General features: G+C 39.7%; 2 protein-coding genes across 4 annotated transcripts in view; both read left to right on the forward strand.

Moving 5' to 3' along the window:
• The first annotated feature begins 29,429 nt into the window (after positions 1-29,429).
• On the forward strand, positions 29,430-111,851 carry SAMSN1 (SAM domain, SH3 domain and nuclear localization signals 1). 3 transcript variants are annotated; one of them, XM_015640462.3, is made up of 16 exons: positions 29,430-29,513; positions 38,104-38,241; positions 44,402-44,442; positions 46,838-46,875; positions 48,434-48,520; positions 52,269-52,336; positions 55,889-55,957; positions 58,764-58,887; positions 60,089-60,465; positions 93,725-93,796; positions 94,387-94,542; positions 96,489-96,609; positions 97,981-98,132; positions 100,178-100,384; positions 101,871-102,021; positions 110,470-111,851. In XM_015640462.3, the coding sequence occupies exons 1-16, from the start codon at positions 29,490-29,492 to the stop codon at positions 110,673-110,675; spliced, it is 2,031 nt and encodes a 676-aa protein (XP_015495948.1). In that variant the 5' UTR covers positions 29,430-29,489; the 3' UTR covers positions 110,676-111,851. The 3 variants fall into 3 exon arrangements, with proteins under 3 accessions (XP_015495948.1, XP_015495958.1, XP_015495964.1); XM_015640472.2 differs by lacking the exons at positions 29,430-29,513; positions 38,104-38,241; positions 44,402-44,442; ... (4 more) ...; positions 58,764-58,887; positions 60,089-60,465 and adding an exon at positions 77,638-77,813; XM_015640478.2 differs by lacking the exons at positions 29,430-29,513; positions 38,104-38,241; positions 44,402-44,442; ... (4 more) ...; positions 58,764-58,887; positions 60,089-60,465 and adding an exon at positions 88,644-88,982.
• Positions 111,852-140,921: 29,070 nt separating this feature from the next.
• Positions 140,922-144,179, forward strand: part of HSPA13 (heat shock protein family A (Hsp70) member 13) — an 8,782-nt gene continuing 5,524 nt past the window's right edge. Inside the window, exons 1-2 of the mRNA XM_015644989.3 lie at positions 140,922-141,010; positions 142,485-142,825. Coding sequence (XP_015500475.1) covers positions 140,986-141,010; positions 142,485-142,825 — 366 coding nt within the window. The 5' untranslated portion in view covers positions 140,922-140,985. The remainder of the gene's footprint in view (positions 141,011-142,484; positions 142,826-144,179) is intronic.

Consider the following 144,179-nt stretch of genomic DNA (forward strand, 5'->3'; position numbering starts at 1 on the left):
ATGAATCTCTAGTCCCCTGCTATCTGTGGCTTCCTTGTTACTGCAGGTTCATAGGACAGTTTTCAGAGACTCCCAGAAGTGTATAATTCCCTCAAGTTAGATAAAAGACCTCCTTTTCACAGTGATGCTTATTAGGGGCTCTTACACACCTCAGTGAGGAGGAAGGGAACCAAAGGCTGCAGGTGAAGTATTTCTGGAGCTCAGCTGAATGAATCTGTCAGCATTGTACAGGTGTGAACCCAGGCTACTGCGTGCTTCTCTGTGGCCAGGTGGCAACCTGTGTTGTGTGCCTGAATGACACTTTGGAAGTGAAAAAAGTCTGTAATTAAAGTCATATCAAAAATCTGACTCAGACTAAACAGGTAACTTTTACTTACCCTGGTGAATAATTCAGGGGGGGTTGTGTAGGTGAGTCAATTAATGCTTTGTGCAAGTTGATGAATTAAAAAGACAGAGAAGTAGAGCTGGAGGTCCTTGCTGGTGTAAATCACATAGCTGAATTCAGTGAGATATACCTAGCTGCACTAGTTGCAAAACTGTCACTTCTGAAGAACACAAGAGATAAAAACATTAAACAAAAGAAAAAACCCATGGTTGTGGTTATGGCATGTCCTTCCCTGGCAGTGTATGGACAGAAAAGAGAACTGAAAAAGTAATTATTTATGAATTATGTAAATGGTGGATGTTTCTTTTTCTGTTAATGCCTTCATGAATTTTCTGTGGAAGAGGTCATGGTTTTCTCAACTCTCACATACTTTAAATTATTTGTCAGGTTCTTCCTGCAAATACTTTACATTTAAACTCATGTGCAAGGAGCATTGTGGAAGAATTCTGAGCAGATGTGTGAATTGTCTTCTTTTCTTCTCTCCCATAGATTTTACAGGGATTGGGTCACCAGCATGAATGATGGATGCACATCAAAAAAATTACGCTTTAATAGCCAAGAGCTACACTTGCTTTTTTGATTTGGTAGAAACAGATCCAGTTCCAGCTGGGAAATGTCAGGTTCTGAAAGGCAACATTTTTTCAGAGAAGTGGGCTCTGGAGGCTCTTGTCCCAGCTGAGTTCAGTGAAATGTTAATGAAGCAAGGAGGGACAGAGAATTATTCTTGTCTGTCTAAGAAAGTGTTTCTCCATAACCAGCTTTCAGTGCTGGATCCTCCTTCACTGCAGTCAGCGAGATCAATAGTCAGTTCAAAGGTGCAGAAAAAAAATGTGTCATTGCTAGTTTTCAATCTCACTTTAATATTTGAAACTGGGCCACTTCAGACAGTCTGGGGCTGATTTTCACCCACTGAAGTAACAGGTAAATCAAGCAGCTGACATGGATTTCATACATGCTCCCAAACTAAAAGCATCTTTAAAAACCTGTATGCAGCTTGTTTACAGCTCTCGTAGGAGGTCAGAGCCTGCCCTTTCAACAGAAACAGCTAAATCAAGAGGGTATAATAAAAGCACTGAAGGCTCCTTTAAGCCAAATGAGGATAGTTTAAAACCTATCAGCCTTTCTCCCACATGGAAATTGCTGTGTCTCACAATAACATTTACTGTTCCGTCTGTCTAGTTGTGTCAGCAGGGAAAACACCACTCGAGGAGGCACTGGAATGTGTTCTGATGTTGACCAGGAATAGAAACAGACACTGGTGCCTCTGGAAAGTGATGACCCACATATTTTTCCACTGTGAAATTATCAGTCAAACATATAAATGCAAGACTTGTAACACCTTGATATGAATTCTTACGGCATTTACTCTCCCAAGTTGGGGTGATGTCATGACACAAATGATGCATTTACCACACCAGACTTTAACAAGTTAAGATTAATGAACTGTTCCAAAACAGAACTTTTATATGTGCTGTTTATACACAAGGAGTATTAAAAAGAAAATGAAATGGGCTGCCAAAGCACCAATGACATGCAGAATATTGAAATAAATAGCTGATGATTCAAAAAGTGCTGAGAGAGGAGTTTACTCAAGCTCAGCAACATTGTGTGTTTGTATCATTTTTTGGGGCTGTGTCACACTGGTTACCACTGTTACAGTCCCAACTCCAGTGTATGTAGAACATCAAGGGCAATTGCTCTGCCATGGTGAGAGAAGATATTAATTGAAAACACCAAGTTGTGTATATTTAAGTGTGAAAAGAACAGCATGTTCACCCACCTGAGTGGTTGTTACTTTCTAAATGTCTGTCTTCAGCAGGCCTCATTCCCAAGGTGCCTGATACAACCTGGCACTTGGAAATATCTCTAAAATGAATATTAAGTAATTCATATAAGAAAAAAAGATCTCCATATCATAATAAATCATCAAAACTCCCATAATGCAAAACATGGAAATGTATATATAAAACATTTATAGAAAATCTTTCACCCAAAAGTCTCAAACTTGCTCAGTCTAAACATCCTTTGTTTGTACTTTAAGTTCTTATAAATACTAAAGAATTTTTTTTATGGATTGCATCAGATACTTAAAAATCACTGATTTTAACACATCCTCTGATGTGTATGTATTTTTATTCTCCTTCCAACACCAAAATTCCTGTACTTTGAAGGTTAATGGTTGCTGCTACTGAAAAATATTCAGCATGATCTCGGAACAGCTTGTCACAGGACGTGAGCTAGAAACCCCCAGTTGGTGAAACAGGGATATAGTTGGGTGATATAGAGTTACATAAGCAGGCATTCTCCAAGGACATTTTGATGAAGTCCTCTGTTGCTGTGAAAAGCTGCACAAGATTATTAATGATCACAAGTGGTCAGAATGTTTTGCATGGTCAGAAATGGGATAAAAATAACACACCATTTTTATTTTAACAGCATGCTAGTATGGAAACACACTTCATGTTATAGTCCCATCCTTGCTGTACTAGATCACAAATCTATTGATCTATTGATTCTTCTACAAGCAAGTGAAGTACAATGTCCAGGGAACTGTGCATCCATCACCTCTAAGCTTGAGACTCAGTCTATGGCACCCTTGAATACACCTAAAGGTAATAACAGGTTTTTGAGGGGAAGCAACTGCAGTTCTCTGTAGAGACTGAAGGGTGTGTGATAATCAGAATCCCCCCAGAACAATGAAGGAAATGAGAATGACATTCTTGTTGGTGTGGTATTTTCCTAATCTCATGCTTTTAATGAAAATTATGTGGCAGGGTCACTGAGAATCAGGTTAACCATATGGCAAGCACAGTGCTTGCTTCGTAATGCGTGGGTTTGCTGAGGATTAGAAATCTATTAGAGAGCAGATTTGGAATTCCATTGAAGAAAGTAATGAACTGCATTTTGGTGGAGAGAAAGTAATCTCAGATAAGCAGAGAGCAGTCAGTTTGACAGTGTGTTGAGGAGGTTCAAGAGGTGAAGTAAAAGTCACGCAAAACCACTGAGGAGATACACTGAGATGAAGTTCTTTTATTTATTTATTGTGCTGTAGGTTTCTTGAGGAGGAGTTCTGTAGATGAAGTGCATGCAAGAGCAGGTCTATTAAAAGCAGCTCTCAAAATACTGAACACATGGGGCTAAAGAAGCACTTAGCTAAGAAGCAGATAAAAAGTCTCAAAAATCATTCAAATAAAAAATTAGAATCTAGTGAATTATGTTGTCTCTAAATGTTCAGTGAGATATTGGTAGAACAAAATTATATGTGAAATGAGTCTACAAAATCTCTAAAATTATATGGAGAGATATTTTATATCTCAAATATCTGAAAGGAGGCCAAGAGGTTATCCCTAATCTTCATTTTGCAAATCATAATCCAAAGCCCAAAACCCTAGAAGGAATTTCTGTATGGTGATAGGATGAACCATAAACAAGCTAGTGATTTTAGTGGGATTTTCTCATTTCTTTGAATATGGTACCTCTGTTCCCAGTGAAACTCAATAAATAAGTTTTTTCAAAACAAAGAGTGGTACCACAGAAATCAGTATGCAAACAGTGTGTTGCTTCAATATCATTGCCAGGCTTCCTTGGATTCCTGACTTGACATGTCATAAGAATTTATATTCACTGCATAGCATGTATATTGGGCCTAAATTAACTGTCAGCACAGGTAGAAGCTTCAGGAGTAGTGAATTTTTACTTTTTATTTCTCTGTGCTATGGGAGAGCATTAAACTCTATGACGTGGTGGGATGCAGTTTGCTTTTCCCCTCTGCCCAACTGTTAGCAGATAAAAAGTGAGTCATTTCTGGGTGTGCCTTTGTTCCTACAATTTCAGAGTTCATACTTTTTACAGAACACTGAGAAGATATTAAGATATTTGGAGACATAATCTTCACCTCACAAGATGCTCTTCCCTTAGTACACCTATAAAGAGAGGCTCTGCAGAGAGCAGGGGGATATCAGACTTCAGCCTGCACCTCAGGGACAGTTCAGCTCACAAACAGTCTGACCTGGGGTCTTGGGGTCAGTGTTTAGATTTGATTTCTGTCACCTCACACAAATCATTTAATCATTGCACATGCCTGTTCTGCATTAATAGAATTCATCTGTAGTGTGGAATTTATCCACTCTGCAGGAGACATGGTAAGAAAGTATTTATTCTCAAGATACTGAGATCAGCCACCCACAGGCCTTTTTGCTTGATCTTTTCCCCCATCTTTTCATGCAGGCAATTGCAGACAATTTTTCATCCAGTCTCAGGCTTTGCTTCTGGTTTGAAATAGATTTTTTCCTTTTGGATGCTGTGTATGGATCTGGTTTTCTGCTTGTTTTTTTAACTTGTAAATTGATGCATTATTTTTATTTCACTCATTTTTGCCATTATTTCCTTCAATGTGTTTTCTAATTGCATGGTCTGCCCAACTAAGCTGCAGTTTAGAACCACTTTTGGTGCTCATCTTGAGGCACTTGTGTCTATACACTGCAGAGTTACAATGAATTCTGCTTCTCCATGCTTGTCTCCTCCTGCTGCAAAATACTTTCTCTCCTATTTCCATTCTGATGTCTTCCTGACCCAACAGTTTTCCTCTTCCATCTGAAATTCTATGCTTACAATCACAGTCACATTTTTCCCAGCTTGCATCCTGTTTCAGAATCCTCTACACCTTTATTCTCGATTTCTTTATACAAGTTTCAACAATTTATTCCAGTAAAAACTCTACACACCTTGCCCCCTGAAAAAAACATTTGAGTTTCCATCCTCTCCCAGATTGCTTTGCAGTCTTTGTAAAGATTCTATATTATCTTCTCCCCTGATTCAGGTGAAGTTCCTGAGTCATGCTCCTCTAATCATGTATGTCTGTGTCAGTGCCATCTGTTTTATCTTCAGTTTGTATCTATGTTTTCCCTCCTTTCCTTCCTCTCTCCTCTAATGCTCCAGCTTTTCCATTCACATACAGGCATGCTTCAGTCTTACCCAATGCAAACTTCATACCCACCTTTAGCTTCAATGTGCCTATGTGTTCTCCTTTGTCTTTCTCCTTTTCATTTATGTGTAAATGAAGGGGCAATTTAGGACTTTGAAGGTCTACTTTTCAGTTATATCCTTACTTTTCTCCCTCTTTTGCTTCATCAGATGAATCCCACTGAGATCACGAAAATCTTTTCTCTCAGAAATGTCCAGGACTGTTACTCAGGGCTTCTTTTTGACCCATCAATAACATTCATATCAACTATCAAACATATCAAACCTTTTTCCTGATGGCCCTCGTTCTTGTGCAATGGTCTCAATAAATACCTGCAAATTGTCATGTTTATTATCTTATCATAAGCTTCAAATCTTTAGAATTCTTGTCAATGAAGGCATCAGTTATCCAACTCCTGTCTGCCATTCTGACCAATGCTGTTTCAGTCTTCCACATGCAGATTCATGTTAACTCTTAATGTTACTCATACTGCTCTTGTGAGAGTACCTGTCTTTTACTCTGGATCTGTGCATCCTGTAGCTCAGTCAGGTCTTGCTCCATAATTGCTGCTCTAAGTTCTACAGCAATATTAATAATATTAATAGTAGACAGAATCCTATTGACATTCAGCACTGTAATCAGCACCTTCAAAAATGCTTATAAATAGTACAGAGAAATTATTGGCAGGAAGGTCAGATGTCTCCTAGGTTGCTTAAATAACAGAAAACAAAATTTAATTCCTCTTAATGAGCGTGGCTTGAGACTGATTTTCATGGATTAAAACGGATTAACCCACTAAACATAGCTTCAGATCTTGATTCAGATTTTTCTTTTCCCACAGCTAAAAGACATTTAATTTCTTCTTCTATTGATTTAATTTATTTATTTTTTTTTCATTTGGACAAAACAAACAAACAAACCCCAAGGCTTTAAGTGAAAAGTTTGGCAAAGAAAGGGTTATAGGACAGGTTGCAGCCACCTGTTCTGAGTGTTCACTGAGAAGGATAATCAGATGTGGTGAACTGACTAAAAGAGATGTGGGCTGAACTGTTAAAAAAGAAGTCTTTCAGAAGAGGATTCCCAAGAGACAAGGATGGAAATATGGTTTCCACTGGTGTGTGGCCAAAGATTTTAGTGTGAATATTGGATTATTACAAGCTGATTTTTATGTATGGCAAAGGGACAATCAAGACCTTCCTTACACTTACATTTTTCTGCTGTCCCATAAAGGCAATAGCATTTGTATATGTCTCAAAAGGTATTTAAGCCTTGCATGTATTTGCAGCATCCTCTCCTGCCTTTGCTTTGAAGTGCTTCACTCTTCAACTAGGTCATCATTACATCATTAAGAAAAAGGGCTCTTTCTGTCAGGCCCAGTAAAATCTTTACATAAACAGTGTTCTCTGACTGTATTTCACATTCAGCTTCTCATCTTAGCCTTGCTGTCTACAGATTGGCCTTGGATACTATTTCTTATGCAGCAATCTCCAGTTCTTTTTAGTGGTTGTCTTGTCAACAAAACCTCTTCATTTCCCAGCTCTCAACTGATTTGCACTTCTCAACTAGACAGTCTTACAGGCTATCTTAATATGAGTGTCAAACTTAAAATAATCATCTCTCTATTAAACTTCTAATTTGCAGAACCCTGATCCAGTATATGTGTTTGCAAAGACCTTTAAGATCATTGAGTCCATTGAGACAGTGTTAACACTGTCAAGTCCATCACTCAACTGTGTTCTTAAGTGTCACATCTGCATGTCTTCTAAAAGCTTCCAGTGTTGGTGATTCCCCCACTTCCCTGGGCAGTTTGTTCCAGGGCTTGGCAATGTTTCCATGAAGAAATTTTTTCTAATACTTGATCTAAATCCCCGCTAGAATAACTTGAGGCCATTTCCTCTTGTCCTGTCACTTGTTACCTGGGAGAAGAGCCTGACCCCAGCTGGCTGTCCGCTCCTTTCAGGCAGCTGTAGAGAGTGATAATGTCCCCCTTGACCCTCCTCTTCTCCAGATCAAACATTCCCCAGCTCCCTCAGCTGCTCCTCATCAGACTTGTGCTCCAGACCCTTTCCCAGCTCTGTTCCCTGCTCAGGACATGCTCCAGCCCCTCAATGTCCTTCTTGCAGTGAGAGGCCCAAAAGTGAGCGCAGGATTGAGGTGTGACCTCACCAGTGCCCAGCACAGGGGGACAGTCACTGTCCTGGTCCTGCTGCCACACCACTGCTGATACAGACCAGGTGCCATTGGCTTCTTGGCCACCTGGGCACAGCTGGGCACAGCTGGCTCATGTTCAGCTGTAACCAGCACCTCCTGGTCCTTTTTCATCAAGAATCTCTCCAGCCACACTGTCCCAAGCCTGTAGAATTGCCTGGGGTTGTTGTGACTCAAGTGCAAGACTTGGCCTTGTTGAACCTCAGACCACTGGCCTCAGCCCATGGATCCAGCCTGTCCTGGTACCTCTGTAGTGCCTTGCTGCCTTCCAGCTGATCAGCACTCCAGCCCAAATTTGTGTCAGCTGCAAAGAGACTGAGGGTGCACTTGATCCCACCATTCAGATCAGCAGTAAAGATATTAAATAGAATTGTCCCAAATACTGAGCAATGAGGAACACCTCTAGTAACTGGTCACCAGCAGATTAAACTCAACTCATTGCCAATCTATGGGCCCAGCCATCCAGCTATTTTTTTTTATTCAGGAATTCAATCTCCTGTGTCTCCCTTTTACCATCTATTTGTATTTTCAGTGTATATTTTTGCTTTCCAAGGTACAGTAGAAAACAATTTTTGGGATGACTGAAGTGTTTGCATGGTTATTTCCAGCTTTCTTCTTTATGACTATTACATTGTATTGATTAGCAGAATATAATGCTGGATGGAGTTTTGGGAAATTAAAAATTTCTTTGTAGTCTCTGATATCAGTGCAGCTGTAAGATTAGGGGGATATTGTCTGTGTAAGGGAAAACCAGAGAGAAATTCTACCATGAAAGATTTCCACTGTCCAATCTCCCAAGACTAGTTTTCCTTGTATTTTGCCAGTCAAGTAAACAAATTTTCCCTTCCCTTTTTATTTTTTTCTTTTTTTAAGTTTATGGGAGAATCAGGGGAAAATTCAAAGGACTAGAAGATAACCTCACCTAGGGGGCTGAAGTACCCTTCCTAACCTTTCACATCCATCTGGTTTTGCTTTTAGGAGGGGAAAAGGCAGAAGACATATTTTTTTGTAGGAAAGGACTGTCACATTTGAACCCTTCCAGGTGCATCTCTCTGGTGGCCTGCAGTTTGCACACACTTTTTGTTCCCTCAGTACAGGGAAGTTGTAGCTTTCAGGAGGCTTCACTGCCACTTTACTCTCTGGTAAAGACTTGGTTTTATCTATGCATCATTCAAAAATACAGGATTTGGGCTAAATGGCAAAAGGATAATCACAATCTCTAAGGTGTCACTAAAAGCCCCCTTGAATTTCTACAAAGACTTCTGCAGAGAAAAGTGTGACCCAGAGATTATAGAACTTCTTGGTGTGGAGTTTTTGAAATCTGTCATATAATCACAAGGTGGTGCAAATGTGGGGACTTGGCAGGAGGAAGGATGCCATTTCTATGCATAGCATCTCACCACTGAGAATGGTCTGTCTTGGAATTTTGCACTTCTTCATACACTGATAATGGACTTCAGTCCCTAATATCCATCGTTGGGTCTCCATCTCTAATGATCAGTTCCTTCGGGCAATATTTAATTGAGTAGTGCAGTAATTTTGTGATCAAGATATAAATTTATTAGACTGGATTGTGACTGACAAACTCATTTCACCTATGACCTAAACTGAACATGAACTCAACTCTTCTCAGGTAGGAAGCTGATGTATAAAATTGTTTTCAACTCATTGCCAGGGGATTTAGAGTGCACGTTTTTAGTGGTTTAATCTGGGATTTAAAAATGAAACCAGTTAGTAGAAGAGTTGGCCAAAACCAAGATAGAAAGATAAATAATTTTTTTTTTTTCCCAAAGTAGGATCACCTCACAGAATGTTAGTGTTACCAGAATAGTGCTTTCAGTGGGAAAGAAAATCCCTAATTTTTATTTTAGCTCTGAAATACACAGATGTAATATTTCTCAGAAATATGTCTAATATGTGATATTCTTGACTATATACTAAAAGTACAAAAGCTAAAATAAATATTTTAGTGCTCAAAACATGTGTGGTTTTGTATGTTTATTTTAGTGATGATAGATATAACAGAGTTTTAAGATACTTTCTGTAAAATGGAATGCAGACTACTCTAATGGCAGATGTTGGTCAATATATTTTTAAAAATAATTCCCTAACAATTTACCACAGCCAGAAGGAAAGGAAATGGCTTTCTCAGACATTGTAATATGCTGAAATTAAGCAAAGCAAAAATTACATTTATGCTGTACAGTTAATAACTTTTAATAATAATCATCAATATCCTCTTTCTTAACAGAAATCAAGGACTTTCTAGCTTTAAGGCTGGGTGAACAAAGACCTTTCAAGAACATTTTCCTGCTGTTCTGTAGGTTTATTGTCTTAATAGATATTCTCATTGATCACTGTTTGCTTTATATTTTTTCACTTCATATTTAAAATTGACATATATTTGAATACGTACTCCAATATGGTCATTGGAGCTATTAATTTAATAGGTCAAATGATCATTATATTTCACTAGGATGCTGGGGTTTAATTCATTTAACTATCTAATCTTTCATCAGTTTTTCCTTTAAGAGGATTTCAGTGCATATACAGGATTTGTATAAATCTGTGGAGTAAATTTATTCTTTTAACAGTTTTAGTTTTTCATCAGAAATTCATTTAAATGGATTCTACTATATATCACATTCACTGCCAGTGTGGCTTGAGGTCAGGTTGTAATTGATGCAAAAGCAATGAGGTATTAAAAGAGAGAGGAAACATCTGAAATTGGAAAGGATTCAAAAAGTGTGCCATTATAAGGCCATGGCATTCCTTGGATATGATGGGAAGGGGTATGAACCACTCATAAACCATTTTTGTCCAAAGCCTGGTATAGTTGCTCATTTCAGGTTCTGGTAAAATCAGAATGTGTGCTAAGAGGGCCAAGTTTGAAGGGGCACATCAACACAAGAATCCTATATCAGGGTATAAATATGGTCCCCTCTATTTGAGAGAAGTCTAGAAATATCAAACCAGAAAAATGTGGGGGAAATACTTCCCTCTTCTTCAGTTTGTTCATGCAAAGCATTTGGCATATTCATGATTTTGGGGTGTTTGCTTGTTTGGGGTGTTGCTTGTTTTGTTTGTTAATGCAGGCTGCTCTGTTGGTATGGGATGCACAGAGCAGTAACTGGAATATGCTCCTTTTCCCAAGTTCTGAGGTAGATTAGTAATAGCCAAGCTTAGAAAAGAAAGAAGGTGAAACTAGTGGGGTTTTCATGTCCACAGGCATGAACAGAGAGAAGAGGATTTATGGGTATAGAATGGTATAGAATGGTGTAGATGGTACAAATATGCTAAGATTTCCTACATATAGAAAAGAAGTAGCAAAAAAAATCAATTTCAAATTTCTACATGTCACCTACTACCATTTAATACATGCAGCATAATGACAGACTTTTAAAAATATTAATCAAAGTTAATTAATGACTGAGCTAAGTTGTTACAGGGTGTGGGTTTACCCCTGCCCAGATCCAGCCCCACAGCTGGCTGTTGGTGACGTTGCTGACAAAAGCTTCTTGGCTGTGTATGTGTGGAAGTCAAAGGCAGTCCAAAATGCACCTGACTGTATGATACCTTCACTGGTGTCAGCTGCAGGAACTGATGGAACTTCTCAAAATATATATGGGGTAGCCTGTGGACCTCTGATAGTGCTGCTGCACTCAGACAGCCAACTTGCATAACCTTGAAGTAAAGAGAAGAAAATAGTGGTTTAAAGCTGACAATAGACAGGGAAAAATTGCAAAATAGCTGTGGGAAATTCAGAAATTCTGATGAATGTTCTGGGGGGATAGAATCTGTAATATTTATGTGTGTGTAAGAAAGACTACATATCTTTATTCAATTAAATAATATCAGTAACATTAATGGAAAAAAAATTACCAAGAAAATAAATTTATGTTAGCATCACTTTTTTTAAAAGAAAAACATAAACCTGGATAATTTCTTTTAAGTGTATGACACATACAGTATATCTAAGTAGATTAATTTTTTTTTTTTTTTTGCTAGAATTGCTAATAGTTTGGAGGAAATTTGGAATATAGGTAGCATTTCAGCACTGGTGAGGGATGGTTGATTAGATCAATGAAGAAAGATATAATGAAGGGTCTGTTGAACGTGTACTGTACTTCTAATTTTAATTCAGCAAATAAGCTATAAAATCAATTATTTACGTGTAAAACTAAAATGGCATCTTGGAAACTACAATAGTTGCACATAATTTTCTTAGTTTTCACAGTGACCTTTTAGATGGTATCATGTAATTATTTCTTTTTCATCTCCAACATATACTGGGGACCCAGGCTATGGCTGAAAGCACAACTCATTTAGGCTTATGGTTAAAAGCACAGTAAAGATAAGTTTTAGTATTAGGAGAGGCACAATACCTAAATCTTTAGCAGTAGTGGGGCTGCAAAAGGATTGGCACAAGGAGCAATATCCTGCAGAACATTTTCTCTGCTGACAGTTTTTTCATCTGGGTGATGGCTTTTGAGTGTGGGCCAGGTCTCAGCCCATCCTGGTGGCTGGGGTTAAGGTTAGGAGAGAGACAGTTTGCACTTTCTTCACTCAACCTGATAATCGGTTTTTCATTTTCCTCTCTGTGAGAGCCCTGTATTTATAGGATATCCTTCCATCACACTTGAAGTTGCACCCTTAGAATGGTGTGATGGCTTTGTATGCTAGGGATCTGGTGCCTTCAGCTTGCTGCAGTCAATTTACTTTTGACAACCAAGAAATTTGATTTTTATAATGAGGCGTAAATCACAGGAAAGGGTTGTCTGTAATGGACTTAGCAGAGTTAGGAGCAAGAGTGCAGCAGTTCATATCAAGGGGATTTTAAAATAGCTGCACAGTAAAGGACATAATCTTCGTGGAGAAGGAGAATTTGAAGAAATTTGGGACAGCCAGGTAATAGTTACACAGCTTGGAGGTTCAGAAGCTGTTGTTGACTTGTTATGGTTGATTGTGGCTCTGGTGTGGTGCTTAGTTTGATATATAAGAATACCAGGAGCCAGGAGACTGGCTGCGAACTGAGAGATGGGGTGAAGTGCAGCTTGCCCCAAACAGCTGCAGTGTCTCACTGCTCAGGACACCGAGCTGCATGTTTGTTAAATTGAATTATACCTTTAAATTAATTCAATTGAGTGTGAGACGAATGAATTATAGATCATTCTCGGTGAGGCAGTAAATACGGTTTGATAGAACCCAGGACCACAAATAGGAAAAGCCTACAATAATGTATTTGCATGTTTACATATCACTCCCCTGTGGTGGATTAGCAAGCAGAAAGAAGTCTAAAACCACAGGGGGAAGGTTTAAATAGGATGATGCAGACATTAGTGAATGATTAACCATAATTTCACAAAGGTGGAGGGTAAGCTGTTCATTTTGCAGAATCTCACAAATGTGTTTTGAACGATTAACTAAATTTGCTTGGCAAAAGTTTAATTAAGACTGCCACTGATTAACAGCAATTATTTAACCCGGTGAATAGGCTGGCTACTCACACTGTGTGGAGAGCACAGCAGGAATGATAGGAAGGTGTTCAGGGGTTCTTGGGACTGTCTGTACTAGCTACTCCACTTCCAAGGAGCAGAGGGAATCAGACAACATTCCACAGCTCTCCTGAAAGGCCCCTGGCAGAGTCTCCCTGATGGAGTGCACAGACACAGCCAGCATCCATACACAGCCAGCTCTGTGGGCCAGTGCACCAGGGAATGGGGTCAGAGCCCTGTCCTCCCTGCTGAAATGATGGATTCTGCTCTCAGCACTCCTGACATTTCTACAAAGCAGCAAAACCAGGCTGGGCCTTGTGTCTGCAAGGAAACTCAAGGCAGGGAATGAATGGGGCCTCCTTGTGTTCTCCTTTCTCCTTCTTCCTCCAACAGCTCCACCCTCCCCTTCCTTCTTGTTACTCTTCTTCTTTGTGAGAATGAATATAATCCATCCCTGGCTGGTTACACCAATATTTTCAAATGCTGGTTACTATCTTTATGATTTTTTATGGGTAATACTATTACAGTTATGTGATATGATTTTTTATGGGTAATACTATTACACTCATGTGAACAAATGATCTTTATGTAATTTGTATATGACTATTATGTTTCACATAATTGTTTTTGTTTTGTTTTTTTTTTTCTTTTCAGGTGGGGAAAAGAAAAGACTAGTGCTTTTAATAATGACTTACAACTAAGCTGATTAGGAAATAAGTATTTCCTTCAAAGCATTTTGGGAGGAAGCACAAATATTCCTTTAAAAAGGCACAAATTCTCTTCACATGTTTACCACAATCTTCTTGTCTTTTTACTCAATTGTTAAATGTTATTTCAGCTTTTCATTACAGAGATCCTGATTTCACAGTGAGGTTCTGGCTGTCTGTATCTCAAGCCCCAGAGAAGAGGTATTGATTGTCAGATAATGGCAGACCAGGTGAATCTCTCTGATGGCTACTGGATACAGGTCTGCCTTCTAAACAGCTCCATGAATATTACTATAAAATTAGGAAATATGGTATACTTGGACGGTTGACATAGCAACATATAAGTAAAACACTGTTTTAAAGAACAGTGCTCTTTATAATTAAGAAGGCCTGTGCAATCTGGGCAGGATTTCAATGTATTCCCAAGACTTGACAAATATATATATATATCCTCCTGTAACTGAAATGACTGCTGCTTTTATGCCTAAATCATGCAGTTTACTAGTGTTCCAATCGTTTGCTCCACAATTTATGTGAATACTTCTTATTTTGGAGACACTGAGAATTTCATTTATATCTCTCCTATATTGTGGTGTTTGCAGTCACAATGTTATTCAAGCAGTAGCTTCACACGTTTCAGAACGTTCCAGCATTACTTCATTAGCAGTTTATATGGATGCTCAGTTCCAGAATATCTCAGTTACCTTGTTTACAAGGATTTTCAAGCTCACACACAAATTCACTAAAAGGCGAACTCATGTTACTGTTCCATTAAGAAAGCCATATGTCTTGCTCTATATTTGCACCTAAGACCTAAACTTAATGTCTACTATACCAAGTATGGTATTTCTATCTTTCTATTGGCAAACTATAAAAACTAGCTAAGTTTTAGCCTGCTTGCTCTCTGTTTGTATCTAAATCATTACTGCCTAGAGGAGTATAAACAACATATAGTCAAAATGTATCATAGCCACAAGAAGTTTAAAAAAACCCCAAACAATTGGAAGTCATTAATTATCTTTTGATCAGGTTATTAAGGGTGTTCCTATCAATCTAATTCTGTGCTTTGTTTGTCCTTTAAATAGTCATAAATAATTAGCTTATCTCCTTCTATCAGTGTCTAAAATAAAGGACTAATGATGTCAGGACAGCTTGCTTTGACATTTATGAAATATGCTATGATCTACCTGTAACTGATTGTATGGGTAGCTGGAAGAGCATATTTTTAGATTGCTTCATTTTCTGTTATCAGAAAATCTGTCAGCCTTAGCTGGAAGGCTTAAGCTGTTCCCCTACTTCAAGGAGGCCTCTATGTGTCATGCCCTTGGGAAGCATCTGTTGTTTAATTTTGTGAACTGATGTTCAGGTTAAACTGCAGAAGATTAGCCAGGTCCTCCTCCTCCTTTTTTTTTTGTTTCACCTGCTGTTCCTCAGAGTCCCCCTGGGCATGGAGGGGACTGAATTCTGTCCCTGGGGATCAGGACTGTGCTGGGGGCAGACCCTGGGGGCTGCTGTCAGGGTTCCCAAGGGAAGCCTAGGGAGCAAGGAGTGGAGAAAAGCAGGGGGAGGATGCTGCCAGTATGTCTCTCTATTCCTCAGCCTTCTCAGGCTCAAGGTAACCCACTCTCTTGCCTTTTGAGGCACCAGCTTTGAAGTGAGCTTTCCCTCCCTCACAGAGGCAGGGTATAGACCCTGTCCCTGCTTCTCCTACGTGATCCCTTGGATTACTGTCTCTATTGATAACATCACACCAGCTACCCAAAGGGGCAAAGACCACATGAATGCCTTATATTTAGGTATTATTATATTTTCAGGAGCTTTCTGAAACTTCCATTGTTACAGTAGCATAGCTGTGCCACTTCACTATTATTTCAACAATATGCAATTGCAATTTACCCACAATAGGTAGTTTTTTGTCATTACCAAGCTTCTTTCAACTCCATGAGTCACTTCTCCCACTGGTGAGCACAAAATCCAGGTTTGCCCACCGAGGTGCTCGTAGCTCACCACACTAGAGGAGCAGATGTGTGTGGGTCAGGTGATGGAGATGGGGCCCTGTTCCTTTGCAATCCCAGCAGCCAGCACTTGGCAAGGGCCTAAAGAAAGTAGAACAAATCGAGGAGTTTCTTCTGGGAATACGCAGGGGGAAGTGGCTCTGTTTCAATGTCATCAGGATGCTCTCTGCAGAGCTGGAATATCTGGCCCCACAGAAAAATCTATGGTCCCTTTTCTCCACCCAGAATTAGGAGATTAAACTCAGGTTTGACAACTTTTAGTTTTAGAAGCAATTGACAGGTTTTTAGAGAAAGTGCTGGATTGCCATAATCCGGTTGTAAGGTGACAGATGTTTGCTTAGCTGGGTTTAGGTCACCAGGTGGGATGGCCTCTATTCTTCAGGATAGTCCCAGGACATAGGATAGGTAGTAAAATGACGTTTTGAAATTCAAAGTAACAAAGGGTTACACAGGAACTCTTTCTCTGTCAGAGTGTTTAGATGATTTGTGGCTGGCTGCTTTAGATGCTGCACTGTGGCTGCAGAATCTTCAAAGTATATGCTGCTTCCTCTAAGTATAATCTCTATTTTGTAAAGGTTTAACATGAAACAGCTGTACTACAACCATATGGTGACCTGAGCAAGACACTGGACTGACTGGATTTTTTCAGTTTTACTGAATGTGGGGTTTTATGTGGATACAGAAAAATGCAAGATAGAGAAGTTTATAAAATATCTCTCACTGCATTCACTTCTACTCTTGGAGCAGCTGTTTATGCTCAGACTCTGAACTGAATCAGTCAATTTACTCCAATAGATACTAAATCAGTCCCTTTATCTTTAATGATTAGACAGCAGCAAAAGGCACATCTGATAAAACATGGAGAATTCCAACACGAAACTTAAGCTTTCCTCACAGACAAAGAAATGAGCCCTAACTGTGACTGAGGTTAATGGCAAAACTGTACCAATTAAAATCATTCTGCAAAATGAAAGCAGGATCAAAGATATTAGACACAGGCAACAGCATGTTTAGGGTACAGTAAAAAGTGCCTCAAGCCATATTTGTTAGCTACTATTCCTGTTAAATAATTAACAGCAGATTACAATTGAGTTAAACCTTAACACTTCACATTGCAGATTTTCTGCAAACAAAGTAATTTGTCCGGCTTAATTCTGTATTCCAAGTAACCTTTATAAAAGGTTTACTTCACTGAAAACCACCACCCATCTCTTAAATTCAACAGTTTTATCTGACCTGGCTTCCTTAAACATTTTACTTTTTTTTACAAAGATTAAAAAATACACTGTGGAGTAAAATTATCTCAGCTTTGAAAATATGAAATTGCATCTGAAGCAGTGCTTAAGTATGTAGTAATTTACTGTGTAGCTCTAAAGCACAGATGGGAGAGTATAGAAAGAGGATTAAGCTGCTTTCCATATCCTAAACTTTATCAGGGATAACAGAGAAAACTCTGTCATTCATTACTGCCTGGGGAGTTCTTAAGTGTTAACAATTTATCCAGCTGATACAGTAGAAAAGCTAGGAAGTATTTTTTTTTTTCATTAGCAATAACAGACTGCAACTAAAATGAAAGTCAAAGTTGCATTGCAAGAGTTTTGTTCACCTGCCAAGCAGAGGAAATTAATTGCTTCACTTTACATCTAAGCCAGAGTCTAAGTGCATGGACTCAAGAAAAGCATTGCTGAAAATTTTGTTATAAGGAGTCTTTATTTCTGAAAAGGCTATTTCTGCTACATTAAAAATAAATAATAATGAGACATTGGTTTTGATACTTAATGACATGCAAGGTTTATGTTCATACACTATGCTTCACATCACACAACAGAAATGGTTTAGTATTTAGTTCAGAACCTATTAAAATCAGAAACAATACCCTCATTAACATTTAGCAGCCTTTGGATCAGACCTACCCAAAGATTCAGCTGATAATACCAATACATGCAAGAGATTACAACCAAAGTCTTGTTATCCCTTGTAATTATATCTCCCTCATGTTTGTTTTCACTTGGATGCTTTGGCAGTTTTTCTAGACACTTCTGTTTAATCTGTGCACTTGGATTTAGCAGAGTTTTATGACTGCAGTAGTTTTTCAATGATTTTTAAGTTTCTACAAATCCAAAGTTGTAATAGCAACTCAAATAGCAAGTGTACTGTGGTTTTTCTGTAAAGATGACACTGCAGAGTAGTTCTTAATTTTGTAAATAGAAGTCCATTAATATAACATGTATTTTAATTTTTAAAAGAAATCTGTGTTTGTAGGTTTTCTAGATGTTGCCACAAACCAGTTTATGGAGCCCAGTGTGTGTATGTATGTATAAAAGCACAAAGATTTCTCTGCCACAAAACTATGCATTTAATCCTGAAAGTGTTAAATTGATTAAAAAAAATTCCATTACATCTTTCTGTCAGATTAAGTAGGGTTTCTACATGAAAACCTGGACGATTAGGACAGCTCTGATGTGCATTGAATGTTTTTACATGGTATTTTTGTCTCAGTTTCCACTGAAAACTCTTGCTACAGATCTATTTCCTTTCTCCTAGCTTTTGTTCTATTTCTAAAAGAAACTGCTCCCAGTTTCTTTTTGTAGGCTGGACTTTATTTTATCTTCTGCTACTACAAATTAGTACAAAATCTGTACAAAATCTACAGGTAACATGGAGATGTAGGATACCATTTGAAAATGGGAAAGCCTCTCTGGGGTGCTTAAGACCACACAAGCAGACACATCGTACTGAGGTGTTTGGTCAAGGGCAGATGAGTATCCCATCTCCAGCAGTGACTGAAATTTTTATTAGTCATATTCAGAAATGTAATTCCAGCCCTGACAGTGTGTTTTTTTCTTTTTGACTACCTAATCCCTTAATAATATATTATGCCTTTCTTGGTGTCTGTGAGATAAATAATACATTTTCTTTAAGGAAGTGTAAACTGACGCCCAGCAAAATTGTGGCTGTGGCTGGCACCACTTGCAGGAGCAATGAAAGTTTCCTGTTCCTGACTAGGATATGTGCACACAGATTTATCCCCTCCTATTCAGTTTTCCAATAGTGCCATCATTTTCTTTCAAATAAGATTCCCTGAATCCACTCAGTCCAACTGAGTTTTTCCACCAAGGCACTGGTTACAAAATGGATCAACTTCCTTGTGGTCCTACACACAGCAGCAAGCTACTAAAAATCAAATGATAAAAATGCATTTGGCTTTGCCACTGTCATTTTTAAATGGCTCCTTCCTCACCCTCACCATTTCTCTCCTGGAAATTCCCAGAGATTGAAGGGAAGAATGCAGTGGTGTGCAGAGGGAGATGACAGAGTAAGATGCATGCCAGCCTTTGCTCCTCAAGAAGTCACACAGAAATAATAAAGAAAATAAGATTGGCAATTTTGCACAGTTTACAAACTAACAGCAGAATTAGACTGTTTCCAGTTTCATTCTGAGGATGAAGAAGTATCTTTGCTGGATTCTCAGTACACAGATTTACAACTCTGGTTTGTGGTTCAAATTTTGGTTTTCTGCAGACTTCTTCCCTGAGCACACAAAGCCACTCCTCCAAAACACTCTATTTTACTCACTGCAACCATTTTCATTTCTACTGCAGTGAAATCAATATTTAATGTTTAGTGAAGCTCTGACTGGGGAATCCACTTGTATCCTCTGTTAAGTGACTGCTCTGGCAGCCAGGCCAAAGAGTCATGCACAAACACACATTTATACACACCTGTCCTTAGCTCCACTGGTGTCTAATTAATCTGCATAAAGCAGAACAGTTGATTCAAGGTTCTGGAGAAGGAGAAAGTCACCTGGTGTGGTGATATCACATGGAAGAGAACAGAAAACAAGAAGAAAATTTAAACCCTAAGGAGAAAGGATGCTGTGACTGGTGGGTGGCAGCAAGAAGGGCAAATCCTGTCCACTCTACCCTTATTCTCTACAAAGCTTCCTTGGGTAAGGTTGCTCTGAAGAAAGCAGTCAGATTAATTGCAGAGATCTCATAGGAACATGAATGCATAAATTATAGATCCTGATTTAGCTTAAATGTAGGGTAGCTGTCTAGCTGCTAAATATTGTCAAGAAGTCTAGTGTCTGAATTTTTGCACAGACAGACTTTACATTTCGAAGTATCTTTAAGCATCTTAAGAGTGAGGAAGCAACTGAAACCACAGATTTGAAAATCAGCATTTTGACTTCAGACCTCATCAGTGACTGCTAGGTGACATGTGTATGATTTTGGTTACAAGTGATACAGGCAATAAACTCAACCTCATGGCAACATTGGTGTGGTGCTACATTCCCTGCCACGGGGACACTGAAAGGATAACTGTGCTAAAGATTGTGAAGTTTTAGATCTGATACCACTGGTACCATGAGTGCTTGTGATGAAGGTGAGATGTCCAGCATCACCACCTCTGAAGTCCCACCTACCCACTATCCTGGGTAAAACTGCTTCTAGACATTTGTAGCACTAAACCAATATGTGTGTGATTCACTAAGCTATTGATGCATATTTGGAGTTTATTAATGAACAATTATTTTTGCATACAGCAGTGTTTTCCTTTTGATGTTATGAGGGTAACAGGGTTTTGAACTACATGTGGATTCAATAGTTAGAGTAAATCTTGGCTGTTATATGGTTATCCAGGATTAAAAAAAACATTCATCTATTCCACTGAATCCCACTTTGAAGAATTTGAGTGAAATAGGAGCAGGGAGAGTCACAGGGGATTGGGTCACTCTTTGATGTACAAGCCTTTGAACTGTAACTGTGCCTGTTGTCCATACCCTTTTTGCAGATTGCTGGATGCCAGTCTTCCTCAAGAACTGTCTTGATTGCTTCTTGCTCTCTAAATTAAAAAAAATTAGCTTATCCAGGTCAAAATTCCTATTCAAACACAGAAATACTGCCATGCATTTTCCCTTGTCTCCCCTCTCAATCTAATTAATTAGAATGATGTTAGTTGTCCTGCTGAAAGACTCTGTTCCATTTAAAGTGGAATAACACTGAAATTTCCTCAGCAACAGGTTTTTTGTTGTATTCTTTTGTGGCTTTTTTGTATAGTTTTTGGTGGGTTCTTTTTGTTTTGTTTTTTGTTTGTTTGTTTTTTTTAATGTATGTTCCAGTTTTCAAGTTGTCCCTCACAGGCTTTTTGTCAGTTGCCTGAGGTAATCATGTTCTGCTAAATCAGGGCATGGGGGCAAGAAAGGTTACCCTGCTCAACCTTTATAAACTTTCTGGAACTGCCAACTCCAAGCATCTTGTTTAACCAGGATGATTTAAATGAGTGATAATATCCAGTTACTAGCTCTGAGACAATTTGGCCATCTGAGGTACCATGAGGACTCAGCTACAGCAAGCAAGGCTGTTCTCCACAGAAATGAGAGTGCTGGTGTGCTGCCAAGATTATTCTAGGGCTGCAGATGGCATCTACTGTTCCCACTGTATAAGCCTGGTTTAATGTGACTGGTGCAGACAGTGTGTAGCCAATGCAATTTTTTACTGATGGGATGTGATAATCAAATTTAAATTTTGTTTTCCCTAAATATTTTAGAACACACCAGCCATGTGTTGTTCTCACAACATGTCCTGACAGTAGTGTATGAACTTCTTCCCCTTAACATTGGCTTCTTCTGCATACTTGATTACCTTAATAAAAGCCCATAATGGCTGGTACAGACGGGTCATATTTTGGAGGAACATAAAGTCATGAGTTGCCATCGGGCATGAGAACTGCCACTTTTTCAAAGAGGCCATAAAAGGCAAATACAGTTTGTCTCTCACATGGCATAGTATGTTTGTAGAAGTGATGGGAAGTGCTATAACACATGGAGAAGCAGTAAGACAGTGTAGCAGGGTCGTGGATAGTCAAAAACGAGGACACTCCAAGCTGGAGGCTCTGCAGTCACGTGCACAGGGATGTAAACAGCTCAAATTGCCACTGCATCAGTTGATGTCTCCTTGCCTCTGAAAAATAACACTGTCCTAAGGATCAGCTACCTGGGTGTGACTGCCTGGGGACACTGGATCAGCTGGCACAGCCCAGATGAGAAATACGAAGCTTTGCTAATATCCACCAGCTCAGGATCTATCCAGAGCAACTTCAAGGAATATAAATGTTCCATCCAAACAGTGTGGAGCTGTTAAGCTGTGTAAAACAGCAATGTGTAAAACAGCAAGGTGGGAAGAAGTGCTTTGTGGGCAGCATCTATTACTTGCTGAAGCATGAACTATTTTATGTGGTCTATTCCAGCTCATGACTATATTTGCAGCCCTTAAATATTTATGCCATTGTCTTTCATGAAAATTTTGTTGCACTTGGGTGCATTGGTACTCACACTTCAGAAATGGTCTAGAATCATATTGGATTTTTCAAAGTAGATGTTGAAACCCAAGTTGCAGAGTTTTAGAGAAGAGCTTTACTTGACACAACAGCAACTGTTGCACTGTTGTACTCCTGAAAGTATAACTGCTGTGGATTGCTGGTCTTCTCAGGCTGTATAAAATAATTGCTTTTTTTATCAGAAAAATGGTTTTATACAGCCCCTGAATCTAAGTTAGAATTAGTGCAAAATGTGTTAGTTGTCAGCAGAATTTGTTGAGAATGATATATAAAAGAACAGGCTGCAGGCAGCATGTGAGTATCTAAATCAGCTAAAAATCCATGGGTAAATGAAAACTAAGTGGGGAATTTCTGAGTTCCTAATTTTGATTTCCAAAATGGGGAGTCTCACACAAACCTGATAAGAAAATGAGAACACGAGCCAGGAGCCAGAAGTTCAGCAGGGTAATTGTTAAGCTTTACTATTTTTTATGCCAGATGCTGCTGCAGCCTCACTGTCTGCCATCCTCCTGATTTGATGAGAGTGTCAGAGTGTCGGGGAAGATTCCCGAGGACAGAAGAATATTTTTAATTTGGTGTTGCATCTACAAATTTAGGCAGATGTAAATCTGAACTGGCAGGCTAAGAGCCAGGTCCAGCCCTGAAAAGAGCAGAAAATATGGTAGTATGGACAAAATAGTACATTCTGCTGAGAGACTGCTCATGGAGGGGTGGGGATGGAGGGTGGGCCGTGAGAAGCAGCTGGCTCCTGTTTCACTCAGAGCCTGCTGCTGTCAGAAGCCATCTGTGGGTATGTCCTGAAGATAGGGCAGTGCTTGGGAGCAGGAGTAGGTGTCTATGGCCACAGGAACTGAGGGCAAGATAGGATAGACTGTCCTAGAATCATAGAATCACAGAGTGGTTTGGGCTGGAAGGGACCTTACAGATCATCTCATTCCAGCCCCACTGCCGCAGAGACAATTTCCCCTAGGTTGTTCAGAGCCCCATCCAACCTGGCCTTAAACACTTCCAGGGGTGGAGCAGCCACAGCTTCTCTCAGTGGATTTCTGAGTGCCAGGGCCTCAGCGCCCTCACAAGGAAGAATTTCACAACAAATAACAGCAAATCTAAACCTACTTTCTGTCAGTTTGAAGCTATTTCCCCTTTTCCTCTCACCACATGTTCTTGTAAACTCTCTGCCTGTCTTTTAGGCTGCCTTCAGGTACTGGAAGGTGCTCTGTGGTCTCCTCAGAACTTTTTTTTCTCTAGGCTGAACAATCCCAATTCTCTCAGCCATTCCTCACGGCAGAGCTGCTCCATCCCTCTGATCACCTTGGTGTCTCCTCTGGCCCGGCTCCAGCAGCTCCCTGTCCTTGCTGTGCTGGGAGCCCAGGGCTGGATGCAGCCCTGCAGGTGGGGTCTGAGCAGAGAGGGGCAGAGGGGCAGAATCCCCTCCCTGCCCTGCTGCCCACGGGGCTTTGGATGCAGCCCAGCACACGGGGGGTTTCTGGGCTCCCAGCGCACACGGCCGGGGCATGTCCAGCCTCTCATCACCAGCACCCCCAAGTCCTTCTCCCAGGACTGCTCTGGGTCCATTCTCCTACCAGCCTGTCCTTGTGCTTGGCATTACCTAGATCCAGGTGTAGGACCTTGCACTTGGCTTTGTTGAACTTCATGAGGTTCACACAGCCCCACCTCTCGAGCTTGTCAAGGCCCATCTGAATGGCATCCCTTCCCTCCAGCATGTGCCCAGCTCCACACAGCTTGGTGTTCTCAGCAAATCTGCTGAGGGTGAGCTCAGTCCCACTGTCCTGTCACCGACAAAGATGTGTCCTCGGGCTGTATCGTACTTAACAAATAAATTGGTAGAGGAACTCTGAATTAAATTGCCAAAAATGCTCAGATCAATAGATGGATTCTTTTTGGCTTCATTTAGCTTTGGATCATGCTCTCAAGGAAAAAAAATAGATGAGTACAGGCTTTAACCTGAATTCTCATAGGCAGGAGTGGAGAGGTAATCTTTCTTGCAGAGTGGATTGGAAAAACTCTGCTAGCCTTTCCAAATTCTAGTCTAGCTGCTCCCACAAGCCCTGGGTGGCTGCTAACTTAGAGGGCAACACTGATTTGAGCTCTTTCCAGCAGGGTGCTGTCATCTTGATACTAAAAAAGAGACCTCAAAGTAAAAGGGAGGTGGGGTGATGGAAAATGAAATGTTTGCAAAACAGGCTGGTTCTTTGAATTTCCCAATCCATTACATAACAAAAATGCATGAACTGTGTGATTAAGAATACTAACTAGTAAGTACAGAAATCAATTCTGTTTAGTGAGGATTCAAATCCCCTTGAGGATTTAAAATGTTTTTCAAAGTCTAAGGAGGTGTATGGGGGGGGTGACATCTTTTCTATAAATGCACAGAATTACTAAGCACAAGGGATTTATTTAACCAGGAAAGTTACATTACTGAGATTAGGCATCTCGTTTTCAAGGTGCTCTGGGAAGATAATGACTCCTGTACCCATAATTCACTGTAGACATCAGTTTTGTCTGATAATACATAAATTGACCTGATGATACAAGTTAGCAGTTTTCACTCTAAATTGCAGTATAGTGCTAGATAGCAATAAAGAATGTGTGGGCCTGATCACTGAGTTTCTGTAAATTACAGAGCAGAGGATTTGGCCCTCATGTTTAGGAAATACACATTTCCTCTCCAAAACAGAGATGAAGTTTTTCCTTTTGTTAAAATATAAATGCTCTGAAAAAAAAAATATAAATCTTCTGGAACAAGGGAAAGAACAATGTGGTTATTTATTCTAAAAAGAAGGTTAGCCTCAAGGAATGGCTGAATGTTACAATGAATCATATGGAAAACACCATGAGCTTTTATGATGCTGTGATTAAATGTGATCAGTTAGCAGAAGAAGGTGCATGAAATTCTGACTGTAAAGGATTTGATGGGAATTTTGCCAGTGACTTTAACAGGCACAGAGCTTCCCTTGGATCCTGGAAACTGTGAAAGCATTTTAACTTGCCTGTTTGATTTTGAGTTAGGGAACATTGACTCTTCTTGTCTTTATTTGCTTGCTTTTCTGGGCTGAAGTAAATGTTATAGCATTTTATGTTGAGTAAGCTTTAAATAATCTCTAACTGAGCTAAAGTCTGTTGGAAATCCTTTTTGTAAAGGTGTAAAAACTGCTGTGTTGAATTGATCCCTGCATCTCTAAGACTGTCTTTTCAGAGGAGGAACAGACTCTTGCAATTTGGCAGAGGTGAGGAGGATTGTGAAGCTTTTTCTTTACCAATTTTTAATTAGCTGCTGAATGTAAAAGGAGGAAATGAAGAAGCTTCCTCTAAATTGAAGGAGATTATAAAAGAAAAAAAAAATCAATACCGTTTAAGGAATCAGATTTTTAGTTGGTACTTCATGGGTCCTTTCCAAACTATTAAGTAGATGTAATTTAGAGCCACTGATTAGAACATCTGATTCAGGAATATCAAATGTTAGTAGCTCTGTCTTAGAGACACTATTGTGTCAGACCACAATTGTGTGGTCTGAAATGGAGCTTTCTACCATTAAAGGTGTCTTCAGGGGATGAAAATGTTAAACTTATAGTACAAGTCTCCCAGGTTCAAATAGGGGCTTCTCATCGAGCACTTGGCAGTGGCTTGTGGGTCACACAGTTCTGCACAGAGCTGCTTTGTCACCTGCCTGTTGGAAGTGAACAGGAGGACCTGAAGGGAGACAGGGATTTTATCTAGTGTGAACCTACAGGATTGCCTTCAAATGTCAGGGAATATGTGGGGCATGGAGTAGGCACTGGCTGAAAGAAAGTGCTGAAAGTTCTTCTTTCCGAAGAAAGGGACAGCAAGAGGAAGCCTCTGACTTAATTTCTAAATTTCCACTTTCCCCCAAGATAGTAGAAATGCCCAATGTTTACCTTGAACTGATGATGAAGTCATAATTCAGCCTTTTACGTGGAGTGAATAGAGAAATGTGACCACTCAGCCTATAAGTAGTTACATGTTTAACACTTAGACTATATCAGTAGCATTGCTGCTTTTACTTTCAGATGACAAATTAATGATGATCAGAAGTAGATGTGCATTTTAATTAAGGATTTATATGCTGTAAGAGGAAAATAAGGAGGAGGAAGTGAATAGGAGTAAATATTACTTCTAGATTTACTGAAATGTGTCCAAGTTCACAACTACTAATACATTATTTTCTCTTTGTCCATCACAGAAAGAAATCTGTGAACTACACAGTCTTGCTGGTGAGTTCTCCCAGTGGCAGATGCAGCTGCACCAATAGAGTGGCTGTCATTAGAAGAGCAGCCTGGAGCTAGGGCTCAATTGAGAGTACCTGCACCATGGCTCGACCTTTACTGCTTGTATGCCATGTTAGATTATGGATTGCCATTTACTGTGAATGCACAGCTAAAATCCAGTCTCCTGGAAAGGCCAAGGATGCCTCAAGATCTTAGCTATGAAGTCTATTCCTTGTGCAGGAACAGAAAACTCAGTACACAAAAGTCTCAATCTTAGCAACTTTTTTTTTCTTTTTTTTTTTTTTTTTGAGGATGTAGAACCCAAGCATGTAGAAATCATGCAGCAGTGAAGAAAGAGAATTAAATGCTAACAGTAATGTGAGAGTAAAGCTGGAAAGTGAAGGTTCAAGTATTTGATGAAAAACTTTTTCTTGTCCCCTTATTATAGTGTGATTTGCTGTTCTGATATGCTACTGCTGCAGCAAAGTGCTCTATTCATACCAGATAAAATATACATAGAGGTCACAACACTGATGTTGCCTTCAAATTTGATCTATTTAGTTACTGTTTTTTAATTATTTTCAAAGTTCAAACTCTTTCCACAGACAGCTGTGATATCAGATGGCATTATGAACTCTTGCTGAGTATTTTATTTATATTATTCATCCTGTTAATAAGCTGTTGATTCTTATTTTAATTATTCTAGTAGGTGTTTCCTTACAGTTTGTGATTTATCTAGTAGTCTAATGTCATCTCTAGTTTAGGCCTATCAACAAACTTGACCCTTACAGAAGGCTGTATCAGTGAATAATAAACATCTTCTAAAGTGTTACTTTTTCATAAGAAGAATTTTAACACTGACAGTACTCAAACCCATGTAATAACATGCATTTTTGCCTTCCTACACAGTTTCTTGCCATACATATATATATATCTGTATCTATATCTGTAACTGTAGGTACAGGCTGCTTTTTCTATTTTAATGTTTATACTTAAATTATTATCTTTTCTGCATATCTACAAATATTGGCAAAATGAAAACTTAACAGTTTAGTTTAATGTCTGCCCTTTAAGATCCTTCCCTTGAGGATCTGTGGTATAAAATTAAGAAACTTCCTCATAAAAGTTTAAGAGTAAATAGCCAAATCACCTCTAAAGCTACAACCCAAAATCAAGAAGTTAAATCAGTCTGAATGAAAGTGACATTTCCCTGAGTTACGTACTTTGATTTTACTAGCTCTTCAGGCTTTCTGGAGTTTTCCAGACAGCAATTACTGTAAATAGGCATTAAAAAAAAAAATAAATAAAAGAAATGAAAAGTAATTCTCTGTAGCTGGGAAGGTCTGCTTTTGGTCATTACTTTTGTAGTGCTCTGCACATAAGGTTTGTGATCTTATTTTAGTTTTTCCAGCTGGAGAACCTGAGGCTCAGGAAGGATGAGAACTTACTCCCTCACAAGAAAACTAGCAAGTGAGCCATAAAGCAAATGCAAGCCCATCTGTGGCAAGTTTTGTCTCTCAAATGCCTATTTTTGTGTCACTAGGTGGTAATTGACAAAATCTGTTAGTGTTCCTCAAGTTTATAGCAGGAATAAATGAGAAGTCTCCCATTAATTTGCTTCTAAATGGTAACATTTGTCATAAAGCTCTTCACAGCCAGCCCTGCTTTACTAATGTGTGAAACCTGAAATTAAACTGAAAAGAAGGCCTGGGAAAAGCCTTCAAAAATACTTCTACATACTTCACAGCAAATTAAAAGAGTGTAAGCTAAGGATTTTTCCTTTTAAAATCCTGAATGTTGTTTATGTAAGCCTTGTTTGGGTTTTGATCAGTGAAGAAACCAACTTATGTTAAAATGCATTTATCCTGCCAAGTTACAGACATTTTCAAATTTTCTGGGATCTAGATTCAGACTACAAAATTACTAGAATGAATTGAAACAGTCAGAAGTAGGAGTGATGAAAGTGATGCCTGTCCTTTACAAATATGAAACTGTGGGCCCAAAGAAAGGAAATCAAGATCATGGTCACAAAATGACATTGCCTGTCCATTTGTGGTGAATTTCAGCTTTTTTTTCACCAGTTGCTCATGGTATCAAATTTCATAGCAATCCCATAAAAGCTGTGGGAAATTAATTTATGGGGAATTAATTGTGGGTTGGTATGCAATACTATTCCAAACAGAGTCTAATTTCAGGTATTTCATAATCAGAAAAAATTTGGACTGACAGTACTTTCAGCATTGATTCTTTGTTAGACAGTTCTACTCCACTATAGGTGATGGAATCTTCCTGATTTATACCAGCTAGTGGCATAGACTACTGTTTTTCTCTACAATCACTTCTCCTTTGTTTGATTGTCTGTATACATTATAAAACCTATCACTATAACCCATGGATAAGCTTTGACCGCTCCAATTTTTTTTATTTTCCATATTTGCCAATCTTTCAAATGGCAAAATTGGTTTAATCCTAATCTTCATCATCAAGCAATCAACATGTTAGACAGCAGTTGGGTAACTATTCTTTAGAATACAGGTGTACAATTTGAGTTTTGCTTGGTTGTTGGTTGGTTGGTTGTAGATATTTTTAATAATTTGTTTGTGGCTCACAAGTTGTTTCCCTAAGTCTGTAAGTAAGAAACTTCCATTCAAACTGTAGTCAATAATAATCACTGATTTTTTGTGTATTAATTCATGAGCACAGAAACTAGAATTTCATGAGAATTTATGCCTTTTGATAATCTCAGTAAGCTGAGAAGATTTGCTTCTGAGTTAGGTATATATTCCTGTAGTCTCAGAAAGAGTTTTATTTCTCTTAGATGATAAATTTTAATGGAAACAGCAGCCTGCAAGAGAGCATTTTCTGAGTTCATGAAAATCATTCAGACCATGCTTCTGCTTTGCTAGTAAACATTGCTCTTTAATTCAGAAAACAGTTTGTGCTGGCCTGGGGAAGCCTGTCTCATTTGATAATGGGCTCTGAATCCAGTGGATTATTGCAGGGATTTTATCTTGCAGTAATCTCCAGGGAGAAATGTACAAACAGCTGGGAGAGCAAGAAGGAACTGCATTGTGTGACAGGAGTTTGTGGAGCAGAATTTTAGGGTGCTGGAGTGGATCTCAATACCAACATGAATCTTTTTTGTTTTTCTCTGGTAAGTGTGCACACATATGTTTTTTTTTAGTGGGTTACTGAGTTTATAAACTGAACTGGTGGGTGTGCTTTTATAGAAAAATAATGAAGGTTTTATATTACAAATGGTACAAGGGTTGTATAACAACAGGGAGTCTTTCTAGCCTAGACAAAAGAGTTTTTGTATAAGAAATTGTATGTAGCAAAATATGATTCAGTAAAAATATAAAGCAGATAAAGCATATTAGAAATATGTCATGCACTATCTGTGACTACTGCAAAACCATGCAGATTTATTCATGAAGCATTTTATCCAAATATAGTAAAACACCTCATAAATAAGATAAAATTGCTAAATACATGTATGTTATAAATTGTTTTGCACTAGGGTTTTTTTAGGGATTTTTAGATAATATTATCCATTTTCTTTCTTTGGCAGTTTGGGAAACTGCTAGAACTTTTCATGCAATAGTTTTCTACTACCTAAACATGAAAACAGTCATCAGGGATAATTTAGTCATGGCAATATTTGCAAACAGACAGAGGATTTGATTTAAGACTGTTTTTAGTTGGCGTTGCTGTTTTGCCCTTTCTCTTTCTCTTTCTCTTTCTCTTTCTGTTTGTTTTTTGTTTGTTTGTTTTGGTTGGTTGGTTAGTTTTCAGGGTTTTTTTCTTTTTTTTTCCCCCCTTCTCTTTCCTAGCCCCAAGGCAACTGCTCTGAACGAGCAGGTAAATCAGGATAGGAAATCCACAGAAACTCTTTCTGTTTTAAGAGCTTAACCATCTGCCAATACCAATGCCAAGTATTAGTAATGGTAATTAGCTGAGTATATTTGTTGTATTTACTCAGCACAGTAGATCTGTTTGCCCATTTTTCATCTTTTGTCCTGTTGTTTAGTAGTTTTCCCATACATTTAGAAAGAACAATTAAAATCAATATTCAAGCTGCACTAATAAAAACTCAAATAGGGAAACTGTTTTGTGTGAATCATTGCTCCTGATTGCTAATACTATCTTAGTGCAGAGTCCTGGTGTTTTCCAGATCATAAGGTTTAAAAGCTAGTTTGTACTTAAAGTAAAATCAGTGGTATTTCAGGATTCTGTGACAAGAGTCACTCAGAGAAGTAATTCCCTGGGAACAGTGACAATTTTGATCATAGTTTCCTGTGAATGCCGATGTATTTGTAAAAGTTAACAATGACTTTGTGGTACAATCTGTAACAGCTTGAAAATACTCATTTCAGAAGTTCTTTGGGAAAGAACTGTACTATCAGTATTTTACTGTTCCATTAGAGCAGCTTCTGGTTTTCTAAGTAGTTCACTTTTAAAAAAGGTGTTGAGCCTTGTATCGGTTGAGAAACCAAAATTTAGACAAAATGTCAGGTAGACTGTGTGGGCAAGGGAAGGTCAAGTTCCAGTTTCCCTGTTAAACTCGATATGCAGCACCCAGGGTTTCTGTGGGAGAGGCAATGACTGCTGTGATAATGGATGGTTCAGACAAGTGAAAGCTGGTGCCATGATAGTTTCTGTAATGAAATAATTAGTTCTGTTTAAAGATTGCTGCTAAGAAGATAACCTTCGTTCATTACAAGCTTTACACGGGAGCCATTCTGTCCGCTTTAGTAATCTTCTGCTCACCCAGCAAAACACAAGTTATCAACATCTAAAGGTAATTTATAGGTCAATAATGGGTTTCATAAAAGAGCCCTGTGCACCTCCCTGTACCTAGGAGAAGGTCCAATCAGATTGTTGAGCTTGGAAACGAGTTGGTGATCCACATATATGTCTTGGCCACTTTTACTCTGTCACCCGATGGCCATGGAGAGGCTGGCTACAAAGAAGTTGTAGCGTCAGTATAAGGGTATTTCCCTTCAAGAGAGTCGAGCAAGAAATAATGAACAGCAACAACATAATTAGTATTCAAAGGCAGCTTTTAAAGGTGCTAGGGGAGACAGTTCCTTAGTAGATGCAAATAGTCACCAAGGAATAGAAATCAACATAGATTTACATCGAGTGAATGTCTGGAGTAACTGCTAAACCTGAAACCACGGAAGAGAAATTCAGACTATTGAAAAATGGATTAAAAAGAGCTGTACAAAACAAATCATATTCTCATGGAAGTATTTCTCATGTAGACTGACTGATGAGATTTCAGACTGCAAAGAGTGTATGTGTGTGTTTATGTATGTGTGCATATGCATATACTGTTAAAATACACTGGTTTATAGCTCAGAAAATAGTTTTAACCCAATAGTGGAGTATAGTGGTTGAAGTAATCTACAGCCTGGGAGAATGACAATAATATTCTGTTTAACAAGACTTCTGGCTGATGCAAAGTGGTGGAAATTCGGGTAGTTAGAGGAACATCTGTTCACAGTGTTGAATTTTAATTTGGGTTTGCTTTCATACCTGCCCATAAAACTGAGACAGCTGTAGCATGAGACACAGTGTTATGGGCCAGTATAGAAAGTGGTGATGTGGAGGCTGGAGACACATAATAGTCACAAGATGGTTGTGATGGGGCTTTGGAGCCTGAATTGGATTCTCCCCTTCCCTGTGAGGCAAATGGGGATTACTCCAACCTGTCACCACCTGGGAGTCCTCTGATCTCCTAGCATGGATGCTCCAGCATGGGGTGTTTCCCCAGAAGTACTTTGTGTCCTGAGTTGACTTCAGAATGATTTGGTTTCTCAGCTGAGATTATTTTTCTCATCAGACTCATTGCCTTGTTCTCAAGAGATTTGCAGGAAAATTAGATTTGCCTTCAAAATCTTGTGTCCCTTTTTCATTTACAAAATGATCAACAGGAATGTCCCTTTTTTTTTTTTTTTGTAAATATATTATGTTAAAAGGTCAACCTTAGACCCTAAATTTTCAGTGTCTTTTCCATCTCATGGTGCTTAACATGTCAGGCAATTGAATCAGAACAATACTCTTTGTATTATGGACAATATACAGTCCCAAATCAAGCGCTGCTTTTGTATGAATTACAAGAAATTATGCTGCCAAATCACCTGTTTTGATACACTTCCTAATAAATGTCAGAATCCTACAGATAAAATGAAATATGAATGAAAACAAAATAAATTAAATTTGTTATTGAGCTGTGAAACCCTTTAGTTAAAGGAGAATATTTTTCCTGCATTATTTTCCTAAATTGGCTTTGAATATCAAGGATATATGCATTAGGGTTAACACCATTTCACCTGGAACAGTACCTGTTAAACCTATCCTGACTTATACTCACAACCCCTGCCCTTCAGGAAAGTTTTCATAAGAAAGCACAGCAGAAACACGTGTAAGAAGACCAGGAGAGAAAGGCTGTGACACTCCTAATCACAGTGTTGTTCAGATCAGTTATTCAAGTTGAGCACTGGTCTTAGGATTTAAGCCAAACAAGATCCCTTTCATTTGTCTATTTCTTTCCCGTATGGTGCTTTTCTAACCACCACTTCTGCTAGTAAAATGTGAAGTACTGAGTGAAAGTCTAATCCTCTTAGTGATTTTCAGTACCATTGGACTAGTTATGTTTTATTTTGATTGTTGGTTTAAAGATAATGCTGACAGCACAATGTAAAATGCATTACATCTAATGTTATAAACTGAAACAACCCTTGGCACTAAAAGCTAATGTTTCTATACTGCAAAATGCAGAGAGAATAAGTATTAACAAAAGTGATGTAGTGGATAAATTATGATTTAGCTGGAACCTCTATGTTAAAGAAACCATAGGGTAAATAGAAAGGTGCTAGTGCTGCTATGACTAGTGGGACATGGTGGTACTTAGAAATGGACTTAAAAATATGTTTTACCAAAGAAGGATTAGCTGAATGTGGAAAGACCCATCTCTAAAGTGGAGTGTGATTAGAAGAGATCTAATTGGTTGAACTTTGTCGTGCTTCCCATGTAATCATCTCTACATAGTCCTTGCTCCTTTTGGCTGGACTGCTGTCATCCCACCATACACAGGATTCCATCACTAAACCTAAGGTGGAAAATGACCTGACTGCATGACTAAATGCTCCTTCTCCACCTTATGATCAGCCTAGTCTCTACATGCTATGATGATAGTAATATCATGCAAAGGAAAGAGCTACAGACAATCATTCACTTCTAGATCTAAACTAGGATATTTTGTCCCATAAAATTCCTGAAGCAAAGAGCTTCAGAAATCATTCTTATTGCATGTAGGATAAAGAAAATGTGCTAACACTCCAGAATTAAGTTCATTTTTTATTTTTCTAGCTCTCAGTTTCCTCTATGATGTTTACTGCGCTCAGGATGACTAAAAGTATTAACATACGAAATGAAAAGACTTTACTGACTTAGCAGGTTTTGATATAAAAGTAGATCTAACTGTAAAATAAAATAGAATTAAATAAAATAGAAGGGAGAAAGAAAATTTCAATTTCAGTTAAATACTTTGAGTTGCCCTCAAAGAAAAGCAATTACTGCAAGGAAAATAAACTCTCATAAAGTATAAAGCCAGCAAGCAAAGAAAACTCTTTTGAAAACTGAAGATGTATTTTCTCTTTTTTGGGTGCTCTCCTTCTAACTCCTGTGCTTTTTTGTGTGAGTTTTCTTTCTTGAACTTGCTTTCCTGGTTGTCCTCTCTCACATCCTTTCCCTCACTGTCATCTGTTCTCACTCTTTCTTGTGTCTGCACTCACCTGAGCCCACAAAAGCCTCCCTTCCTCTCTTATCTCTTTTCGTCTTCTTTTGTGTCCCTTTCTTATCTTTGTATTCTCCCCCCACTCTCTCCTTTCACTTTTTCTTACTTTCTTTTTCCTCTCCCTTTTTATCTTTCTCATGCTTCTCTTCAACATGAGCTCTCTTGATGCTTCTCCCTTACTTCAACAATGTCATGTACTATTCCCTATTGAGGGAGACGTATATGGTTACATTTTACATTGCAGAATCCTGGAAATATGTAGCAAGGTTTTAAATTCACCCTCTTTGTCTAGAACATGTGATTCTGCTCTCTCACCCATTTTCTCTCTGTGTGACCTCACTCTTTTCTGCACCTTCATGTCCTTTCTCCCTTGCTTAGTACTTTGTGGCCACTAAATCTCATACTCTGGTGCTCACTTCCTTGCACCCTTTCTCCCTCTTTCCTGCGAGCTCTGTTTGTCACAAGGATTCCCTTGTCCATTATTTCTCACATATTCACTCCTTCTCACAAGTTTTCCTGCCCTTATCCCCTTCCTCACAGCCCATCTTTCTCATGGCCTTGCACTGTTTCCCCCTTCTCATGACCTCACTCCTCCCCTCACAACCTTATTCTCACTATCTCTCCTGCCTGCACACTCCTTGCACATGCCTTCTCTTTCTTGAACAATCTCTCTTTTGCACACCATCTCTTCCTCACTCTTCTACTCTGTGCTATTCACACTCCCTTTCTTCTCATGCCCCCACTCTTGATTCCTTGTGTTTGCTGGTTATTTTTTGCATGCCATATTTTCTCAGCACACTCTCTCACATTCTTTTTTCCTTTTTCTCACACTCTTGTCTTTCTCTCACATGAGCACTTTCTTGCAGCCCTGTTTGTGCTTCTTTGCACACTTCTCAAGAACTTGCTCTTTCTCATGATGGTGCTTTTCTTCCACCCTTGCTCTACCCTTTATGATTTCCTTCATGTGCTCTCCTGCTCTCTTGCCTTCAACCTTGCCCTTTCTTGCACCCACTCTTTCCTGTGCCCTCCTGCTTTCTCACAAGTGTTCTCTTTTATGTGAGCATACCCTCTGATGTTGGCTTGCTCTGTCTAACAGTCATATTTGCTTTCTTAATCTGTCTTGTGTACATTTCCTTTCTCACATCTCACTCTTTCTTGCATGCAGGGATATTTTCTCATGCCCTCTTCTTTTCTCACACCTTGATTTCCTTTACATTCCCTTTCTTTGCCCTCACACTTTCTCACAACCGTGTGTTTAACACTTTTCACACCTTGATGCTTGCTTTCTTACTCCATTTCTCTGTCCTTCTCCTAATGCTTTCTCCCTCTTTATTTCTTGTGCTTTCCCTTTCCCTTTCCGGAGTGGTTTCGTTTCTCTTGTGACCTCCCTTTTTCCAGCACCCTCCTTGCACATTGCTGGCAGCTTCTTCTGTGACCATGCTCCCACACACCCTTTTGCTTTCCTTTCTTTTGGCCACCCTTTCCCACACTTTTGCTTTCTTGCTTGCTTTCTTGTCCATGTCCTCTCTTTGGAACACCTTGCTCATTTCCCTGCACTTGATCTTTTTGCTGCCTTCCCTCTCTCATGTGCTCACTCTTTCTCATTCCCTGGCTCTTCACCTCTCCCATGTGCTTACTCTCCACACACTCCTGTGCTTCCTCCTGCACTCACAACCTTTCCGCTCTCTTATGTTCACTCTTTCTCAGAAAAACTTTACTTCTCATCCAATATCTCTGTCTCATGCTCTCTTTCTTGTTCCCTCCCACTCTCATTCACAGCTCATCTCGCTTTCATACATTCCTTCTCTCTCCCTTGCTTCCTCATCTCTTTCTTTCTCTTCTCCACCTGCTCCCTGGTTTGTGTACTGGCTCTTCCTTGAGCACTTGCATTTCTTGTGTTCTTTCTCACAGCAGTTGTGCTTTCCCATGTGCTCTGCTTGCATGCATCCTCTTCCTCATGCCCTTGTCATTCTTCATGCACATCCTACTCCTTGTGCCCTCACTCCTTCACATGGACCTGCTGGGTTTTTATGCACACTTGTTTTTTTCTTACGTGATCACCCTTTCTCACACCCTTGAGCTCCATCTTTCTCACACAAGATTTCTCTCTTTCTTGCTTGAGCTCTTTCTCACATTTTTCTTCTTTCAAGCACTAATTCTCACATGCTCCTCGTTATGATCTTCCTCCAGGTTTCACCTCTTCCATTTCCCCCTCTTCTTCCTCTCTTATCCTTGCTCTTTCCCCCACTTCTTCCCTCCTCTCTTTCTGTATTCTTTTGGTGTATTTTCTTACCCTTTTCCTCCCCCCACTACTGTCTCCTTTCACTGTTCCCTGTTCTATCTTTTCTCTCCCATTTTAGCTCTCTCATACTCACTCTTTCACATGAGTTATCTTTTATGCTTCCATCTCTTCATTACTCTCTTCATCAAAGTTGTGTTTTATTCCCTATTGAGGGAGAAGTATATGGTTGCATTTCACATTGGAGAACCCTGGAAGTGTGTAACAAGTTTTTAAACTCATCATTTTTGTCTAGAAGTGCTCCATCCACAACTTCAGAAGGGGAGGCTGAACCATCATTGCTAGATGGCAAAATACTTACAGTGATAAAAAATAAATGCAGTAATAAAAAAAAATGCAGTTGCTGTCAAAACTCAGGCTCAGCTGGATGTTCAGCACTTCTATGTGTTTCATAAACTAGGCACCAATTTCCCAAGAAGGATTAACTCATTAGCTCCTAGAATAGGCTCAAGTGTGTAAATTGAGTATTTTCAAGAAGTTCCCCATGAAATATTTCTCCCAAAATATTTATTTTGGTTTACCAAGAATCTATCAGACTGAGGCATATAAATATCCATTGATAAATATTGTGCTTGCAAAAAATTAGTCATGTCTTTGAACTGCTGCTCCACCAGTCAAAAATATTGCCTGTAAAGCTTTATATATTATTAATATAACTTCAAATATACATCTGTGTTTATCCTCTGTACTAAAGGAACAAATGCTTTTAAATAATATACTATGTTAATTTCAGTGGTGTTGCTCTGCTGTAAGTCACACTGCTATAAATTTGATTTATTCCTTAATTAATGCAGTTAAAATAAGTAATCAAAATTCATTGGGAAAATATTCAGTGCAGATCAAAATGGCAACATCTAAAATTTAGGATCATCAGTTAAGAGTGTCTTTAGTTTTGCCATCTGCTTTCACTTTACTCTTAAATTATGAAATGGCAGTGTGTATTTGTAATCCTATCCACAAATCCCTTGGAGTAGTGGAATAAATGTGAAAATCTTAGTTTCTATTAAAATGTTTATATTCTTGGAGGTTGGGTAAAAAGAATCTTACATGTGCATTAAAACACAGAGTTAAAAAAATTTGAATGCAAATGGATTCTTTAATTCTACCCATTATCATTATTTTGGGGGCCTAAACCATAATTGTCAAATTCTGGGAGCTGGCAGCATTGTTTCTCTCTAACTCTAAGTAATGGGGTTACCTTTCTACATCAAATTAACTTTTTTTTTTTTTTTTTTCTTGTATAAGAGTACTAACTATAAAACATTTCTATGGTTCATATAAAAGTTTTTATGGTATATGGTTTTCATAGTTTTCACAGGAATTTTCATGTAGTGTTCAGTTGGAGATATACACCTGGTTTTACTCCTGAGCAGATAATATTCATTTTTACTGTACCCTCAGCTTTAACATAGCAATCTGTGGTGTCTAAGTCATGATACTGTGAACTGCAGCATTTGGGTACTTATTAAAATCAACACCTATATGATTTTTTAGAGAAAACAAAAAACTAAGTAAAGGATTTCAAAAGACAGGGGTGGTAAAGCACATTCCATTATACAAATCACACAAACATCTTCCTTTTAAAATTACAGTTATTTTAATATTCTTGCAAGTGTTCATCTCTGTTTAAATGTATTTTAGGAGGGCTCAATGGACAGCTTGTATGAGCCTGTCCCAGAACATCAGGAAGCCAAGCATACAACTACTCCTGAAAGCCAGGCTGCCACTCCAGTGAGCACACATGTAAACTCTGGGCCACCTGACAGGTCTATGTCTTTGGTAAGTAACATTTAATTGCAAAGCATGCAATGCATTTTGCAAAAAATTACTGCTCTGTACATGGGCACGTGTGTGTTCTGCTGGTTTATCTGCCAGTTTGAACTATTTAGGCTCTTTAGAGGCACTGTTCAAATCTCATCTCTGTAGCCATTGACCTGATTTCTGGCCAGTCGTAACGAGCACATTTGAAAAGCAGGTCATGAGTTTCTCTACAGTGAGCAGCAAAGGGAGATTAGTGCAGCTGCACTGGACAAGGGAATTTCTCTTCGCAAGTAACAAAACTCTGGGTACAGATACTGGTATGGTTTGTCTCTAAAGAATATACTATCAGTAAATTTGGTTGTCCTTTATATAAATAAAAAAAATGCATTTCTAAAGCGTGAGTTGAATGAATTTTGTAACGGACAGCCTCTGGAATAAACTTGACATTTTACAAGACCTCATTAGGCAAACATATGAAGAAGGTTGTCTTCTGGGTTTTTTTTTCCTTCCTAAATGATGTTACCCTACTTAATCCTTTCTTATTTGCGTGTTATTGGTATAATAGATGATACTTTGACAAATACGTGAACATGGTATATTAAATTTCATAATCTTATTCATTTTGTAATCTCTGTTCTCTGCTTTGCAATGTGCCTTTGCTTATAATTACTGTTTCTATTTCAATGTATGATGCAGTCTGGTGATTGAATAAAGGGGAAAACAGGATGTTCATCATTCAGAGGATACTGTCCTCCCTTCAGATATTGTGCCAAGTTTTACCCACGTGCACTCTGGGTTAGGTACCATGTACCTACGAGACTGCTGGGCCTTTGGAGTTGTATTATCACACAGCAGGTTTGCACACAGGATATGCTTGGAGAAAGTGCTGGAGCTGGTGGGATGGGAGAATGGCTGGAGAATTGTGACAAGCACTTGTTAAATTGCTGAAGGACTGAAAACAACTTGTTCTCAGACCCATCTGCTGTAACAATCTCACTCTGCATGTCCCTCTCTCGCACATAATCACCTTGGGACTGTAAATAATGGTCTTGGTTTTGAGAGAGTAGCAGTGCAGACATCTCAAGATGATTCCTCATAGCATCAGCACAGACCTATGAGCCTGTGCTCTGAAATGTCCCTACATTATAACTTTCCTGCAGTAGGTGGGAGATGCTCTCCTGAGTGTGAGGGTTTTTCCCCATTACCAGGCTGTGGCCTTATCACTATAAGAATGAGCTACCTCTACAATGTTCTAGTTAAGAGTGTATAATTGTGGTTGTGAAATAGGGCTGTAAATTTGTCCTGTCTTGGCTGGAGCATGTTCATTGTGGGAAGCTCTAGTTATTTGTACTTATATACTGCATGCCATTGCACATGCCCAGAGATGAATATTACAGTACAGCTCCTACATCCATTTAGTCTCTCCCTTTGCTGTGACTCCAAACCAACTTAGTATTCAATGACTGCTACACTAATATTTCTTTGGCCAATAGATGTTCATCTGTTTGAAGCAGTATTTAGACAAAGTAAAATGAAAATGAAAAAGGCAGATTTGCTTTTAGGTTTGTGCCTAGAATAGGACATATGATATCTTAATGGATTTAGCAATAGAAAACTAATAGGAATTGTCCTTTATTTTCTCAAGGTATGGTATAGACACACCCATAACACTGTGTCCGCTATGCTTTTCACCATAAAGACTTAAAACTTTCACTAAGACTTAAAACTGCAGTGGTTGTTTTGTTTACATCAGCCTGTTTCTTGCTTTTTCTTGTTGTATTCTGCTTTTTATTTTTATATGCTTTTATTTGGCATCTTCATACTTTTCATTGTATTGCTTTAGATTTAGGCTTCATAAATTATTTGGCTAAAGAAAAATAGTCAAGCTATCCAGTAAAGAACTTCGTTTTCCTTGAGCCAGCCTGCAGAAGCAGATTTGCTACTAGTGTAGGATTAGAAAATCCTATTCATTATTCTGAACAAATTTTAGCAAAACATCTTTCACATTGCTCAGTGTTTTGTGGGATAGCACTGCACAGTCCATGAAGATACATGTATAACACTGAATAGAAGAACCCAGCACTTTGGTTTCTGCTGCCTCTTATCACAGATTTTTGTTTTCTTAAAAGAAATATGGTGATGGCACTTTTGTTCATCATTAAATATAAAGTTCATCCTCAATAAAACAACACTAAATGGGGTAGGCACACTTGGTTCGCTAGGTATTATCAAGAAGCTTCCCAAGGCTGCTCTGGGTTTCATTTTCTGGTTTAAGAGAAATAAAAGAATTAAGCTCAGCACTTAACTAAAAATAAGGGCTGGATGCTGTGTCACTGTGCTGGCTGTAGAATCCACACGATTATTTATAAAATACTTTCTAGAAATGGAAAACAAGATTAGTGGTGATGTGTCGGCAGTAAGACCTATGGAAAAATGTCGCTAAAGCCAGAGGCCCGTGTGTAATCTTATCTGCTATTTCTGGCCTGTGAGTTATTACAGCTACACCTTGGATGAAGCCGTTAAGCTTATTAACTGAGCCCATTTGTACTTCTCTCCCATTTTTAATTCCGTCGCTCGGTTCCAGGCTGCGGGGCAGCCCCCACGGCATGATAAATTCCGGACATTATTGGCTCCATTTATCCATCCATCACTATCCAGTAATGCACGTATATAAGTGCACTGCTAAGTAGGTATGGACTTGAGTGAATGTTTAAATGGTTGGCTGAAGCACAGCAGGTTCCACAGAGCTGTTAAATCTCCCAAGGGTGGAGCAGCCTCGAATGCCACATTTCCTCCTCAGGAGGCTTTGCCCTTCCTTTTTCCTATATAACTTCAAAATCAACAGGGCAGGTATCCAGCATCAGCTCCCCTCAAATTTAAAGAGGGTGACTAGGGTTAGAGAAAATTCTTCCCTTCAAAGCAATGAGGTAGTGATTTTCTTGCAGTGAACTCACCTGTTGTGATTTGTCCTAATCATAGCTGAGCCATTAAGTTCTTCTGGAGGTGTGGAAATACAGGGTAGTGTGGGCACTGATGCTATGCAGGACATCATTCACTGAACACAAGCTTTGGACATTCCTTTTTGAACCATGGCTCTTTTGCTCCTGGCCTAACATCTGCCCAAATGACACATCCTGTATGAAGAAAAATCTGTCCTTCATGTGCACTGTTCTTCTCTCTCACATAGCTCCAGAGACCTGTTTATTATCCAGAATTATTTGTCAGAGGTGTTTCCACTCTGGGTTCCAGTGGCACTATGCTGAGCTGTTTATGCACACTTGCCTTTTGATTTTAATCCTCTTGTAGTACTGGCCTGTTAGCTTTGTGGTTATTTTGCTTGTTGCTCAGCTTCAGTAATATTCTCAGAAAGAAAGAAAAAATAGATTTATGGAGCTGGTTTTGTACTTCATGCATAGCAAATCTGAATTGGACCTTCCTCAGAAAAAGCTGGTAGCCATGAGCACATAATGAATCACATGGGTACTCTTGGCCTGTAACTATGCTATTAACTGGGAAACTGAATTTCTACCTCTTGTCACCTGGTGTTACAGTCTTCTACCTCATGAGCTGTATCCAGCTTCTCAAAGAAAGAGTCTTCAGTATTAAAACCATTTCCATGTATATCCTGTCAGACTGCAATCACCAAATGTCATAAGATCCACATATTTTTGAACTGTTGACCATGATATGATTGACTACCCTGCATACCAGAAGAGTGCCAAAAAATTTATGAGTCGTTCTAAGCTGTTGCCAGGAATATCAAAAGCAGTTGTGATATCTGCCTTAATCTGCAGTGTTATAATTGGCCCTTAAGCCCAGTGAGGGCAAGAAAAGGGCTTGTTATCTGAAATGGTCATTTCCATGTTTGCAAGTTTTAACAGACACAGGAGCTCTAGCTTTTCTCAGCCAGCTTGGAAACACCAGAGGGTTTAATTCAATTCCTTAATTCAGAGTTATTTGATAAAATCAGGAAGAAAAGGACTTTATCAATAATTTCATCATGCAGGGTTTCCACATAAGCAGCTTTTTCCTAGGAAACAGATTGTTCACATTTGGGATAAAGAAGAAAAGAATTGTTCCCATAAACAAGATAATTATGCTCTTTAGAGAATGTGGAGAGTGGAGTCTAGGTGAACCTTTATTTACATTCTAAGATAGAATATGTTTTTAAAAACTAGCTTCATTTTAAAGTTACATATAATTTGAAATGTAGTCAATACTGAAAAGATACTTTGAAAAAACACAAACCAGAGTAATTTATTCTTGTGCCCAAATTTAGCCACCTGATTCAAAAATAGCAGGAAGAGTGTGTTGAATGAAAGGTGCCATTTTTAAATGGCCATTTAAGTCCACTTAAGTATTTCACTGCCTCCCATGATATCCTGTGAACTCACATCATTCATAACCTCAATATATGATGTACTGTCATCAATGCAACTTTGCTGGACTTTAGGAATTGGTTCCAAGCTGTGGAGCAAAAGATTAAACCCTCTTTCATGTTCTACACCAGCTGCTTGGTGTGTGAAGATGTGAATCAAATCTTTCTAGGTTTATTGCCACAATGGGACCTATCTCAAATTTTTCCCCTGGATCATATACAGATTTTAAATTACAATATCCTTTCGTCTCTGACCTCCATGCACAATACTTCCTTTAACAAACCTGTTTGAAATTAAATATTTGATATTTTTCAATAAAATTTTGGCACTACCCTTTTAAAAAAGCCTTAAAATAGCTTTTTAAACTATTTTTAACTTCTCTCTGTTTGTGCATTTCAGTTCATAATTTATTTTGAGTTATTGAAAATACTTGTCCAACACTAAAATGCTGACATTTTTTCAGCAAGAAATTGATCTTACACTGCTTACTTTATTTCAAAGTGAGTGATAAATTCTGTATAATCTTTTGATCTACACACAGCATCTGTGAACAAATCGACACAGGCAAAAAAAATTATGTGGAAACTGCATACAATTATTAACATTCACAAATATCTATGCTAAAAGTACCTCCTACTCAGCTAAAATAACTTAGCACAGGATAATGCACTGCTTGAAAAACCATAAAAACATCTATGATGAGTTTTACTGAGAAGAGGGGAGAAGTATAAAATGCTCAATTATGAATGTACATGCTTTTATGTAGTAGAGGTTTTGGTTTTTTATCATGCAATCTGGATGATGATTTTAAATTACTGTGGTTAGAGATGCAGATGTAGTTAGTGTTACAAGAAGGAAATAAACATAATATTATGAGAAATAGGTCCAGTTAGACTAAGTTTTCAGATTTATAAAATAATGAATGGTTATATTTTTTTTAATGCCTCTTGTTGCATAACAGATTAAAGTGGTATCATCATGGACATTTTTAACCCAGTTCATGCTTTTCAGGATGAAGGAAATAAGAAAGTGATACAGTGCTTTGATATCCTGTCTCAAGAGACTTCACAATAATATTGTGATATACAGATTCTTCTGTCCTAGCATGACATCCTTAGGTTTTCCTACAGTTGAAATTATCCTCAAGTCCATGGTTAACTGCACAGCAAACATGCATTGAGATGTTTTGGTATCATTTCCCAGCAAGGCACCTTTTTGTTCTTTCTTTCAACAGCTACATCACTTCTCCTCCTCCTCACACCTTGTAAGGGTACAAGTATTTATTGTCTGGGCCCTGGGGGCTTTGGGATCTTGCCTCCAGGCCAGTGTTTGATTCTGATTTGGTCTCCATGAGAACTTTCAATTTTATTTGCAGCTTCCTGCCCTCTTCCACATTTGGGTTTACAGGGTCTGTCGGGAAAACACATCCTGTGGCAATATGTGGGTATTTTAATCCTCATAAAGTTCCAAAGAGTCATATTATGGAAGAGATATGATATTCCTTCCTGGGTAGGAGCATGGTTCTCTGGTTTTTCAGGGGAATTATGGTTGTCAGCTTCCTGGGAGACATGGATAACTGAAGCCTTCTGAAATCAGGACACATAATTACACATATTCTCTGCTGCACTGTGTCCTCCACAGTTTCCACTGTTGAAAAAAGAAAGATTGAAAATTTTAGTGGATATTAAAAAACACACATCAAAAATATATAATTCATTGTCTTTTCAGTGACAAAAATAATATATTTGGATTAAACATTTTTGATTTTCATAGACCTTTTTTCTTTATCTTTTTAAAAGGAGTTTCCTGACTTTGAGAACACACTGACCAAAAAAAGAAAGTAAGTTGAGACCAGTTCAAGGTCTACACAGTGTCACTATATTTCTCTGTACCTTTCATCCTTGTTGTTTTATTAATGTTTGCCAATGTTGCTTTCATTCTTGTAGAGTACATGTATTAATGTTGCAGTTGGAGAGCACATAACAAGCTTGTAATGCATTACTAAGGCTCTTTTGCCATGACTTTTTTGTATCCACACAGCTTTCTTCCAAAATATCAGAACCAGGACAGCTAAAATCAAATGCAGTTAATCTGAGCTTGGTTTAATCATATGTCTGCTTTTCTGAGAGATTGAAGTGGTAACCTATTTTATAGTGTGTTTGCACCATTGACCTGATAATCTCCTGAAGAGGTTTTTTTCTGTTTGTGTTTTAATCCAAGTGAAAAATTCGTTTGCAAAATGATTCAGATAAAGAAGGTCAGATATAGTTTCATGAATAATTTTTGTGATAGCAGCATGTTTTGAGTCCATTCATGGACACACTGCTATGGTTTGGGCTAATGATCAATATTTATTAGCAGGCACCGGAATTTATTTTGAAAATTCTTTTTTTGCTTCATGCTGAAGGCTATTGCATTGCTGAAGTGAACCCCTTCAAATGAAATCTGAAACCCTGCCTAATGGAATGTTACAGACAGATCTTATCTGTCTGCTGTGACAGACATGAAAATTCCTGGAGTTTTTGTTTGTTTTTGTTAATTTTATTTATAGGTGGGGCCCCACTAAATTCAGAACATCAATGTTATCTGTGTCTGGTGCTAAAAAATCTCAAAATGGGTAAAGATTTCTAAGAAAATGAAGAGCTCTTTTGTCTTAAATAAGAGTTTTAATCTATTTCTTGTCATCTGATAAAAACACTAGTAACTTATCAGCTTCAAACACAGAGACGTGTGCACTCATCTGTGAGATCTTAACTATGTGTCACCAGCCAGGGCTCTGTGAAACTCCTCCCAAAATTTCATTAATTAAAATACAGACATAACTCTATTACTCATGGATTTCTCATCATTTACACTTTAAAGGAAGTCAAGCTACTGTGTAGGCCTTACCAAGCTCTACAGATATGAGGAAATCACCTGGATGCCTAAAAGTGTCCTGTTTAGATCAGAACTTGGCCTGCCTCAGGAAAAAAATACAGTTTATAGCTAAAATGTCAAATTTTACAATGCAAATAAAACCATCCTCTTTGAAAATAATCCTGTTCTAAAGAAATGTATCAGAATTTAGAAGCATTGTTGAGATTATTTGACTGATCAATTAAAAAAAAAAAAGAGTGAGTTGGAAGAAAACAGTTTGAATCAACATGAAAAGATTTTGTAATGAAAATTATTTCATCATGTCCAGCCATCACTATCCTGGCACAGCAGTCCCAGTGATAATGCAGAAATTTTCCCATTGACCTTTCATGTAGATATGGATGAAGTGAACAAGGAATTAATCATTCTCTGTTACATACAATGGGGCAAGAAGGAATCGCCAAATTAGATGGAGTTGCAGAAATAACATAAATATTCCTTGTTTAGACAATAAGAATTAAACTGTGGAATTCTGGAATCACAAAATTCAATCATTTTAAAAGGAGCTAAGTGGGCACAGACCAGTTCCTTGAAAGATCCACAGCAGTTCAGCTGCAACCTCTTGCTCAGGAAACTCTTCAGCCCCTACATGACTGAGGATGGGGAAGGATCCCAGATTTTGTGCTCCTTCCCTTCTGCTGATCCCTGTCACAGATTAAACAGTCCCTCCTCTCACCTACTATAACCAGTGCTCATAAACTACTCTCTGTTGGATTTTTAATGGATAAAGCGAAACAAATTAATCTTTATTCAAAGATTTATTTTTTTTTCCCTCTGTTAAATTCATCTATTCTTCAAGTTGTCCTCTATGAACTACTGACCACATATGGAAGCATGCATTAGGACTAATCCTTGATGTAAATGTGCAAAAAGCTCAAGGTTTACTGGGGCAGTAAAATGTCACTCAGGGTCCTGGGGATGGTGTGTTTATATGGATCTCTCTGGTTCAACCTGTCATGTCCCCAAACTTACAGCCATAATCCTAAAAGTTGTAGGACACTTCAGATCATGTCTGGAGGAAAGTATCTCTTCTTTGCTTCCTGATGTGTCCCCCAGACTCCAACATGAATTCTTTATTTCAGAAAGAAACTTGAGTCACATATTCCTGCAGAATGGAGCCTCGGATGCTTTGTGTGGCATTTGGGAATAGATGGTTGGGTGAATGAGCCAACTCTGACTAAAGCCAGTGGGAATAACACAGCTAAATCCCTGTGCCCTGCTTTGAAGAATTAGTTTGAAAATACCCATATTTGATTAAACAGGCTTTAATTTTTTCATTCTGCCTTTCAGCTAATGGTAAATTCTTTTAATTCTTTTAGATCCATCCAGAAGTCCATGTCTGAAAATGAAGCATTTGGTTAGTAGCTGCTTAAATCATTTACTGTTTACTTGCTAATCTCAGAGAGCCAACTTTAATTAAGGGTCTGATTTGTTTTACAGCTATTGGAGCAAATGCAAAGGAAAGGAAAAAATAGAATTACGCTTTCAATATATTCTCCCCTCTTCCTTGCTTTCCACACACACATTTGTAGGTAGATATTGAAAACAAACTAGTTAAATATAGAAACCACATTAGGATGAAGAACCTGTTATGGGACAGCATTAGAAATACTCAGCATGCCCAGTGTTTCCTTTAATCATTTCAATAAAACCCTAAAATGTCTCTGATCTAAGAAAATTCAGGTCCCTGCCCTTTCCCATTTTAAACTTCTTTGTGAGAATTTTCACAAACAAGATCACCAAGAAGGAAATTCAGGGGTTTTATTAAACCCATCCTGACACTCTGTATTGTTATCTACACTTGTGTTTCAATGTGTTTTATCCTGTAACTACTCTATAGGAAATAATCATCAGCTTCTTAAAAGTAAAATTTCCTGGATTTTTTTTTTTCTTGTTCAGTGAGAGCTTCCTGTTATCATGCTTTCATTTATTCTTTGGAGTTTTGGTTTAGTTGTTGTATCTAGTCCTTGCTGAGTATAAAGGGTATTGTGTGTGGCTGTGATGATGTGGCTTTGATTCACAATGTGTCTCAAATAGATGAAAGCTCCCCTGTGTTAAGGCTTCACTCTGCAGCTCCTCACTGGGAACACTTTCATGCAGGACAGTGTCATTTGGTCTACAGCAAACAGGCTGTAATGAATTCCCAGCACCTGACAGGATCTACAAGAGCTTTCACAATGAAAATTTTCTGAGAGAAACCCAGCATTAAATAAAACTCAACCAAACAAAACCAAGCAAACCCAGAAAGCACAAACCCAGAATAGTTATCTACATGTTGTGAAGCAAGAGCGCTCTGAAGTTCACTGAGGGAGCAGGAGAATGGCCATCTCCTTCCATCTCCATCCAGGCTGAGCCCATCACTGGACCCCCCTTGGAATCCAGGAGGGATGACTGTGGGCATCTTTGCTGTTATTCCTTGCAAACACTCTATTTGGGTAAAACTATAAGGAAAAAAAAAAAAAAGTTGGTAGACTTAAATAATAATAATAATAATAATAATAATAATAATAATAATAATAATAATAATAATAATAATGATTATATACCTGGAAGCAAAACAAAGGTACAGATGTTCTATGGGATCGTAGGTCTTAAATCCAGGGTTAAGATAACAGTCATTCTGATCATGTGTTAACAGTGTTAAATGAGGTGTTAGACCACAGAAGAAAATGATAAAACTTGAAGTCTGACCATAATAAATATTATCCATCCATCCATCCATCCATCCATCCATCCATCCATCCATCCAAATTCCTGTATTGCAAAATCATCAGTTCATTTCCATGTCTGAGCAGATGCTCCAGTTCTCTGCAAGCTTTTTCGATTTGCATTCTGATGCTATTTTTATAGAATTTCCTGTTATTTCACAGGTTTGCTATGAATTCAGGTGACTGCTCTCTGTGCTTTTACTTTAGACAGGAAAAATGTGAATGGCACACTTCGGCAGGGTTCCAAGAAGCCAGAGAACGATTCCTACATCAGAGGGCACTGCCAGCTTGAAGGTAATTGCTAAACATATTTCAGCTGATTTTGCATTTCCAACAAAGTATTTAAAAGGGCACCTAGGAAAATTTTTCATTTTTTACCAATAATCCAGCTAAATAATTTAATTAAATAATAAATAAAAAGGTTTTTTTGACGTTTATTTTGTCCTCACTGGGGATAAAAGTAGTTAAAACAAAGCTTATCTTAAAACTGGGAAGCTACAAACACACTCTATGACCAGTTCACTTTGGGCCAAAGCAGACTTTCCCTACAGTAAATTGCCACAGTTGTGTTGTATAGGGCTTGCCAGCTGTAGTAATCCATGATTCCTGGATATTTTACACAGCTCCAGATATCCAGCAGGGAAAGGGTGCAGGGTTTCTCAGAAGAAACTTTTTGTGACAGGTACAATAGAGAGTTGGCAAAATTTTAGATGCAAGTACTTTGTCTAATTCTCTTTCTAAACCTGTTCTGACTAACTATTAGAACAACCTACAACTAATGCATGGGAAGTTGCTAATGACACTGCTTAAAAGTGCACCAATATAAATTCATCAAAATAACATTCAGTATTAACAAGTGAGCAGTCACCTCACCTATTTAAACACAAACAGGAGTTTAAAAATCAAAATGCTTTGATATCTGCTTGATGTTGCTTCCAGGAGTGGCATTTATATTTGTACTTCTCAAATTTAAGGTAGATCTCTTACTGTTGCTTAATCAGACCAAACCAGACAAGGCTCAGCAAAAGCAGAAATCAAGATATGTGAGATTAAAGTGGAAGTATGTCTTGTTCTCAATTTAAACAAAAGAAGTGGGAATATCTCCTGCACAAATGGTCCAGAGATCGTCCACTGATAGGAGATTCCACTATTATCTGGGTATGTCAAAGAAAGCAAAGGACAGGGTGCCAACTTTCCTTCTGAATTTTGTTCAGTTCACCACTTGAAGTTAAACTCTTAAATGTTTGGAAATAGATCTGAACTTGCAGTACATATTGCATTTGCACATCTGTGGGCAAATTTGGTTTCTTGAACCAGAATCAGAAATAAAAGATGACAGGAAGATTTAGAGGAATTCTTGTACTGAACTAGTGAGGAGAAAAGGGACCTTCAGTAAGTGTCATTGGCTTGCAAGGAACAGGTTGTAATGATAGATGACAGAAATATTAGGCATTTCTCTCCTGACAAGTCTTACTTTCAACCAAAACCATTTTGGAATGATCCTTCCAATGATACTCCAGAGGTTGGTGGATTGGAAGTGGGGAGAGGCTGAATGAGAAAACAGAACTTTTTGACCTTCTTCCAAAGTCTTTTCTACTCCAGGCATTTTTTACCCTTTTAAATATCCAAGGCATGCAAAAGAAGCAGTGCACATTTTAAAAGCTGACAAGTGTTGTAATTGAAGGGCAGGGGCCCAGAGGGAACAGGAAGCAAAGCTGGCAGCTAAATAAAAATCTCCCCTTCCTCTACTGCAGTAAAATTATTTCAAGGGAAGTCCCCTTCACACAGTGGTGGAAACCTTTGCAAGGAGATTTACAGTGTATCACTATTGATCAAGATAATTCGTCACTATTGATCAAACTTTTCTCTCAGCAGAGATAATCCTTCAAGGTCTGCAAGTCTATTGCATAAAATGAATTTCTGTTGGATTATAAAAGCCATGTAAGGTGGTCACCATAGTTTTCTCTGCTTACTTCTGAGCTGTGTCCACAGACCTGTCTCAAATATCACTGAAATAATTGTAGAGACATCCACAGACACTGGTAGCCTTTGGATGTAGCCCTTGATGACACCACATGTATTATTCCATCTAAGCCCAAGTTTTCTGGGATGAAATCGCAGTGAACACATGTATGTCCCACAGACACAGCAGTGGAAACACCAGTCCTTGCTCACAAGGCCACACCCAAATCATCAGCACGAGATCTGCCAGCCTAAAACCATCACTGTTGAAAAGTTGACTGTGGAAGTCATAGTCCTTGGGCTTCCATGAAAGATTATGGAGACAAACAGCAAACAACTGACACCTCTCAGAGCCAGTGGATGTAATTCTCCACTGCTCCTAATTCGTTCCACAGGAGGGTGACTGGTACCTCTTGCCAGACTAGGAAGACAAGAACACTGCAGCTCCATTTGAACTTCATTTATATCTTTTGCATGTGTTGTTATTGTCGATGTTGTTGTTGTTTGTTTGTTTTTTTTTTACACAAATACCTTATTCCATAATTCAGTGGGCTGGAGAGCTGATCTAAGCAAGATGTAAGAGCACCATGGGTGCAGGTTTTTATGGCACCACTAAGTTTTGCTTTAATAACTTGCTGTTTTAATTTGGGTTTGGGCAATATTACGTCAATAGCAGTGTCAGTGTATATAGTCTTTCAGATTAAGGGCATTTTTCATTGCCTCACAATTGTTTGTGATTCAGCTACTCAATAATAATATTTTGGATTAGGCTGTAGGAGGACTTTGGGGCAAAGAGCTGAACACTGCAAGATTTAATTTCCCAAGTAAGCTCACAGAGTGCAGGGGTGTAGTGTACAGAGATGCCTGCAGGAGATGAAAACAAGTTATCCTGAGGACCAGAAAGAACCCAGTTGTGTGAATCTGGTGTTGCATGAGTGCTGCTTTTCATGAGTTATGGTGCTCCTGGAAGTCCAGCCAGCTATATAATGAAATAAACAACCAGGTTGTCAGACACCAGGCCCTCGGTGGCTTCTGGGAGATTTGTAAGTGCTTAAGACAAAATCTGGACCAGGATCCTATGTGCCTCTTTGAATATAAATTTTAATGATCACATTCAGACACTTCTTCTATGTGATAGCTAAAGAATTGAACTCACTTAGAATTATTCCTTGAATTACTCCTTCTTTTTCTGTTAGTTGTAAGGAGCACAATGCAATCAGTCTCGCCTGCCTATGGTTAGTTTTTGTGGAACTATATTTTAAGCAAGCTGTCCTTTTACAAACAGGAGAACTACTGATGCTGTAAGGTATTCCACAGAAGCAATAAAGATGCCAAATTAAGATTAATGATAAAAAAAAAAACCCAACACATTCCTGCTGTTTTGTAGTGACTTTAGAAAATGTGGTGTGATTAACAGATATTTTACTTCATTTTTTTTCTCCCTTTAAAATATCTGAGTGATCCTGATATCTGTTCTGAGGGAATCTGATCACTAGGGCTGTCCTACAGCTGTACAGTGCTTTGCCTTAAGATTGGGAGTAAAAGTGAATTTTTCAAAGTAAGCCTGCTTAAAATAGTTTTTAGACTTGTTTGACCTATTATTGCTCATTGTTGTAGTGAAGGTTAATACTCTTCCCATCCAAACATTCATTTATTTCAAGAGATGGGAGGACATTCATCATTTGAAAGTAATTTCTAATCTAATCTAAGATAAACAGATCTCAGTTGAAAAAAATATTTTTTGCCCTTCATTTTTTCATATGAATATTCTAGACTTTGCTGCTGTAAATTAGCAGGGCAAGAGGAAAGTCACAGTGGGGTTCTGGATTAGTAAACTGAGGACTGAGTACAGAAGAAGAAACAAGTATGAATGAGTTTTCTTTCTGTGAGTCAGTTTGCCAATTTTTTCTGCAGTCTCACTTCAAAGCAGTCTAAGATAAAATGGATGCTTAAATAAGATTAACTTCAGAGACTCAAAATGTCAGCTCAAAGCATTGAGTGCAATTCAAATGATATTCCTCATAAAAACAAAGCAGGACATTTTAAAGCATGTTTTCTCTTTTTTGGTCATAATTCACAGAAGATAATATTATTGCTGATGGAATACATTTGCTCCAAGGAAAGAAGATAGAAGAAACAACATGTCAGGTGAAACAACTACTCTTTATTATTCAGAATCTAAATTTTCATTCAAATAAAATTTAATTTCTTGTTTCTATTCAGAATTTGTATAGCCTAAACTTCATACTCAGTATGCTTCTGTATTTTAGCAGCTGATATTGAAAGAAGACTCTGGTGACTTCCAAAATTGTTCATGATTTTTCTGTTGCAGGCCATATGGATTTCATTGCCTAGAAAACATTTTCCTTCCCTGAGCAAATACATTTCTGCTAAATTGATGTGCTAGAACTGTGTCTGGCAAGTTCTGAACTAAGTGTTTACATCTGTCTTGCATGATCTGTATTGGCATATGTATCCTAATGCTTTCTGATATACCATATCTCTTCTTCCTAAATCTGTATTAGTCATCCCACTGGCACGAGGAATTAATGAATTCTGACCCCTGGGTTTGCATAATCATAGCAACAACATAAAAGTAGGTGACAGCCCATCAGCTGGTGAACAGTAGAGGTGAGGAGAAGGACTTGTAGCTTTGGAATTGGAATAACTGGTGTTTGGGTTTTATTTCACTTCCAGTCCAGTGTTTGCTCTCATAATGTTTTACTTGAGTTCTACCCGTAGCAAATTAGCTTAGCTCTGCTGATTTCACAGGACATAAAAGTTTACTCAGTTTGGGACTAAAAATGTGTAACACACCTGTATATATGTGTAACACACCTGTATATATGTGTGTGTTCTAAATGAGGAATTAATACAATAAAATTATTTAGAAGCTGAAAAATCTATTAAATTTTCCTTTGCGGAAAAGTTCTGAATTCAAGGTGAGCATTAAATTTTAGAAAAAGCTCTGATCTGAGCTTGCTCTGTTTTTTCTATACAATATCAGGAGTCCTTTTAGATGTTTAGGTTAAAACCAAGAAAAAAATGTACCACCCTCAAGGCATCTGAGATAAGACAGATGAAGACCCAATGTTTAGGCAGTGCTCAGCTCCAGTGTAGGTCAAAGTCAAGATCTGGGTTAAAAGAAAAGAGTCAAATGATCTGCATATCAGGGGACAGACAACTGTATGGGAAACTGATGCCTGGAAAGTCAGTGTGTCCCAGGTTTCTCCTGCTTTCCCTCAGGGTTTTATCTGTCCCTGCACTGTTCATTCCCATGATTATCTCCTCTCCCAGCTGACAAAAGAGTATCTGAGGAGGTAGGAAAGGAGAAAAGAACTCTTTTTCTTTTGCATCTCTCATTCTCTTTCTCTGAGTTCTTTCTCTCATTTTCTAAGTATTGTGAACAAAGATTGTTCTTTGATTTCCTACAATAGTTCTTCCCTTAGTGTGAGGGATCTGTGCTCTGCCCCTGTCCTGCCATGACAGTTTTTGGACTGGCTCCTGGTAAAGAGTCTGGAGGTCATTCCTCAGACATGACAGACTGTGGAGGGAAAAAGGGAATAAGACCTAAGTTTGCTTTAAGTATAAGTTCCCATAAATTCACTTAAAACCTTTCCCCATGAACCATTTGCCCCATTTTTGAAGCAAAATCATTTTTTTTGACTTCTCAAAGCATTTGAAAATGTTTTTTTCAGGTGCATGAATGATGAACTACAGGGACTTGAGTACCTCCAAACCTTGGTATCAGTTTAAGACCTATTGCACTTGCTTTTTAAACAATTAAGGTTTAATGGCATTATTTTAAATTTTAGTGATTGTTACCTCTTGTCTTCATTATCATCAAGGTAACATTGATATAATTCTCTTTTAAGCTTCCAAAATGGACTGGTTATATCTGTATACATCTATATCTGTATATCTTATATATATATATGTGTGTGTGTGTACATATTATATCTAATATTGCAAATGCAAGATTCATTTGCTGCACTACAATATGCACACAAACAAAGAAATGCTGAGAGAACAGCATTATGGAGGAAGATCTTTTCCTGCAAAATCAGCACAAATAAGTGTCCTTATGAAGTTCCTGTCTGCTGATGCACAGAGCATGGGGAGCACACAAGAGGAATTAGGAGTCTGCATGCAATTGCACAACTGCAGCCTCAGGATCACAAAGCTGTGTGGGATAGCTCACACAACTGAGATGTCCCAGAAAGTCCTGGGAATTACAGACCTCTACTCCCAAGAATGTGATGGAGCAATGGGCACAGATGAGATACAGGAAATTTCACATAAAATAAAGCAAGCACTCTTCTTGTATAGAAGGTGGTCAGACACTGATAAACCTTCCTAGCTAGGATATGAGAAGTTTGGAGATGTTCCTGTCAGGAGATAGACCTCTGCAACTTGATCTGGTGACCAGGTCTGAGCAGGGAGCTAAACTAGACAGTCCCCAGAAGTGCATTCCTACCTCAGCTGTGGGAGTCTGTCAGTGTCTGTGGGAGTCTGTGATTTTGTGAGCCATGGAAAAGACAAATTTACAGGCAGGAATAAATTGAACAGATGAACACCTTAGATATTTTTTCCCTACTGTTGAAGAAAAAAAAAAAAAAAAAAAAAAGAGAAAGCAAATAAGTTTCCCTGAGTGCTTCACAAAAGCTTTAATCCTTCTCCATTTCCTAAATTGACATTCATTCATTCCATTCATTCTGTAAGTGCTTGAAAATGGGGCTTGAAACAGAAGTACAGGTTGAGGGATATAACATGAGCACCACTGCAATAATTGTCTCTTACCATAAAAAGTGCCTTTACTTTCTGCATTTATTTTTCATACCTTTGTTCTTATTTACTCAAGTCTAGCAGGGCTCCCTTGATGGCTTGAAGCCTTTGTAACATATTGGGAAGGACATAAAATATCAAGTAACGCAGTCTTTGGGCTAATACATTTTCAAAAATGTTTCATGCCTCATTTCTCACGTAAATCCTTAGGTTGCATTCAGCCTTCAACATGCCATTCATATTCATGAAGGAAAAAGGCCAGTGTTCATCACTTTCCTGCTGAGCTGTAGGCACTGCCAGGCTTGCCCCCTAGGGACTGCAGCAGTGCCCCAAGGAAGGTGTATTCCCCTGGTGCTCCTCTCCTGAGGACACCCTGACCAACAAATGTCATGAGCAGATGATGAAAGTGTGAATAGTCTTATCTTAGTTCTGAGGATTGTCCCATTTTCTCCCCTTTGTTAATCCGGTTCAAACTCACACCCCTGCTGCTCAACATCCCAGGAAAAATGAACCAAGCAAGACTCATTTTAGAACTGCATCAGTGGTGTTCCTAAGGGGGTTCTGCTGAAGGAAGTCTTCTGTCTTTCCTGTTCATTGAGCAGGGAAAGCCATGATCTAGGATGAGATCTAAGGATCCCATACTATAATGCACAGCTCTGCCATGGTACCACTTTCACTGTGATGTCTACAAGATGTTACTGAGTCCCAGATAAGTGAGGAAATCAAGACAGCTCAATACCAAAATAATTTCAATGGGTGGCAGCTGGTATATGTCAGTCTTACTTTCATATCCACACAATACCAGGCTGAAAAGCTGCTGAGCTCTTATCTATATTTAATTACACAATGCTAATTCTGCTTATTCATCTTCTGTAAGTTGTATTTTTTTTTTATTCTACTTTTCTTACTATCTAGGTGATAAACTATGAGCAATGGATCCCACCACGAGTTCACAATCCAGGTGTGCCTGGCAACAGTGAAGTGGTGAGTAGCCATGAAAATTGTTTATTTTTTTTCACCAGCAGCTGAGAAGAACAGGCTCACAGGCTGGTTTTTCCTGTGCTGTATTTTTGGAGAATGATCCTTCTCCAAAAGCCTAAAGATCTTTATCCATATCCATGTTATTAATCATGATATCTCTCTGTCTTCTATAGAATACCTTATTATTGCCCTGCTATTAATCATTATATTTCTTTATCATTTATAGAATATTGTATTATTGCTGTGATTCCCAGGGCAGAATCTGCCTATTATCTCAGACTGCTTAGTCTGATTCTGCACTCATTTTAAACTAGTTGGAGTACCAGGCCAACATCATGGGGATATTTAAAGTCAGATGTATATGGGCAGAGCACGTGAGGGAAGTCCAGACAGTGCTTCTCTATGTGCTGACCATGGCTTTATCGACATTTTTTAACAGAAAATTTATCCAAATTTGATGCATTTTACAGAGCTCTTTAAAAAGAGCAAGAAGTTGTATATAATCACATACTATTTTAATATTAATTATGTGCAGCCATGTTATTACTGAAACTTTCCAAACATTTTTATGGTACCATAACAATTAGCACCGTGGACACAGTAAACACATAAATTTTTGTCTTCTCACTCTTACACTGTAGTCTGAATTTAAGTGCATTGGTAGTCATGATTAAATCATTGCACTTCCTTGGGAAAGGCAAAGCAGTTAAAGAAAAATCACAGAGATTAGACTGTGCCATGACTAAATTCTTTATGCTGAGAAGTGACATGCTGTGCAAGTAGTTTTATTGAAATTAATGCAGTTACACCCAGGAAAGAGAGTGCTCAACAGGACTGAGATTGCAGGAATCTGACCAGCAGTGTTTTACACTTAGCTTCCAAATTGCTGTATTTCTGTCACCAGGTTAATCCTCATAACATCTCACTGTGCAAAAATGTGTAAGGTATTTAAAATATCTTTGTATAAAGTGGAAACAGTTTATCAGACATAATTTAGTTCTTTCTCCTGTAATGCATTTTAGAAGTGCATTTTTAAAATGTATATTTTTTTGTGCTTAAGTATTCCTGCACGCTTCATACAAATTATTTGCAACTAAAGGGCAGCCTGTGATTTATTTTTTTACACAATTCATTTTGATTTGTGATGTGACATGATTTTTCACCACTAAAACCCATTAAGTAAGGAAATCAATAATATTCTTGGTTCTCATTCATGTGGGAATTATTTCCTTATAGATAGCTTTGCTCATAGATTGGGGCAAAGCACAGTTCACCTGATTGGTTTCTACATCAAATGTTTGGATAGGCAGATAAAATCCCATATTTGAATGCTTATGTAAGCCAAAATAAAATACTGTAAATTTAAAAGCTATCTCACCACTAGCTGATACTTCATGAGCTTTTTTTTCTCCATGAAAGAGAGTTACTACATTTATTATTTAAGCACTTATGACTTTTCCCTAACAATAGACTCCATGAAACGCATGCTTTTAAGGAAAAGAGGATTAGAGTTTGCCATTAATGAAATTATCTGAATAGATTATCTTCCATTTATCTTGATATTTCCAAGATGGAAATCCAAGATCATAAATCAAAGTCATCATGTTGCTTTTGTGTTGTTACTTATAAGCGGACAAATTATTATTGCTACAAGAGATCTAATATGAGAGCAATATTAGCATTTTAAACCACTGTGATTTATTTTGCAGACATCTCACAATGAGACTGAAAAATTGCACCTCAATTTCTCTCGTTACCTAAGACAAAAATGCATTTCTGCCATCTTGAATTTGTAAGAGGAAAGAAATCTAACATGCAGGTGAAGGACAGAAAAAGCACAGCAGAGCAGTTGGTGGTGATGAGCTGATGCCCACAGTGTGTCCAGGTCTTACCAATGCTCACATCCTCCCTGCTGGACTCCAACCAGTAGCTGGAGGCCATCAGCTGAACTTCTGGAAAGTGTCTTTTGTCTTAATTTCATCTGTAAGGAGTTCAGTTTATGGAACTTTGAGACTGAAGTGCAGCTTTCAGGGATAGCTGCGACATTCACTGCAAAACTGAGACACTAATGAAGCCCTGGCCTACAAGAGACACTGGAGACATTAAAAGGTGTCAACCCTCTGGCTTCCTGTTCTGTTCCCATGGAACAGATTCCAGTTTCCAGAACACTGCAGGTTTCATGAAATGTAGCATGCTGCTGAGAAGGAGGGATCTAAACCCAAGTGCTATGCACTGTGAACTTTTGCATTATTGTGATTAAAGAAGGAGTATTCCTAGGGTCCCATCCTTAAGGAAAGAAGTCAATATAGGCTCCATCAGCATTAGTGTGATTTATATCACCCATGAAGGTAGCCCTGAAAGGTGCATCTAGACACATAATAAATAGTAGTAGTAGTAGTAATAATAATAATAATAATAATTAACATAACAAAGAGTATTTTATCATAAAAGTGCCTGAAAGAATAAAGCAGTTTCAGATTTTTTTGGGGTGTGGGTATATGTTTATTTCACTAGGTCCTGCATGTATTCTGTAATGCTTAGGTATTCAAGAAAAAAAATATGTAAACAGCAATATAAACACTGGTCTAAGCTTGATGTTTCTTGTGAATTGCCTTTTCTCCTTTTTTAACCTATTAGTCCCAAGCAAGGAAAAGCTTAACTTTTAAAGCATTGTGTCAATGATCAGTTCTTTGAATCCAACACTTTGTCATTCTCAAGATAAACACCATGTTACCCTTAGTTTTTATTTTTAGGGTTTGAATTATTTTAGTGTCTTTCTTGTTTTGTTTTGTTTTTGTTTTTTTGGCAGAGTGCAGAACCAGACAACAAATCTGAGTCCAGGGGAACATTAAAAAGATTGCAGAAATTGGTCCGAACAAAGAAAGCAAGTACACAGAGCTTGGAAGACGTCAAGCACGTTCTGGTTCCCCTCAGTAAGTACAGCATCACATCAGCAGTCCTTCCAACATTTGGCAAATTGCACTGGATTGAACATAACTATAAACAATTCAGTCCTGGTCTGTCATTCACCACCCACGATTTTCAACCCCTGACTGAGATGTTACTGTGATACCACTGCAGCGCTCACTTCCTCATAGTGTGAAAACCTGTTTCCTGTCACACTAGCTGGAGTTTTGTAACAGTACATCTCACAAGTGGGGATTCTAGATAAATAGAATTGTATAACAGCAGGGCCTCTGTGCTGGGGACACTTTGGGTTTCCTAGTTTTGTATCACATTTCTGGTCAGAAAGGCAAAATTCACAACTAGGAAGATAATTTCCAGTGCTAATCCATGGGTCAGTAGCATCTGCAGGAAGGTCTGAGGTATGGTAAGGAAGTCAGTCTCTCATCATACCTGAGTGCCCAGGGCTGTAAGGAACAGGAATTCTGAACTGATTCTGGCCTCAGCTGATTTTCTGGAGTCTCCTATAGATCTCTGATCTGACTGTGCAGCAGCTTTTCCTCTGAACTTGTTTTGCCAATGTTATTTTAACAATGCATGCACTGGTTGTACAACACACTTGTTTATATGATTATTTAATAACCCAGTATTAGCAAAACAAGTTTAAACTATCCGTTGAACTACTGCTTTAGCCAATTCACTGCTTGGGCTGAAACATGTAAGGAAATAGGGATTTTAGCAACTACTTTGTAACTACAACATACATTAAAGGGGTGGGAGAGCAATAGTTCAGAAAACTTCCTGAACTATCTAAATTCATGCTCTCTGAAACTATCAGCAATATGACATTCAGTTAGCAAATTTTCATGGGCAGAACTAATAAAATTTTCCTCCTTTGAGGAAACAAGACAAATATACCAAATGGAGAATAAATCTCACTTTTGGCTCAGATGCCTGACCCAGTACAAAATCCTTTCCATCTCCCTAATTATCATAATTATTTGGTTTTGGGGGTGGGGGGGGTTGTTTTTGTTTTTTGTTTTGTTTTTTTTGTGTGTGTTTTTGTGAGTTTTTTTGTGGGAGTATTTTTGTTGTTAATTTTTTTTTTAAATTGAGTCCTTGGCTTTTTCATTGTATAGAGTGAAAGACAGCTATTAAATTTTAAAAAAAAATTGTGCTACATTCTCTATGAATTGCAACACCCTATAACAAGAATTTACATTTTTAAAGATACCTTAGAAGATGCTTATCTCTCTGAAGAGGATGAAGAAGCACTAACTTCTTGCATGAAGCTGACAAAACCTCACGAAAAGAAGTCCTGGAAAGATAATACAAGGAGAAAAGAAGAGACTGAGACCAGGATGGATTTTATTTCTGCGTCTCTGGGCCGCTCATACACTTCCAGACTTAATAACTTAGGAACTATTTCAATTCATTCTGAAACAGAATTTCACTTGTGGAGTGACTGGAAGCTGTTTCCTGACAACCAGCTCTGTCCTTGTGACTTTTTAATTTCAAAAATAGAAGAATGGGAAAACTGTACTTGCTCTTCTCATCAGCCACATCTTACATATTCCCTAACTGATATGGATCTACAGTACTCCTGGGTAAGTGGAAGTGGTTTCTTTTGTGCTGATATGCATAAAAATTGGAAACTTTTTGCTCTGATTCAGCATTAAAGACATGCTGTCGTCTTCCATGTGGTTATGAAATGCAATAAACCAAATTTAGATTTCAGGTAAATGGATGTGAATGCATTGCTCAGGCTAACACCAGGGGTTCGTATAGCCCTAGGTAGTTCATTTTTAACCATGCAGACATCAGCAGCTTAGAGTTGAAAGGCTCTAGGCTATTCTGTTTCTCATCAGCACACTCCTGGGTTTTTTTTTGGTTTTTCATCTGTACTATACTCATCCTTCTATGCTTAGAAAGCATTCTGGAAGTGTGGGCTAAGTCAGTAAGGGACAGTGAAGCAAATGGACTTGGAGCAGGCTTCTAGAGTCACTGCAATGCCAGTAAAAGACACTAGAGTCATTTAGGCAAATGTCAGAGGTTGCAGAGGTATCTGTCTTTTTGTCTTCTTGCTCAGCTTAGCTGGTAGAGCCTATTTTTGCAATTACCCTTGTAGTAGCAAGAAGATTCTAGGGACAGAAACAAAGAAGCAGAATTTAATCTTAGTCTGAAGTTATCTTCCTGGATAGATCTTTGGAGGAGGTTTTTGTATTTTAATTGCTGGCATTTTTAAAAGGGATATTCAAAACTAGAAGAACAAAACCAAGAGACACGCTTTTTGGTGAGGGATATAAAATACAGACACTGCAACAAGGGTTTTCTCCCTCTCCTCACTGGTCACAGCAGGTCTTCTGGAGCTCCACTTAGTGGTGAGCACATGGAGGGTGACTGGAAGAGTGAAATACATCAGGGAAGCAGTAAAAAATAGCCACTTTTCCCTTTATGCCTGTTCCCTCTACAGTGCTCCAGGGACAGAGCTGTCTCTCACTGTGAAATAAGGCCAGCTCCGAGGAAAGTGCACCTCAACCACAGGTTTTTGTTTTTTTTCTAAGCCAGCTGAGTGTTCAAATGCAGGTCTGAGCAATCACAGCCTTAGATCAGAGAGTGTCCTGCTGAGAACAGCATCATCTGTGACATGTGCCCATATAGCATTAGAAAGGTAATAGATGTGGGTCTATACAGCAGCCATATTTCTGAATTCATGGAGGAGGTAATTCAGCTTCCTTTCAATGACACAGTAGCTGACATACCAGGCAGGACCTGAAATGTGGGATTTATCTAGCTGTAGATTTTCCTGGGATTTGACATAGAAAACAGAATTTAAAACTTTGACTGATGGATAATTTGAAAAAGAAGGAAAGGAAGCTACCCCTAAAAATGCAGAGGGAGATGCAGCAATGAGACCCAGGATAGCCTCAGCCCTCCATAATCACAGGGAGAGCACCTGCAGAAAGACCTGTGGGACAAAGAGTTGGCAGAAATGGGCTGGGAGCCATGAACAGAGGCTGTGGTTTGTCAGGGGAGTCCCCCTGCATGCCAGGAAACAGGAGTCTCTGCAGAAAGTGAATTGTGTCAGGGATGCTGGGCTCCATCATATGCCTGGCTCCTTTATGCAAGCAGCTTTAGCATCCCAAGCGAAGGTTGATGTCCCCGGTAAAAACAGTAATAGAGGTGCCAGTCAGATTTATGAGAACATAAGTGTCAATTCAAATAATTTTATTTCATTTTGTCACAAACACACTGTTAGCATTCCCTACCCTGGTGAGATTTGTCCTACCCATGTTACTATTAAGTGCCAGCAAGAGGTTTAGTGCTTGTTTTTCTCGAATTGTTTATTTTGCCATCTGCCTTCCTGACGGGCTGTCTGACTTTAATGTATCTCTGAGGGCTTAGTGTCTTTAGATTTAGATTACAGCCAATGGCAAGACATTCTTTGCATCTGTATTCTATCAACTGGCTCAATTGAAGATTACAAAGGCTGAACTTTCAGTTTTGCTGTTTAAGGATCAAAAAGCGGACACTGGTGGCTTTGCTATGAGAGGATCAGACAGAGGGGGTGGTGCAGATGTTCTTTCTGATGTTGATTTATTAATGAAAGTAAAACCAATATATTCCATAGCACCACTCTTCCCTGTTATGTGAGAAAGAAGGTATGGTTTCATTTTCTTGACTTGGTAACTCCTCTGTTGTCTCTGCTGCGGAAAGTTGTGGAGGACATAGCTGGAGACTATCAAAATGCTTATTAGTATGTCCTGAGTTGAGACAACTTGTAGATGCAAAACAAAGATCCAAGACTGCTATTCCATCAGCAAACTGCTGCTTATCTGACTTGGGGGACAGACAAATATCTAGCTCAGACAAATATTATCCAGATGTATCTCAGCAATGCACACAAAGCTGATCAGGCCTGGCCTTTATTAAAGCTTGAATGGCAGATAGTAATTTAAGTAGTGCTCTCCTGTAATCACAAGGAAAGACATGGATCTCTCCATCACAGATTGCTGTTTAGAGAGACAAAATATGAGTAATCCTAATTCCCTTCCTCCAATTTCTTCCCCGACACCTTTCTTCCCTTGACTCCCTCTTCTTTTCTTCCACCTCAGCACTTTGCACAGCCTCCCTTGTGGTGCTTCATATTGCCAGTTTTTGTCACCTAAACCAGTAAAAGGGGTGACAGAAGTCATCTAGGCAAGGACAGACTCCAAAAACTATAGTAATCTTCAGCTCCAACAGGCTCCTCCAGCTACTCTTCCTTCAGCCTCCCCTAGTTAAGCCCTCAGTAACCACCTCCATTAACTGGACAGCCTCTGGCACAAGGATATTGCAGACCATTCACATTTCACCCATCCTGCCACAGTGCTACCATTAGACTCTTTGTGCAGAGAAAACTACAGGTATTTGTATATATATATTATATTTTATATATAAATACAAAAATATAAAATATATATTTTATCATTCATATTTTTAAAATATAATTAGTGGTTAGTCAAAATTTTGCTTAGGGCAACATAAAGCATTGCTTTTTTTTGGTGTGTCAAGCTTGCCATGTGAAATTATTGTTAGTAGTATTCTTCCCAGAGAGATGTAATTTATAAATAGCTCTTTCTTAGAAAGTGGAAGCATATATTTTAAAAAAATACAGAGTACTTGAAGGGGAAAAAAAAGAAAACTATTCTTGCATGACTGGATAAAGTAACTACTATGCTGCATATTTTTCTATTATCATGAAGTGTATTGGGGAGACCTGGGCTGATGTTTGTGATGTTATGAATCAGCTGAAAAGCAGGCAGGAGATGGAAGAAAAGATTGTCCAGACACCACTTTAACAACCACTTGACCCCAATGGAAAAGGTTATTGGGTTTTTATAATTCTTTTTATTCCTCAGGCTTAGCCCTACAGAAAACAGTTAAGCTGTCTGTCTCAGACTAGTTTTTTCTTTTTTGTGTGTGTGTGTTTACTAAAAGCTGCCCTTCTGTCATTGTATGCTAAAATACTCACTACCCTAACAAAGGATTATGCTTAGAAGTACCATGTCCATATGACTTTTATACAAACTCTTTCAGCCTTCTGTTGCTTTTTCTCAGTCTGTGATGTTGCATAAGGCTTTATAAGACTTTTTCAACCTCATAAGGCAGGAAAAATCTACAGTCAGAAGGCTGTAAACTACAGGAGCTTGCTAGGCTTGAATGGACCTGAAAAGCACAGTGAGGTCACAGCTGAGGTCCTCTTCACAAAAAGGTTTCCAGACTATCCTGGACAGTCTGAGACAAAGAGAAAAAAAGCAGATGAGTCCTTCTCTCCTCTCCCTCAATACTTTAACATGCTACATCACTGGCTGACCCATCCACTCTCCCAATATCTGTGAAATATGAAAGATGCCTTCGTAGAATCACACAGGCCTCCTTTACAGGAAAGGGAGAGGAGACAACATCCTCTGTTGGAGACAAATCAGCAGAGTTACTGGAAGTGGGCTTCTCATCTTCATACACCTTAGCATCAAGGTAAAGTTTTACAGAAAAAGGATTTAGTCACTGATACCCTAAGAATATTTATCTGGTGCAACCTGTGTTTGGCATTCAGTGAGAAGGAAATATGAGCAACATTTCCCAGGATTAAAAATTGGGATTTTGATGAGGAGAAAGAAAAAAACCTAAAGGAACTGCAGAGGAAGACATATTTTCTCTCCCATTTTCAGGTTAAAAGGAGATTAGAAAGCTTTGAAAGATCGGTTTCTATCTGGTATGAATGCGTTACATTGTGGTGGAATGAAAAATAAGTTTGTTCAACCTTACTGCAAAAAGACTTTATGCCAATTCCTGTGTTCATTCTCTCCAATTCCTCTCAGGAAAGTGTTATGGTTTAATCATGATTATGTTTGCCCTGCTGTTACTGGCCATGGTTTTCTGCCATTTCAGTGACCTCGTGACTTTTTCCTTTCTTCCTGGTCTGGCTTGCTTCCTGGTCAGACAAGCCATTTCTCAGCACCTCCCTTTGACCCCTAGGAGACATGGCTAGTTTGACACTCATTTTTTTTGTTGAAGAAACACTCTAATTGTCAACCCTGGTTTTGTACATTTCCTTGCTCTAACTTTTCCTGGCACATTGTACATAACAGGTTCTGATTGCCCCATGACAGCCTTTCTTCCTTGCTGGGCTTGCTCTTACCTTGCCCTCTGCACCTCCCCTGCTGTTCCTGATCATTTTGGTTCTCAAAAACATGCTGCATATTGCCTGGAGATTGATGCAGGGGTTGGGTATCTGTGATACCAATGACTGATCACTGCTCCCTGGACTAGTGGAGTGGGGAGGAAGGGTATGGACAACTGGTAATGAACAAACAGGGCAGAGTATTCTTCTCCAGCAAAATGTGCTCCAGCGCTGAAAGCTGTATTTGAACTGCCCAGAGAATTGCTGTGGGAAGACTTCTGCTCCATTTCAGCCAGCAGTTTCTGGTGCACACCAGAATGCTGTAGGCTTTAATGGACTTTCTGCCTGCTCAATTTTCTTAAACAATTTGACTGTTTTCTGCAGTTTTTCCTTTCTTCAGCTAATATCGTTCTGTTGAGAGACACCTGAACATGCCTTAGAAGAGCTTTCTCGATTGCGTTTTGAATCCTCATTTGACACAAATATAGCACTAAAAAGAAAGCCTGGAAATCCCCAAATTGCTTTTCTGAGACACCAATTTTCAACTGCTCTGGCCACTCCGGCTGCTTCACTGTCACTAATAAGTGATCCTTTTAAAAGCTCTGGCTCTTGTTCCTATTTCAGTGACAAGGTGGGAAGCCAGATCCTCACCAAGTATAAATCTATTTTCTGTGGGTGTTAGAGAGTCCTGCTCAGCCAAGCTGAGGCCCAATCTTTGCCCAGGGATGAGATAAAGGGCAGCTGAAAGGCAGTAAACAAAACCAATCAAGACCATGATATGCGTGTTCAGGTGACAAGCTGTGGCTAAGATGCAAAACCAGGATTTGTTTCCTCAGATATGAAACTGTCCCCAGCTGCTTCTCTTTCATCTTGTCATGTCTTCATTTACAGGGCCCTCAACTGTAAAATGTTTTGAGGTTTTTTTCTTTAGGGTTGAGATTAATGAGTGAGAGACGGTACTCTTATTTGAATTTAGAGATGTTTATTATTTCTTATCTATGTTACATTTTCACAGAGTGTATGTTCTTCAGCACACTAAGCTAACAAACTAAAAATGAAGCTTTACATCTCTCTCTACAAGGCTTTTTAAGTGTAAACTACCCAATTATAAAATGCTAACTAATTTATTTTTACTTCTAACTTAATAACCAAACATTTGTGTTCCACACTGTGGAGTTTTCTACTCAATCACACAATATTACCTAAACCTATGAAGAAGAAGGTGAAAAAGCAAGACAAGCTTACACTTTAAAACCTCTGTTTTGCTACATATATATTACTATATCTCAAAACCTTAAACTCTAAATTTTATACTATGTGTTAGAACACACTTTTATTTAAACTATACATTTACAATCTCAGTTCCTTAATTTTGGAAGCCTTTTCTATGGCCTTAGGTTAAATACAGTGTTCTCCTGTGGGTCAGTGCTTGTCAGCACAGAAAGCTTAAAATTCTCTGTGCCTAGGGTTCCAACACTCAACAGGTTTCCTGTTGCTTTTTATAACATTCTAGCTAATTTCAGTGGTTACCCTGCTCTTCCCATTGGTCCACCAGCTCAGCCCTTTTCCCTCTGTATTCTGCACCTCTCTTGCAAGGTAAAGAGACAGCTAGAAACACCCCCATGCTCCCCAGACTGCAGTCATGAGATATATGGGAACTGATAAAAGACAAAAAGGAACAGTGCTACAGAGGCACCCATTTTCCCCCCATTCAAACCCCATTCCAGAACCTTGTGAAAACTTATTTTGAATTTTAAGATTTGTGAGTGGCTAGTGGTTGAGATTTATGAAAATCTATTGTCGTAAAGTGCTGGTGACATTTGAATGGCTTTGTTTTTTTAAACTGATGAAAAGCTAAGAGCCAGAACTAAATTTTCAGTGTTTACTTTTCCTGGAAATACAGAGAAAGATACAGGCTCAGAGAAGAAAGACACAAATGCTAGTGAACTTAAGAACACTCATCTTCTTGGTGCTTCAGGGTCTGTAGAGTTTCACTTTTTCTACTGTTGCAGGCACCTTTATTCAAGAAACAGTTACAGCAACAAGTTGGTAAACATTATAGGGCTTGCTTCAGTTAAATACAAAAAATGAGAGAAAAATCAAGTGCAAGGTTTCTTCTCTCAAGCTTTGTGCTGGGAAGACAGGAAACTGGGAGGGTGTCCATCCTTTCTAAAGATGCACCACTGCACTGTGCTGATAGCAAATATCTGTCACTACCACTCCACTTCCTACAGTGACTTTTGCTATTTCTTACATAGTAACGTGAAAAGTTTGGTGTCCTCATCTGTGATGACTTTGACCATGCAGTCTTAAAAGAGGCTTTAAAAAATGTGAAAAATCTGATGCTGCTATTCTTCACTATGGTAACTCTTGTCCTATTTTTTATTTTTAATACCTGACTAGAATTTTCATGGCTATGTAGGGAATGATATCATATTTTCCATTAATCCTAGAGGCATGTACCTAACTCTACCAAAAAGCTTCTTAAACTTTTTCTGCCACAAACTTCTGGGCTGTTTTGTGAAGTTGAATTTCTAGTATTTGCTAGTATATATGAAGCAGAATGATAATGAAGTGAATTTATTTGCACTAAAAGATATTTTAGAATACCACAACATTTTTAATATTGTTACAGATAACTGCAGAAGAACACTGTAATTCAGCTCAGCAGATTTCATGGGTTTGCTTCTGACATAGCTGCTAGGTCCTGCACAGCTAGAGAGAGAAATGAAAGATTTTGGACTACTGTCATGAATGTAGTATGAAGGGCAGTATGATTGTTGAAATTGCAGGGAAAACTGTGCATTTCATAGGCTTATGTTTTGTGAATGCCATATGCATTCTCAATAGAAAAAGAAGAGTGCTAGCTGCTTCATGAAATGTGATTAAGAGTCAAAATATAATTAAGCTAAGTGAAGTTGTTGGTAGCAAACTGTCTGGTGAAAGGATGACTTCCTGTTAGCCTACTTTGGAATTGCTACAATGATGCACTTTTCCATTCTGAAGGACATATATTGCATTGCCTGTCTGCTGCTTTATTACTTACTCTGTGACAATATCATCCTTAGGTGGGTCTGCTGTCAGTCCAGTATAAAAGACATTCTTCTTATTGTCTTTTTATTTAAAAAAAAATAAATAAATAAATTAAGGCTATAACTTCTTCCCATAAGCCATAAAATCCAAAACAATCAAACAAACAAGAAAACAAAATAAAAAACCCCAGCCAATACAAAACAAAATGAAAATCCCACAATATTTTGCTTGATCAGTGGTCCTGCTGAATGAATCAGCTAATACAGGCTGTGTTTTCATGCTGTGTTGTGCTAATGCATTCACTCCTGGTACTTTCAGGAACATCCTGACCAATGAAACTATCAGGCAACTGTTAAAATTTTTTACAGTGCAATTCATCTCCTCACACAAAGTAATGCAGTTTTACTTCTGTGTAGATTCACTTTTGAAACCTAAATATTTTCTAGGTCTTGTGCTTGTTGAGTTGGTGGCAAGCTTCCCATTTGTAGCCAAAATGTTTAATCTTCACTGTGCTTGCAGTAGCTCAGTGCACTCTGTGTGTGCTCATCTTCATGCAGGAGAATAAGCAAGCTTAGCTTAAGATTTCCTCAGAATCCCTGATGAAACTATAATTAAAGTGCTACCCACGTGACTACCCACGTAGGTAAGGATTTTGAGGCTTTGGTAAGGAAGCCATGGCTGAAGATGACTCAAGGATCCTTACTGACCTTAAGTTACAAGAGCTAAGTGGTGGCTAGCAGTGCACACCACAATGCCTGACACTCCTTGTTTCTCCAGCTGATTCAAGTGGCTCTTCTTTTGGGGACATCAGTTTTCTGGAAGTCCTGGGATGGCTCAGAACCTGGTTATCTTTGCTTGCTTCTTTTGTGAGTGTAGATTAGGATTGTTATTCTCTTTGCTAAGTCACTTTTGTATACTTTAAAGTGTGCCCTAAAGCCTATTTGTGAAACAAGCCTTTCATAAATCAGAAGAAATTGGTTCTGTTTTCATCCCCTTCACACAGAAGTGAAGGAAAAGTCACATGGTATCTGTGCTTAGCAATGGCACAAATGGAAGAGTGAGGATTTTCAGTGCCAGAAAGGTACTAAGGTTTCCAGGGCTGCAGCATTATTATAATGAGTGTGTTTCAAAGCCCTTTAAAAGAAGCACTTCAGTTGTCACATTCTCCAAAAGCAGGGCACGTCTTGCATAATTCCAAACTTGTTTTCAGAAACTGAAAATTTAATGTGAAAACTGCGTGTTCATCCAACTTGGAAAAATTACTTGCGGGTGAAATGAACAAGCCTGAAAAATAAGACTGGAAATGCAACAATTAACACATAGTGAACACACCTGTAATTCTGCTATTTAAATACTTCCAGATATTTAGACAGGTCATTGGAAGACAAAGACCAGGGCTTTTCAGAAAAAAAATGGACAGTGATTTGTATCTGAGTATTTGCTTTTATTTTGAAAGGAATTCACCAATGGTAATGAAATTTCTGGACCGTTTTTCTGTAGACATTTAACTGATTGAAGAAGTTCACCTTCCCTAATACATAAGAGAAGCAAATTGGAAATTTGAACATAACATAATTCTTGCTGGAAGTGCTTACACTCCAATCCATTTGAAGAAATCTGGCTGAATAATTTTTGCAAAAGAACCAAATTAATTAGGTTAAATGACGTGAAACTTCTTGTTTGCTTCTACTTACAACTTATCTTTGATAGCATAGCACATGAAATGATGACAAACAGTGTGTGGGAAGTAGGAAAATCAAGAGTTCAGATAGTTTAAGATCATGAGACAGAAACTTTTACATATATCTTGAGGATTTCTATATTTAGTTCTAGATTGTGTAAGTGTTTTAATATCTTGATTTCCTTCTTCACATTTATGCTTCAACATAATTCCCCTAAAAATTATGGCAAGATACTATTCAGATTTTCCAGTTTGAAAGACATGAAATCAAACTCCCCAAACATTTCATACAGCTGTATTTGCTCAAATTATCTGCACATCTAACCACAGGGTCACATCTTGAGGATTCCATGCAGTCAGTGATCAATTGCAAAGTAAATGACTTTTAACACAATTTCTTAGTGATACCCTGAACTGGAATGACAAAATAAATCCTTACCCCAGTTCCTTATAGCAGCATAGCTTCTTTAAACCCATGAATCATGATCCAGAGATTAAGGACATAGATAATGCAGATTCAACTCCCTGCACTATTACAGACATCTTGTGTGAAATTAGACAAATCACTTGTCTGTCTCAGGCTTCATTTGCAAAATGGGGATAGTGTGTTCCTGTACACATCAGATGGTTGTTGCACGAGCAAGGATACACATTCCAACTTGTGCCCCAGAAGGGCAGCAGTTCAAACAGTTTATTTGCAGGCTCTGACACTGTCATTCAGATTCATAGTTTGCACTAAATTAGACAGACACTCAGTAGAGAAAATGTGGTAAATGTTAAAGTTGTCTTATTAAAACTGCACCATAAAACACGTAGGGGTGAGAATCAGGTATCACAGACAGCAATAATTCTGCCTTTCCTTGGCTTCAAAAGTTTGTTTTCTTCCTCTAATGAGTTTGGGCGTGTATGGTACATAAAGGTGCTGATTTTTTAGGGGTTCGGGTATTATTCTTTCCACCTCTAGTGGTGTTTGAACCCAAAGGGTCTTGTGAACTTTGCCCTCATAAACCAGAGGAGCATAATATTCTCTCCACCAGTTTGTACATATATTAAAAACCAAAAAGACTTGTAAACTAGGAGGCCTAAATCTGGCTTTCAGAGTTTGCTCCAGGAGTGAGCAGTTTGTTGTCTGTAGCTCAACAGAACTTTTAGCAGATCCTGGAGCTGTTTGCAGGAAAGGTTTTTTGCCTTTTCATCACCTTCTGCTTTCTGTGCAGCAGTAAGGCAAAGGAAACAGAAATCACACAAAATAATACCAATAATAGAAGAAAAAAGTATATATGAGAATAGATGGTAAAAAAAAGTTCCCTAGAGAAGAAGTATGCAAGGTGTGAGTCAAAAGCTCATACACTTCATGGGAAGTGAGAGGGGAAAGAGTTTGATATTAGAATGAAAAATGGTGAAGATTGGTGGAAAGAATATGGAAGAAAAGGGGGATGTTTGTGAAGAAGCAAAGCAAAGCATTACTCTCTCTATAAAAAGCACAGTTTTGGAGACAGTCTTCCATTTCCATTCCCTTGTCTCCCCAAAGACAAGTTACTGACACATAAGTAATTACCTTAAACATACTGAGTACTGTGAGTGTCCCTGTGAGTGCCTTTAGCCTACAGCCTGAGCTAAAGCATGTTATCTTAAACCCTTAATGAAATAAATTTATGTGACTGTGCTTCATTTCATCTTGTTGATGGGCTGAGAGCAAGTCCCCACCCTGTCAGTGAGGCTCAGCTGACCTGGGGCAGTTTAGTCAGTTGTGACCACTCAGCCACAGCCTGAAGCATCCCATGAAATTCTGAGTGAGGCAAGAGGGGCACTAGCCATGCACAGGGTGCAGCAATCACCTTGCCAGTCCTCAGTGCCAAAATCCAGCAGGAAAAGCATTTCCTCTTCCTTGTCAGGGAGCCCAGCCTGGCCATAGCTTGTCCACCCTCCACTCCTGCCCTGGAGCAAGCAGCTGATGGATCCAGGTAACAATTTACACCTGCCAGACAAGCACAGAACATGAACCAGGCCACCCTGCACTGAGGTTCAGACCTGGAAGTAAGAGAAAATCAGCCTCTTAAGTCTCATTCCCAGGGTGTGTGATTTGGTGGGTCTGCTGATTTTGGAGCTGTTTTGACTCACATCCTGACAGATTTTGAAGGTCTTGCCATTAATATTAGCACCTGAGTTAAGTTTTGTTACAGTAAGCCTATGGGTCTGGTACAGAGCTTGGGGAGGAAAGGAGGGAAGATTAAGGTTATGAATAACCACCTTTTCTCAATAATGAAGAAGGACTCTGTTTCTGCTGGCTATCAGTCAGGTATCACATAATTTAAATGGGTAGAAATAGATTTTTAAAACAAATTCCAAATAAATCCATCTTGTCCCTCTCTGTCACTTTCGAATTATGATTTTCACCCACTTTAAATCATGTTAAAGAAAAAAGGAGAACATTTTCCTCTAGAAACAGTATGAAATCCAAGCCTTTCAAGTGAATGAATGTGCAGTGTGCTGTTATTCCTTTTCCTGTTAGCCTTTGCACAGCAGTCCTAAGGCCATGATGGCACAGCAACATGACACTCTGACACCAGTGAAGAAATTCAGCAGGAGATGTTTACTGGGAAAAGATGGTTCAAACTGCAGAGTTTTCTGACAGCAGCCTGGCATTAAAGTTAATCAGAATTTACTTCTGCTGATCTTGATTCTAATCAGCGATAGGCTGGCAGACATCATGTACATACCTTGAAAAAAATCCCCTGCTGGACTGTCAGTGCTGCTGTGTTAAACTGGTCTTCTAAATACCAAATGGAGCATGTCATGTTTTGTGTATGAGATTAAAACAGAGAGCCTAAACTTATTTTTGTATCAGTTTCCTTTATTGAAAATCTCATATCTGAGCTTTTTAAATAGATGTACAAGATGACCGTCACTATTTATCTGTAAATGCATTTCTGTGAGTCTGAGCTTCAGCTGGATGACTACAAAACAAGTCATACAAACCTGCAAATTCCGTGGGATAAAATGTCCTTGTAGCTGATTAGTAATCGCAGTGTTCACTAATGGAATCCACTGAGATGTTCTAGGTATGAACACTGCAGTGTAGCCTTGATTTTAACATTCACTCTGAGAAACAGTGAGGCTGCTCCCCTGCACGTCTGAACTCCCAGCAGCAGCATCCTGCCAGTTGCTTTCTGTTGTTCATCACAGACTGTAAAGTGTACTCTGCTTTCAGAGTACAGGAGTCGCACAGGAAAACCACCAGTGACGCACATTTCTGCAGCAAATTATTACACAGATGCTGGATAAGGCTGTGGCTTCTGCTTTACAAGACAACAACCTTGCTGACTTTGAGTTTTCTCGACAGGAACACCAGGAAGACATAGACACAACTTTGGCTCTTACTCTTCAAGCTAATAAGAAAGGGATTTGTTCAACAGGTGAAAGCCAATCTCCTTGAGAATCCTTATGTCACAGCAATATAGATTTTTATTAGTGTTACTGCTAACCTGACATAGTGTAGGTGTGACTGATCTGTTCATCTACTGCTAATGCAAGAGAATGTGTTGGGATGAAAGCTGGAGATAAGTTCCTGGTACTTCAATTTCCCTTTAGGCCAGGTGGTGTTGGGACTATGCCAAGGACACAGTCTGAGGGCCTGGCAATGAGACACTTCTTCTTACTCATAGAGTATCAACCACTCTTTTGGACCAGACACCTCTTTGAACTCTGGTAGTGGTTTTCTATAGCCTGTCCCTGCTATAATTCTTCATCACTCCATTGACCTTAAAGGCAAAGGATTAGCATAAAAGAAGGAAGAATCACAGTAACATTTTTTCAGGAAGAGAAGGAAGCCCAATAGTCTGAGAGACCAAAATCATATTTCCTGGGACCTGGCATGATGAAAGTATTCCTGCTGCTCTGTACCCTGATGGTTGCTTAAATAAGCTTAGACTCCCACTCTTTGTGGTCTTGTGCCTTTTCATTTTACATATGTCATTAAAAATCCACCCAATGTAAATGATCTAGCAAAAATTAAGTTTTTGAAGCACAATTTAGGTGTTAATTATTCACTTTGCTGCATAGCCAAGGTTTCATAAGTATCATGCTTTGTATGGGATAGGAGTCTTCTTGATATAGGGTCAACACAGACACAAATCAATACTGTAAGATTAAAATATTCTTTAATCATGTGCTGTCTCTCTAAGACTGAGAGTCTGTAGCTTCTCCATTTTCTATTCCTGATGAGAAAACTACATGGGAGCCTATTCAATAGGAAATCACACACCTTGTTGCATGAAGTCCCTAAATATTTTGGACCAACTTTCAATACTAAATTCTGGATGAGGAGTTTTCAGAGAATGTGAGAGTATTAAAGATGGAACTTAAGGCATCCCAGTTGAAAATCACAGCCTTGATCTTTGGCATTAAAATTAAAGTGAGTGTGTTGTTAAATAGTTACAGCCCAGCCTTCAAACTCTGTCTTCTTTCATGGGTTGTTGTCAGGGTAGAGAGGGCTTGGCTTCACTTTTCCACACTTGCTCTTTTGAGTTTCTGAAGAGTCTTTGCTGTGGTAGCTTATGGAGAGAGCTCTGCTGAGGATTAGCAGTGACTGTAGCTGTGGCTGGCTCAAATCAAACCAGGAGAGGGAAGTATCTAGCTAAATTCTGGCCCATAATTAATACATTTGAGGAAATTGTGTTCTGCTCACGAACATTCTTTGAGGAAATAAAGATTAAATTTGTTGAGTAAATTATTCACTGCAAATTATTCACTCAGCCTCACTTGCTATTCTGAGATTTCTGCAATATCTAAGCGAGTTAGATAGCACAGGGAGACGCATGCCCATGAAATCACAGGCTGAGGGTATGATTCTTTTCTTGTTCAAAATATATCTTCTTTAACTAAAATGAACAGACCAAGACACTCTAGGCTTGTTTAGTATTAGGGAAAGCAGTGTAGAGCCCCAAGGTATCTTTGAGTCTCCAGTTAAGCTTGGACCAGTTTTGTCTGATGGACAATGAAAAACGAGTTGCTAATACAGAGAAAGCCTAATTTCATTTGCTTTTTGACAGGTGGCCAGTGTGCTAAACCCTTCAATCTGCTTCATGCCCTACTCTCTAGTTTTATCAGAATAATCAAGTATTGAAAGGATAAATTTACTCTTGCAGTTTAGTCTGGAAGTGATCTCTCCTCTCAGGGAAGGTAACTGGATGGAGCCCCTGAGGGAATATGATACCATGTGGGAGGGAGGCACATAAAGCACTTGAACATCCAGGACCATTCATCACAGTCCATTCATTAAAAGTGAGTAATGATAATAATAAGCTATAAGGGATGTTGCCTTTTATAAATATAATGACAGTGGGAATCATTCTCATGGGGTGATCTTAATCATTTTAAAGTGGATAGCTTTTTGCCCATAAGACTTTCCAGATAAAAGAGTGACGTTGCCTGGTTGTTTCAGGATAGAGGAGTCAGTCCAAGCCCCATAAAAATCACCTGAAAAACTTCTATTGATTTCACTGGGATTTGGATCAGATTCAAAGTCCAGCAAGGAAATGGAATAAGTTACATACAGTCATGTCCAACAGAAAACTACGTATAAGAATTTTTCTTTTAATTTTAAACGAGTACTCATTCCCTTATGAAAAATTAGTTTCAGATACAGAGGATATAAGCACCAATCTTATTATTAATTTTTAATTCAAAAGAGCTCCTTTTGAAACTTAATGGTTAACTAAATTAAATGAACTTAATCTTATATATGTTTGATTTTCTTCACTTTGTTACTTTGTGAAACTGGTGGGTCAACCTTCCAAGGGCAAGAACATAATCAGGTCAGCCTTCAAGCTGCTATAATTTTTCTGATATGTGGATGAGGAAAGGAAATAGATATGGGTGAGTACTATATCTCTTGAAATAGCCTCTTTCTTCCTGTTTAACAATAAATATTCTACAGAAAGGAAGCTCATATATTACTCTTCAGCTGAGTTCCCATTTTATTAATCATGAAGATTTTAACAGTGGCCTGAGACAGGAAATCACAGTCTAATGATCAGCCGAGTCTGATTTAATCCTCATGTTTGGATCAGATTAAAAAGAAAACCAATATACTGCAATGTAAATCTATGGTGATAATAATCAAGTTTAATTACTATTAAACATATATACAGCTTTTGTAACAACTTATGGCCCTACTGAATTACTAAGGCTGATTAAATATCCATGGTAAAACCTCCTTCAGCTTAGAAACTTAAACTGATGTTTTAGGTGTTGTTTTCAGGTGTAGGAAAAAAAATAAATCTGTGAGTTAACCATTATTATTAATTGATTAGTATTATTAATCTCAATTCTTAGGAACTCTGATGGATATGTTATTTTCAATAATAAAACCCTCACATTCAACTTTGGTTTAAATTAGTGGTTTGATTAAAATGTGAAGTGAAGCATCACAAGCTGAGGTTCAAAACATAGTCTACTGCAACCCTCTAACCTAGAGACTTTTGGGCTATATTTGACAGAATTCGGGTACCTTGACTGCAGTTCCTCCTTCCCTTCTTACCAACCCCCATCTTAGAAGGCCTGCAAAGGAAAAACCTCATAATTCTATTAGTGTGTAACAATTATTCCTTCATCAGTCAGTATCAGTCTCAGTCCATCCAGTTGCCTATCCATCAGAACCCAAAAAACTCCTCTTAAACATTTAAAGAGAAGTCCAAATAGAAAACCAAAATGGGAATTCATCTGATAAGCATGTCTTATCCTTCCTTGGAATATTCATATGGTAGAAGAGAAAGAAGAGTATTTTTAAAAAAGCTTTTATTTATGCCAAAATTATGAGTTAAGCCTGCTTAGAACACATTTCCTTGGAAAAAAAAATTTGTAAAAATTAACAACATGAAAAAAATTTTTAAAAAAAAAAAAAATTACCAAAGTTTTTTTTTGAAAGTTACTTCTGAGTCCTTTTCTTGCAATTTACTATTCCTTTTACTGTTGTAGTAATCTTAAATTAATATTTAATTGAAGCTTTGTGGGGAGCCTGAAAATTTTGGGTTTGAAACTGAGAATTTACCTCCATTGCACAGCAAAAAGCTGGGAATATTTAATAGTTTCAAGGTTTCTGGCCTATTAGTCACAACAAATAAGTTTTACTTAGGATGCTCAAGGCTTTTGTTTTTTTCTGTAAGATAATTTCAATCAAAATGAAGCAGGAATTTAAGCTATTTTAATAGCTCTGCTTTTGGGCTGGTTTTCAAGGGGATGTAGAGGACCTCTGCCATTTCCCTCAGCCTCTTTGTTTAAAGTCTTCTGTAAGACTTGCCTTTCCTCCCTGTGACTTTCAGCAAATCAAGGAAAACAGAGGACTGAAAAGCGAAGTTTCAGGGAGTCCCATTTCTGTGACAAATGGCAAAAAAGTTATTCCACCATGCAAGAGAAAAATATGGCTTTAGGTAATTCTCTTCTCTACCAAACAGCAACCTTTAATCTCATTGCTTTTATTGCATTGCTGGAGAGCTGAGAGGAATGGAGGAGTTTGGGGCCAGTTGCACCCACAGTGTAGCTCACATCAGAGATCAATATTATCTCTTAGTCCTCTGAATAGCAGCACACCTTCTTCACACACAGGTCCCAGCACAGGTGGAAATAAAGCTGCACTTAGTGATAAGGAAAAATTAAGAGATGAATAGAGAATGATTTCTTGAGGTTGTCCAAAATCTTACTGAGACCTGATGGCAGTGACACAGCAGCAGATAAGTTTTAAAGCATTTCTTACTTTGAACCCTGTCCTACATTTCAACTCATCTCCTTGGCACACCTCTGTGTTTCTTGTCCCCATCATTTCCTCCCCTCCTTCCTCACCCCCTCCCCAAAGGAAGAATTCACTTTACTCCCCCATGCAACAAGGCAGCCGTGTGAAGTCACATCCTGATAGAATAAGGAACTGCACAACCAATGTAGACGCTTGGAGTGCCCTCCCTTGCACTTAGTTTGGTTACAAATTCATAGCCCTTGCACATCCAGTGGAATAACGAGAGTTAAACATGCTGAAGAGAAAAACATCTAACGTGTCTGATAAGGAGAAAAGTCAAAAGCCAAAGGTAAGAATGTCTCATTTTTTGCCATCAATTAATACAAATAACAGGAATTCCTAACAATTTTTAATACGAGGGTTTCCTCTTAAATCCTAGCTTCAGGATTTTCTTATGTGCTTGCAAGTACCTCAGTGCTATAATCTCAGGAATCTGCATATACTCACTTTATAGTAGTGAAGACCCAATTCAAGGAATCATCATTGTGAAGCTATAGCTGTGCTAAAGAATTCTGGTGCTGGACTTTAACAGATGGGCACACAAATTCCCTTGCTCTGTTTCATTTATGATAAACCAATGATGTTCCAGAAGAGAGTGTGAGAATCAGTGAAGAATTAAAAATACTTTTATATTTGTTCCTTATTTTAATAAATTTGTTTTTGCATCACCAAACCACAGGAGAAGAGGGTACTTGGCAATCAGTGTTTGTCATCTTAATTTCTTTGTGAATCATTAAAAAATCAGCCTAAAAGAAATACTCTAAACAAATTGTCTATATGCTACACCGGACACTTTCTACAATCTGGAATTGTAAGAAAGGAGGTGAGACTTTTGCAACATGCATAAGGATCTGTCCAATGCTCAAAATTTATTTTCAGTCCCTGTACTGAGAGCAAAATGACCTCTGCTTGTTGTATTGTACAAGTATTTTCGAGTATTGTAAGGCTGTAGTGCAACAGCTACTGCTCAACCTGAGTACTTCAGTCTCCATTTCTGCCTCAGTTTATTGATGCTGAAAATTTAACAAAGAGATTAGAAAAACCTCTTAGTATTTCTTTGCTCTCAAAACTGCTGTCTCCCAATTTATAATTTATAATTTAAGGTTCACCTTCTCATTGTTTGGAAATAAACCTCCTTTAATGACTTCTGTCACTACATTACAGACATTACTGCAGACACCGTTTGAGCAAGGATCCCTTCTGGTTTTGCACAGCATTGCCTTTTGTGGATTGTGCTTGCAATTTTAGACTGTTACTCATTAACAGTTAAAATTAATATTTTTCCATGGATTTGAAGTGATTGTGATACCATTTCCCCCCACATTTTAATATTTTTTTATTGCACTGGTTGTTTAGGTATGCATCTTTTTTGCTCATTCATTATACTGTGTTTTAATGCCAGGGAAGAATTATAATTAATATCTAATTACATTATTGATTAAACAAGAAATGATCAGGAAAGACTTTGGGGATGGACTTCCGTGTGAATAAAATATTTTCAAAAACCAGTTTTGGCCACTCTCTTCTTCCAGAATAAGGTGTTCCTTAGCAATAGTCTGATTTTTATTTTTAAAGGCCCACTTTTGCACAGAACTATGTAAAGTTTCCATGAGGAGAACCTTTGCTTAGTGAGCTGCTCACAATTAGGACAAGGGAGCAGACAGCCCCACGTTGCATAGAATAGGAATCTTGGTTTGTTGTAGCACGTTTCGAAACTTGTCCCAGGGAAGCAACGTAAATACTCAAGTTGCTTAATGTTGAATTGGGTAAGATTGGACACAGGTCTTCTCTTCCTGGAGAAGTCACAGGATTTCACAAGTGACCTCTGTAGGTGACATCCTGGCTGGCCCTGCAGCATTTGGTACCTCCTCATGCTCACACAATACCATTGCCACCGGGCAGGTCTTGGGCTACCTCACCTTGCCTTCAGGCCACTTAGACATCCCAGTGTCTCCAACACACCCACACAGACCTGAGGGAGAGCCAAAAGGCCTGCTTTTCATTTTAAATGAAAATCAAGTTTGCAGCCTTAGACCCTCAAAGGGGGCACCAAAAAGATCTTTTTAGGTAATTGAATCTTAACCATGGAGACTATTTGTCTTTATCACAACTGTACAAATTTCTGTGCATTAATTAGAGTGTTTCACCAACATTTTTTTTTGTTAACCCTTTTGGTTTTATTACTTTCTAATATAAAAAACACTGGCATGAATTGCTGTGTTTTGATAAAGATGAATGAATATCACAGAAGGCTCGTGTTAAAGTCTTTCTCAAGGCAATTTGCTGTGGTGGTGGGCAGTTGAATGATCAGGGCAAGAGTAATACAGGTTCACTATATCACTGTTCACTACGTGCAGTGCATTTACCTTATTTATTATTGTGGTGCTTAAGTGACTTCTGCAGATGTGTTAGATGCTGCATAGACAAAAATCTATTTTAACACTCTCAGTGTACACTATGAAAAGTTGATCTATGCTGTGAAATAATAGTTTTGCAGGGTTTTTTTGTCATGCAGCAAGATTTCAGTAGTGCTGCAGCCATGCTAATAACTTCTTTGAATGTCTGGCAGCTTGCGTGTATTCATGGATATGCATATAACTACTGAATGCATTTATATAAATAAACATTCATTGTTAGGCAAAAAGACATCCAAACCATGTGCTATTCCAGAGAAAATGGAGAGAAATGAGAGAGAAATGCATTCAAAAGAGATACTGGAAGGATTCTGATCCTTTGCAAATGTTTCTCATTGTAGCTGCACATATGGGTGTACATTTATACCTTTTATAAAAGCTGAGGAAGCTGAATTATAAAGGAAAAGTCCTAAGGGTTAAAAATACCCCACTTAATGTTGGAGAAATTCAACCAATTGGATGGCTTAACTCTCTATTCCAAGCCTATCTAAGCAAATTTATCTGTCTATCCAGGACCTTAAATGACTTCCTACCACAGCAGAACCTGTGCATCTCCCATCCCTTCCTTTCAGGAGTCCTTGCCTGCCCTCCTCTCATTTCTGCCAGATGAGACACAGCTTGGTGTGCAAGGTGTAGCTGCTCAGAGCTGCAGAATTCTTTGTGGGCAGGTGAGGTCAGACAAAGTAGGTCTTGCACAAAGCCCTGAGGTCCATGGTCACACTGATGGCTGGAGTGGCTCACTGCAGGGACTACTCCTGCGTTCCTGGAGCTCTGCAGAGCAGGAAAGCAGGTGGGGAAAGGACGTGTGTCCTGGATGTGTTTCACCTATGGGTCTGTGCAGTCTGTCCCACCAGCCCTCAAAGAGCTGGGGAAGAGGAGAGCAGTTGACTTGGAGGTTGAAGGAAAGAGCCCTGAAATCACCTGGATGTCAGCCTCTTTGAGCCTCATGATGTTACAGCTGGCAGTGCATCTGGGGAGTGGAATAAAGCAGATTTAGAAAAAACACTCTAACAAATTATACAGGTTCTAGTCTTCTCTTTTATGCACCCTTCAGGCAGCACCTATACATAAAACCCCATTAAAGCACTTCACAGCTATTCTGCATTTCCCTTTGCACTGTTTTGCACGTTTGTCCAGGTGCAAATACCGTGTAAAACATCCCTGCATTGTCTTGCCCACTTGCCAGCACGTGTAATGTGCTGGGCAAACCTACTCCTTTCTCTCTCCCTCTTCTTCATTCCCCTGGACACAGCAAACTTGAGAATTGCCTGATGATTCTTGGCTTTGCTTCAACATGAAGCAAAGATGTCTTTGTGCCATTTTTTCTGGCTTGACTGAAGAAAGTCTTGTGTCATTATTCTACATGACAGTTGATCTATGTTTATGCTAAAGGTTTGAGATGTTTTTGTTTCCTTATTCTGCTTCCAAATGCACTTGGTGCTTTAAACTCAGCTTACTTCTGGTGTGTAAGACAATTCAGGGTCAATGCCTCTACATTTTGTTTAGGCAAAAAGATGTCCAAGCTTCTAATTAAATCAATATTTGCTTACTTAGGTGATAAACCACTATTTTTTCTCAGGGCTATGAGGAAAGAGTGATAAAATCCAATGGGAGGAAACATTTTAACATGCAAATTTATTGCCTAATACAATTTCATACCAGTAATTTTACTTTTTGTAAGCTTGAAACAAAACCCTGACATTGCAGAAATCAATGCACGCTTTTGCCATAGACTTGAGGCCAGAATTTCACCTTTTTATATATTCTTCACAGAAGACCTGATCCTGATTTTGGCTTAAATGAATAAATTAGCTGTGATCCCATTGATTTCAGTGGGATTATCTGAGTAAAGTTTATTGCTTGCCTAAGTGTTTGGAGCCTGTAATGCAGACAGGTGCTATAAGCAATTTTTTTGGTGCCGCATTTTTCTGACGGTGGCTCATGTCTCTCCAATGGGGAACACTTATTAAACAAAAGAAAAGAGAAAATAGGTACAGCAAACCTAAACACCAAAAATAATTTGAGACATAATTAGATCTTCTGTTGGACAAGATCTGCAGTCAAGAGATTGCTCAGAGTTAATGAATATTAACTAGGATTTATCCTTGAGTGGGGAAAGCTGAAGGTTTTAATTTTATTTCAAAGGTAAAGACTGGTAGAGTTATGAAGTTTTATATTCTTTTCTTTCCCCCTGAAATTTCAAGTGCATAATAAATGAGCCACTGCTAATGTCACAGATGCTAATTTTCACAACCATGACTGAAGTGATGTTCGTTTCCATTTGCATTTCATTCTAACAATGATGAGAGGTGATGAGTTGATGATAAGCTGTTTTCACCGTACTGCCCGCTGTGCAAATTTATGCTTATAGGCAAAGATGACACATAGTTCTGTCATTAAAGGGCTTTACTGCATTGCCTCTTGAAGAAAGACTGTTTGTCAAAATCCATTTGAACTCTGGTAAACAAGCAAGAAGAGATGACAACATCTGGGAAGTATTTTTAAGACCTCGGTTTATGGTGTAAATACCTGTGGGCCTTTAGTGGGGGGGTTCAGAGAAAGAAATAATGATACTTATAAAAATCATGTGTTTGTAGATGAGGAAAGGTGGGATTGCAGGTGACACTTCAGAAGGTGTTTTCTGTCTCCCCCAGGCTTCATAAAATACTGGAACAAGGTTAGAGTGAACCTTGGGTTGTGTGAGTGGGCGGTTCTACAATCACATTATTTCTCCTCTCACTTCTGCTATTTTTTCTTTATTTATATTATCAACATGCTTCTTGGTCATCAGCTAATTATTCTTTATTTTCAAGAGCAGCTTCAGTAAGTTGTGTCTTAACATATATGTTAATACATCTCTCCTAGAAAGCTATTGAAATTTGAGGAATTTTGTTTTCTCAGCTGGAAGCAAAGGTCCAGAGTGTTTTTGGTGAAAGAACAGTCATCTCTCACCTGGCCCTTGGCAGGAGGCTGATTAGGATGACCAGACTCCCCATTTTGATGCTCACACCACGACATAGCCTCATTGAGGATTATCACAACTCTTGGATAGCTTTTGTTACAAAGGAAAATTATATCTGTGGCCTGTTCCAGTACTGATGTATTTTGTGTGTTCCCTTGATTAAAGCATCTTTTACATTTTTGTCAACTTTGCACAACACTAATTTAATTTCTTGTTTTTTCCCTGTCTTGGTTTCCTTCACTAGCCAGGCTTAAGTCCTTAAGAGCAGAATATTTTAAAACAAATGAGAGCAGTCTTCTGAAGGGAATATTTACACATTAATATTCATTTTGCTTACAGTAACAAATCCAGGGTTTTGTTTGTTTTCCTAAGCAAGTAGGAGCATTTCAAGAAGTCTGCCTGAACCACCTTATCCAGGAATTTTTAGAAACCAGACTATCAGCTGCAGCATTTATAACTGTGCTCTCTGATAAATAACATAGCACAACTACCAAGGTGACATAAATCAGCATTGGTTGCCTCCTAATTCTTTAAGAGTTGTTTAAGAGCAGTTGACTTACTTACTGTGTTTCTAGGAAAACCAAAATACCCCAAAGTAAATTTTGGTCAGGATATCTGTCATTGCTGGGAAAAAAGCAGTAACAATGTATGGGCAGGACTGTCAGAGGATGTGGCCTACAGTTTCCTGTACTTCAATATTCGTCTAGTAATCTGTGTCACGGCATAAATTCAGACAAAAGCTGTTATAAAGCCATCACTGGGCAGCTGTATAAGCACTTTCTGTGTGGCTACAAACACTTCAGCCAGAAGAATCAACCCCTTGCTGTGTGGGCAGAACTTGCTGGGAAGTTCCCCATACCTGAGAAGGGGGAAAAAAGTCTTCTGTGTCTCTGTAATCACAATATCCCTCAAGCTTTCTCTTTTGAAAGGCTGCAACAAAGACAGCAGAGTTACCCCAGTTGTTCGAAGCAGTTGTTCTCTGTTCCACAAATTGGTGGTGTCAGTGGTTTTACTCAGCATTTGCTGCTTGGTGTCAGGCTACAGTTTATATATGCTCTGAATATTTAGCATATCATATATCCTTTAAACCATCCTAATAGAAAGCTTTGTTTCAAGAATCAGAGGTGTGTTGTATGTGTGCTGTTATTCCACAGGAAGATGAATGACTACTTATCTTTTTCCTAAGTGAAATCTCTTCTGTATTCATGCTTACTTTTAGCCTTGTAGCTTTTTTAAAAATTGTATTCTACTGACAGTGTACCCAAGAGAATATTCTTAGTATTTCTCTTCTTAAACTTGAGAGTGAAATTCCAGCCTGGGGAAAGGTTTGGAGACTTCTTCAGGGAAGCTGCCTCTTTGAGTATGCACAATGTATGCCTTTCTGCCACTTTTCCTCCCTGTACTCTCTTTGGTTTGTTCCATGGATACACAGAAATCCAGATAATGACTTCACCTCAACAGAGTCATCAGGCTGTTTAATTGCCAGTCATAACATCTGGCCCCTTTCTGGAAAGCTAAAGGTCAAGAGCAAAGGGTCTTCTATCTCATCACCCAGAAGCTGACAAGTTTTCTCTGGCAAGAAGCTCTAGTGACCTCCTGTTTTGCACCATTATGCCTTCTGGGTGGAGTTTTAGTCCTTTTCCTACCCTTCTATGTATCATCTTCACAAAAACAACCATGTAACCTAGCACTGCTGAACTTGATTTCCATGAGGTGCTGGGTGGTCATTTCCTTGAGAACTGTAAGAAGTGAGAATTCCTCTACTGGTCCAAGCTGACCTCATCAGAAGGTGTGTTAGATTTGCTGTTCTTCCAGGTATGTTGAGGGACAAGTACTTGAGTACTTGGCTTTAGTTTTTTCTGCAGTGTTCCTTGTGGCTTCTTCAGGAGAAGATAAACACTAGAAGAGTTCTGCTCAACCAGAAGACATGGCCTCTACCTTTGTGTTTGAGACAGAGATGGAGATGTGTCACTGACAGGCTGCAGCCATGAGATAAAGAAATCAGCTTCACTTAGTGACAGCAGGGCTGAAAGCAGATGTGTGACAAGGAGACAACAGAGGCCGAGAGAGCTGAACGAGCTCTCGTGGCTTCTCTGCCGCCTCCGCCTGCACAGAAGGGATGCTCGGCTCTACCGCTCCTCAACTGTCTCACTCACCACAGCTGTTCTGCTCTTGCACTTCTGTCTCTCTGCCTCCTTCTTTAAGAGCAGATGTAAGGTTCAAAAACCACTTCAAAGAGCTGGAAAGGGGACATGGTTCACTAATGGATCAGCAGCTCAGAACCTGTGGAAAGGATTCATGAAATGGTGGAGCAGGCATTCAGCTCTAGCACATGGCATGGCTGTTGGCTATTGGCATGTTTACATTATTTTCTTCCTGCCTCTGTAATGGAGTTTATATTTGCTTGACTAATATATCTTGGTAATTGCGGTAAAATCTTTGAAAAGGCCTTTTTGTTTGTGATTTTAGCCAGTATCTAAAGAAAGGGGAAGAGGCAACATCTGCATATCCCTTCGTGACAGCTTAAAACTGTGTAATTGGCACAGTTCCCTTTGCACTGATAGGGCTGATTTCGGTAGGATTTGGGGTATGTCCTTAAATCTGGGGTTCAAAGAACTCCTCAAAGCCCTCGCAGCTGCCACTGCCTCAGTAGCAGCACCTCACTGTGTCTCTCCACTACCTGTGGTTCTCGTGGAGGCTGGGGGAGAAGGGGAGGGGGGAACTGCTCAGTCTCACTTTTCTCATGTGTCAGAATGAAAACACACTTCAGGCACCTGGTACTCTTGTTTTTCATGAAATTAAGCTGTAGTTTTCCACTGGGCTGTGATCACAGCAACCCATGTCACAGAGAGAAACAAATGGAGAGAGGGCAATTGATGTGCCCTTACTGGTACCCTGATGAGCTGTTGATTGCATTAATTCCTTTTTTGGACTGGTCTGAGCAGAATCAGGATCATATCTTCAGATTCCTAGATTTTTATTTTTTTTTTCCCTAGGACTGCAATTATAGAGCTTACGCTAAAAAGCGAGCATGGAATTTAATACATTATAACTTGTGCACTAAGAAAGATTCTTGCACACTCCCAAATCATATGGAAACCTTGAGCTGGCAACCTTCTTTCAGCTTCCATACAAAACCAAAAGCTTGCTGAACTTAGGAGTTCAAAATTGCAAGGAGCACATTTAGGATTCCCAGGAATAAATTGTGCAAGCATGTCCAGATTTTGAAGCCTGAGAAGCTGCAGTGAAGTGTCACTTGTGCTTTCTTCAACTGGAAAATAAGGATAACTTTGGCCTGTGGATGACAAAAAGCCAGTGTTGGAACACAGCCATTTGACAAGGGAGGACACAAGAAAGAGAAAAAATGGTGACTCTAGTCTACATTTAAAAGGAGTCAAAAGTTAATCCACTCTAATGAGTGTAGTATTTTATTTATTTTTTGGTTTTTTTGCTTTGTTTTCCAATATAAAAATAATTTAAATAAATGGACATATAGATCTGATGAAGCACTCAAATTCACAGTGACTGATGATAGATACTGCACTGAATTTTGCTTCTCTACTGTAGTGGATCTCCATTAAGGCAATTTCAGCTAATCTCACTATGGATTCATTAATCAAGTGTAGTCAGGATGTCTGAAGGGAGATAATGAGGGGGAAAAATGGCCTATTGTTTGGATCTTATTCTTCAGCTAGTTATTTTGTTTATCATGTTCCATAATATTTGTACCCTGATAAATAAGTTCCAGTTGCAATTAGTTATCATAACAGATGACTAGGACATCTTTACTTACAAATTCAGAATCATTCCATAAATAGATCAATTAAATTTGTGTTCTTTTTAAATCACATGCCTATACAATATCAGTTAGCAGTGAAATGGAAACGAGTTGGACCTGTGCATTTTAGAGTTTCCTCTCTTTATCCAAAGATGCAAGCATCCATGGAGATAAAGTCCCTAATCCCACATCTGTTTCTCTAAGCATCCTGCAGTATCAGCAGTCCTTAGTGTCTTCCAAAATTTCTCCTCTAAAATGCCCAAGAAAAGATTTGTTCATTTTTTACTTACTTTTTACTCATTTAGGATTACATACTGTATATCTGCCCCACATAAAGCTGTCACTATATTGCTTTAAAAAAAAAAAAAAGGTTGAGGTTCTAAGAGCCCGGTGGGTTTGGAGACTGCTGAAGAAGGGAATGTTTATAAGCTCTGTGATATTAACTGCAGCACTCAACCTCAGGTGACATAAAGCATGCAAAAAAGAACTTTCTGTCAGTTTTATTATTTCTAAAAAGGTTCCCCTTGAAAGAGAAGAGTGACCTTGCTCTGCTGAGCTGACATATGCCACTGAATTAATGGCTAGGCTTTGCTGTAGGGAAGCTTGCAGAAACATTACAACTCCAATGGCTGAGTTTGCTGCGAACATTAATCAGGGGAACCAAGATGATGTATCAAACACTCATTTAAAAGTAATAAAAACTAACTCTCTCTTTTCCCCCCTCCACCAAGTTTCTTAGAATTAGCTTATTGTTGGTCATTACCTGTTGTCAAGGGTAAGACTGCAGTAGGGCAGTAAAACTCATGTAAGGGCTTTCTGAAGTTTGCTTACTCTTCAGAAAAAGAGCAAACAAGCTTTTGGGACGGTCAGACTTGACCTGACTTAGAGGTTATTTTTTTTAATCTTGTTTTTATCTGGAAGGTCCTTTGAAGGAATGCCTTCCAGAGAACAGCCACATTCCCACCTCCTCTGCCACAGCACGCTGGTTGCTCCACTTGTGGGTATGCTGGCCAGGCAAAGGGGTCTCTGTAAAACTGAACCTTTGGGGCTGGATTCCTCTCATCTCCTCTTTGGGCATATGTATTTTTGTCTTCACTTAAGCAAACATGCTTGTGAGTAATTTCTCTCACACAGGAAATCCAGCAAAACCCTGCAAGGTCAGGACCTAGATAACACACAGCATTATTAAAATCATGCTGTATAAGTAAGCAGGGAAAGGACTTTAATTGAAGCTGCTAGGTGATTTGGTTTTAAAATGTGAGAATTCATCTGTGAACTCAGTTGGTTTGAAGAGGAGGAAGTTTCAGGAGAGGAAAGATGTTGGTATTTAAGGGATTAAAGATCAAAGCCTGCAATGCTTACATAGTGTTTAACCAGCCTTTACTCAGGCAGAGCTCCCCTCTGCTGCAGGGATGGTTTTGTGGAGAGTGGATTTCAAGGCTCATCCCTCAGTGTTTCTGCCCATGTGTAAATGAAGGGTAAAAAAAGGATAGCAGGAAGGTGGAAGTGCACATCACGCCAAATCTTTAAATGTCATTTTCAAAGCTCCTCTGAGTTTGTCACACATCCTTAACCTTCTTTTAAAGTCATTTTCTTTTCATGGTTTTGTGTGCCACTGAAAGTCACTTTTAATTAAATGTCATATAAATAATAAAGTCTTAATTACATAATTATAGCAAATACCTCTGTGCACACTCCCAGAATTGGACAGACTGCCAGAAGAGCACTTGGAATGACTTTTCTCACTGGGAAGTGAGAGTAATCTGTAGCAGCTGGGCAGGAATGATGGTGCTCAAAATTCAGAGTCCACGTGCATTTAAAGAAAGTGCAGTCAGATCCCTTCCCCCCCCAACATTTTGCAATTCTCACTTGCACAAGACTTTCCGAGTGTTAAGACTGGCGTTTCCTAAATTGCTTCCTTATTTAGTCCCTGACAAAGTTGTTTAATCAACACAGCACATTTTTTGCCAGACTAAGCTGCCTCTTTGCTCAGATGTCCTACATGGCTGTCCCTTCCAGAGGAAGACTTACAGACCTTGCAAACAATCCCACCCTGGTTTAACTTCAGGAACAGCAGCTCTGCCCTTGCTCTCAGCTGCCCCAGACTGTCCAGGGCAAGGTGTCCCTGGGAGGCACTGGAGACTGGGCTTCCAGTGGTGACTCTGACTGGGATATTGGGAACTACCTGCCTCGTGTCAGCAGGGATGCAGGCTTGAGAGGCTGGTACCAGTTAGAGGCACTGATAAAACAGCTGCTCGGTGTTTACTTTGGAGAGTGCAGTTTGTTCACCTGGAGGCGTGTTAGGTATGATTACCTCAATTTCTTAATTCAGCTTTGCTTTTCCAGTCCTTTTCCACTGTTAAAATTAGGGTCTTTGGTCTGAGGCTTCATGGTGGCAGTTCTGTTCAAAGTCCACTTTGCTCCCCTCTCTCCCCCACCTCCATGCAGCTACTGAGCACCAGGCCATGATAACAACCAGCCTTTTATAGAGTCATTTTTAAGCCAGTTAAAAATGCCATTTCAGTAGATTGCTCTATTTGAGTTAGCAGGAACAAGCTGTATCTTTTTTATTGCTTTTGACTGGTGAAGTGCAAGGTTTAGGCCATGTTTCATGTGGGCTATAAAGTTATATTAATGTGTTGGTTAGTGGTCAGAAGTTCTGTATGTGTAACTAATGTGTAAATAGGGAAAAATTCCCAGTGGTAGAGAGGTCATGGTGTTTTCTCTTTTGTTGTTGCTTAATCTCTTATGCAAATTCTCATTCTTTATACAAAAGTGACTTTTTTTTGGTGGTGTTTAGTTTGTGGGGTTTTGTTCCACAGAACATCCAAAAAGTTATAAATTGCTATCTTACCATCTGGGAAAGTATGAGACAATTCTTTTGATTATCTATGCAAGAAGATAAGCTAGCAGAGTAGAAATATTCATCCCTACTTGGTAACTTTTATTCTCAGAGTGGTCTCCTCCTTCTGAAGGGACTAGAACCATCAGAGAATAGAACAAATGAATCAAATCCTGATCTCCACTTATCTCCATCAATCAGAGCAGCAAGAACAGGCTGTTCTCTTGAGGGCTGCTGTGTCTGCTTTCAAAAAAGAGGGAAGAAGACAAGTGTCTGTGGCAGGCAAGGAAATTGAGCAACATGCTGAGCTCCCTTTTTATCACTTCTAGTGTCCACATTTGCCCCTATACAGCTTACATGGTTTGGGTAGTCTAAGGATGAATGGAAACTAAAAATTAAAATGCATGGAGTAATTTGAAGAGATTTACTTGTGTGAGAGGGTCAGAACAAAGCCATTGACACGAGGGACTTAAAAGATATTTGGAATAGGACTTGAAGCAAAATATAATGGGCCAGAATTTCTGACAGCAGGCAACCAGATTGCTGAGCAGTGTGAATTGTCCGAAGAAAAATATGGGATAAATATCTCTCATAATGATTATTTATCAGGATAACTGCAGTCAGTTTGGGCTCAAAGGTTGTTTTTAGACACAGGGAAGCTCTGACTAGTTTGTCACAGACAAGAACTTCTCCTATGATATGCCCTACAAGGGAAGGATGTTTTAAAACAGAAAGAGATGGATTGCAGAACTTGTTGTTGTCTTACTATTTGCATACCATACCATATTATTTTCTAGGAAAAATGATAGGCTATTTACAGACAAACCAGACAATCAACTGCAGACTGTCCAAACTAAAATAAACAACAATTACATAGCACTTATGCCTTTAAAAGTATTATTTAAAGTTCCTGGATTTCAGGGAATAAATGATATAGGAGAAGATGGAAGAAGGTTTTCAAATACTTAAAAGTATCTTTGATGTTTTCTATTATGTTAGTTTGGAATACTGAATGTGAAGAGATGAAATTTAATGTGTTGATTTATAGAAATTATTTGATCAGTACTTGTGTGGGAAAACACTGTTGTTTCTCCCTCTGCCCATGCCTCCATTAGATTTTAGTGAGCAAATTTGTATTTGCTTAACATATCCCTGGGTAGCTCTTGCATGAATTGAGCCAGAAAAACCACTTAACTTTATAGGATGCTGAATCCTGGTATCAGAAGTCAATAGCTTATTTTCTCTTAGTAGCTTTGCATTTACTTTAAAAGCTTCCCTTCACCTGGAAATAAGGCCTGTCCATATCTTCACAAAGTAGGTGTTCCCTGACACTAATGCAGTGACTGACACTACTGAAAGTAATAGTCCCATTCCCTTTGCAGCCAGGAGCTCCTAAATCTGCTTTTCATTATCAGTATAATGGGGTTGGATACATTTTTAAAAGGTGGTGCCTATTGATTACTTAATGGAAAAAGTTAGTATAGAGAAGTGCTGAAGCAGCCCTATTCACTGCTCTCCAGTGCAGCAAGACCATTATCTAGAACAGTGGAAATCATCCTGTAACCCTTATTAATATTTAATGAGGATGAAGCAACATTGAAGTACACTACCAAATCGCCCAAGGCTCCTGCACATGCTGAATATAAGGTTGTTTGGAGGGTCAAAAAAGAATAACTGATTTCCCTGTGCTCAAGCTGTTTATAGGTAAGACCAACACTAAACAATGTTTTCCCTCTTGTTCCTTTTAAACTATTTCCAGCACATCTGCACTTTAATATACACTTATTCCTACTAGACATATTGAAGTGTTGGAATGCAACAGAAAGGTCAGTGTATGTTTAGAGATTGCTGAGACAATTTTATACTTTCCCTTCCCGGAATTGCTGTGAATCCCAGGCTCCCTTCTCCCTCCCTCTCTGTGCTGCAGGGCACATTTGGCTGGGTTGACAAGCTAGTGAAAGGTGTTAATCCTGTCTAATAGAACCATAATCCTCTGGGCTGTGTTTTTATATCATACTGTTGAGCTAACCCCTTGTCACAGGATGTTCTTCATCTACTTCATAGCAAAGCTCTTCATGAGAATTTTAGATAAAATTAAATGTACAATTCAAATTGTCATTTTCAAGTTCACAATGTAAAAACAAACAAATAAACCACAATCTTTAGACAACAGAGATTTTACAATCAATTAAGAGGAGCTGTATGATTTTTGTCTTTTTTTTTTTTTTTTCCTCAGTGAATAGTAAATGTCATTATAGTTGTCCAAAAATATTCACAAACATGGGTCAGTTTCTTCAAATAACCTTTGGCTGGAAATATTTTCCAGTTTAGATGTGCCCAGAAAGATAGGGGGGGGAAAAAAGAGGGTGTTATTATTCTTTTAAGCTACACTGCTTAGAATATGGACCCAAAATATGGGTAGACTTTTCTGTTCCATCTGAATCTGCTCAGGCTCCCACCGCTATGTCCACATTCATTTTTTGAGGGAGATGGCAGAACTGGTTAATGAATAAGATTGGGAAAGCAGGGAAATGCATCAAGGAGGGATTTCTCCTTAACTTCTCTGGAAGCAGGTCCATGCCAGCATCAAGTATGTCTGAAAGGCAGGCAAAGCTCCCAAACCAGTCCTTTGCTCCTCCACTTGTGTTGCCCAAAGGAGATTCTACCTCTGTTGCTTCTGAGGCTGCCTCGTGACAATTCTTGTCTGCTGGAGAAGATTGGAACTCTGTAATAGGAAAGTTGGGAGCTCACAAGCCTTTTGAGGCTTGTGAAGTTCCTGGATTGACAGCAGAAGCAGGGAGCTGGAGATGCCAGGTGAAGAGTGCACAGTGGGTGCTTTAGAAACCTGGGGGAGATGAAAATATGACTCATGTGGCTGGGGGTGGGGGAAGAAAGCAATGGAACAAGGAACTAGTTTGGCTGAAATCACATGGGCAAGGCAAAAGGATGAATAAGTACAGGAAAAGCTGTAACCCAGATACCCTGAAATCAATTATTAAATCAGACAGAATGTATTTATTTTGTGATTTGCTATTTTAGTTCAGTGTTTTTTTATCTCCAGAGGGGATTTTGAATACTTGAAAATAGTCTGAGATTATATTGCCTCATATATAATAGTGAACCCTCCTCAAGAACTCTCATAATTCATTAAAAACTTTCATTTAGTATGGAAGAAGGAAATACTCAAAAAACCCCAATTCATTCTAGATTTATCTGTGAGTATTGGTGAAGACATAAAAACAAGCTCTTAAAGACGTTGTAGAGTGGATAGATGTCCAAATTCTTGTTTCTAGGTCCACATTTAAAGGGACTCCTGACTTGTCATTAATGCCAGTTTTATGCATTTTGCCAACGTGGGTAGTGCAGTGTCAGGCAGCTCTGCCTGGGCATGTCTGACAGGTATTTCTGCAGGACCCCACTCTTCAAAATCTGCTCTGCCACTTCCCACCTTTCCATGTCATTTATCCACATGCAGAAAGAGTAAAGACTAGAAGGAAGTCAGGGCAATCCATTCACTGTCTCTTAATGCACAGCTCAGGTAATGCAGCTTTGTTAAGCCAAATGAAGCTGTGGCATGGCAGAAAATTGTACCCACTTATGTTTAAAAAAACAGAATTTTTAATTTGGAAGAAAAGCATAAGGCTTATCTGATGATTCTGTGACTCCCTCATGTGTGCATTTTGGACAAGATATATTCATAATCCTCAGCAGTCCTTGCTCATTCCTGATGGGAAAGAACCTTAAATTGTCTCCCCAGCTGCAAAAATGCATTGTATAAATTGCCACAATTTACACCACCAAAACCAAACCTATTACTAGTATCATATTTATGAAAACACCTTTTTTTACTTTGAAACTCATAAACAAGTCTTTTTTACCAGCAAATAATGCATGGTTATTTACATACATAAGTAATGTGAAACAGATGTAGAAGAACTCATAATCATATCCATTACCTAATTAGTATTTGACGCAGTATTGTTTCTCTTCCTTATTTTTCTACTTCTGCCTCTACAGTCACAATTTTTTTCCCCTACAGTCACCTCGTATTTTGTTTCTAGCTGGATGTAGCAGTTCATGGTCCACTGATATGGGAGGGATTTTTAACACCAACAGGTGGCTTGACAGTTTTATTTAAGTCTTTGTAACAGAACAAAGCAAAACAACACCAGTGAGTCAAGGTTTGTCTTCTCTTCTTTTACAGCGCACAAGCAGCTTTGGAAGCTTTGATCGTTTCAGGCATCACTCAATATCAAAGGCAGATGATTCAGCTGAGGTCTGTAGAACACAAACCTTAAATTTCTGCAGTTCTTTTTCCCATGACAGTTATGCAAAACCATTGGGAAGCCATGGTGTAAATTTTACAGTGGTGAGAACTTTGCTTGAATACCTGCATCAGTCTGAGTGATTGAGGCCTTGACAAAACAAACAAGAGAATCACACCTAAACTTTGGCACTTTGATGTGAAAATAGAAACAATAAAAAAAAAATAAATTAAAAATTAAAAAGTGCACTTCACATTGATGAATGTCCAAAGTAACCAGCACTGTACAAGTAATTCACAGATGTCTCACTTTAGTTTTCAAGACCTCTGCAAAAATTCCCTCAATTCTGATTGATATTAGGGTCAATAAATAATGGGAAATAACATTACTTACCATAAAATATATTTTCTTTCTGTCATTCATGCATAGAGTATTGTGCTGCAAACCTGTTTAGGTACACAGTTTCCAAGGAAAATGGCTATGACTGAACTTTGTCATGCTAACTCTGTTAGTGTCCTAAATATTTCCTGGTAATTCCTGATTCAGTATACTGCATTTATTTTCGTGGTGAGTAATTGCTTACTTTTTGATTTCAAAACAGACATCTGAGCTGGAGACTATAAGTGACATTGGGGAAGCAATGCAAATCAAAGCAGCAAACAATGGAGGAAGTCTGAGTAAGAAGATGAGAGCCATTTCACTTACCATGAAGAAAAAGATGGGTAAAAAATACATCAAGGCACTGTCTGAGGAGATGGTAAATACAGCCTAAGAGCCTTGTGTTTGTTGGAAATACATTTGAAGTAAAAATATTATGTGCATTTTTTTCTGTTCATGATTCAACTGTCCTCAGTTGTGACAAATCATAAAACCAGGATAACAACACATACTGAATTAAGCCAGCTTTTGGTATGTACCTGTTCTTTCATGTCCATTTTAGTGTACACACAAATCACATAGTAAGGGCCCAGGAGAGTCATAAGAGTTTCACATCATTTAATTTTGCTTTTTCATCAAGGAACATTTGTATGAGCATGTGTGTATGAGCACAAGAAAACCTCCTCATGTGGACACAGGGGAGTATTGGCTGCACCCCATCATCAGTCTGATGCTCAGTTTGTACAAAAAGCCTCATTAGAAGAATTCATCTCACAATACAATAATTATTTCTGAAGCCCATTTTGTAAAGGTCAGCCAGCATCCTAGAGAATTCCAAGTCATATGCCTTATCTCCTTCTACCTTATCTAATCTTAGTGAAACTATCTTTATTAAACATAAAAAACATATCCTGCACATACTGAAAATCCTGTTTTCTCAGTACTTTGTACAGCAGGTTCCAAAATTTCAAAACATAAAGAAAAAAACTTGTCGCACTTAACAATCCTAAAAAAACCTAGCTCTAGCTAGATCCTATCTAGCATCCTATCTCACATGTCAAATGAGGAACCTCACAAATAGAAAATAATTTTCACAGGATAGCCTTGAATAGTTTTTGGAGGACTAAGACAAAGGTCTGTATTTCATTAGTTTTCTTTTTTATTTTTTTTTTTAAATGCAATCCATGATCTTTGTATTATATTTTTATATTTCCTTTCTGCACATTTAAAGCAGCAACTTCCATGACAGAAATTCAATGGATTATCTGGCTGAACACACATGTAGCATGATCTTCATTCCTGCAGGAGATGATGACAATCAATATCAACCTCCTGATTAATCTGTTATTCTGCTGGCTGGTGTAACAAGCACTGTTGTTGTTAAAAACCAGTGTAGTTCTTCATTTCAGTGTCTGATATGTATCTATATGGGTCTCTACTTCACACTTGCACTGTCACCTTTGCTTCATCATCTTACTGGTGAATAACTAATTTTTTTCCAAATACAATGTGCTGAAAGAAGTTTCAGTTGCATCAGGATATCATATGCAGTGGCAACATGATGAATTCTGCTGAAAAATCTCTTGCTTTGAAAGATCATCCCTATTTCATGTATCTGTTACATCCTCTCTAACTTAACTGTGACTGCAATATGGATCTTACTGTTTTGAGCAGGCTGGGATTCCTGAGGTGTGATTTATTGGTATAAACTCAAGGGGCCAATTTCATGCACCATTAGACTTTGTGAGAGAAACATGTACCTTTTAATTCTGAAATGCACTGGATTTTGAGGACAGGGTGAACGTTGGGCAGTGTGGTGAGCACGGTGCTAGAACACACCAGTGCCCTACATGTGTGCAAGCTGTCCCCAGCCTGCCACCAAGTAACCACCATCTTCAGAAGCTCAGTGCAAAGCACAGCTGTGTCAGCCAGCTCTTCACCACCTGCTTTCAGAACTGAGCTTTGTATTGCCCTCTCTGAGACAAGCAGACAAAATCTTATCAGGCTGCCTACAAATTTCCCATTACAAGCTTTCAGCTCTGCCATGGTATATTGCAGTCTTCCTATCTTAGCTATTTGAGCAGGGATGGGATGAAGTGAGTGGGACAGAAACAAGACAGGGAATTTCTCCAGGATCATAAAATACTAGGGGTGATGGTTGGGCATGGTTAGTACCAGGCAAAGTTCTAAAATGCTTACTCTCACAAAAGAGTTCTTAATAAACTGCAATGATGAGCTAATCTCCAATGATGCTTTAAAACAGACAAAAAAATATTTCTCCAAAATACATTTCTTGGGAGTTAACATTTGATTTTTGTGTTAAAGAATGAAGAGGGGAAAGATGACAGTGATCCTGGTGGTGGAACACACACTGAGAAGGCCTCCCTAAAAACCAGTGACTCTTTGGAAAGTCTTTATAGTTTGAACAGTGGCCAGAGCTCATCAAGTAAGTACAAGACACCTATACTTCTTGTTCACTGGATCAATATAGTTATTGCTTATGTCTGTGGAATCAGAGCTGGTGATCAAAAATGTGATGGTAGAGAGCTCTTCATTCTGGCAGACAAAAGTGTAATTTGGTTAAATGGGTAGCAGCTGGGGTAGGTAAACATCTATCCAGAAATAAGTTGAGTGTTTTTAAGAGTGGAAATGCTAACTGAAGAAAAAGAGACATGAATTATAGGGCATATTGCTGGTATATATATACCATAAATTTTTGTGGGGTTATCACTGCCATGATGCTGGGTTTGCAATCACTGGGTGAAGCCACACAAGCATCCTCTCCTGGCATACTGGCTGTGAGCTCATCCTTTGCCCTGGAGATGAGGCAGACAAAATCTCTCTGAGATGTGTGGGGTGTGGGTCTGGCCTGGCAGCTTTGGGACATGATGCAGAGACACAGCCCACCTGAAAACCCTCCCCACCAGGGTAGTCTCAGTTGGAGGGCAGAGGATGCCTGATGAGAAATGTGCCTCCACCTCTCTCTGAGTTGCTCTGCTGTGGATATTTGCTGGGTGCAGGCCACCGCTATCCCTGGTGACACTGCTGTGCCACCCTGCAGCCACCGCCCGAGCCCTGAGTGCAGACTGGAGCTGCAGTCCAGACCATTTGCACTTAGAGTTAATCTGGCCCTGAGATGGAACTGTGCACTTAAGCAATCACCTCGAACAAAACCCTTTTTATGATCATTTTCTGTGATGTGATTTGTGAAAATCGTATATGGGAGTTTACTTCCAACACACCGCTGCTCTTATCTAAAAACATATTTGGATGGGATACTGCAGAGCTTGCTCAAATTTGCTTGAATTACTCTGCTATTTTATTGCTCAGCTTGGATAAAATGACAGGCAGAAATGTTGATAAGATTAAAATTTCCCTCTGCAATGCAGGTTCCTTTGATGTTTCAGCTAGCTCTGGAATGAAATAAAATAACTTCTACAGTACTTGTTTTCATTTCTCTGAATAAACAGGAGAAGTTCAGCAGAATTAATTCCCTAAATTGCACTTTTAGGGTACATTTTATTAATCTGCAGAGGTAATATTTCAAAAAGTCTGTAAATAAAATGTGTAGTCTATTAGTATCATCACCAGAAAAAGATTACTTTAGGGAAGATATTAATGAAAGATCTCCTACCCATTTTCTTCTGTCTCTTACAGCATGATTTTCATTGAATGTAGTTATCCTGGAACTTGTCAAACCCACACAGAATACCCTCTGTCTGTGTTTCTGTGGTTTGGAACTCTTTCCTTGGGGCTGCTTGCAGAGTTGCATGTCTGGGCATTGGTGCAGGGGTGTCTCAAGCTGTCTCTCTCCCAGGTGGGGTGACCAGCTGCTCCGATGGCACGAGCAACAGGGACAGCCTGCGCTTTGACGACGAGGTGCCGTACAACGGGCCCTTCTGCGGCCGAGCCAAAGTCCACACCGACTTCACACCGAGTCCCTATGACACTGACTCGCTGAAAATCAAGGTAAGAACCACCAGGATTCCTCCTTTCCCACTAACAATGCCTGGGGGAACAATTTTTAGGTGTAAATAATACATTTAATAATTAATTTGTAACTGCTTAAGCATGTGGAAATCTCTAAAAGCAAGGCTGATCTGGTTTTGCAATGCTTCTGTAAGGGCTCAGTTCAGACAAGGCTGCAAAACCAAGCACTGCTAAAGGCTTTTTAAGGCACAGATTCCAGGTAAGAACCTCACAATGGTATCTCCCCACATACCCCAGCTTTCCTCAGAGTAAAATACATGCTGCTTACCACATACATGGTCTGGAGTAAGAAAGAGTAAAGTCTCATGGGATATGAAGTTGTCTTCCAAGCTTTCCTAGTCACAGCTGGGATATATCCAGAGCTCAGTGGCACCCATTGTCTTTAATAAAAACAGTTTTCCTTTCCATTAAACATTTCTTTAAGCCAAAGTTTGAACTGTGAATGTTCTTCAGCCCAGAGATGGCAAGGGGTATCTGGGATGTGTGAGTGAGGAAGAAGAGCAACAAAGGGGGGCCCAGTTGAACGTTACAAAAAAACCCCAGCCCTTCAGATTCTTTTCTTCTTTACAGCTTCTTCTTTTTGCCAAATCCTGTATCTCACACAGAATCCCTCTCCTCCTCTCCTCCTCTCTACATGACAACTGTTGCTCTGCTGGTACTTGTATTCTTCAGCACTTGCCCTCCACTTCCACCCACATCTAGCTCATTTCTTTTAATACAGTTCAACAGTTTAAACTATTTAACTGATCATGAAATGGCAAATATCTGCTGTCTCACATAGGTTTCTTTTTTAATCACTAGGGTGTTTAGGGTGTTGTATTTTGGAATTATACACTAATACTTAGGGTTGAAATCCTAATTATTTATCACACAAAATTTCAGTATCTTGAATCTGAATTTAAAGTGCATCTGCAGCTTGGCTTGGAGCCACTTCATCCACATCTGAAGTTCCTGAGCTTGCATGAGTTTGTAGAATAACATGTGCTTATTATGTGACCTTTAAATAAATGTTTGTTTAGTTTCCATTTCAAATGTGCTCACAGCTCTGAGCCCCATGTTCTACATAAAGCAGGTCACCAGCAGGTCACCAGCTCACAGTCAATTTTGTACTTGGGTTTGTACCAAAACAAGGGTGACCACTTGACTCCCTATTCCTTGACCAGACCAGAAAAGATGTAAGTCTTGGAACTGTGGACACATCTTAACAAACAGTTTGATTTTTAACTTTGTAACAGAATCCCAAATGAAGTTGGCATTCGTTGGATAACTCATCAAAGGCTTTCAACATTTTTCTGTGATAGGTGCCAAGAAGATAGGGCTCATTTTTGAGGTCCTTGGGAGTAAGTTGTGTAGGGTGCATGACTTTGTGAGAGCCTTTTTACTGTTGGGATTACTCAGAACGATCGTTTTCCTGAGCTGAGACCTTGGTTACCACAGTGTGGCTGTGAAAACCTTTACCAAAAAGCCCTCTTGAAATAGCTGTGTTGTCACCCTTTTAAGCACTCATGTTTGATGAGTTAAATGTTCTTTATTATCTTTGAGAAATGTAGCTAGTATTTTTTTTACTGTAAAATAGGTAGGAGTCCACCTTTCACATAGATCAGCTATCTGGTTTTGAAGACACTTGAGAGGTTAGATAATAAGATTATTCTGTAAATGCTATGGCACATATTTTGAAAATAACCTTACAGTAATCCCTTGCTTTTTGCCAAAACTGTGCCCACTGCCCATGACTAAAGTTAATTGCTGATGCAACCCTATCCCTTTTCAGGGACCAAGTGGAGCACAAAAATAGTGAGAGGGGCTGCTTATGCTCACCTCTCCTTCACAAAGGTTTGGAGATAAGGACTAGCTCCACTTTCTGTAATTGTTTTCCTGGGATTTTATAAAAGCAAAGGCACTAAATCTAGGCAATTAAAAAAAGTTACTTTGCACTGACTAGAGCTGTTTTTTGTCTATAGAGGAAAAGCTACATATAACAAACCAGAGGTGTAAGCAGTGGTGTGCTTTTTTTGTTGTTCTAGAAAGGAGACATCATCGATATCATCTGCAAAACTCCCATGGGCATATGGACAGGCATGCTGAACAACAAAGTAGGAAATTTCAAGTTCATTTACGTGGATATTATCTTGGAAGAAGAAGCTGCACCCAGAAAGATAAACCCACACAGAGGAAAGAAAAGGACCAAGCCTAAAACATTGCAAGAGCTCCTGGAATGTGTCCACCTGCAGGTCAGCCAAGGCATTTCCCATCTCTGTTTGAAGTGTTCCCTTTCTGTGCACTTGGGTTTGAATGTCATTTACAGGCAGGAGGAGAAAGGCAGGTTTCAGCAGTTTTGATGTCAGCAAAGCAAAGCAAAGCAACCTCGTGTCTTTCATCTATGAAAGATGCCAAGATGATTTTTTGCCTTTTCTTTTATATGCATTTTATATAACTTCTATGTATCCTCAGTACTCTTGGCATGCATACTGTAACTCCTTAAGTCTGATAACTTAGCTTAGTATTCTGTCAGGCCAGGAGACCAAACATCCTAAAGGCCTCGTAATAGGAGGCTGGAAAGCTCTGTCTTGGGAAAACAAGATTCTCTCTCCAGAACATATCCTGTGAACTGGAGATTTGGACCATCCAGGGGGAAATCCCATGGATGGGGGAGTATCACACCATTCATCCAGGCCTCCCATTGGGGTATCCTTGTCACATATGCTAATTTATAAGGTCTATAAATTACATAGGCAATCTATCGTGTGTGCATTGCGGTGCATTCCACCTTGGCAAAGTGAGGCACCAATAAGGATCCTTATTAAAATACTGAGGTTAAAAAACCCTAATCCCTTAACCATATCTGGCCCTCAATTTTTAAAACCAGGAAAGGCATCATGAGTGGTTTATAGAACTGCATTTTACCTCATCTTGTGGCTGGGCTAGGAGACTCCAGTCAGAGAGGGACACTGGAGACTTGTCAGGTCAGCCTGACTGCAGTTGTGTGCCTAAGTATAGCAGATGTGTGGCTGTGGACATCTCAGAGACAGGGCTGCAGTCTGACTCCAGTGCCAAAACTGAGAATTTCTGTTTCCAATTTCTTGTAATCTTTAGGGAGCAATAGTGTTTTTGCACTATGCTCATGTTGCGCCTCTCCCCCTCTCTGCAACCCTAGATCTTGACTGAGTGTCAAAGTGTAATGAGGTCATGATTTACAAGTAACATTTTTAATAAGGGTAATTGCTTTGCTGCTGATGCAAACACTCCTTTCCCTGGAGCATGCACAGAGTTTTGTACTGAGATGACACACAGCTCAAGGGGGACCTTGTGTGACACAGCAGGGACGAGGGCACCCTCTGCTTCTCCCCTTATCGAGGGTTTCTCCTGTGAAAAGGCAGAGCACTCCTTTCCCCAGAGCCCTCCTGGGCTCAGCCTGGGAGACACTCATGGAGTGACCCACAACAGTCCAGACACTCAGCAGGTTAAATAAAGCTCTGCCCTGGTCCTGTTAGCTGCTGACTGTGCTGTGGAGCTCAGGCACAGGTGCTGGCGTGGCCAGGAGGATTCCCAGGCATCTCTGCCTCTGTTCCCTCTTGCTTTCCACCTCTGACAAAGGTCAGGCAACTGGACTGGAGAATGGAGCTCATTTCATCTTGGCCAAAAAGTGAGATAGTACCTATTCCTCTACTAAACACAGAGCTGGTTTCCATGAGAGAATTTGCTTGTTCCCTTTCATAGGAATATGCCTCAACCCTCCTGCTGAATGGCTATGAAACTCTAGAGGACTTAAAGGATCTACAGGAAAGCCACCTTATTGAACTTAATATTTCAAACCCAGAAGACAGGGCAAGATTGTTAGCAGCAATTGAAAATCTCCAGGACTATGACAGTAAGTGTTTAAGATTTGTTAAGAATATATGCACTAGTATCTTAAGCAAAAGAGAGCTTAGTTCAAACTGCTCCAGTAAAGAATTTTCTTTAATTTTTTGAACAACATTCTGCAGGTAATTACAAACTTTTTCTTCCCTTGCTTCATCACACTTAAGTCCTTATCCAAATTAGCTTCTTTTGTAGGAAAGCATTTTAAAAATATATATATATACACTAATAGCTGGTTTGCATTCTTCTCTCAAAATTAATCTAACTTGTGCTTCTGGTGAGCTCCCAACATTTGAACCTATGGGATATGTATATGCACATGTATTGATCACCATTTTGTTTTCTTCACTTGTTCCTTTCATGGGGAGTAGAAAAGCTAGGATCCAGAACAGGAAAAAACTTTTCTCATGGTATTTCCAGTCTGACTTTGAATTGTATATAATTTATGTCAATTTTGCAGAAACTACAGCCAAACATCTACTTAATTGGACATGAAAACAGGAGGTGTTTTCTTCTTCTTTAATATTTGTGCATACTCCCCCTGTGCTGAGCAGTCATGTCATCAAATGTGCACTTCCAACTGAGAAGCATAGGAAAGAGAGAGAAGGATAAACAATGTCTTCCTGGGATAGTTTAATATCAATTTTTGTCAGCATCCACTTATTATCTCCTCAGTATATAGGCAGCTTTCCTTTTTTTTTTTTTTTGCTGAATGTTTGGGCTTTTTTTGGAACCCTATTTGTACATTCAGTTGTTCTTATTTAGCTTCCAGAGAAAGGCTCTTGCAAACATATTAGAGTGGCATTAGAAAGGTTTTCTTTGCCCTCCAGGTTTAGAAGTTCTTTCTGGTCTATAGCTCTGTGAGATGACAGGTTTGAAAAGAACTCTTGAAGGGCTGTCTATGTAGAAGCAATGATTGAGAGAGTAAATCCAGAAAAAAAAAGGGTTACATTTTGCAGTTTTATCACAGGGATCTGCCAGAAAGTCACCTGAAAATGTATGTACTGAGTATAGTGTGTTTTTTTGGGAACCAGCCTTGCTACACTTTCTGCACTTTTTATTGTGAATGTTTTTCCATATTTAACACCAGAAAAATAGTAAAGAAAAATGTTAGATTGTAATTTTCAGTTCTGCATCAGTGTGAAAGCCAAACTGAAACATAATGGTTTGTAACAGACCACACGAGTGCCAAACTACTCCGTAGTGGTGAGAGTGTGGTTTGCTATTTGTATTTGCTGGGTAACAAAAAAGCAGAGCAAGCAGCTTTTGATACTGGTGTCTTAACACTTAATGATCTACATGCACCTGTGCAAGAACCAAGCTTGGCAAGGTCCTTACATGTTCCATATACTGAAAATGAATATATTCACCTTTTTTATCCAAATTGAGTTCTTTCTACATTGGCAGCATAGTGTTAAGTCACTTTTCCAGGTGAAACAGTATCCCTGATGTTATCTGCATGGTAGTCTACAAATTCTTGTAACAGCTCTGGGAATAAAAACATTAAATCTTATAAAGTGGTCCATCTTTCAGAATCAGGGGCGACACTGTAGTCTTATTTCAAGAGACTAAAAGAATATTTGTTTCACGTGCACTTAAGACAGGTGTAGCAAATCTTTCCAGTATTCAAATGCAATCAAATAATTTTCCCAGAATTTATGAATGCTCACAGGGACCAAAACCAAAACATCTTTTTGTGTCATGCCAGCTAAAAGCATTCATTTAAGTGTAGTTAACTTCTGTAAGGCTTGTGTGTATTTTAAGGTAAGCCATGAGTAAATATTGTCCTAGTTTGATTCTTGAAGCTTTGCCTGGTTGCAAAGGGATCAGAGCATTTGTCATGTGACTGGTGGGAACAGAACTGAACAACCTGTTCCAGAAAGGAGGATACTAAAGACCAAAATGGATAGAAGCTATCTGTTAAGTTGTTATAACAAAAGACAGGGCGTCAAGATGATCTTGGGGATAAGCTCCACATGAGTCTGACATTGTACAAATCATTTGACCTCTTTGTCCTTCTGTCAATCAGATTAGAAAATTGGGTTGAAAGAGCTGGGTGCTACTGAGAAAGTGAATTCTGCATCTGGACTGAACTTTCCTGGGTCAATATATTTTTTTTCCTAAATGGGCATGGCTCAGTCCAGCATAAATGATTTTTTAATTAAAATTGATTTTGTGCATTGCTTAGAAGTGAACTGCATAATTACCCACAGCTACAATGTAACCTGTTTACTGGCCAAGAGAATTCTAGATAGAATTTCAGCACTTTCCAGGTAAAAAGTTCACTTTTTAAAAGTAAGCTTTATTAAAAAATAAGCTAAGGCCATAGACTGTATTTACTGTTCTAGGGCCATCTTTCTCAGGGAGCTTGGAAGAATTCCATGTCTCTGCATTCCATTCATGCTTCCATGAAGAACGTGTTTGATTAATGGATGGGGAGTCAGGTGTGGCCCAGAGTTGAAATACAAGGGTTTCTGAGTTTTGGTGACACTGCTATTACTCAGACAGCCAAGTGTGCTGGAAGCTAGACTCATTTTACTAGATCCTCCTATAAATGCAGTAAAACAACATTTCATATTTCTTTAATGTGAAATCTGATCTTGTGAGATGTCCAGAGGTTTTTACAAGGCTTTTAATTTCTTTGTCATTCCTTGGCTTTTTCTTGACTTTTATTGTATGTTATACTAAGTAATATCTTCATGACACATACTTGTGCTGTATAATTCATTTTGCAGAATAAACATTTATTGAGTTTTCTAACCAAAGGACCTGCAGCAGGAGTTTCCACATTATATGCTACTTAAATCCATGCAAAACATAGGATTTTTGGCAGTGATTTCTTTAATCTTACATTTGATTTAGACCTGAATGAACTTGAAAAAATAAATTTTACCCATCTTATACCATGAATTTAAAAGTGTAAGTTTTATTTAGCAAATGCTACCACAGAGAGTTTTTAAAACATATTTTTCTTTCTATTACTGTACTATCTTCTTTCTCCCTTTTCTTGGGAGTCCAGGCCCAAACTCATCATCTTCAAGTACTTCACGTAGCAAGGCTATCCTGAAACTGAAAGGATTTGTAAGCTCCTCATGACCTTCTCCCCCTCCTCAGACATCATTTTATATTTTCTATAAGTTGGTCAGACCTATATATTTGGGGCAAAAGTCTTGGTTTCCATGAATTCATGGCTGTGAGGAAAAAAAAAAGAAAAATAGGTTTTTCATAAAGTATTTCTTAATAGCTTTTCATTCTTCTCCCAGATGGCTTCTAGACAGGAGATGGATGTCTGTGCTTTTGTAGGATGCTATTTTTAAAGTGAAGCAGTTGCTGGATGGTTAATGAATAAAGTAATAAAAGAAGTTGAGAACTTCTTCTCTTGACCACTTCCCAGGACACATATTTTTGTGTGTGCAAGATAGGCTTGATTCTCTTCTCTCATAGATGATTTAAATCAAGAGGTTCATCCCTGAAATCCACTGGGTTACACTAGTGCAAAGCTATTCTGAGCTAAAGGCAAAATAGACTTCATTGGATATATGCATGCAGTTAATTTTATGGAAAAATCCCAAAAGGTGAATGTGTGCAATTTGGGGGATAATATTTTACACTTATCTCCCCAAATCAATTTCCTTAGCTTACTTTTCATATTTAAGTGCAGATCATAATTTAAATTCCACCATTAATACCAAATAATGTTTATTCTTTATTTATTATTGGACAGCAAGGTAGGGGATAGATAAAGATAAGACTTTCAGTTCTCAGATACATTCCTTATGTGAGAACCAGGCATCAAGAATTCCATTTTACACTGGGCAGTCCCTTTCAATACATGGCATCACACAGTATCTTGTCAGTCAAACAGTGCTCAAAGACAATCTCCCCTTCTGTATTGTGGTACAACTCATTGGCCTGAACATAATATTGCCACATTTCCCAAGGAAGCTCGTCCTTGCATGTGCATTAGTATTTTTCACCTTTCTTTTTTTAGGTACATCTGTTTGCTTGCAGATTTTAGATTAAAAAAGAAGCTTCTCATTCCTGTTTTCACCCCAAGAAGTTCTCACATCTGTTCAGTAACCTTTCCCTCCAACAAAAGCTATGCCACTGATTTCAGTGAATGCTGTATTTTAAGTTCCATATCTGTAAACATCCACAAAATATTTAGTCATTTGAATACCCAAAGTGTTGCACAAACCAGTTCATGTTCTCTGCATCCTTTCCAAGAATTGCTGCCTTTTACATCTCCAAGATGATCCTTTGAGACTGATGCTTTGTGAGTTCTCATTTCATTTTCACACTTAGATGGTCTAACTGGTACAGGTGATACGTGGCCTGTGTACATTCAAAGGAGGTCAGGATTCATTCTCAGAAACTCCCTTTGTTCAGTGGGGTCCAGTGTCAGGGCAAGGAGCAATGGCCACAAACTAAAACACAAGAAGTTTCATCTCAGCATGAAGAACTTCTTTACACTAAGGGAGGCAGAGCACTGGAACAGCTGCTCCCTTTCCAGAGACATTCCAAACCCACCTGGTGACATTCCTGTGTCACCTGCTGCAGGGGTTGGACCAGATGATCTCCAGAGTGCCAAGTGCCCTGTGATTCTGTCATTATGAATCTTTAGTTACTGAAAGGTGCTGCTCAGTACAGCACCACAGCACGTCCCAGGAGAGCAGGTGAGTGACTCAGCCCAAAGCACGGTACCCCTAGCCCAGTTCTCCTGGAGAAAACTCACAAAGGCAAACTCTCAGAGGGCACACTCATGAAGTTTGGTTTGCTCTTGAATGACCTTCTTTTTGTCCAAGACAAAATGCAAGCTTCCTGCCACTCATCTGGTTTACAGGAGTCAGAGTGACCTCTGTGCATTCTTGAGTTGAATTCCCTTAAACCCAAGATTAAAGTGCTTCCCTAATCGGGACTTTAACCTCATTAGAAAGGGGAAAAGTGCTGGTGAAGGAAAAAAGAAATCTATCCTTGCATGTGTCGTGCAGATCTAAGTCATTGAATAACAAAACCTCATTTTAAAGGTCTAAATAGTGAGGAAGATAAGGGATGCATCACACATCTCTTACCAAGGCTAAAGGCCTCAGATTTTTTTCAGAAGTCTGAATATAATCCTACTGTCTAAAGGAGTACTGGAATATATGTGTCAAAATGATGCATATCTTGGGCTCTTCTGGCCATATCATAGACAACAGTGACTGAGAGCCATTTATCTTATGTGAAACTGCTTTACTGTAGAAAAATGATAGGACTTCCATTTGTTGATAAGATAGTTATTTCTGATGATTCTGCAACATCTAAAGGCAGTTTAATTTTATCAATTCCTGTTTTCTGTGCAGTGTGGCTTTCTTCTGATGTCCAAAAGATTAAGGCAGCAAACCTACCTTTCCTAATGTAGAACTTGAGCATGTACATGTTAGAAAAAGGACTTGAGTAAAAAGGAATATAAGAGCCAAAAGTGTAAAAAGAATAAAAAGAAAAAGAGCAAAAGTTGCTTTGTTCTTCTCATGAAGCAACTTCTAAAATTGCATGCTATGTATTTTTATGATACTCAGCATCCTGTTCAAGTGGTTTAGTAGTTACTGCAGAATATTTAAAACTGATTTAAAGAGAAAAAAAAGGCACCAAAGTTTGCTTTCAGTCTTTTCTACATAAAAATGGAGGTGGAGGGGTGTTCTTCCAACTTTTTCTAATTAGAATGAACAAAAAAAAAAAGTAACATTTTTATTGTCTCAAACACCTGAATATTTTCAGTTTTCAGTTCTTCATGTAAGAAAATTCAACTAGATTTACAGGAAATTTACATATATCTTCTAAACAGAAAATTCTCATTTTCCTAATTGACCTAAATTCAGATTTAAAAAAAAAAAACAAAAAAAAACAAAAAAAAAACCCCAACAAAACAAACAAAAAATCTCAGTTCCAGGCTTGTCTGTGCATTTTTCCCTGAAACACACTAGAGAGACATTGATTTAAGAAAAAAATAAATTAGGATCTGTTGTTCACATAGGAACTGCTCGGATTACCTAGACAAGCAGTTCCAAGGCACTAATACAGTGACTGAGACCACATTTTCCTTTTAATCCAATGGTTACTGGGTCTTCTTTCCATTGTAAAACAAACAAAGTGGATGGAAGCTCCTCTCTGACCTTGAAAATGTAAACAGGATTAACACTTTTTAGGTCAGTGCTTGCCAGGGCAGCAGATGATGCTGGAGAGCAGATGAAAGGGCAGCAAGCAGCATTAGGCAGCCAAGGGGATTAGGAGGGAGGCAGCAGGGCAGGAGGGCTCTGAGTGCTGCACTTGGTTCCCTTTGCCTGGTGGGAGGGTGCTGCAAGGAGCTGAAGATGCTCAGGACTGCTGGGGCATCGCTGTCGTTTGTGCTGAACTCCTTCTGTCGCTGCCAACAGCAGCAGGAGTGCCTTCACCAGTGTGATGCCTTTGTGATTCCTTCCTGACTTCAGCCAGAAATCAATTGGGCCCTACCTGATCAAATATTTTCCCTGCAAAGAGAGAGATAACATTTGACATGACAAACTGTGTTCTGTAAAGTGAGAAGGAGATCAAACAGTTACAGATATCAATTAAATCTGCTTCGACGTGTACTCTTTCATGCAAGTGCAATTAACCATTAATTTATTTGGGAACAAGGTGGAACTTTTATTCCTTGGAAAATATTTAAAGTAATTTTTTTTTGTTATTACTGTTCTAAATACATATGGTTATGCCTATACTCTCAGACTTCATTGAAAAGATAACTGAGTCTGTATTCTTTAAAAAATCAACTTAGTTTTTCAATTTATTAGGCAATTGGAAGCTAGAAGATGTTAAGCAGATTCCATCAGGCCAAACAAATCTACAGGACTTCCATCAATTCCTCAAAATGTTTCTCAGTAGCTCAAAATGCTTTGTGAAATAAGCTCATTGAAATCTCACACAATAAAAAAGTTCTCCAAAGAAACTCTCCCGCTGTTCCATTTCACTCTAAAAGAGTGAAAAAAATCAGTCTTTCATTTCTAATTTATTTTGTGTTATTCAATACAAGATAGGAAAAAAATCAAATTTAAAGTCTTTCCCATTTTACCAAACGTTATAATTTCCAACAATTGAAATAAAAGTCAGTATGGGTGTTCTTTGGGGAAATTTTAAAATTCAAGGAACTAAAATAGATTTAGATTTTGACACAGCATTTAATCCTTCATATCTTTGAACTTCCATTCTGCCTGAACTTGAATTCAGACAGTTTAAATATGACTAAAGATCCAGAACTGACTGTTTAACCAAGGAGTAACAAATCAAGTGGCAGAAGGGAACTTTCTTTGCAAAAGCAAAAAGGTACTGAAGGGCTAAAAGTCTGGAGCAAAACCATCTGTTTCCTCTGAGTTGTGTTCCCTACACTTTGTTCAGAAAGGCAGATACAGTTTGATGTAAATCTACAGCTACAGGAGGTTGATAACAGCACAAGGAAAAGAAATAAGAAATGGAAAGATTTATATTTTATAGCTTATTTTGTTCAGAAATTTACTGTGAGTAAACATGTGCTTCACAACCAGAGAACAGGGAGAGGAAATTTTAAACCAGTACATATAAAGCCATTATATTCATGCATGTCCTCTCTTGTTGAGCTTCTCTTGAGAGATCTGTTGATACTGCCACTGATTTCCAGATTTTTGAATTTGAGCAGATTAGTCATACAGCAGCTTAAACAGGGGAAAATTATTTGCAAGATAATTTGCGTCTACTTAGTTTTGGAACAGTGTACAAAAACCATGCCGCAGAAATCAAGCATCTCAGCTTCCTCTGAGGTTTCTGTGTTTTGGAAAATAACCTTCTGGATATCAAGCTAAGCTTAGGAAGTTTCCATCAGCCACCCACTCCTGCAGAAAAGCTCGGGGCTTTAGAAAAGCTGGTTACCACGTCTTTGTAGAAGGCCAGCGCATTCTGTGTCCCTGCAGAGAGCACATCAGGTGCTGGGGGTTGCACTCAGGAGACAGTGTGTGTTAGACAGTGCAGTGTGTTAGAAAACAAGTGCATTTTTTATGTTAGTTATGAAATAACTGTGGTTAATTCAGTATCTTGCTCTGGGATACGTGAGCAGGGGAAGGGGAAAGGTTCCATCCCTGCTGTGGCCTCGGTGACCACACACTGTGCACAGCCTGAAGGACATCAGTGTAAAGCATCAGGCCAAAGCCTCCAGCATTCATCTCTGAGAAACATCCAGAAGGAAAAAGACCAACCTCAATGTCAACTCAGATGTTGTTACACTCGTGTAATCATACTTTTAATTCTCTGATGCTGAGGGTTCTGTTTCTGATGGACAAAACATATTGATGTAGTCATGTGTAGATTACCAGCTCTGTTTCCAAAGTTCTTCAAGATCAGCCATGCTGACATCTCAGCTCTTTCCCAAGGTACTTGCATTGATATTTTTTTCTTTATTTTTGTTTCTTTCTAGTTGAAGAACAGCAGAAATGTGAGGGTGATCAGGAGACTCAGAACTTAAGCCTTCACCAGAGTTTTGACAAATCACAGTTAAATGACTGTCCAAGAGATTCTGGCTGTTACATCTCATCAGAAAATTCAGATAATGGTAAAGAAGAAGCAGACCCAGAAGCCCTGTGTGACATGGTGCAGTCAATAACAATCAGTGAGTCAAACTGATTCAGTCCTGCTGCTTTTCTGCAGGTTTTCAGAAAAGACAATCACATTTGTCAGTATGATGGCACGGAAGCAGAACAAAATATTCTCAACACTGAAAATCTACTTTTTTTCTGATTCATGATGCTCTAAACTGTTCCATATGTGGACACTTGATAGCTAAATGTTAGTTGATAATAAGAATTTCTCGTGTTTTTCTTTTCAATAAATCCACAGGTATTTCCCTGAAAAAGTTTATACTAAAGTATTTATAAATATTTGTACAGTGAATGCATTTTCTATAACAGTAGAGAATTGGTTTTGGTAGTGGTTCATAATCTGGAGATGTTCATTTCTGGAACTGTCCAAAATGTAAATATTGTACATATTTATTTTAAAAACGTATGGATTAATCACACTGTCTATTTTCAGCTGTGTTTTGCTGATTTGTGTACAGAATGTATTTTCATTGATATATCATCGTAATAAAAAGTTGGGTATAGTCAAACCCTACTTTGAAAAGCACCAAGCCAATTCTCACTAATATTAAAGTTGTTTCTCACCACTTTTCTCCAAGATGAGCTCTAAAGGAGACTATCATTTCCTGTACTTTTTCCTGCAGGCATAAAAGAACTGTAGGGTAAATGTGAATTCAGCTCTCTGTGGCCCTTATCTTGTGGAAGAACAGAGCCATCTGAATGGCTTATGCAGTGGCAATTTTTTATGGTTCTTTTCACACATGTTCTCATTTGTCCCAAGCATTATACAGAGAATTCAAACTTGGAAAAAAAAAAATAAATCAGGATCTGTGCTATGTTTTTATGATAACGTTTTGTGAAGATGTGGCCATTTGTATGTGGTGTGAAGTTTATTAATAGAGTATTTGTTTGTATACAGAACTCAGGAGCTAACATGGGTATTGTACATGACTGTCTTTCATATGAGATTTTATTGTCTTTTCCCAGTATATTTCACACTGGAATACACATTTTAACTGCCTGTCTTCTTTTAGAGTTCTTCCTTCAATAATAAACAGAATCATGTGTTTAAGCCCTTTAAAAATACTTGATTTTTAATGTGGTTATTACATTTCAAAGACTGCTCTCTTCTAAGACTAACACAGCAAACAATAATTCCACTGAGCATTTTTAGCATGCATAAGAATCTGTGTATCAAATAAACAGAGAGACTTTTTGCTCAGTCATTAGTCAAAGCATTTTCATAATTTGAGGCATTTTGCATTTATGTTAAAAAGTTTCCACATATTGCTAACAACTTGAAAGAAAATCACCTTCAGAAGAGATGAAACACAAAAAGTTCCACCCCAAAAAGGAGTATTTCTGAAGAAGCCATAAACAAATGGAAAGGTTTTCTCCCTTTCTTTTACTTTTCCCCACTGTGTTTTCTGTACTTTCATGACTTCTAGAAAGACCAAGGCTGTCAGGCTCCTAATACACAAATATGCTTTGAAGGCTGTAGTATAAAAATTGTATATTTTGAAAATTGCATCAACAAGATTTCAAAGATTTGGAGTAAATAGACTCTGTTTAGAAAAAAAATACACCAGAAAGGGAGCTACTATGATTTGTTTCTGGTTTTAACTTTTCATAACAACAACTAATGTCAGCATTTAGCAGCAATGACTCCATACTGCCAGGTGTGGTGGGGATGCAGAACCCTTGGTGGGATGAAGGATGTGAGAGCTTGTATCAAGCAGCTGTATTTGTTTCTTGATGCTTTTCCAGCCAGTGGTGTATCATGACATGCAGTACTGCCATCACTTAATATGACTTAACTTCTGAAATAATGGGTTTGAATTGGCTTCTATCATCTCCTCAGGTTAGAAAAGGACTAAATTCAGCTTAAATTCCTCTCAGAGGGGCTTATCTTCTGGCTTTTGTGGCAGAGGCACTTAGTCTTCAGGTTCTGAGGACATCTGCAAAATTGCTGAACCTGTGAAAGTATGTTGAGGTGAGCTTAAATGTGATTGTGACTGTCAAGAAGCAGCTGAGTTAGCTGGGTCAAGGACTAACCACCACAGAGACCAGAGCTGTGCCCTGATATAAATACTCGGAGAAATGTTAATTTACACAGGTTTGCAAATGAAAATAGGCCTCCCTAGCCAGTGGCAGTGAGATAGGCAAAGCTTTCAACAGAACAAAACACCCAAGAGCTGCTATATTTTATAGGAATTAAACTCTGCCTATTGGGCTGATGGCAAGGGGATACAGGTGTAAGGTTAAGTAGTTGGGAACAAACAAAGGGCATGAGCTGTAACCACTCTGATGTCTAATCAGTAAGGCTTCGTCCAAAGGGCTTCTTATTTAGAAAAATATACCAACTGAAAGCTTGTTTGACACTTTTATAGCTTCCTGTGATGGCAGAGCAGATTAGATCTCAAACTGAGACGCTTCCGCTCCCTCACACCATTCTGAGAAAAAGAATGAGGAAATTCTGGGCCACAAAGGAAAAAAAAAAGTGTTTCCTGGCAGACCCAACTTGCTTTCCTCTCTTGGTGGTCTCATTAATTACACTGATCATGGATTAAACTGTCTGGAATAGCAGAAGCATTTCTCCAATTGGTTTAAGTGCTGGGTAATCTGAACAAAAGGTTGTTTTTGGAACTCTTGGAAAAAGTCTGGTGGAGATCTGACTTTCAAGTAATCCCTAAAATGTCCCTGAGATAGGGAAGAGAAGAAAGCAGTAGAGGTTTTGTTCCTCTCTTTCACTTGCTCAAGAGTGTCATGTCCCTTTTCATTTTTATTAACCTTCCTCTACATTTAAGGAGGACTAAAACATTTACAATTTATTTGGAGCCTGTTCCCTGCAGTTACAAAGAGATGCAAAACCAGTCAGTAACAGCAGAGGCAAAGCTAACCAGGGCAGCCCTTCTAGCCTTTAGGCAGTGGGGATTTCCTGGCTGCACAGGGCTGTGGTGCAGGTGCAGCAGACTCCCCCAGGGCTGACCACTGACACCTCTGCTCTGCTGCTGCCCACAGCAGAGAGCCACAACTCACACAGACTTTGGTGACCCCCACAAAAATTCAGGTGGTGGCAGGCCTCCTCCTTCCCAAAGGAAAACCATCTCTGGTCAATGTTAGCAGTGTTTAATAGTGTTTAATGCTCCATGCTCAGCAGCATGTGACTGCCATCCACGGCTGGCATGGCATTAAAGGAGGGCTGCTCTACCATCAAAGAGAGGAGCTGAGTGCCAGGGCACAGCCCTATGATCCATATGGAGCAGCCTGCAGATCCCAGGAGGCAGCATCCTGCTCTCCAGAATGTGAAACAAAACTTCTAAAAGTCAGAGTACATGAATGCAGCAGGGTAGTGGCTACCAGCAAGGAGGGGTTTGCTTTCATTTTGCTGAGGTGCCCATGAGCACAGGAAGCACAAAAATATGGGCAGTTCTGTGGAAACTCCGGAGAAGATTCATCTCTGAGGGACTCAACCAACTACAGGCTGCCAGCTGGACTTCACAGCACTCACAAGATCCTGACCCAGCCAATTTTCCACCCACCTTACCACTCAGTTTTCCATCCCAAACCTCACCAGTTCTACCCCTGAGTGTCTGGTCTGTGATGTGCAGGAGCCCACAGCTCATCAGCTGTGATATAAAGGGCGCCTTTATACTGCAGCACGTCCTCCCACGCAGTGGCAATTGAAATAATTTCTGGCATTGTCACGGAGCTGCATCACACCGGTAGACCCATTTGTAAAGAAGGCTGGTGCACAGATAACAAAGCAATATTGAAAGAATAAATGGGTTCTGTGAAACAGACAGGCCAGTTTGTAGATGTCACAGTGTTCACAGGATGAGGACAACCTGCCCCTTGCTTGGAAATCAGCTTTTCCATCAAGTCAAGGCCAGTACAGTTCTTTCAGCCCACGCAAACACACACAGATCTCTGGTCAATAGGTAAGGGAAGATGTGCCACAGACCAATCCAGCACCTTGAGTCACATTGGCAGCTTGGTGTCTGTCCTACGACAGCTTTGATGGCAGTCGTGCAACTGAGTCACAGTGTCACAGATCTCTGAGCCTTTTGTCATGTCAGAGAGAAGCAGTCTCAACATGTCTATCAAAGCATGGCAAGAGCTCTGCCTTTTTCACAGCTCAAAGATGAGGTTCTGAGCTGTGTTAGCTTCTGAATAGATTATTTGCATCATGCTCTGTCTGCTGGCTGCATATGTTGTAGTACTGCCTTGTGCAATGGCACTCTCTGTGTGGGTCCAGGAACAGGTGACATAGGATGGTACAAGGATATCCCTTTGGTTTATGGGTTCCTGCATGAGTTGTTCATTTGTGTCTCTGATCCTTGGTTCCTGGTAGGCAATGAGCAGCTTTTTGCCTACAGCTGAGGAGAACGTGGAAGAGGCTTTGATGTGGCTGTATGGAGTATTCAATTTGTATCATCTGATGAACCCACCAGCCTGCAGCTCCTCATCTGCCTGTGATTTCTTGGGGATTGGCCAGAGGACTGACACAGGCAGGAATCCTTGCTGAAGGTTTACAGCCCTTAAACTGAACCCAGTTTTGGGGTTCCCAGCACAGAATGGACCTGTTGGAGCCAGGCCAGAGGAGGACAGCAAGATGACCAGAGGGATGGAGCAGCTCTGCTATGAGGAAAGGCTGAGAGAATTTTCAGCCTGGAGAAGAGAAGGTTTCAGGGTAACCTAATTGTGTCATTTCAGTACCTGAAGGGAGCACACAGGAAAGGTGGAGAGGGACTGTTTACAAGGGCTTGGAGAGACAGGACAAGGGGGAATGGCTTCAAATTGACAGAAAGAAATTTTAGATAAGAAAGAAATTTTAGATAAGAGATTAGGAAAAATTTTTTGTGGTAAGGGTGGTGAGGCACTGGAACAGGTTGCTCAGAGAAGTTGAGGATGCCCCATCCCTGGAAGTGTTTAAAGCCAGGTTGGATGGAGCTCTGAGCAGCCTGGTCCTCTCTGACAGGTGTGCCTGTCCATAGTAGGGGGCTGGAAAAGATGATCTGTAAGGTTCCTTTCAACCCAAAGCATTCTATGGTTCTATAATTCTACAATTAACTGATCCTAGAGGAAGGGCTGGTCTGTTCACTGCAAAACCAATAAAAGTGGTTTCAAACCTTCTATTTTCTCCTGGCTAGGAAAGGCTAACAAATGCCACTACAGACACATGGGCAAAAGGGTCTGGAGAACAGCAGTGAATTCAGGGAGACACAGCTGTTGAATCTAGAGTTGCATCACGTGTGCATAAACAGCAATTATTGCAATGAACATGAATTATGTATTCAGCGAAATACATATTCTCTAGAAGGAGGACACAGGTGGGAGGCAGTCCAGGATAGGCTTGCAGGGTCTGAGAGGGTCATTTTATTTTTTGTGGCTAGGCTCTGCTAGGCATGAGAACTGTCTGCTGACAGCAAGAGAACAGAAAATCTGCCTGTGCCAAGAAGTCATACACAAATGAGGGACAAGAGGGCTGGAGGGCAAGTGGTGTCCCTTAACAGTTCACATACCTTGGCTGTTTAATTTAAGCCTGGTCAGTGTCCCACAAAGTGCATGTTTCTTGGGAAGAGCACACATAGAGCACTCAGCTTCTAAGGCCCTTTCCCCATGCCAATCCAGAATATTTCTCTGGAGGACCTCTCATGCTGTGTGCCATACACAGGTTTTAGGGTGGAACATCAAAGGTGTAGCCTTGCTGTACAAGTCAGCATTAGGACATGGAGACAGGTAAGGGCTGTGCAGGGCCATCAGGTCATTTTGATAGACTGGGGCCAAGCTGGTTGACTTGCTTTGACTACCAGTCATGTCCATATGGCTGAGGGAGGGAGGGCAAGGGAGGGCATGGGAGGACTCCAACCTGAATCAGTCCCAAGCCTCAGCTTTCCTGCAGAAGGAACCAAACTGTGAATTGTAGCTACCCTGAATACAAACAAACATGAAAGTGTTGAGGGTTGCTCAGTGACTTGGGGTGGAGTTTGCATGCAATGTATACTCTGCTACCAGGACAGACAGCCTGTGCTGCTTCTATTCTCATTTTCTGAAGCACCTCATCCAGACACTTCTGAGCAGCTTTGCTCTGATGCCCAGTACCCAGTGCAGGTTTCAGACTGCTCCTGCAGCTGGTTAGCTCAGCCAGAGCTGAAAATCAGGCCCCAGCATTTTGCCACTTTTCTTTGAAAAGAAACAAGATCTTTATGCTTGTGATGCACATTATATCACAAATCTCTCTGATATGTTCACCATCATATTTGAGAGCAGTCCCTTACTGCCTATCAAAAAAAAAAAATCCTCCGGGGAAGTCACTTCTCAAAATACTGTTGGCAATAACCTTAGACTTTAGAGAGTGCAAATGTAAAAGAAGTGGAAATAGAAAGCCATTCATGTGAGGAAAAAACACATTAGAGAAAAATGAATACAGCAAACCTGAGGAACTTGCACTCTTTGAAAGAAATCTCCCTGTATATTATTACCTAACGACTTTGCCTCTTAAGTTTGCTCTCATCTCCAACATAAGGGGTCAATGACTATCATTATTTACATGGGCATATTAAAATAAAATGTAACTTACTCAAGAACAGTTATTTCTCTTTAAATGTCTCTTTGGTAAAAATATACAGCAAATACTTCCCTATTGATGTTTTGAGCTACATGGCTATTTAAAGAGAGTGCTGAAGTGTCAGAAGGAGCTAAAAGATCATAACAGCTAACTCATAGCTGTGCACCACTCAATTGTATATACATATGTACATGCCTGCAGGACATCTACCTGTCTTAGTTATGCTTTATTTTTCAGACAAAATGTAATATCAGTCTTTTCTGATTTAACTTGGTTAAGAAAAAACATGCTTTGTGACCTAGAAAAGGCTTTGGAGGGGCTGCTTTTTCATTTTGCTTGCAGAGTGGAGGGAAAGCCATCAGCAGTGGAAGAGGCTGTGTGACCAGTGATTTTGTCAGCTACAGTTTCATTTCATTAGAGAAAAAAAGTGGGAAAATTGACTAGTTTGGACTGAATTTATAGATATATTTAACACTTAGTTAAGATATGAGAAACTTTGTATGTTGTGAGAAGCATGAAGAGTGCAGCTAAATGGGTCAGCCCTACAGCTGTTCAGTGAGGTCTGTGAGCAGAAAATGATGGCTGAGTGTCCAGCAGAACAGGAGCTGTGCATGAGCATATGCAGAGTAGTCACCTGTAAATCTTGCATAAATTCAGTCTCTCCAACACTGTAATTTTGTTGTTTCCTCTGGCAAAAGACCTAAGTCTTGCCCAACTGGCAGAAAAATTAGGCATTATTTGACAAAAATAAACAAATTTGTATGAGACATGATCCAACAATATCCTAGATATTATTATTATCCTAGATAAGAGGTTTAGGTACATACTGTACAGTACTTCATAGTTTCAAAATTGAATTCAGGGGATCATTTAATTAAAACCTATTCAGCTGAAAATCCTATTTATCTGAAACAATGTTTGTCCTATCTATAATATCAACAAACTATTCACATGAGCAACTAGCAATAAACAACAGAAAGATGCACAATGAATGTCAATTAACACAATTTGCTATCAAATAAACTTGCAGTTTATGTATACAGCTTTAGCACTGTCCTGTGTATCCATTATAAAGGTCAATTAACCTCAATTGCAGCTAGTCAGCTTGTTCTAAAACAAAATCAACATAAGATGCCTTTCTTTTTTTTTTTTTTTTTTTAAATCAGCATCTCAGCAATTCGGTTGCCTGGCACTGAAGAACTTCTAAATTGCTAAAAGTCTTTGCTGAAAGTTTTATGTTAGCAAATGTCAAAAAAAAAAAAAAAAAAAAAAAAAGAAAGAAAAGAAAGAGAAAGAGAGAGGGTGGGATTGGCTGAAATTGTCAAGGTATCAGTGTGGCTGCATAATGCTTTTAAAAATATTCATTATTCAGCACATAATCATGGATTCGGAACAACAAAGAGCTTTGGTATGTGTGTGCCTCAAAGGATGAAAATCTTCCTAAGTAAAGCTTTCCATGCATACACTAATCCAAGACTACACTAACAAATCTCTTGAAATGGAAATCCTTGCTGAAAATGGCCTGTGTGCTTTAAACACTATCAAAAAGGCTTTTTCCCTCCCCCCTCCCCTCTGCCTGCAGAATGTCAGCATTTATGGTAAAAGTCAATCAGGTGCTCACTTGTTCTGCTTAATCAGGAAGAAGTGATGCCACGTGAGCACTGGGAGCTCTCATCTGGAATTGCACAAGCATCACTAACTCAAAGGGCCATCAATGTTGTAGGAAGAAAAGGCAAGTGGCTAGAAGTGACATATTGGTCTGTGAGAGAGGCATTAAATATTTGACATCACACTTGAAAATACAGGTGAATCCCTGGACTTAAAGAAATGTTGGTTTTCTCAAAGTTAATAATTATACTGATAATTAAAAAAAAAAAAAAAAAAAGGAAACAAACCCAAAAAAACAACACACACAAAAATAAACCCCCAAACCAAAACCCAAAAACCTGATATGGATTATTGATCACTTTCCAGGACATTCTCCAGTGTTCCAGCCACCAGCCATTGAGTTAGGCTTCTATCCAACCTGTCAGTGTTTGAGAGGCTGCTTAACTCAATTTTTAAAAAATAATGGGCAAGGTGGTGGCTGACATGATGAATCACAATTCTGGTCCTGCCAGATGCTTCTAGTCTTTTTAAAGTTGATGATAGTTACAAAATGACTACAGTGGTGTCTTCTCTCTTTAGAAGGAGATCATAGGAGGCTGTACAAAGACCTAAGGCAAAAAAAGATTGCTTTCTCGGCGTGTACAAACACACCTTCCTTCTCAGAAGGTTAACAGGGGCTCTCTGCTTTCTGTGTCCTTTATGAACTTTGCCTTTGCTGTAGGCAGACAGTGTTCAGTGCTACAGAGCAATTTTTCCAGTGCTGCTGCTACTGAGGCTCACAGAATATAAAAAAAAAACCCAAAAACCCAACAAACAAAAACCAGAACTTTAGAACATAATTATAACAGACATAAACCTGTGGGAAAAGGCTTTGTTTTCTGGGTAAAAATCACCTGTGTCCCTAAGGCCTATGAAATACTTGCCTACAATTGTAGTCTGAAAACCACAGTCTCTTCACTGCATTAGAGTATCCTGACTCACTGCTTCATTCTACATCAGTGCTTAATTCTTCCTAGAGGTAATTTTTACTTACCACTTCATTGCTACAGCAAACATCAAACTGCATTACACAGTTTAACTCATCAGGATTGCAGCAGTAAAAAGAACAACTGGCATTCATAAAAAAGTAAGAGTCACTTCCCTGGTTGATGGGTGTGTGCTTTCAAATCTCAGCTACAAACATGAACACAGTTCATGACTATAGAAGCAGCAAGTTCCTTTTGCATTTGCTAAAAGAAGCCCTCCTAAAAACAAGTTAGTGTCTGACTGTTAGTATTATAGTTTCAGCGTGAGATAGAGTGAAAACAGATGCTTGGCTTGTCTAGCTAACGATGAATGGGTGATCTGTACAGACCTGGCAGAAATCTTCACATAATCCTCAAGTTTCATGTAAAAAGAGAAAAATGTTCAGCTATTGATTCAGGATATGTGGGGATGTTGCAGTTCCTTTAACACAAAAAAAATTATATTTACTATGATTTCTCTCTAGCTGATAAACTTTTTGATCAAACCGTTCTGCACCTTCATAGGAACTTGCTAGAGGAAAGCATACCTCATAAATCATGGGGCTTGGTCTGATAACATTATAAGGAAAAGACCACCTGAGTCAGCCAGCTTGCTGTAAGGTAATACCTCCTAAAAGGCATCCTGAACATCATTAGGGTCTTGTGAAACAACATTTTGATTAGCTAAGTGAAAATGAATCACAAGTGTTGGCATACAGCTATGCTATCATTATATTCAAAGAATGATCAATCGGTGGCAGAGTGATGAAACATTAAACAGACAGATCAATTCAAGACATTATATTCTCACAAGTCTCCTAGATCCTCTACTCAAGATCTGATAGTTTCCACAGGACTTATCAGACAGGGATGATAATTACAAAGATATGGTAATTAAGGGCATTATATCAAGCGTGTGAGCTGGATCTGCTGTCACAGCAAGAACTTCTTCACTGAGAACTGGCAGAGAAGGATTTTCCTCCCCTGTGACTGGCACAGCAGGATCCTCATCCAGCCACTGGCACAGTAACAGGTTCCACTTTAAATCTATCCTATCTACACCCTGTTGAAGTAATTCAGTTAATTGTGTGCATCAGTCTTGGGAGAAATCTTTCATACTGCTAGTTATGTCCTTGGATGAGTAGGGGAGCAATCAGACTCTGAGGGGGCACTGCTGCCTCCTCCACAGGCCTGGAGCCACGGCCTCAGAGCCAAGAGCCCACTTAAGCACCAAGGAACCAAGCAGCCCACAAGATCAACCAAGCTTTTAAATGCTATAAATTACTCAAGAAGGGATGTGGTGTAAGCATAAATGTTCACCATGGTGCACAGCATGGGGGAAAAGCTAGCCAGAGTATGACTTGGGAATTTAGAGAATTTGATGCTAATGTTAGTTTATTAAATTTCTTTTTTTAGCTTTAGGGGAAAAAAAAAAAAAGTAAAATAAAAAAAAAAAAAGGAGTAAAACCAAAAGAATTGCAATGAAGGCCAGACAAAACATTCACCCTGACAGCTGAGACAGAGTCCTTCTCCAGACTGTGCCAATATTGACTTCCACATAAAGTCCTATTTTTTATAGAAGAGGTTAACCTTCCACAATTTACTTACTCATGAAATATAAGGTGAACAGAGACACTAATGCAAATGATCCAGTATATTAAAAAATGCATTGAGCCAGGAAACATTCAAAGTTCTGTTATAAATTATCTTTTAAGGTCTGGAATAGTAGACATAGTGGCTGTGCCAAGCCCTGTTAACTGGAATAGATGGATTTAGAAGGAATCTTCTTTTAGGGATGGTCTCTAAAAGCTATGGCAGCTTTCTGTCCCACTCATCCTTCAAAGATTATTTTTAAAAAGGGTTATAGATAGCCCATCACATTGTTAGGACCTGAGTAGCAAAGCATATATGGGTAACTAGAAGTATATATTTCAAAGGAGCAAGGTATAATGACAACAGTTTGATCCCTTCCTATCGTATTCCATAAAAGTTATCACTATCATTTTTAAGGGTGGGGGAGAAAGAGGCTGCATTGGCTTGGTCAGTTTTTAATATGAGCTGCAAATGACAGACTGTGCTGTTCTCCCTCCCCTACTGCCCTCAGACTGCAGTCAGAGCAGGAACCAAAGACAAGCTGATCTGAATAACAAAGTTTTTCTGCTTCTCTCTCCAGCCTGGGACACCAGAGAGGTAAGTTCACACACCAGTACTTTATTTTTGCTACAATTCCATTGACTCAGAGACTTTTTTGGTAATGCTGGGAGACTATGAGGAAGTTCCTCTAATTTTCCTGCTGCTTGCAGAGCTGAAAGGCCTGTGGGTGTTGCCTAAGTTTTGATCACATGAAATGGCCAATGTGGGGCAGCAATACTGTGCCGGGTCTCTGTGCAGATAATTTTATTTGGCTGCAGCAATTCTTTCCTCTTTATGAGGAAACTAGGGTTTTAGGGGAAGTTTTTGTACAATCAGTTCCAATTAAAGCCCAGTTACAAACCCCTTGCACGTTTCTTGTTGGAGGCAAATCTTCACTAAGAAAAAATTGCTAAGCCCCAGAATTGGAGGGCTTAGAGATGGGATGAATCCCTTTCCCCATGGGACTGTCCTTTAGCAGTCAGGTTTACAGCTTGCCAACATCTGCTGAGATGAATGGAAAGTTTTTCATACAGACTGGAATGGGACAGTGTTTAAAATGAACTGCATTTTTCCTTTAAATATGACTAATGTGCTAGCTGGTGAAAAGCAAAAGGGACAAAAATAGAAAGATGAAAAAAACCCCTTTCCTTGGGTACAAGATCTGATATGGAGATCTTTGCTACGTAGGCCGTGCTAAAAACCCTCTAACACTTTGGAGGGACCATTCTGGTTTAGTTTACCTGCTGTGACTAAGACAGAACAGTGTTAGTGTTGAGACAGCAAGAGAAAAGGATTTCCTCTGGCAGGTGTATTGACCTAGCTAACAAGAAATGCCCAAGAGGAGCTGGATGTGGTAAGAGATTCGAGGATACCTCGTTCCAGTGTCCCCAGCTTCAGTCAGTTTATGTGAATCCAGTGTTGCATACCTTTGCAAAGCCAAAAGAGACAGCAGACTATGCATTCAGCTGGGGCTGGGTTTCACAGTTCTTTGCTCAATATGTAAAGCTTTTGTGAGGGTCATTCAAGTTCAGCAGTCAAGCATGGAGCAACCCAGACACCACATCCTCACATGTTCAGGTGCTCATTACAAGCTGCAGTATTGTATTACTGCATGGAGTACTACTCCAAGCCAAAACTGGCTCCTACCTGCCAGAAGGTAAATTAGCAATAGTGACTTTTTACAACTACAGTTTCTCAGTTGTTTTAAAGCCAGTCAGTAACTTATGTGGTTGCCTTCTTAGTAAGAAAAGTGTTTGTGCAGTATCTGCCTGATGTGCTTGAACTACCTGGCATTTAATCATTCTTTTTAATTTAACAGAGAAAGATCACTCCTCTTGTGTCTAGTCTCCTCAGGAGGTGACTTACTTCCTGTGTAATTTCCCTTTGTGCTGCATGAAAAACAGCTATGCTGTTCATCTCTTCCTGTCTCCTCATTTTTAGCTCTAAGGTACAGAGCTGGGTACTGTTGCACATTATGCCAGAGGTCTATTAAGCAGCATACTGGTGCAGCGAGGTGGAAAAATGTAGCAGGCAGTGATGCTGGCTGCATTCAGCACGAGCCTCGTAAATCCTGGGCACATTCTCTGCATCGCCTACGAGGTGCTGAGGTAAAAGAGAAAAGCTGTGCTACCTGCATGCATGTTTGATTGCCAGCACTGAAATGTTCCCTCAGACTGTGCTGCTGCTCCTTCACCACCTCTGCTCCAAGGCCTGTGTCAGCAGAGGAGGCAGAGACAAGAAAGGGGAAGAAGGGCAAGGGGATGTACCCAGGTTACACCATCCGTACACATCAGGAATAAGGCCTTGGACATGCTGTCATGAGAGCAGCTCCACGGCTTCCCCAGGCTGGTGTGGGCTGGCAGCCAGACACAGAGTTAGGAAATCATAACCAGTTTCTCACTCTGCTTCAACAAACGTGGACTCAGCAAAACCAAAGCTCTGGCCCAGTGCCTTTGCTGAACACGGAGCCTGAGATGTGGGTATATTTTTACCAATCACATTCTCTCTTGAAGTCTGACTGGAACATTTATACAGAATTCATTCGCTGAGTTTTTAATTCTTTGCAGGCAAATCAATGTGTCAGCAGGTATTGTCTTGCTCTCTGAAAGAAATAATCATCTTCAGCAGCACTTCCAGTTAGAGGGTCTCCAGGGCCGACTCCAAGCTCTGCAAAGTCAAAGGGGATGTTTGAAAGTGTGGGGTCTGGATTTAACTCCAAAGCCTGTCAAACATTTTAAGTATGTGTGGCACTCCTTGGAAGTATCAAAGTATCACTGTCCCTGTATTTTGGGTGTATATTGCAACATAAAATGACACAAGTTTCGCTACAGGCCCCTACAAAACAGTGGTGGCTGATATTAAGGGTGATATTCCACGTTTGTCCATGTACTCCTTGGATGATGTACCTCTGAGGGCATCAGCACCTCTGCTCCCACAGGTGTGAGCCAGCACAGAATTGGAAATAACCTCTGAGCTGCTATCTGCAAGGGAGCTTTGAACCTGTGCCTTCCTGTCACCAGCACTGAGACATTCCTGTGAGGCCATGCTGCCCCTGCAGTTCCCATGCTGCTGGACTGCCCCACCCCTCAAGCCTTAAACATCAAGTCCCCAAACAAATATCAGGAATGATGCTCCAGCAAATTGTTCCTGGTATGGGCATGGAAACAAAATAAAACCCCTTGCTTTGATAACATATTTTGTTATTCTCCACTCACTGAATGGAACTGTAAAAATTTACGTGCTCTTCCTCCTCTGACCCTGCTACTTCTTTGGGCAGCCACTCCCCACTCCCCAGACCTGCCCTTCCCACCTACACACGGCTCCTGTGCAGGTCTCCAGAGCTGCAGTGGACTGGGAAAATGCAATGGCTGAGTCACAAGGCTTGGCCAAGGGGTTAAGAGTGCATCCACACTAAAAACGATGGGGTGCATCTCAGCCAGAGGTGAGCCCTGGTCAGCACTGCCCACACACAGCTCTGTGCCCTGGGCCTGCAGACATCACCCCAGGCTCGGGGCTTGGATTTATCCAAGAGCCAACATGGAGCTGTGGGGAGACAGGAGAGACACTGCCAGCCCCTCCATGCTGTGCGTGGATGAAGAGGGGAGCGCCTCTCCTTTGGAATGGGGAATAATGAAGACATCAGGATTTAATTAATTTATTTTTGCCCTAGAAATGTTGCCTTGGAAAGCTTCAGTTTTCTGCAGGGTTGCAGAGGATAACAAATGGATGGGGAGGCCAGGGGACCGAGCCCTGGCATCCGAGGCGAGAGCCATGCTGAGGAATACCTCATGTTAAACAAGCAGGATAATTATTCTGCTCTACTTAGCACCAGCTAGGCCTCATTCAGAGCACAATGCTCATTTTGGGGCACTGCATTTTAAAGCAGATAGAGACACTGGAGAGAGTTCAGATGAGAGCAACAAAAATGATTTAAGAGTTAGTAAATAAGACCTCTGAGAAAAGGTTATGAGAGCAGGGGCTGCTCAGTCTGGAGGAAAGAGGACTGAGGGGAAGCATTACTGTCTACAGATATGCAAAGGGCTGTTACAGAGATGACATAGACCAATTATTCTCATTAGAGAACAAGAACAGAACAAGAAGCAATGGGTTTAAGATGCAGCAAGGGGGAATTTAGATTAAATAATAGGCAAACGTTATAACTATTGGAAAAGTTAGGCTACGGAACAAGTTTACAGTAAAGTTTGCAGAATCATCTTTACTGGAGAAATATGTGGCTGAGTTGAGACTCCTGTCTGTTGTGGAGGAAGGCCAGTCCTCCGAAAGGCTTCCTCCTTGGAGATCTGTCCCCTAAGATAAGACAAAACTACTTAGTCATGGTGACTCAGCTGTGGACCCCTCCTGCTTCAGGACCCCATGTTATCTCCCTGTTAACTATTTGGTCATTTTACCCCAGTCTTAGACCACTGGTCCTTTTCCTTATTCTCCTCTCCTATAAAAACCCCAGCTTTTGCCCAGTTCAGTGGAAGTTCATCACTGGCCCCCTTCGCTGAAGCCTGCTATTAAAGGATGGATCCCCGTGGAATGCCACACATTCTCCCATCTCTCCTCTATGTGCCAGCTGGGTAACCCATGAGCAGAGCTGGGCTGATCTGAGCTGATCACAGAGCTGAACACTTGACACCTCAGACCATGCTCATAAGGCTTACCCCCTGCTGGAAACAGCCCAAGACCCCTGGACAGCCGTTCTTCGTGGGACCCGTGATTATCTGGGATAATCGGTGGCAGTGCCCGGGGTCGGACAAACCTCTGGAACCAGCCACCAACAGTCTGTCATGGCTAGGCTAAGACTAAGGACATACAGAGCTCTTCTCCAGTGCACAGAGGTGATCCTGAGCCTTTCACAGGCAAACAAGGATGGCTCCTAATACAGAAAGGAAGATGAGGAGTTTGTGTATATGCACATGATTGTGTGTGTTTATGATTACCGCTGTAATTAATACTATACAACAAAAAAAAGGCTATTAGTAGTCACAGCCCTTATTGTTATTCCATGTTTTGTCCACAAACACCATCTCTCCACATCTCCACATTGGTCTTTCTCTAACAGCAAGGAAGTCATGACTGGGACATCATTAAAACTGTATATACATATTTGGGTTCCAGTTCTAGATTATTTGTCCCACGGGATGGTGAGCAGGGCTGGAAGCTCATAGGGCTTCATTTACAACCAAAATAACACATGATGTGGCAGTGCCATGGATGTCCAACCCTGTTACTGCCATGGAGGCTACTGTGACTGCTCCATCATTCACCTCTATGCCTAGTTCAGATACAACTGCACAACACCAGGTCCTTTCTACTCAATGGTTACCTTAACTACAAGCCAGAAATCAACAAAGGCACAGGTGGGGAACTGCAGGTGGAAATGGAAGCAGAGTCATTCCCACTGCTACCTGCAGTGTTAGTGCAGAGCCTGAGAAATGCCACAATGAAAATAGAGTGCAAACAGAGAAATAGCTGTGTCTGAAGCTCAAATATTACCTTGAATTCATATTATCACTACCACTTCTGTGAAGTCCTAAATGCTTTGAAAATTACACTTGCAAGTAAGCGCTGCACTATCAATACATTTGGGGAATCTTTTGTAAAACATTAACTTCACCTTTTGTGAGTAAAGGGATGTCCAGCCCAAACCAAAAAGGATCCCTCACAAAGTCTCCAAAAACTAATCTGAGAATTTTGAAAATTTTGGACTAAATAATACGATTCATGTTGACGTACCATTTAACCTGGTGTGAGGCTTTATGCTGAAATTTTATAAATATACTTGAAACACCAAAAAAAAAAAAAAAAAGTGATCTTAGGCACAATGTTAGTCCAAAGGTGAACACTGTAAAGAGTGACAGTGTAGTCAAGTACAAACCACTTATTTGCTGCTATACTGCAGCTGCTCAGAAACACTCCTCTCCTTGCTGTAGGTCACTGCTTTGGAGAGGTTATCACTACTGACCAAGCTCTTTGCAACATTTTTTTGAGGCTATCGTAAAGGCAAGCAAGAAGCATGTGCTGATAAGGAACTGATTTGAAATGTCAGCCTTATGGGAGGAGGTGCCAGTACAGCTGGCTATTTTTTTTTTTTTTTCCTCAAGTACAAGAGGATTAAAACCTTCCTGGTCAGGAAGAAAACCCAGAGGAAAAGAAGCCAAAAGTCTGAGAGGGCTATGAACCTCATAGCTATAGCAATAATTTTGCAAATGACTAATAATAAGGAGTCGATAATCCAAAGGATGATCTCTGAAGTGAAGAGCACCAAATTACTTTGGGAAGAAAATCAATTATCTCCTTTTGTGGCTGCACAGCCTACAATATGCAAATGCACAGAACTTACCATAATCACAGAAGTCTGATTATCAACTTAGAAGAGAAAAAAACAAGGAATTTTACAAGAATTGCTCAAAAATATCCTCTCCATGAATGGATGTGTATCTGCTTTATTGACACAGCTGCAATGTTATACTAATATTCTTCATCACAAAGGTTGACAGCCGTCCAGAGATGTCAACATCTATGAAAGAGATGCTGCACTATGGTGAAAGCAGAATGGGGCGACCAGGTCTGGAAGGCAGCAGAGAAATCAAATTATCATCAAATCTTGTGGGCAGTTTTTTCACATCTCTTCTCTTGCTGAGTGGTGTCTTACTCCATAACTGGGTCACTGAAATTAATGGATCTACTTGCAAGTAAAACAGTAGTCAATGTGCCTTAGAGAATCAGAATCTGACCCACAGCACATATTCAAATGTCACCTTGTGTTTTAATGTATCTCATACTTGAGGAGGTTTAAAAATGATTATTAATTTAGAAATAGACTCCTTATTGGGATCAGGCTCTTTTTTTTCACTAGAAGCACAAATGTCTTTAGAGGAGATGTCTGAACATTTGTCCACTTGTTACTAAAAATCCTATTTCCATGCCTGTGTAATCCACATTCCCTGAAGGTTTTGAGAGCAAGGAGCTTATTGTTGATGAAAAGGGAGAAGTGCAGCCTAAGGGCTGCTTTGGAACTCCAGATGGACGGAGGTCTCCAAGGGGAGGGGTGCATTCCTCGAGCATCTGCTGGTGAGCCAGGAAGACTCTATGGGACAGACCTTATACACGTTGCGGTTAAGCATCGGGTTTAGGGACTTTGGTTAAAACGCATTTAACCTCTGGATTTAAGAATAAAATGCTATTATCCCTATTGGGGGATAACTGACAAAAGCACTGTATCAATTGTGCTTGGAATGATGAGTTTCCCTAATTACAAGCACCGCCTTTACGACCACACTGGGGAAGCCTCTGAAAAGACTCGGAAAGAAATGAGACAAGGAAAGTTTTATCCAGAACAGCTTATTTAAGAGCAAGGATTTTTCTCAGCCTCAGCGTATCCCTGGTATTTTCTAAAAATGGGAACAGAATGGTGTCACTTCTGAGTTGCTGAAAAGAGCTGAAAGTACTTGGACTCAAGCCACAGAGAGAGAGCAGCCCAGCTGAGGGACATGGATAAGGACCTCCAAGCCTTATTACATGATTTGAGAGAAGGCACAGACACTTCTCTCAATGTTAAAAAAAGGAAAGCAAAGCGGTGAGAGATCTTTGTGCCACACAGGTGAATTTCCACGGTTCTGGACAAAAAATTTATAGACTTAACACAGAAAATGGAAAAAGTATTTGTGAATTGCCTCACTACTTATGTCTCTGAGAGACAGACTGGGGTTAAGACTTCACTAGGAGGAAAAAGTCTCACCTAATACCATTTCACTGTTCCTTAAGCTTATTCAGTGACTTCTTTTATATCTGCTTTTATACCTGCTCTTCAGAGACACATGGGGTGATTAACACCACCGCAGATAACTTCATTTAGTGTCCCAAGCTACTGGGATATGGCACTAAGATGAAGCTATTTAAATATTCTTTTTAAGGTAACTCCTGAAGCCTGAATACAGAACTTATTAATACCTGCAGTGGTTCACTGAAAGCATGATGAGGTCAAGAAGCTGCAAACTTGTCTGGTCCAAGGTCCACTGAAATATTTGTGCTCCACAGGCCACCTGCAATGAAACCAAAGATTGAATCCAAGGATGGTTTGAGTCAGGCCATGAAAATCTGGTCTTTCAGCCTCTCTCTTTGCTGGGTTGTTGCTGCTGAGTAAATTTTCAGTCCTGAAAATTAAAGTCCTGAAAATTAAGTCCTGAAGTAAACTGATACTGCACTGGCATAAGTACTAAACCTTCAGTGAGGGAACTCTTCTTTTTACATTGGGCGAAAACTACAGCCAAACGGCCCTCAAAATCAAAATTTATGGCAAAAAAAAAGTCAGCCATAGCTGAGAAAGCTGTGAAAAATCTACTGTGCATGTGGTGCCTCAACTATACTCTTCACTCTTTTGGAGCAGCACTGAATTTTGACATCTTGTCAGCACCTCCATGCCCCTGGGCATTGCTTTGCTTAGGTTCATTCCCTACAAGAATTGCCATAGAAATACATTGGTCTGCCTAATAAAGCAAGCTGCAACAGCTGTCTCAGAAGCTGCTATGAAATATTTACATACAATCATTCTCTGAAGTCACTTATGGCGTGCATAGGCCTTAGAAAAGTTTGGTCCTATCATCATTTTGTACAAGTTGGTCAGAACTCTGCAACTTGAAAATCATTGTCCTCTCCATTAGCTTCTGTTCTTGCTCTTATTGTGTATTTGTTTTGGTTTAGGGTAAATTTGGGAGAAAATTTTTGAATGGGATTTTTTAGAAAGTAAATTTAAGTGGCTTTTCTTTTAACTGGTTTGGGAAAAGATTTTTTATTTTTTTTTTGAGAAAAGTGGACAAAACTGTTTATTTAACAAGTAAAGTATTTACAAGTATAAAAATTAATAATATTTAACAACAAAATTTTTGTTACTTAAAGAGATGACAAATCTAAAAAAGTTTTTGTTGTGGGGTGTAGTTTGGCTTGTTTAGCTCTTTATTAGTTTTTTTGGTGCTAGTAAGTGCTGAGGTTTAGGTTCTGGTGGGCTACAGGTGTGAATTCTCAGTGGTTTTTATGGTTTTTAATTTAGAGTAGGTTTGAAAAGATTTATGGAAAAAGAAAAAAAAACATAGTCTGGGGAACTTTTTTGTTTTAGCTAGTTAAACATTAACTGAAAGCAAAGGAGAGCTCTGTCTTGCTGTTTGGCTGTGCTGCAGAGAACACAGACAGGAGAAGCATGTGGGGCAGTGAGTGCCATTTCTGCAAACAAAACTGTGCACCTCTTCCTTCCCCCCTTCACTCTCAGAGCTGTTCTTAAAGCTGCAGAACTCAATATCCAGCATAAACAGAGCAGACAGCTGGGGATACAAGCATCATAACTTCACCCCAGGACATATTGTCAACCTGAAAGCCCAGTCTGAGGCACCCACAACATTTAGCCTCTTATAAGACAGACCTCATCAAGAATTCAGCTCAGCAAATCTTGACAAGAATTTTTCTTTTCAAGTAGCAGACAGACTATGTATATATATTTAAGGATAACATGGGAGTTGGTTGCCTTAGTAACAGGATCTTTCAGCCATTGCATTTAGTATTTACTCAGCACTGGAAATGTACACTGTATTGAGAAATAATACAGTATTTTTATTAGTCTACCCCTGTGTATATGCCCATCAGCAGCAAGTGCACACTGTGTAGTTTGACTTTCCATTCCTGAGTTATGTGAAACCTCTGAGAAGGGAGCATGCAGAAATGAAACCAGGGCACCTGGTGCAATGTATTTTTGTTACAAGTGTTTTGAGAGGGAAAAAAAAAACCTGTTGTGAGAGTTTAAAGCACTGAACTAAAGATATTCCTTGTCTCTCAATAATATGGCCAGAAGCAGAAAACTATAAAAGCATTTCTATCCCAAGGTTTCATACTCTGCTGAAAAAAAATCTATAGAAAATAGTCATGAAAGAGGATATTTGTAAAGTGGCAGTTTCCACAACTGCATTAATGTGCAGTACCACTTAACAAGCGTTAAAAGGCTGTTTTACTTGGCATTTGGGGTGATGAAAGTGAGTGTATATACATTTAAGGTGCTATTTCAAAGCCTGCTTCACTCTGAGTGAAAAAAGGCACCAGTTACAGCTGCACCAATTAAAATGCAAGAGAAATTAAGCAGAATTGAGCCATTGAATTTTGGGACCAGCCAGGATACCAAAAGGTTTATATCTCATCCTGTTCAAACATGCCATGGGATTTTTCATCCTCCCAGCAAGACAAAGTTGCCTTCAGGTGCTAAGCACAAACCCATGACCTCCAGGTGCCCAGTGCCTCCTGTGAGGGCACAGGACTGCCTGGGAACAGAGTGGATCTACAACAGCACAGAGTCCCCTCCTGCCTCTGGGAAGTGCAGAGATGGGAACTGCTTTGCTCCAAAACAACAGGCAGAGACCCACTGGGCTTTCACAGATTTTATTTCAAGACCCAGGAACAAAACCAGGCTCTTCTGCTTGGAAGGACGATTGCAGGTCATCCAGGACCTTATGGTCCCAAATTTTAAGGGCTGAGCTGGAGAAGGTTTAATCATGTGAACCAGCCTGGCAGACTGTTTTTTCTAATAGTCTATGCATTACCTCTAGCTTTTATGGCAACCCAGCTCTTGCACTGATAAGAAATCCACTCCTGGGCTGCTCTTTCTCATTATAATTTCAGAAACTGTAAAACACTTCTGTATTATAGCAAATTAATATCTCATATGGCCTCTGTCACAGTGTTATATCATACCCTTACAGGATGATGGACTCTGGTCTAATACAGCTTTTCCTTCCCTAACTACTGCAATCCTATATCCATTTCGCAATTCAGATGGAACAGACCCTGCTCAGACAGAAAAGAAGAATGTTACAATCTCATAGAATAACTTAAATGTAATTACAAACAGAATATTTATTCTATATTAAAAAAAATAAGAGCTGGAAAATAGATGTGGAAAAGGCCTAACCGTGGAGAGATCAGGTTGAACCAGACAGTTCCGCTGGTTTAAAGCACCACCCAACAAGTGCAGGCTTTTCCTCCTATCATAAACAGTTTTCTCCCCTGTCCTGGCTTTGTCAGGCTTTTTAGCACCAAATATCGTTGCACAGATGGATTTGCAATGGACTTTTGGGTTAACTGCTGAAAAGGAGGCCTGAAGACTCTGCTACCAGCCATCATTCCTGGGCTTTGCACTCCCCCTAGAGGGGCAGGAATGTGAATCCCTGTGCTCATGTGCAGGGCTCTGCTGATGCTCCAGCAGCTGGAAAAGCCAGTGGTGCCACACCATGTCAGTGCAAGAGAGCCTACAAAGCACCCAGCTGGATGGGGATAAGCAACAGGAGGAGCAGAGAGGTGGATCCATTATCCAAAAGAAATCACTCCCCTCAGGTCGATTAAATGTTCGTGTTTAAAAACAAAAATGCTTTTTTTCCCCATTTCTTTTGCCATCCTTCAGTGTAATATAGAGAAAGCTTTGTATTTCTGTGAAAAGTGAAGGGGAAAACAGGTAGGCAATACAAATTGTTTAAAAATGGCATAGAGATGGCAAGCTGCTTTTCCTGACAGGCCCTCCATGAATCATTTCATTATCAGAGGCTGCAAACTAAGCTGCATTTTCTCAGGACTGTCTTTTAAAGGAAGGGCTCCACTCCTGTTTATCACACACTTGAACTAAAATCTATCAATTTGCAGTAAAAAAAAAAAGGAGTTCTGAGAATTGGGAAAAGGTTTCAGCTAGCAGGAAAAAAAAAAAAAATTATTTCCTTGTTCTGCTCAGATTTTAGGGCCACAGAATTCAAAACTAAAATATGTAAAAGTCGCACAGAAAGAGGCTTACCAGCATAATTCTTACCCACACAAAAATCAGAGACAAGAAACAAAATGGCAGTGAATTACTAGCCCTCAGTGACTGCAGATAACACAGAAATCAATGTTAGTTTATGGGAGATCACCTGTACAAAATAAAATTATCAGAGAGTTTTATCTATCTGGCTCCCAATACCATACACTTTGGAACTATCCAGACATGCCATATTTTCCATATAATGACCCAGAATGTGCAATCCAGCTTCCAAAAGCTGTGTATTAGTAGCTGTGACCACACAGAGCATGATATACAACTACAGTTTTGCTTTCAATTAATGTAGTAGCAACAAAGATGCAGACAGATCTTGCAATTTGGGTTATTCATTACTACTGAAATTTCAACACCTTTCTTTTCTATTTGTTTTATTTTGCTGATACACATATTGCAAGTTTTTTAACTGTATTTTTTTTTTTGATTGGCACAGCACTGTATATCTGTCTATCCTAAAGTGCTTCTGTCATACCTAACTGCTTCTGAAATGAAAGCACAGACGATGGTGACTGCAATAAACAGCAGACAGACAAGGACAGGTAGTTTGTTGTACTGTTCCTTGGATCCTTTTCAGCAAAGTGAGCGCAAAGTGTTGATGTTGGATGATGTGAACTGAATCTACATCTCCTCATGAGAGACAGGACAGCTACAGTGGGGGTAAACAGGTAAGGAGAGAAGAAAAAAAAAAAAAAAAAAGGTAAGTTTGTTGTTCAGCAGCTGAAGCTGTCAAGGTCCTTAGGAAAGGGAAAATCTGAAAGAATCGACATCTGTCAGCTCTGCTCACTTTGGGACTGAATGACAGCAAGGGAAGAGCATTATACTGAGATGGGAAACACTTGGGACTTCTCCAGATGAAGAGATGCATTCTCTGTCCCAACAATTCAGCAGAAACTGATATACTACCTCCTTCTGAGACTGTGAAATCCCTCCCTCACATTGCTTAATTGCAGCTGAGGGTGCTGTGGGAGCACCATAGTGTGATGACAGTCACAGAGCCCTCTGTGCTATGTACTGCAAAGAGAAAAAAAAAAGAAAAAAAGGCAGTCCAGCCCAATGAGACTGTTTGCACACAGTCAGAAATGTTTCTTAGAACCATGACATAAACATACTGTTGCATTTTTATCAGTATTTTCTATTTGGTACAAATATTCTGAAGCTTAAAGGCTCAGCGCCCACAAATATGCTGGCACACAGATTTCGCATATCTTGTAAAGTCTCTGCCTGTCCTTGGGTGTGCATAAGCAGTAGCTGTTTTTTCAAACACTTGCATATCTGAGCTGCAGAACCGAGCCAAGAGCATGGCAATGAATTATGGGCTGCATGAAGGTGCTGATACAGTCCAGCAGACCTACACAGAGTGCAATCATTCAAGAAAGAGAGAGGAAACTGGCATGGGACTTTTATTTTATTGTGATTGCACAGAAAGGCTAATCTCTGCTTCTGTGGATGGATCATTTTCCCTAGCTGTACACCCTTCTTCTGGAACAGCTCTAACTTTACAGTATCTTCTTCCAACAAACTTCTCTCCAGGCTAAACAGACACTTGCTACTCACATGACAGTGCACAGGGGAGTGATGCTGAAAAAAGAAGACATGGTGTGGCTGACATCTTTGCTTGTCTTGTAAGAGTAATCTGAGTAATGTCGGAATGATTCCATCAATACTGTCAGAAATAGGTTTAAGAGCCCTCCAGGTAGGTTGCAAGCCTTGGCACAGGGAACAACTAATGCAAAGTGGTTGCCAACTGACCAGAGGTTCTGGGAAGGTACAAAGCAACACTAAGGACCTTGACTTAGGCTGATGACACAGTTTCCTTCTTCTGTGTCTCAACATTTCTTTGCCTATTTCAGAGGGTTTGGAGTATGTAAGAAACACAGTGGGCACTGCTGTCAGATGCTATTGGTTTTACATATGGCACTCAGGAATGACACCAAACTGAGTTTGTACAATGCTGGATGAGCTTGCTCACATCTCAGTTGTATCTGAACCATTCATCCACTAAACTGAACTATGCTGGGCATTTACACAGTAATGGCAACTCTTATTCCTGCAGGACAGATGTGCACTACAAAGATCATTAGGAAATGCCACTGCCACCTTGGCCAATGAGCAATTATAAATGAGGACACTTCTCTCCCATCAAATCTTTGATGATACTGCTTAATACAGATTCCTAAAAATAATGCAAGAAGGCTGATGTTGTGAGATCTCTGAAACAATGTTTGAGACATCTTTTTCCAAACTGTATTGGCCCTCCAGGCTTGTTATTTATTCTTGAGTCACTGACCTTCAGTGTTCCTTTGCTTCACACAGTGTAAAGAAGAACACATGCTGCTACCTATTATTTTTTCCTGGATTGGAAACAAAATGGGCCATGGAGCTAGGTCTTCTAGGAAAATAGGCAGAGCATAGTTGCTCCTGGAGTACCATAACAGTACTTCTAAGTGATGACTGTAATAGATCTTCTGTGCCAGTCAAAAGATTCACAGTAAAGGCTCAGAAGTTCTAATCCAGTCTACAAACCCAATGATGTACTGCAGGTGATACCTCCAGGAAAAGAACAAATGTAAAACAGATACTCTTGACACTTCAGCCTCAGTACTCCACGAAAAATAAATAAATAAATAAATAAATAAATGAATAAATAAATAGAACAGAACTTTCCTCTATCCACACATATTGCAAAATTTCTCCTCTGCCTGGGGAGCTCACTGTTCAGGCAGCTTTGAGTGCATTCTTGTGTTTATCCTTTTGTTGTCATATACAATAGACCAAATTGACAAGCCTGACTGACATCTGTATGGCTTTCATATACACAGCAGCAACATGAACGAGGTAAAGTGGCCTCTTGGGGGGCTGCTGGAGCTCTTGTTCATTATCATTATCACCATGATGATTGGTGCAGATGATGAGACTCCCAGCTGTCCCATCCTTGAGCTCTGCAGCCCTTCACACAGCGTGGTGCTGCAAACACTGCTACGAGCGATCACTTTCCCTGTCACCCTGTGCTGTACTGTTCTCCCTGCTCCACACAGGACATCCAAGCTGAGCAGAAGGTGGATGATGTGTTCCAGGCACCAGCACAAATCCAAGCCAAGCCATGATTCAGGCCCACTACCCCAGGCTGATGTGGCTGGGGAGAATTCAGCCAAGCTCACAGCTGCCTTTTGGTATTGTAACACTGGCCCACTTCACCGTGGTGAAGCATGAAGAGAAACTCTCAGTTACCAGACCAATAAGTGCCAAACTGCTTTGCCTCTTCAATAAAATGTCTCTGGTTTTTATTTTTCACCCCACAGAAAGCTTTATCAGCATTCACACCAACTGAAATTCAAGTAGAGAAGTGGGACAGGTAAAAAAAAATCAGTGAAAATCTCTTTTCTTTTCCAAACTGTTTTTCCTAGATATCTACTGGATTACATTATACTGGTATCACTGCAACTGTATTCATGAAAGGGGAAATAGTAATTTCATTGTTAACCTCAAAAATTATTTCATGAGGGTTCGGTGAGATGGGTATGTTAAAGCAGTTAAAGAAACTGTAATGAAAATGTGGTGCCATTTTCATGACTTACGCCTTTACAAGACTTTGGGTAACTACTGCTAAAGGTTAATATGCTTTATATGAATCTGCAGGTATCTGTCAGACACCAAAAGCAGTCTGGGGAGGAAATGCTCCGTGGCAGAGACATCTGCTGGGAGCTCTTTGCACTCCTCCCACGCCTCATGGTTCAGCTTTTTGGGGTTGTGAATCCTAGGAGAAGCCTTGTCCTGCTCCTGCTGCCTCCAGCTGGGTGGTGAGTTTGCGGCTGATGGAGAATTCAGCACACCCCTGCCCAGCCATGGCCAGTCAGCCACTCAAAAGGAGCCAGAATCTTTAGGCTGTATGCTGGAATTTTAATGGAAACTTTTGCAACTAAATTAAAGGCTATGCTCCTCTATCCAGCTGCCTGACATTGAACTGTCTGTCAGAGGAAGGCTGCTGAAATTCTTCCCTTTCCCAAGCATAGACAGCAGGAGAAGATCAGTGTTTTAATTGAGGAAAGGAACTATCAGGGACCTCTGCAATTCTGACAACACAATAAGGCGCTGGTACCTAAGTTAGAAACTGAAAATGAGGTTTCAGATTTTAGCATCTTCTAAATTCCTAGCATCGATCATCTCCCTTCTCAGAGAGATATTGATTCTATTCTCCACCTACAAAGTGGATCTCAATCCCTCTTTCCCTTCCTCCTTCATAGTGGGAAAACATGGACTGATCATCCTGGGCTGATGGGTTCACATTGTGCGTCGAGCATATCCCAGCATCCTGTGTTTCAGTTTTAGACACTGGCTTTAAAATGATTGAGACAATGCAGAAAGCACTCACCCAGTAAACCCTAGAAAGACAAAACCATGTTTTGTACATCAGCAGAAAAGAGGATGCTTTGCAAACTCAATTGCCTTTTCTCCAAATGCAAGGATACAGCTGATGCAAAGCATCCTGCAAATGAAAACAAGCTGTATTTGATTCCACGTACACGGAATGCTTGAACTGTGTTTAGCACATCACAGGTGTAGGGTTTGAGTGATAATCCCCAGTGTAGCAGGATTTTTCCTGCAGACATCAGTTCACATCTGATGGGAGACTGTTTTAAAACCAGCCTCTGCTCTTACATTGTAAGAACAACTCTCTCCCTCAAGCTACTTGCAGGCAAAAACATGTTTACCTCCACCTATCAAAGCACCAGGGGAAAAGAACAGCCCCTTGAAGGAAATTAATCCCTGAAAAGCGTTTGAAATGTTATAAACAGCTTACTACCAGAGTGAACAGATGCACTAAGAAGGATAAACAAGCATTTGCCCAGCCCCTTGGAGGGAGTTGGCCTCAGAGGCAGGCGGGTGTCGGGGTCCTGGTGTGTGGTGGCCAAGGGCCACTTGATGTGGCCCAGCCCAGGTATCCAAGGCAAGCAGCTCAGGACTAGCAGCCCCTGGCACCACAGCACCTCATGCACCCTCACTCAGGGGCATCCAGAGAAGCTTTATCACAGCTTTTGCAAAGCAGTTGTGGAGGTCTGAATTTTCACTGCCCACCCTCAGGTGAGGGTGCTCACCACGGAGGATGTGCCTTGCTTACAGGGAAGTGGCAAAAGCATTCCAGGAAAACAAAGGCCAGCCTTCCAGTGTCTGCCCCAAACACATTTTTGCTTTCCCCATGAAGCACTCTATGGAGCAGGAGTTACCCATATCTTTTTCTCCCAAACAAATAAGCCTCTCCCTCTACTGCCCAATGAATATTGAAATATTCTGTGCAAATCCAAGCTGTCTTCTCCAGAAACACTGAATGTTCCCTGCTGTTCCTGAACAACCCATTCCTGAGTGTAGCACTTGCTCAGATAATGGAGGAAAATGGACACAGGCCTCCCTCACAAACCAGAGTAGTTAAAAAAAGGTGATACAGAAGACACAGTGGTAATGCCCAATTACCATTACAAGGGCAAGATCACTAGGGTTAGTTCTGCCTGTTTTGCAGATGCATGACAAGTCTGGCATCACTGTGCAGAGTCCAGGCATATCCATGAGCAGGTCCTAATAGGTCATGGAGAAAATATGGAAGGAAAGAATTAGGCATTTCTGGACTTCTTCTAAGCATATGTGCTGAAGACCATGTGTTCCCTTGAAATGACTACAGAATACGTGTGGTGGACTGAGCCTTCAAACCTTGCAGCAGCCCAAACCAGCGACAGGGGAGTCAGTGGCTTCTGCAGAAGCTTCTGGCATGGCAGAGCTTTGCTGCAGGGCAGAAAGCCTGCTGAGATGCTCCCCTTGACTTGACTCCCAGGCAGGTGGCCTGTGCTGTGTAATCCTGCAGGGAACAGCCAAGCCTCCAGGGAGTCAGTCAGGTGGGGAGGCTTTGATTGACACACTGAATTCATTAAGCTGCTTTGCTAAGGAGAAATAGGGAAATACGAAAGGGCATTTGAGTTCTGTCCTTGGGCAGGGATGGTAACAAGTGATCCTCAAGTCTTTTAAAGGTTTAACCTCAAGGACAAAAACCAAAGCCTGGCCTCTGCTCCAAAAAAGGAAGAAATCTCTGAAATGAGGGGCTTGTATCAGTATTTCTTAAAAACACATCCCTACATATCAGAAGTCTGCAGTGTCATATTTCAGATGGTCCTTATGTATTAAAAAATACCTGCTATTAAATATAAAAATTATGAGCAAAATACAGTTTGATCATATGCCCTGTGTGTGCTAAACCTGTTTTTCTGCTCACCATCCACTGACAGTGGCATAAAACACAAAGTTCCTGCTCATGAGTTATAAGGATGAAAAAATACTGTAAACAACGATTACGAGTTTTCCCCCACTTACAAATGAGCACAATTACCGTGGTCCCACTTCAAGAAACTTTATTAAAGTATGCAAAAGAAATTAAGTTACCTAAGTAATTAGAAAACAGTCAGATCATGAGTCATTAAGGAGGCTGAATGGTTCAACCTTCTCTTCCCTTTCCAAAGAGTTTCCACCTTCTCATGCTGAGAATGATGCACATCACTATATGTTAACCGTAAGTGGAGGACAAATACATTTTTTACTATTAAGGTAAAGTGGTTCCACTTTCTTTGCATATAGAAGAAGCTTTTAAGAAGTGAGCTCCTGGGAATTACTTTTGGGTTATGTATCTTTCCATCACTTAGGAGAAAGAGAGATGCTGAAGATGATAACTACAATAGGATTTAGCCTACTTTTCTTCCACTATGCAATAGTGCGCATATTTTCTTCCACTATGCAATTTGCTACCAACTACTCATTTATGGATATTTTCTATTTAAAAAGCTTCTAACTTGGACTTCTGCCTGAAACAGAACCCTGCTCTGCAAGAACCTGAAAATCCATTACTCCTTATGAGAGTGGAGTGGAGCAGAGCAGAGGAGAGGAACAACTGATGAGAAGCAAACCCACAGAGTACTTCACAGTGCATTTCTTAGAGCAGTTACCAATTGTGCCCCTCCAGGATGCATTTGAGGGGCAAGTTTCACCTGCATTGTCCTCACTTGTATAAATGCCAGGTGGGCAAGAAGGAAATCTCCCCTCACCAATAATAAGAGAACTAGGTAACTTGTAGCCAGTGAACTGTGATTGGTTTGCTGAAATACATATTTATTGTAAAGTTTTGAGAATCGGTGTGCTTGATTTGTGGAAAGCTTCTGCCTTGCGACCTGCACAGAATAAACAATGTCTCCTTTCCGAACCTGGCTGTTGTCCGTGTAAAAGACACCGAAACCCTTGCAGAGGAGGGAAGTCGGTACTTTCTAGCTGAAAACCGAGATGGGGATAAAGAAAGATGCTCTGCTTCGGTACTGCCACAGCAGCGGTCTCTGACGCCTCACGCCGGCGGGAGGCCGCAGAGCAGCATGGCGCCGGGGCTCCGGACTACCGCTCCCAGTAGCCATCGCGACGGCCCCGCCCGGACCTGCGCATGCGCCCCTAAGAGGGCACGCACCACCTCCCCTGCTAACGGTACCGCGCCTCCCCGCCCATTGGCTGGTACCCGCCGGAACCGGCCGCGCCGCGATGCGCACAGGGAGTTGTGGTTTCTTTGCCCCCAGCAGCTGCTGACGTGAGCGGGGTGAGCGGGATACGCGTACTACCGTTCCCGGCGTGCCCCGCGCGGCCCGGAAAGAGCCGTCAGCAGCTGGAGCCGCAGGCAGACATGCCGGGGCAGATGGCTGTGCTGGGTGAGGTGGTGGTGTGGCTGGGCTGCGGGTTTTGCGGGGCTTTACTTCCTTTCTCGCGTCTTTCTGCCGCCGATGTCGCCCCGGGTTTGCTCTCCAGGGTGGCACGAGCTCTGTGTCTCCCAGTCCAGTTCTGGGCTTCTCTCTACGGGAGAGACATGGAACTCCTGGAGCGGGTCTAGCGGAGGGCAGCAAAGACGATGAGGGCACTGGATCTTTTAGAAGCAAAGGCTGAGGGAGCTGGGGCTGTTTAGCCTTGAGAAGAGACGGGTGAGAGGGAAGCTTATCAGTGTCTGCAGGGAGAGGTCAGAGCATGGACCAGGCTTTGCTCGGTGGTGCCCAGCAATGGGACAAGATGGAACTGATGCACAGAAAGTTCCTTCTGAACTTGAGGAAGAACTTCTTCACTGTGCAGTGACCAAACACTGGAACAGATCATCCAGGGAGGCTGTGGAGTCTCCCTCACTGGTGACATTCCAGAACCATTTGGATGCAATCCTGTGCTGTGTGCTCTGGGATGATCCTGCTTGGGCAGGGAGGTTGGACCAGATTGTTGTCCCTTCCAACCTGACCCACTGTGGGATTCCATGAAAGCCAAAGTGCTCAGTGGCACATTGCTCAGAAATGCCTGGGAAGATTTGCAGCCCAGAGCAAGCCAGGGCTTTCCAACCAGTCTGTTTGAAGCACTGCTATGACCACCCTTCCCTGCTGGGAAAAAAAAAAGAGGTCACCCAGTCTTTGAAATTTAACTTATTTGCAATTTAACTTATTTGAAATATAACTTATTTATGTCTTGTTGAGATTTTGTTTGTTGGTGCATTTTTTTGGTAATTATCTGAGGTTATTACTTGATGCTAGACTTTTGGGTTTCCTGTGTCCGATGATTATAAGTAAAATTAAAAGAAAATCAACCAAACAATGAATTCTTCTGCACATAAACTGGTTTTTCCTTGGGTTTCAAGGTACAGAAAAGATTCAGAGGTGTGAGGATATGCTTTTTTTGGAGCTATGGCTGAAACAGAATGAGTTAGTATGAGAGAGGGTTTCTCTCCCCTTATTTTTGGACTTCTGGTGAAGATGGAGGTGTTAGATTTGGGAGTTTGTCATTTAACTGTGATTTTGGACAGTCCTATTAACTCAGTGTCCTTTAGGGTCATTTATAGACAACTCCTCCAGAAGTACTAATTAGCCTGTGTTATTGCAGTAACATGCAGAGAGAAATAGAATTATTATAGTGTGGTGATATTTTTGGCTTGGCAATCTCTTGGGCCTTTTTTTCCTCAATCAGTTTAATATTTAATGCCTAAAATTCTCTCTGTTGAGAAGGAAATTAAAAACTAATTAGGTAGCTAAACAGGCTCCAGGGTGTGAAATAAAGCTGCAGGAGGTGCAATGTGTCACACCGTGTTGTTTGCATTGACTTGTATGTTTGCAGAGTTGATCCCCTAACCCTGCTGTTCACTGTTCCGTGTTTCAGGCTCTGCTGTGCTGGCCCTGCTCTTAGCCAGCTACCTGGCACAACAGTATCTGCCCTTGCCCACCCCCAGAGTGATTGGGATTGACCTCGGCACCACCTACTGCTCTGTTGCTGTCTTCCTGTCTGGAAGTGGGGATGTGAAGGTCATTGCAGATGAGAAGGGGCACAACAGCATCCCCAGTGTTGTCTCCTTCACAGACACAGGGGTGCATGTGGGCTATGAGGGCCTGGAACTGGCCGATGCCAATCCTCAGAACACCATATATGATGCCAAGAGATTCATTGGGAAAGTCTTCACTAAAGAAGAGCTGCAGAGTGAAAGCAGCAGGTATCCCTTTAAGGTAAGCAGTCAGTGCCTTCAGTTGCCTCCAAGCAGTGAGGTGCAGGATGCAATCCAGGCTGGGCATGAACAGCCCCAGAGCAGCCCTGGGAGAAGGACTTGGGGGTGCTGGTGATGAGAGGCTGGACATGCCCCGGCCGTGTGCGCTGGGAGCCCAGAAACCCCCCGTGTGCTGGGCTGCATCCAAAGCCCCGTGGGCAGCAGGGCAGGGAGGGGATTCTGCCCCTCTGCCCCTCTCTGCTCAGACCCCACCTGCAGGGCTGCATCCAGCCCTGGGCTCCCAGCACAGCAAGGACAGGGAGCTGCTGGAGCCGGGCCAGAGGAGACACCAAGGTGATCAGAGGGATGGAGCAGCTCTGCTGTGAGGAGAAGCAGAGACAATTGAGATTGGCTTGGGATTGGAGAAGGCTTTGGGGTGAACGAATTGTGGTCTTCCAGCACTGGAAGGGAGCTTACAAAAAAGATGGAGAGATTATTTACAGGGACCTGGAGTGACAGAACAAGGAGGAATGGCTTCAAACTGATAGAGGGTAGGTTTAGATTAGAGATTATGAAAAATGTTCTTTACTGTGAGGTTGGTGAGGCACTGGCACAGGTTGCCCAGAGAAGCTGGGGATGTCCCATCCCCAGAAGTGTTGAAGGCCAGGTTTGATGGGGCTCTGAACAACCTGATCTAGTGGAAAGTGTCCCTGCCTATGGCAGGGGGTTGGAAGGAGATGAGCTGTAAGGTCCCTCCAACCCAATTCTATGACGCCTGAAATGTGGTTGATCATCTTGTCAGACCTTGAGTCATTTGGCTTAATCTGATGTCCCTGAAAACTGAAGAAAATGGTTGTGGAAGCTGTGTACCCCTGCATGAGAGCTGATAATCATTTTCCAGAGAACCCTGTGTTTTCCTATTCAGAAATTTTTTTCTGGGTAATCTTCCAGTCCTTTCTCTGAAAGGATAAATTTCAACTTAAAATGCTATTTGTGCTTTGCTGAAACTTAGTTCTCCCTGAAATTGTAAAATAAAAACACAAACAGAAATCAACAAACTGCTTCCCAAAATAACCCAAAAACCAAAACCCGAAAAGGTTTTAAAGTCACATCTTCTCTGTCCCATTGTGTTTTTTCCTTCAGCACTTTACTACTTACTTGACCAGCAGCAGAACTTGAAAGTTACTTTTAAAAAAACTAACTTGCATTATATGAGCATGGCGCAGAATTGGCTGGAAAAATAAAAAACAAAAAAATGTGTACTGGAAGTGGTCTTTGAAGTCTTTTTAATTTTTAATATTGTTAAGAGAACCAGTTTCAATACCAAGCTGTTTGTTTCCTTTCAGAAACCTGAAAGGTAACCTAATGACTAAAAA

This window comes from Parus major, chromosome 1 (assembly GCF_001522545.3).
Source record: "Parus major isolate Abel chromosome 1, Parus_major1.1, whole genome shotgun sequence".
NCBI lineage: Eukaryota > Metazoa > Chordata > Aves > Passeriformes > Paridae > Parus > Parus major.

Coding starts and splice junctions, on each gene's coding strand:
- SAMSN1 (XM_015640462.3), top strand. CDS start 29,490: ATGAATCTTTTTTGTTTTTCTCTG. Junction 60,466..93,724: donor TGGATCTACAGTACTCCTGG/GTAAGTGGAAGT, acceptor CTTCTTTTACAG/CGCACAAGCAGCTTTGGAAG. Junction 102,022..110,469: donor AAATCTCCAGGACTATGACA/GTAAGTGTTTAA, acceptor GTTTCTTTCTAG/TTGAAGAACAGCAGAAATGT.